General features: G+C 41.4%; 2 protein-coding genes and 1 long non-coding RNA gene across 8 annotated transcripts; 1 reads left to right on the top strand and 2 right to left on the bottom strand.

Moving 5' to 3' along the window:
* Positions 1-5,290: 5,290 nt before the first annotated feature.
* On the top strand, positions 5,291-54,771 carry sdccag8 (SHH signaling and ciliogenesis regulator sdccag8). Its single transcript, XM_030440835.1, has 18 exons — positions 5,291-5,489; positions 8,368-8,523; positions 8,672-8,757; positions 8,883-8,996; positions 9,078-9,203; positions 9,326-9,433; positions 9,816-9,880; positions 9,961-10,161; positions 10,443-10,581; positions 10,697-10,849; positions 11,182-11,316; positions 12,412-12,528; positions 13,088-13,230; positions 31,546-31,673; positions 36,808-36,916; positions 38,560-38,691; positions 53,005-53,131; positions 53,413-54,771. The coding sequence occupies exons 1-18, from the start codon at positions 5,423-5,425 to the stop codon at positions 53,449-53,451; spliced, it is 2,145 nt and encodes a 714-aa protein (XP_030296695.1). The 5' UTR covers positions 5,291-5,422; the 3' UTR covers positions 53,452-54,771.
* Positions 54,772-54,978: 207 nt separating this feature from the next.
* On the bottom strand, positions 54,979-121,591 carry akt3a (v-akt murine thymoma viral oncogene homolog 3a). 6 transcript variants are annotated; one of them, XM_030440838.1, is made up of 14 exons: positions 121,453-121,563; positions 112,969-113,398; positions 84,993-85,118; positions 78,956-79,067; positions 75,609-75,753; positions 74,782-74,913; positions 74,537-74,602; positions 73,536-73,604; positions 70,809-70,931; positions 69,872-70,000; positions 62,148-62,362; positions 61,093-61,180; positions 60,306-60,408; positions 54,979-59,543 (listed from the first exon to the last, which is right to left on the bottom strand). In XM_030440838.1, the coding sequence occupies exons 2-14, from the start codon at positions 113,012-113,014 to the stop codon at positions 59,458-59,460; spliced, it is 1,440 nt and encodes a 479-aa protein (XP_030296698.1). In that variant the 5' UTR covers positions 113,015-113,398; positions 121,453-121,563; the 3' UTR covers positions 54,979-59,457. The 6 variants fall into 6 exon arrangements, with proteins under 6 accessions (XP_030296698.1, XP_030296700.1, XP_030296697.1 ...); XM_030440840.1 differs by having other exon boundaries at positions 121,448-121,548; XM_030440837.1 differs by lacking the exon at positions 121,453-121,563 and adding an exon at positions 121,084-121,359.
* An 8,464-nt stretch (positions 121,592-130,055) lies between these two features.
* Positions 130,056-130,524, bottom strand: LOC115597012 (uncharacterized). Its single transcript, XR_003986992.1, has 2 exons — positions 130,431-130,524; positions 130,056-130,291 (listed from the first exon to the last, which is right to left on the bottom strand). It is a non-coding gene; the product is annotated as an uncharacterized LOC115597012 (long non-coding RNA).
* Positions 130,525-144,179: the final 13,655 nt, after the last annotated feature.

Consider the following 144,179-nt stretch of genomic DNA (forward strand, 5'->3'; position numbering starts at 1 on the left):
TAGATTTGAATTGTTCTCACTTTAAAAAACATAATTGAGTACTAACTAAAAGCCAAAAGCCTTTTGTGGCTCCAGAGTAAGCTGCATGTAATCTGTTACACTTGGTGACTAAATTGCATTGTGGGTAATGTAGGGACCAGATTTTGAAAAGTGGTGCACTGGTCTTGCATTGCACTCCTATCACACTGTTGGACTCATAGTTGACAGTTTAAAAACAAATGATCATAATTGATAAAGCAGAACCAGAAAAAAACGTTTTCATTTCATGCGTTCATCCTTTTCGCACCTGCTGCCAATATTACCCACAATGCAACTTGTGACATCACTGGAGGCAGTTGTTAATTTCACATGCAGTTTCTTCTGGGGTCACAAAAGGCTTTTACAACATTTTCACATATGCAGTAGTACTCCTCAAGTCCTGTAAACACACTTTAAATGTGAAATTGGTGGAGTTACCCCTAAAAGTTAACTGAACAATAATGTGAGTAGTCGTTATAAGTTACCTCCATACCGGGTCTGGCTGTTGAGGAGCAAGAGATAAATGTGTGTGTGTGTGCTCTATCACGACACAAACCATGTGCACTTGCACATCCAGCTTGCGTGTGTGTGTGCTCTTTGAGATTTCAACATTGCACTCTTATTACAGCATCTCTCTCTCTCTGATGCTCCGTGTTGCCTAATTCTGTTTCTGCTGAAAAGCAGTTGCTCACTTTTGGCACCAGATCCATCTCCAGTGTAGGAAGTACAGTGGGTGCTGCAAAAGTCATCAGATAACTGATCACTTAGGCCCGGTTTGTATGTGGCAGAGTGCACCATTTTCCCATGCTTAACTGGGTTAGCTCATTTTCTCTTTCTCTCCTCAACGCCTCCGTTGTTCTTATTTCTTTTCTCATTGTTACACATTTCCATACAAAAAAGTTCAAATGATGAGGTTTTTTTTTTTTTTTTTTTTTGAGGGGCTTTTTTTAAAAACCACTATTCAGTTTTTTTTCCAGGCTTATGTTAGGGCACCAATGCTTTTAAAAACATAAATAAACAGGAACCCCCACCCTCACATAGAAAAACACAGGAGGAGTGGACGATGAAGTGGGAGGGGGGAGTTTGGAGTGAGGGGAGATATGGAAGTGACAGGTGGGGAATATGGCAGGGCAGAGGTGACATTTAACAAGTGTGGGGCTGCAGGTTTGTGCGTAGGCTTTCTCATCATCCTACAGTCTAGTATACCACAGTCAGATTGGTATGCTGATGTGGTTTCCTGGAAATACCCCAGTATGCAAACACTCCCTTGTATAACTGTTCCTTTGCAGATGAGCGCCGTTTCACTTGACATGTGAGTTTGCTCGCCAATGTGGTGCAAGTAAACCTTCTCATGCAAGGGTCTGTAAAAATAATTGCGTGACGCAAAGACATGTACGTTACAAGTTAAGAACTAAAATGTCGAGAAGCTGCACAGCCAAACTTGCTAATTTCATTACCGAAGATGTGTGGTTAGATGATGCTGACAGGGCTGACTCTTACACAAGACCTGCTGTCCGTTCAAGTGACGAGCATAGAACTGTGTGTGCAAGAAACATGCACTGGCTGAAACAAGTGTGGAGACATTTATAAAACTATATTTCCTGATATATGTGATTAATATCACAATATGGCAAATGTATGCACAATAAAACGATCGATTAGATGTTCGCGATAACGGATTAGATCAGACAAAAGTCGTCACGTGTCCAAAAAAAAAAATATTAATCAATAATTTCTTTCTGTGAAAATTAAAAAAACTCTGGTCCAAATTACTCATTTGGACTGAAGAGGTCAAAGGTCATAACTTGGCAACATTTGTAGTATAAAGGTGAGGCAAGTTTATTTATGTAACACCATTCAGACACGAAGCAGTTCAGAGTTACAGAGAGAAAGAAACATATCAAACATAAGCAAACGTATGCAAATAAAACGTTCCAGGTTAAAAATAAGTTATGAATCTTGTTATTTGAAAGCCATGGTAAACAGTCCTTTTCACAGATCTCAGGTATTAAGAAAGCTTGTTGCACAGGTGTGGCGCATAGACAGTAAAAGCTGCTTCACCTTGCTTGGTGAAGAAAACTGAGTAAACCTGCCCTAAAAAATCTATCCTTTGACGGGAAGCCAAAAGATATATGTGGACTGAAGGTCAGGAGTCTAACAGCCTGAGGACAGGAGATTCTCTGTAGTCGGGTGGTACGGCAGCAGGTACCTCTATATCTTTTGGCAGACGGCAGCAGGGTGAACAGAGCGTTGCTGGGTGGGCTCCGTGAAGATATCTCGCTTCACCGATGTCACTGACGTAGATGGTTACCAATGATGTTTGTGCAGTCTTAATCTCTTGCTGAAGAGCCTGTCAGATATTCCAATCAGGAGGCAGGTCGCTCCTTTGTAAAAGTTGACAAGAACTTTCTGTTGCTGTAGTGTTACTGGAGTTACCTCCTCCATGCACCTTGGTATAACAGGTGAAGTTATAGAAGAAATCCCTACTATGCTCCTGTGTGAAGGACTACAGGCTTCACATATGTATGTTAGTGATGAAAACATGTGAAAAAGACACTTCTACTTTTTTTTTGTGCCAGCTAGTGCTTGTATGCTGGAGTAATTTTACTTATTAACTTAGTTCATGTTCATTTTGATCGAACACAACTTTTTTTATGAATATGCACAAATTTGACATCAATGTAAACCAAAAGAATAAAATTCCTTAAGGCTGCTTCCGCAGGTCTTCTCAGCTCTGTGGAGGCATTTTAGCATCTTGAACTTTTACTGTTTTACTCCTCACCACTCTCATTGTTTCCAGATGCATCAAGCAGCTGCGAAATGTCCAAGAAAAAAAAAAAAAAAAACCCACAGCAGTGTCTACAACCTACACAGCATTGACTGTTAAAGTTATCAACTGGTGAGAGAGTGAAGCACTAAGCAGCTGAAATACCAGATATTTCCCTCAGGAAATGTTGAAGAGCAAAACAGAGCTAGTGGGGAGTTTCCTGGGTGTGTGAATAAACAACTGTTTGTTGGCACATAAGCTGTTCAAAGTTCAACGTTGTCTTAACAGCTTGTTTCCGGTCCTTTGAAAATCTTTTTAAAAAACAACCCAAAAAACACAACTACAGTTCATAAAATGACCAAATCCACCTGACATGCTGTGAATGTGGGACCTGGTGCAACTTGAAGCCTGGAAACAGTACACGGATCACCTATCAAGATGGTTTTCAGTGCAAGAAGACACACACACATCAAACCAGCTGCACATAAATCCACATGACCCAATCTCTATGTTTAAGCTGTCAGAATAAACCATGAATGAAAATGTCAAATCTGGATTTGGAAGACAGCGTCTATTTGTGAATGAGCCCACCAAAAGTCTGACTCATTGTCTCCTCTGGTGAAAACTTAAATGTCGCAAAAAATCAAAAACACAGTTGAGGCTCATTCGACAGGAAGTTATCTGTCATTGTGCAATAGGAAGAGGGTGTATCCATGGTTACCTTTGTCTGACCCTTTTGTAAGCAGCAGCAAACATAGATCTGAGATACACCCTTCCACTGAACAGTATCTCTCACACACACAAACTAAAGATTATTTCATTTGAAAAATCCAGAGTCTGTGTCATTTTTGCCTGGAACTGGAGGCAGTGTCCATATATATAATACTGGCAAAGTCGTTATCTGATGAAGAATCTCACACTCAGATCTTAATCCGTTAACTTAATCCCCTAATTTGATTAATTTAAATGTATGCTTTGATTCACTCCTTTTATCAGCATTATTTAAATTACGTAATCACTTACTAAATTTGTCATAACATCCTGGTACAAGGACGAGGAGTTAGAATAGTTTATGAATACATATTAGATGCTTTAAAATGTCCTTATATCTGTTATATTACAAAACAGTGTGTTATTTATTATTTATATACTGCTTATCAATGCTAATTGCACAAAGTCAAAAATAAAGATAACCAGCTCTTCATGTGAAATGTCCACTATTTCACAATCAGTGGCTTATTTATGATCTGAAAGTAGTTCTGAGTAATCCTGCAACAGGCAAGCATCTAGCTGCTCACTTTGTATCAGCGATCCGATCTTGATGTGCAGGTCTGGGTATGCATGTGGGAGTGTTCAAAGGTTACTCACTGGACTACCAAAAATAAGTTGACAGGAGAAGTGAAAGTGACAGAGAGCAAAGCACAGCACACTGTTACCAAACACCAAGGACACAAGGTGAGATTTAACCCTGGAGAGGCAGGCAAAGCTTTCTCTAGTCACTCATATTCCTGTCTGCATCACATTAAATGCTGCAGCAGCCCGTGGGGAACCTTAAAGTTCTTATCTTGTCAAAGTTTGTTTTAAACAATGAGTCCACCCAAAAATCAAATTAATCAATGATTAATCTATCCTCATGCCGATGGAGAGTTGGGTGGATTTGTAGTCAAGCTACACAGCAAAACAGTGCTGCAGCATTCTCCTGAACAACTGAATTGGACGAGGACTTATTTTAAACAGAGAAAAAGAACATAAAATGGCTCCCTGGCATAGGCCAAGTCTCCAGAATGGCAGTGATACAAAACTGATTTGAAAAGATGTTATTTTCACCCTTTAAAAGCAGAAATTTTCTCTGTAGCTGCTGAGCTGAAAGCCTTAGCATGCTCCCTGTCTGAAGTGGGTACACAACCTCAATCCCACGTAAAAAGGTGTAAATAATGTCTTTTCAAAGCAATTTTTGGATCTCTGCACTTCTGTAGACTTGGATCATGGCAGATGAGCTGTATGAGCCATTTTAGTCTTTTATGTTTTCTTTCTTTCTTTCTTTCTTTCTTTCTTTCTTTCTTTGATGCCTTCTTGACTTGTAGTTATTGCTTTATCTTTCTTGATATTCTTTACTTGCTATGTTTATTGATTTGCACCAAGATACTGGAGAAAATAAAATATGCTACTTTTTTTATTCATTAATTTATCTATTAATACTCCACACACACTGAATGTTAAGGACAGCCCATCAGCATCACACAATAACGCATTTAGATGTGTTGCAATACACCCACATCACCACAGGGTCGCAGACGTGAAACAACGTATTGTGACTACAAGCAATGACTACAACTCCCAGCATCTGGCTGAGTTTACGGAAGTGGGAGCGCTTAGCAAATGAATGCATCGTTTTATAACACCGTTCGCACCGGGTGGATTTTTCGCCGGGGCGGCCATGTAGTGTACCTTGTAGGAAACGAGAACACCGCTCTCGGGGACTGCATGTGTACCAAAACAAACACACCACAGCTGACGCTCGATGACCGTTAGTACGTGCGGGCTGTTATGGTTGTTGTTGTAGTTGCTGTCATAGCCTAGCATGTTTAGTTAGAGACATACTGTGATAACACTTAATAAGTTATAGGTTATACATCAATGAAACCGTTGCACTCAGATGAGGAGGAAGAGGAGCAGCTGGGTGCTTACCAAAAGGAGCTGAGGCGTGAGTTAACATTTAACTGTGCTAAATTTGCTAACAGCTAAAGAGCGAGGCGTTAAATGGTAAATTCATATAACGTTAGGCTAATTAGTAACGTTAAATGTGTTACAGCTGGGTGAAAATTACATGCACAGTAGAGAGTTATCCCATGTCCGACCACAGTGCCAGGAGGAGGAGAGGGCAGCTACAGGTGCTGTCACTGCCACCTGTTGCTTCTGGTGAAAACTGTTTCCGACGGACCAGCATCCTGATAGAAAGTAGCTAACAGCTAAGCTAATTTGTTTCTTAAGTTAGGTCACATTTTCCAAGATAACAAACACCAGCTAATTTCTCACTCTCCAATGTAAGAGTAAGGTGACATCATTTTCAAATTACTAACCGACTTCCAAAACGATTTCCAGCACACAAAGGTGTTAGTTAACGTTAGAGCTTACGGAAGTGAGGTTAGTTTTAGGTTGGAGAGACCCAGCGGCGCCTTTTACTCGGTTTCACCCAGTGTTGGCAGCTAGAGGACGGTTAGCTCGCCTCCCAGAACGTCCCGCTGCGTTGAAGACTGATTTAGGGACAGTTAATAAATTACCCTGTTGTTTGTGTCATTTACACAAGAAATATTTCTTCATGCGGACTTGATGAAATTTGTGAAAATTATGATACAAAGTAGTACTCAACTGATTTCATGTAGCACATTTTTTTTTATAGATGTGTTATGTATTTACCTTGCAAAAAATATAAGACAAAGATAACCCTTTTTCAATCGCTTCCATGTCATGTGACTATTGATTACAAATCAATGCCAAATTGTATTCCTAAATTGGTCAAATAAGACACACCTCTTTTGAAGATATTTTACTGCTTCTTCTACCACTCAAAATTATTAAGGAATGCTGGGGTTAAGAGTTGCACTATTAATTCTGTGAGATATCTGAATTGTTTGTGTGTTGTGTGAATTTTCGGTCCCCAAAAATAATGCGACCATTTCATTGGACTTTTATTGCACATCTATCCCACTATCCCATACTAATTTTCAGTGGTGTATGTTTTCTGATACGTGCCAATATGAAAAATTAGGGCTGGGTATTACCAGGTACCTCACGATACGATACTATCACGATATTTTGCCCACGATAACGATAATATCGCGATTCTGCGATAATCGATATATTGCAAGAAATTTCATCCACGATACATCATGATATCTGTGTCACTGAAGAAATTCTGAATTTATTGACTGCACTGAATCCATTTCACAGCAATTACAAAACATTGTCAATCAATTTCACATGAATGACAGCCAAGTAAACAAAGAGTATATTGCACAGTGTCTCTTCTTAACACACACACTCAGTGCGTTTACATGCACATCTTAGTCAGATTATAGCCATAGTTCGACTATGCTACTCAATCGGACAACTGCAATTATCCGAGTATACATGCCAGTGAGAAAATCGAATTACTGGCCGAAAGCATGTCATACCCCGGTACGCTAGGTGGCGCTGTACCCATTTCAACTAGTGTTAACAGAAACACCTCCGGCTGACCTCTTTACGTCACCAGCTGCCTCGGCATTCAAGAAAGATGGCGTACGAAGAGCGAGACGAAGCTACATCTTTGTACACTTCGTATATGGTGTACATGATAATTACACAAACTACGTGCACTCTGGCGCTCTTTCTTGTGGTGATTTCGGAGGAAAGACGCCGCCGCCGCCGTCCGTCTACTTCCGGCTCACGGCCCGGGGAAAAATCTCGCGCCTGCGCAGAACGCAAAATCCGATCCGATCCGCTGGAACGTATACATGCAGGAGTAATGCGACTTTCAATCGAATAATCTACGTGGTGTAATTCGACTATGAGAAATCCGATCCGGTCCGATTTTAGTCAGACAAAGGTGTATACATGCATCTTAAAAATCTGATCATAGTCAGACTAACGCAGTAATTCGGTTTTCTTGAGTGTCATGTAAACGCACTGAGTGACTACAACTATCATTAAATATCTATATGTGTGGGTTTCAGAGCTACTTAAACCATTTTTTAAATTTGATTTGGTTGTATACCTATGTTTGAATAAAGATAAGGCTGTCCTCCAAAGATGGGTGGTGATGGTGGGACAAAAAAAACAAAAAAAAAAAGATTTATTATTATTTATTTTTTTTACATTTTTAAATATCGATATTTGGCACCAGTGTATCGATAGTGTACCTCAAGACGAAATATCGCGATATATCGTAGTATCGATATTTTGGCACACCCCTATGAAAAATGTTTTAAAAAATGTTGCAGAACCTAATTTTAAATATTAGATTCCCTTGAAATCTTGCTGTTTTGGTGCACTAATTGTACACTGAAGTTTATTGTTAAAATTGCAAAAGATCCTGCTTTCACCACAAAAAATCTAGTAGCAGATGGGCTCTAAAACATTAAGATAAGATAAGATAAGGTAAGATGTACCTTTATTGATCCTTTCATCCAGCACAAATAGCACTGCATGAATGAATAAGATAAAATAGAATAGAAATATAATAAAAATATACAATTAATTACTATATTACCATTAGCCATTGTTAGTTAATATTAACATTTTCACCTGTGTTTATCCAGCTGTGAAACAGCCTATTTATGTTTGTCAGTTTATATTAATTTAGATGTGAATCTGTCTCAAACTATTTAATTGTATTTGATTTGGTTAATTGTATATAGGAAAGTCTGGTGTTTTTCACAAATTGTTCTCTCTCAAAATTGCATGGTGGGCAAGTGTGTTGCTCCTGCACCACCTCTGTGTTCCTCTCTTTCAATTTATAAGTCATAAAATGACTTCAGCAGCTGAAGTGTCATGGGGCATGGAAATAATATACTGTATATTATTGTGTATATTGGATTCAGAACGAGCAAACCAGAGCATACAGCAGCTGAGCAGTACTCTGGAGCAGCTGAGCCCTGATGGAGAGGAGGTGGAGGAGGTCAGAGGAAGTGATGGCAGCCTCTTCACCGGCATGGCCGAAGAGGCTGCATGGAGCCAAAAGACACAGAGTGAAGCAGGTGACTCAGTGATTAGTTGTGGGATGGCTGACATTATAGTTCAGCACCTGGAGATTTACCTGCTCATAGTGTTGTTGACAGACAATGCACAAAGTTATAATAAAATGCTTCTTGTGTGTGTCTGCCTGCATGTCTGCTGGTGTTATAGTTAATCAGCTGAAGAGCCTTCTACTGAAACAATGCAGAGAAATCCCATCTGCTCTCTCTCCTTCAAAGAAATCGTCTCCATCCATGGTAGAGTATACAGCTTAGTGTGGCTAAAATTACTGAATTGTCTATCATATTAGGATGCATTCTTCATAAAATGTCATCAATCTGTGTGGCTTTTCCATGATATAAATATTTCTTCTCTCTATAAGAGAGCACAGCAGGACGGAAGGTCTAGTTTGCCTGCTGTTCAGGATTTGGTCCCAATAATTCACAACCAGTCAGAATACATCCAACACCTAGAAGCTGAGGTCAAATTCTGCAAGGTATGTGCTGAGTAAATTTTATCTTTGCATATTTTACTCTTGTCCTGATTTTGATTATTTTCTTTGTGTGCATGATTTCAGGAAGAGCTGCAGGGGTTGAAACAGCGTATCAGGGTGGTGGTGGTGGACAATGAGAAGTTGCAGTCGGACCTCAAATCCAAAACTGTGGATGAATCTCTCAAAGATTACACATTGCGAAACTCCTCGGTAAACTACACATATATATTAGAAGTATTAAGAGATTAATGCATAGGATGAAACTGACATTTTTCAAATTAACAATCCCCTTTGGAAATGTGTCTCATATTCTGTCCTTGTGTGTTCTTCAGATAAATGAGAGTATGGTAGCCAACAGCCACATAGGCTCAAATACAGCATACAGTGGGCTGCAGAAAGCAGAACAGAAAGCAGAACAGACAACATGGAAAAGTGAGATGGTAAGGATGATGTTTCTATTTGGTTCTCGTCCTCCATCTTTAACCCCCATGATTCTCAGCAGTCACAAAATGTCTGCAATATCAAGGATTCGTGTGCTCTGTATTCCAGACTGAGCTGATTTGCTGGAGATATATAAAAATATCGAATAATTTGAAAGAAACTATATGGTTTCAAAAAATATTTACAATTTGTCCTGTGCATTCATTTGCATTTGTCCCCAACTTAAACTTTTCAATGTAAAGCAACCATTAAATCAAAAAGTTATACTGATGGAGAATGGTTATGGAAAATGGTGACAAAATCATAATCTCATCACATCCCATCCTATCTAATTCCACCCACTGATTCATTGACTGTTCTGAAAATGTTTATGTTCATCAGGAACAATTGAAAGTGATCTACCAGGCTCAGATTGAAAGCTTTGAGGCTCAGGTCAACTCCCTCAGGTCAGTGTAAAGAGCAGTACTCGTCTCCTTTCCTGTCTCTGTCTGTGTCTAAATAATTAATGTCTTATTTCCATCTTCAGGAAGGATCTGGCGGTCAGTCAGAAGGAGTGTGAGGAGGTGAAGGTTCTTCTAAGACACAAGGAGAAACAGGCTGCAGATGCATTGAGGGTTGGTGGAGCTCCCCGTGTGGCTGGGTTGTGTCTGAAGTGTGCACAGCACGAGGCTGTCTTGGCCGGGACTCACACAAATCTGCATGTCCAGGCTATTGACAGGCTCACAAAGTCAGTACTAACACACACACACAAATACATTTTGCTGGTCACTCACATGTTGGCAACAATTTCTCATGCTATGTAGTTTAAGGCTTAAGTATATGATTATGCATTAATCTTAATTGACCTTTGTTTGGTTGATTTGTTTTCATTATGTGTCAGTTAATATTTTTTGAATGCTTATTATTTTATTGCATAGCAAAATAATGAAACAGTTTACACCAAGAAAAGGAGATACAGAAGTAAATGTGTATTTTTATGCCGATCTTACATTTTTCTGTCTCTTTTAGGGAGCGTGATGAATTGCTGGTGGCTCTTCGTGCCGTGCGGGTAAGTCAGCAGGAGGCACAACAGCGGGAGTGGTCAGCCTGTCTCCAAGTCAAACAGGCTGTGGAGATGGCAGAAGAAGCAAACCTGTACAAAGCTAGGGTCAGAGAAACATTCACACCCCTAATTTAGTGGAACATTCCTCCCATGTTGCCCCTTTAATATTGTGTGTCATCTTCCTAATGTGGCTATTATATATCTGTTTGTATGTATTCAGGTGGAGGTACAATGTGAGCAATTGTCCAGGGAGCTAGCTCGACACAGGGAGCAGCTAGAACGAGAAGCACAGGCCTTGAAAGAGAGACTGGCTGAGGCCAGAGAGGAGGGCAGGACTGAGGCCCGCAAACATAAAGAAGAGCTGGCACATACAGTAAATATTACATATTCACATTTTGTGTGTATGGCGGACTTTTGCACATGTGTTTCATTCCAGTCTGCAGTTGTGGTTGTTTTGCTCTTCTTGAAAGCACACACTAAAAATCACCCCTCATTTTTATTATGTTCAGCCACCACTAGACGGAAATACTAATTGTTTTGTTTGTTTGGCAAAAGTATGAAATTGATTTGCTGTTAATTGCAGACTACGAACAATAAAATATTTAATAATTGTTGCACTTAAATATATATAGTATATAGTGGCAGTTTTTTATTTAAGCTCTGAAAGTTGATATAAAAATGAACTCCGAAATTCTTATGTTTCAGGTGTCCATCCTTTCCCAGCAAGTTGCTGAGTTGGAAGGGCAGCTAGACAGAGCTCACAGAGACAAGAGCTCACTGACCAATCAGCTGGAAGATTTTATTCAAAAACTTACCAGCCAGGAACAAGACAATACCAAGGTACACTGTGTGGATATTGAGAGAAGACCTTTATGTCAATATCAGGGCTGCATAATATATATCGTTTCAGTGTCGACAGTTTTTTTTCTTTTTTTAAATTTTTTTTTATTATAACACAATATATGATGCAGAATACAAAAATTAATCTATTTCAGTTTTTCCAATCTGCAACCCTAGTCAACATGTACTGGATGCATTGGTGCTTATCAACATATTTCAGGAAAAAACTAAGTCTGTTTTAGCTTCAGGAGAATACGTCTACAATACTGCAATGAATAATTGAAATGCCCTTGGCTCTAGCTTTGAAAGAACAGAGGTAAAGAACAACATGTCTTACACTCAGATGTCGTATGTACCGTTGACTTGCAAAGCTTTTGTAAATCCACTGGGTGGCAGCAAAGGTTTATCTATTTCAGTATCTAATTTTGGTTGTTGGAAGGATAAATTCAACATGAGTGCATAGGTAAGTTTAAGGTAAGTTAGATAACCAAGCCTTATGTGTAGAAGCTCAGTTCAGGTTTTAATCATGTTGCATTGTAAATCTATGAGCATATATGCATAAAAATGGTAGCAAAGAGCTGACAAAATTTCCCAGTAGGCTGCAAGGTAGCTTTAATTGAAAACTACTGGTTGAGGTGCTGCATAACTCTGAGTTCTGACTGTGCTACATAGAAGAAATTCAGTGTCTCATTTTTTTCATCATTACAATCAAGTGTTTCTGATCCCTCATATTACTGTATTCTATAAGCAGTTTTAAAATTGTGTAATTTTAAAAGTGACAAATATAGCGAAAGAAAATGTATGAATAGTAGAATGGATGTTTATTTATTATTTTATATGGGTGCATCCATGAGTAAACTATCCAATAGATCAGTGTTATACTGAGCTTAAAAGACCAGTGAGCTTTAGCCTTTAAAACAGAGACTCATTTTATTGCAGGGTCTGAAGATCCAAATGAAAGACCTACCTAAGATAAAGACTGGATTAGATTATATAAAGAAAGTCAAAAATTGGCAAGTGATGAAGAGACATGTAGGAAGTAATATTTGTTAATAAAAAGACTGGCTGTTCTTAATCCGTCTGTGTCGTCTCTAGGTGTGTGTCGATCTGCGATATCAGCTCAGCCAGGCCCAACTGAAGAGAGAGGAGGCAGAGAGAGAGCTCCGAGAGCTCAACACCAAGACCAGCAGACAGATGGAAAAGGCTGCACAGGTATGTCTGCATTCAACACACTGATCAATTTAGATTTATTAGGATAATTAGATAACTTAAGTAGCTTTTAAGTCAGCCAATGATCAGTTAGTTTAATTGATAATTTTGTCAGCAGGCATATGTGTTTTTGAGGAAGCTGTACTGAGGAATGAGATGCAAAATCAGTAACCCTAAAATTTGAAACTTACAAATCTTTCCAATCTTTCATCTGTTGAAGCATCAGTTATCCAGATTGTCGAGATAGAAATAATGGCCAACTTTACAGTGCAATAGAGAGAGAAGTCCTGGTTACAATTTTAAATGACACAGGGCATATAAATGAATCGCCCTATAGAATATATGAATCCCCCTGATATTTCAAAAATACTTTTTTTTTTTTTACCATATAAGATCAATCTGCTTCTGATTTTTAGAAGATCAAATAATTACCCAGTCTCAACCTTAACATAAGGTTGTAATCATCCTTTAACATTTTGTTTATCTGAGGGCATAAGGTGGGTTGTTTTTGAAAGATTTCCTCACCTCCTCTTCCCTCTCTCCTTCCATCTCTGCGGGACAGGAAGTGGAAAGGCTGAGCTCAGAGCTGGTTGGCTGTCGGCAGCATCTGGAGGCGGTCCAAAAGGACGGGGGCCAATGGCAGGCCGAAGCCCTGAGCCTAGCAGAACAGCTGGCAAATGCCCAGCGCCAACTGCACCTCACCAGGTAGTACCTAATCCTATTATACATGCCACCACACTCACACACACACACACAAACACAGCGCTCCCCTCTGCCCAGCTCCTGCCCAGCTCAGCCCAGTCCAGTCCAGTTCAGACCAGCACACCAACTGTACCGCACCAGGTAACAGCTAATCCTATTACACAAACCACACACACATAAACACACATGCGCGCCGCTGTGCCATGGTCCCGGTACCAACTGGACCTCACCAGGTCACCTCTAATCCTGTTAAGCATGCCACAACATAATGCAACACACACACACTCAGACATACACACACTTGAAAACACACTGGCCACTCTGTGCCACCAGGCCACAGTGCCCAGCCCAGCAACAGCTCCAGCAGAGCCAAAATGGCGCCTGAACCTTTCTTCTGTCCCTGGCGTGCGCGCTCACACACCAAACACACACACACACACACACACACACACACACACACACACAGAAAAGTGCGGATGATGGTCACTGGACAGCCTGGCCTCAGTGCCACCTGCCAGTGCCCTGCACCCGTTCTCACGACAGGCGCTACCGGCTCCCCTCCCTCCTACCTCCTTCTTCCATCTTCTTTCTTTCTATCTATTTCTGCATCTTTCTATCCTGTCTTCTCTCTGGTTCCCTGTATCACTTCCTGTTATTCTTCAGTCCATTTACCCCCCACCATCCACACATCCATCTCTGCATTTTTTCCACCTGCACTTCTAGCTTGCAACTTTCCTTTCTTACTGTCTGTTCCTTTTCTTTTCCTTTTTCTCTCTTTCCCAATATTCTTTTTTTCTCCCCGTCCTCCTGCATTCCTCCCTTCTCTTTTCCTTCACTCCGTCCCTCCTGTCATCTGCTGGCTGCTGTTCCTTTCCACACCAGCCACAGCCAAGGCCATGCCAGCCCATGCCAGCCGCCCAGGGCACTCTCTCACCCCCGCTGCCCACAGCCGAGGTGTCTGAGATAGGCACAGATGTGGCGGTGGTGCCCTGTGGTGCTGGAGGCTGTGGGATGCAAGTTTGTGTGATCTATGTGTGTGTGTGTATGCATTTATGTTCATGTGTCTGTCAAATTGATGGTATGTGTGTATATGTGTGTGTGTGTGTGTGTGTGTATGTGTGTGTGTGTGTGTGTTAACAGCAGCTTCCGTCTTGATCTGTGTTTAAGTGTGTTTGTCTGTCAGCTGGCCAGCGCTAACACACTAGCTGCATGGTGACAGTCGTGTGTTTTAGGGATGAGGCAAGTACTTTGTGTGTATGTGTGTGTATTTTGCAGCCAGCTGTGGAGAATGACATGCATATTAATATGGCAACATGATGACTTTGACCTGTACTAGAGGAGCCACTGGACTAAACTGTTTTACTGCCATGTGTGCGGGTGTATGTGCATGAGAGAGTTTATAGTTTTATCTATCCGCAGATGCATACTAGATGTTTGACAGCTGTTGACTTGGCTGAGCATGTAGCCATTCAAATTCAATTTCGGCCATTAGCAGTGAAAGCCACTTCTGATACTGATTTAATGTGGATGTTTCTTTTCCTCCTGTATTGTGTGAGAGAAATGTTCAAATTCGGTATCACGAAATTACATTGAAGGTCACATTGAGAGGAATAGCTTTTAAAAAGCAGTGTTGTCTTTGAGTAATTTACAAAAAATGGTCCAAATAACAATTCTAAATCCCCACACTAATTGATATAAAAGGGGGTTATTGAACTTAAATAGCACGCAGAGTTTGTGACTGTGTGTGAGATATTGTCACTGGATGTACGATCAAAAAATATTCTGCAGGCCCACATTCTTGTGAGAACTGATATTGCTAAAAGCTTGTGTTGTCAGTTTTTGAATGTGTTGCCAAATATCTGAAACTGTTTAATATTGTAAAGAACATTCAGTATAACTTCAGTACAGATCAACCAAAATGCTACTTACGTTATACTCTATAATAACTTAAAGTACAAAACATCACAGATCAAATTCACAAAGTAAAGTGGACAAAAAAAACTAAATGAATGGTACCTCTATGACATGTTGTAGTTATGGTTGCAAAAATTTCACAGTTTCACAGTATGACTGTGTCAATGAAAGGTTGAAATGCAGCCAACCTTAATGTTAGAAATTTCAACTGTGTCTTTCATTCTCTGACAAGTCAAAATGTCTGCCGTGAAAAGGGTTCAAAGAGTGAAGACTGGTTAAGCTGGTCAGGCGGCCAGTCTTATGGAGGGGTATGCTCAAAAGGAACTAGATTGTATGACCACTTTTAAGGGCAAATTGTAGCCTTTGTAGAGATGCGATAATCATTTAATTCAGGTTTAATGGCGCATGTGTCCTGACAGACTTTCCACTTTGGCATTTCTAATTGTGTTAGAGATTGAAAGCTTGAGAGAAAAGCTCCACACACCTCCCCAGATGATGTGTGATGAAGGAGTATTTTGTGGTTTTGGTAAAGTTCCCATTTAGATGAAAGGGATGGATGAAGGATTCACACGACCATTACTATGTGTCACCTTCGATATTATGCTCATTACATACTTCACTTAGCATTGTGAATACCAAATAAGGAACTCATGAGCAAAAGGTCTACCGAGGACACGTTGAAGATTTAGGTCTATCCCTTTATCGTTCACAGTTAATCTGTCCAGCAGGCTAGTTTCCCAAACTTGCCATTTTGGAAACTGCCCAAAAAGTCTTTGCATCCATTGATGTAACAGAGTTTTAAGATGGGGTTAAGCGCTATCTTTGAGGTACATGCAGATCAAGGAGATCATTTAACAAAACAGGGAAAACAGGGAGCAGTGATGCATACATTGATAAACATCCACATGTCATGTAAACATTCACATGCACCTGCCGAGATTTGCTCACAGCCTGTGTCCGTCCTCAGGCCACCACTACTTTTTTATTTTCCTTTTTTGTTTTTCCCTTTTTTCTACCCTTGTCATGTTTTCTATCGCTTCTTTCTCATGCTGTTCCAAACCAAGCGAAAAGACCTCAAGCGATCGTTTCCCTCCCATCCCTCGCTGTACCTCTGTCTCTTTCTCTTTCTGTCGGTCTGTGGGCCTTCTGGGGTTATGCAGAACTACGTGTAGTTCATTCGTAGTCATGCCTCTGATTGCCCTCTCTTGTTGTTCACTACAGAGCCAGAGAGCATGAGTCTTTGTAGCTGCAGTGGGCTGGTTTGTGTAAACGTGTTTGTGTGTGTTGTTAGAGAGTAAGAGTGTGAGATTCACAGTGGCGAGGCTGGAAGGCATTTGTATGACCAGCCTTGGAAGGCAGCTCTTTGATTCTCTCTATGCAACTTGCTCAACCCCGTCTTTCATTCTGTCCTCCTCTCGTGGCCCAAATGATCACAGCCCGCCTTCAAACAGGGGACATGAAGCACAGACAGCCTCTGTTTGATTTCTGATAGCCCTACCTTCCTTTTCTGATAAACACATACGTATGTACACACTCACACACCAGACACACACACACTTGTTTGTACAACTGCATGCCTGCAAATGTGCACACTGACACGCACATCAGTCGAATCCACATGCCTGTACACACAGACACAAACAGACACACTCACACACACAGATGCATGCACGCATCCGGGGGTCCCATGGCGGCTGGTGCGCTGCGCTGCGCTCCAGGATTGGATCATCAGCCAGCTGTGAGTTGGACAGCCCAGGATCTGTCCTAATCCCTGCCACTCTGTTCACATCTCCTCACATACACACACACACACACACTTCAGTCCCGGCCCCAGCCCAGCAGAGGGCTTTACCAAGTTTGTTTTGTTTGTTTGCTCCTGTCTTTCTCCACTTTCTTTCTGTTCTTCTTTCCTTGTCTCCATCCGGCCTCTTCTCTCCCTGTGTTGTGATCACAGATCCCAAAGGCCGCAGTGAAAACTGCCCAGCATAACTTCTGTTTCAGCACATGCCAGATAGGCATGCAGGAGTAGATATATGTTTTTGCATGTGTTAGAGTATCCATGGTTAGCCGAGACCTGTGTGCCTGCTTTGGGGTTTGGATGAGTGAATTTTCTGCGAGGCACCAAATCTTCCACCGGTTTTGTTATCCCCATGAAATCAAGCATCCATGTTAATGAGGGCTCTTACTTAGAGCTGTAGATGGACTGGGAGCATAAAATACCTCGATGAATACGTTTAGTTGTTGTCAGTTTCTTGTGGCTATGGGTTCCTCGGCCAAAAACTGGCAGAACATTACAAGTCACAGTTGAAGAAGGGAGTGGAGCTTGAAGCTAAAATCTTTGTTAATTTAATCAGGCGGCTGCTGAACAAACTGCAGAAACAATACTTGCAGTGAGGTTAAACTGGGTAACAGTGGAGGTCAACTCGCTGAAGATCCTGTCAGCAAAGTTTTCAACTTCCACATTTGGAAAAAAAATGTCCCGCATCTTCATAATCAGAAGTCCGTGGGTGCAGGTCTTGGAAGCAATCGAAGAACACACTGGTGGATTTGGTGGAGGAAACAGGCAAAGAGGGCCTTTGGGGCTTGGTTAGCCCCAGGTACTGAAGCCTCTGTGGCCTTTGATGCTTCAAACCTTCAATTTGAGAGTTTGACTTCCTGTTCCTTCCTGAAAGAGTTTTAACAGAGGCAAACTATTAGAGATAACTCAGAATAATGAGTCAGGGCCTTGGCTAGAATGTTCTCACCAAGAAAGGGAGAACTGCTGATATTAACTGAGAAAAATTCTGAGGAAGAAACACTTTGAGAGACCTACACAGGATGGAAGAGTCCAGACTCTGGGACAACTCTCTGGTGCAGATCACTGAAGAAGTCTGAATCGCAGATTGGATGCCACCACTTCTTAAAAATGGAATAAGCCAGCTGAAGTGGTATTACATATGATCAAGACTGCAAGGGGCAAATCCAACTGGGAGGAGACACCAGGGCAAATCTAGATCATGTTTAGATTAAATGTCTCAACTCTCCTGGGAATTACCTTGAGGATCTGTAGTTGGGGCAGTTGAGGGCTACCTTACTTATCCCTCTGCCACTGGACCAAAATACGTGGCAGTAAATGGAATATTTAAGAAAATATTAGAGTGGACAAAATTAATATCTTAGATACTGTATAAATGTATCACAGCTGTTCAGACTACAGGAGTTTCAGGCTGATATAATCCTGATCCACCCCTCCTGACAGTCGTTAATGGTCAATGTGAGAGACATCCCACAGCAGCTGATGTGGCTACGCTAATTGTTAACATTCAAGACCCTGACGCTAACATTAGCTAGTACCACACTATTGTTGGCAGAGAAATATCACCTCTAGTTTCACTGAAGAGTAGTTCATGTTGTAATGTAATTTATGTTGACTGCATCTGCCCAAACATTTTCTCATCCAGACTTCCGTAGCTTATTACATTCGTCTTTTTTTTTCTCCACTATAAAGCCTTAATACCGCAGGTTACTGCATCATGTCAGTCTCGGTTTTGTTAATGTTTGCTTCCTCATGAGATTGCTACCTCTTACACAGTAATCTTAGTAGTATCCTGTAGTGTGTGATGTGCCATTACTTTTGAAAACTTGTCGTATGTGCGTGTCTGAGATTAATGAGAGGAACATCTGTGAAGCGTCTTCTTATGTGCAATGCAATCTTATTTCAAAATCGGTTAGGATTTTAAAACCCCTGTGGTTAAGCCGGCTTAAGTTGAAATTGGAATACTTTTGCTGGATCTTTACTCTGTTTGCTCTCACTGTTTTGTCATTTGTAGCACACCACTTCACTGTTTGTTAAGAGAGAAGAGATGAGGAGTCAGAGGTGCCACCAGTAAATTACAAGATGGTGCCACTTTGAGAAAATGTTAAGAGATGAGGGATAATGTACATGGAAACAGAAAGGCAATATGGTAGCGAGAAGGGAGATAGATAGTGTTCGCGTGTTTTAAGGCAAACATTCTCCTTTCTGTGACCCTGAAATCATAAGATGGATGCTGAGAGGCAGAGAGATAAAAAGCTCCAGACCAACTGCTGTGAGTCTTATACACAAAGTTCCCCAAACTCTATTAAACATGTCACGCTGCTGCTCTCTCTCTCTGTACGTCTACCTAGTTCCCTCTCCCCTCAGTTGTAGATCGTGATAGCAAGGTCTGGAAAGGCGGTGAACGGAACTGTGTGTGTGTGTGCGAGGGCGGAGAAGTGTAAATGAGGAAGGTGAGGCAGCAGATGCCGCGTCCCGCCAGAGGCTCGCTTTGAGCAGGGAGTGAAATCTGGGCGCGACAAAACTGCTGCAAACCAACTCGGCGGGAGGCCCTTGTCCAATCACGGCCCGGAATAAAAGGGCCGGGGCGCCATGCGGGCTGCAGTCGCTCAGGAGAGGTGGGGGCCATAATGAACCTTCAAGCGCTGCCAGCGAGCGCACACACACTTGAGCACAGCATCTTTCTTTCTACCTGGCATTAACAGTGCCTAACCACTGTCACCACACACATGCACACACACAACCTCTACAGCAATTGTGTGCGTGACTTTTTGTGTGTGCACGTGAACACATGAAGTATGCTCGTTTCGTCAAGTGTGTCGACCCGTCCGTGAGCGTGCAATTAGATGAGTGTGCGTGCGTGCCTTTGTGCGAATGTTAAGTGTTGATACCTTTGGGCTACACCTGTGTCTGTGAAGTTTGATGTGTGTGTCTCTGTGTGACAGCAGCGGGGCAGTGCCAGGTATGGGGCTTGCTGTGTGTTTTTGTGTGTTTGCTTGTGTGTTTGTGTGTGCGTGTGCTTGTCTGGTCGGCAGCCATGTTGTTGGGTAGCAGATGGCACCATGGTTGGCAGGGGAGGGGCTGCTTAGCACAACTAATCAGACAGTTACGGATAGGGCAGCTGGGAGGGCCGTTGGCCAGCCGTGTGTGTGTGTGTGCGTGTGTATGTGTACCACAGAGTGCCATGATGTTGACAGTGGTGGGCCCGTTGGCCCGGTGACGAGACCTTGCCGCGTTCTTCTCTCCTCGCTGTCGGAGTGCCCTCTCTGCCATCCTGCCTTCTCACCTCTCTCTCTTGCACTCTCGCTGTCTCTCTTGCTCAATCTGTTGAGACCTACTTGGTCTTTTATCTTTCTTTCAGTTTCTTTGACTATTTATCTGCTTTTGTCTTCCTCTCACACTGTCTCACTGTCTCACACTCTGTCGCATCTCTCTTTCTCTAGGCCTAATTGTGAGTTCATCTGTGTTAATTTAGTTGATGTGACAGTAATTAAAACAGAGTGTGTGTTTTTGTCAAGCTGGGTACTAATAAGTGGAATTGGAGGCTGTTTTCATACAGTTTAGTTCAAGTCAGCACTAACCCTTTTAAAATGGGGCCTCTTAAGCAGGAACATTTCTTCTATCCTAACATAAATCATCTAATAATATGCCCTCTTGTACTTTTCTTGTTTCCACCCTTTTGCCTATAATTCTCATCTTCCACTACCCCTTTTACCATATTTTGATGTGTATAGAGTACAGAAGAAACACAAAGCATAAGATATCTGAACACAAGGTCTAACTCTTAGCTCGTTGCTGTGACTTGCTGCATAGCTTCTCCAATTAACCTTCAACATTGAGCATTGTGTTAAGCCTGCAGCGGTAGTCTGTGTTACACAGTGGTTGGGCATGCAGTGATTAAATTACCTGCCCACCACCCCCCACAGTCATTTTCCTTTTTTTAAGCAATACCTCATTGGACAACGGATGTTACCATTACAAACTCTGCATCTCCAGCAGCAGCAACTGCAGCACATAGTAGTAGGAGTCACATTCCCCTTTTATGACATGACAGTAGTAAGGACAGTTGACCGACAAGTTGATGGCCGAGGATTAGTTTTCAGAGTCAAAAGTAAAACCGCTTGTTGGGCAATATTTTGGATGTTAACCCAATGCAAATAGAGCACCTGTTAATGTAAGGAAGGTGAGGGGAAAGGAGTTGGTTAACTCACTGAGAAGTTGGAGGTGTGCCTTCTGTCCCCTGTAGCCCTTTCTTGTAAAAAAAAGCCTGGTGTATAGGTAACACTGATTCTGTCAATAGTTAGTAGTTAATGGGAAAACTTTGACAACGCAGCAACCCTACATTGTATGCAACAATAATACTTCTTACCAAGTAGTCCATGATCACTGAAAAAAGACCACAATTAAAGATATTCTTGTTTTACTATACTTGTCTTCTTTTTTGACAGTCATTTTCGACAGTCAGGGTTATAAAAACTCTGAATGTTGTTTGTTTTTTTCCCTGCAGAGACAATAGAGGGCACTAAAACACTACGGCCGCAATTGTGCCTAAACACATATAATCAATCTAATTCTACAGAATTAGACAATTACACTTAAAACATGAATGAACCACTTATATTGAATTAAACTTATCTCAGTTGACTGTAGCCTAGTCTGAACGCAAACCTTCCTCCCAGCCCACTTGGTCTGCAGTGTAGGCTGGTCCATAGAGGCAGAGGCTGTTGCTCCTCCTCCATTTTTGAGAGGCAAGAGGGATGAAATAGTAAATGATTTAACCTCAGTATCATTTATTAAATATGTTTTCTAGCTACTAATATATTAAATAACTTGACATGGTGGATTTGGTTTTCCTCCTGTCCTCCCAAATTTTTTGAGTCACCAGGCACTGCTGAGTCAAACACATCAAGCGAGATTGTTGCAGAGGCGATTTCCATTATCATTGCCTCTGACAGACAACTTCTCATGGCGGTTTTAACTTTGTCCTGAAACTGCCCTCTGCTGCCACACCAGCCGGAGTTGTTTAAAACAACCCCTGTTTCAGTCTGAATGCCTGGATTACATGTGGACTAACTAGATTTTTAAATCAGTTGGAACCAGTAGCAGGATGAAGGGTTCTGCAACGCTTTATCTTTTGTGTTTACTGTTTGCTCGTACAAATCAGGCAGTAAAATTTGCTAGGAGACACATTTTCTTTGTCCATCCATCCATCCATCCATCCATCCATCCACCCATCCATCCATCCATCCATCCGTCCATCCATCCATCCATCCATCCATCCATCCATCCATCCATCCATCCATCCACCCACCCATCCATCCATCCAATCATCCAATCCTCACAAACTGGAATGTCATCATTTTATTTGCACTTGGAATACCATAAAGGGTATAATGTTGATGCTGTAAATTCAGCAGTGGAAAATCACACACATTAGCACCATGATTATGAGGCAGAGCTGTAAGCGGTCCATCCTGCGGGGCTGGGAATGGATAGAATAGACAGATCGCTGACTGGGAGACCTCAGGCAAGATGGAGGCAAATCTGTCGGCTACAACTGTTGTCACCCCAGCCAAGTGTGCCCTGGGACACTGGCCTACATACACACACACTACTGCTGGAGGACAGAGAACGAAAGGGGAGAGCACCAGCCCCTCTGTCATCCATCCACTCCTCACCTCATTTTAGCCTAATCTTCTCTTGCCTCATACATTAAGCCAGCACTTCAAATCATGTTTATGTCTGATGGCTTTTGGAATATCTTGAAATACACTGGATGGTATTCAAGTGTACCTGTGTGTTTGCTGAAAGGGTTTAACGAGCATCAGTTTTAGAGGAGTGCTCTGCTTGTTATTGCTTTGTAAATGCAGTGTGTGTATGGCTCTCATGCATCCCGAATGAACTGTGTTTGTGTGTGTGTGTGTGTGTGTGTGTGTGTGTGTGTGTGTGTGTGTGTGTGTGTCAGTCAGTCAGTCAGTCAGTCAGTCAGTCAGTCATCTGGTCAACTTTGTGCCTTCACACCCCCCTGCTGTGAGGGTGGCACCATCAGTGACTCTACACTGTGCCCACTGCCCAGTAGGCACAGCTTTCATCCAACATGACAGAACCTCCCTCTGCTCTTCCTTTCCCCTCATTTCCCTCTTTTACCTTTGTCACTCTCTTTTTACCTGATTGATCCATCCTTTTATCTTTTTCATCCTCTTCATTTTTATCCTTGGTATAGCTGCTCTTTGTTCTCTCTTTTTTTTTTCTCTTGCCTTCAATCCATCCCTCTTCTCTCTGTTGCCCTTTGTGGGTACAGCAGTGCCAAGCATTGCCTCCTAGGTAGTAGGGCACTGCCACCATCAGCACATTATATTGGGAGCAAGAGATAGCAGGGACGAGGATAAGATGGGTTCAAGGTAGCAGCATTTATTTATTTTTTATTTTATTTCACCTTTATTTTACCAGGAAGTCCCATTTAGATCAAGATCCCTTTTATAAGAGAGAACTGGCCAAGTTAGCAGAAGAACAGAAAAACAACATGCCTCCTTCACCACATTCCTACTAATGAGCCTAATTTCAGATGTCTTTGCAAGTTAGCATGAAAATGCAGTATACCTAAATCTGTCAAGACCCAAGGTTTATTAAACAGCAACCACTTGGAGGAGTGTGGCTGGTAACTTGCAGAGCTTCGATAAAGAAGGGTACAGAGAAAACTTGGAATTTTACCTAGTAACGCTTTATAGATAAAAATATACCCATGCTGTTGTCTGCGAGTAGTCAATGATGTCCAACCCACCATTCCTCATATTCTGAAGATAGATTTCGAGGAGAAGTGCTGGAAAGGCAGAGCACGAGTTGAGGAGGGAGTTGTGTAATGTGAGAAGATGAGGAGGGTGCTTCTGCAAACTCCTCCACAAACACTGGATGTGAGACATCGGCATCAGTTATTATAATAGTGCTTTATCAGGGATCCAGACTGCAACCAATTAGTCGCATTATGTGACCATTTTATAAGACGATACGACTAAATGTTATAACTAGTATCACCTGTGTCACTTTCAAATATGCCCCCGTGTGATTTTATTTTTTAATATCGTCTCATATCATAATGATGGCCTAATGCATATGATTATACAGGGACAAGAAACAGTTCTTCATAGCCTTTAACATAGTAAGAGAAGGCAACAAAAATATAGTCTTACTACACTATTTAAACACAATTTAAATTATTTGATATCATTAATGTTTTTTTATAATATCTAATTTTAGATGGTGCTGCAGCTTCGGTTTAAAATGTCATGGAAAATGACTTTCTCTTAAAGCATTAGTGCACACAAAAGAACAGAACATTGTTATTGATGTAAATGTTTATTTATTTCCAAAAGATTTATAAACTTACACAGTTAAGATGGTACAAATTGAAATATATTGAGTTCTTGACTTAAATTAAGTGGTGCTCCTAAATTTTATGCTGGTGCTCTTACAATTTCCAATAAGGAGCATTAGTGCTCTCTTTAATAGTTATGTTTGATACATAACTATTAAAGAGGGCTCCAGGCTTTTTTCTGATCCACTGCCCCAAGTTGTATCAAAGTTACATTGTATCTGAGAGAAACCTCCAAGAAAATAAATAGAGACTTTTTTATGCATTCTCACATTATAGCTTGAAGTAACAGTATATCAATTCATGTTGTTCGATGTTGTGTTTTTATGGTTTTAAACTCCTAAAATGACAGACAACCCTTGTGGGTTCTGATTCGTAGTACAAAAAACAGGCTCTTCAAAGATATGAATATACTTCAAAAGGTCTGTTGCTGCATTGCTACTTACAGCTTTTGTTTATATTCATGCACATGGTGAAAATGCCCAAATGCCAAAGCTATATTTATGCATATTGCTCGCTATGCTCTTTGTTCCAAACAAAAGCTGTGTGAACCAGGTCGAATCTGTGTTGGTGTTAAGTGCAGTCTGTTAGTAAGGAGATATAAGCAGAGACGCATGCGATTAAGAATGGAGAAGATGACACCGAGTCTGGAAAGGGAAGAAGACGTAGATGAGAATGAAAGAAAAAAAAAGTTGTGGGTAGAAGAGCATTTTAGGAGAATACAGCTGAAGTTTTAAATGTAGAGAAATGTGAGTGGATGGAAAAGAGAGGAACGGAGTGTAAAAGCAGCGAGGCTGGCGATGGTGTGTGTAAATGAAGGCGGGCACCGGATGGGCACAAGCCCCCCTACAGTTCACGGTCCCCCTCGCTGAGTTTAAAAAAGCTGGTCTTTGTTTTCCACCTCAATGGCCTCCTCTCTCTCACTAGGCATCTGATCTGATGGCCCTAGTGCATGGAGAGGAGAGGAGAGGAGAGGAGAGGGTGTGGGAGATGTGAGGGAAAGAGGTAAGGAAGTTAAGATGAGGAAGATAATAAAGGAGGATTTCTCGGGTGGGTTAGGAGAGAGAGAGAGATGGCACATGTTCCTCGCTGCCAGTTGCCCCGAGCTCATAACCGGGTGGCAGGGGTGAGCAGCGTTTGAACGACATCAGGTAAGTCTCAGGTGTGAAGTGAATTCCATGTTTATTGTGTTCACATCACGAGAGAACACTGCAGGTGGTGCAAACTTTTAGCTTGCATACCTTTCTCTCTCTTTGCTGTTGTTTTCCCTCTTCTGAAACAATTTCTGTCATTTCTTGTGTGTGCATTCTATGTACACTAAATACTTAACATCAATTTGAAAAATGTGAACTTCTTTTTTATTATAATATTTTCCATCCCTAACCCTACTTTTTTGTTAATATTTGACATGTATTACACACTTTATCTTTTACTTTTATCTCATAAAAAATAACTTGAAGCTGGTATCCTGATTGGAAAATGATTAATTTTAGTCAATCATTTACCTTCTCAGCTGAAAATTAAAATGACCCCCAGCCCTGCCACATATGCTACCAACAACTATTTCTGTAGGGCACAGATTTGACACTCACGTTGAGTCCTGGGTTTCTGGATTGGGTCAGTATGGGAGCATATTGTACGTATGCTGTGTGTTTATTTTTAAAAATCACAGATGCCTGCGCTGCCAGTTCGCTCTGCCTGTGTTAAGACCATCAGTCACCCGTGCCAATTAAGAGTTTAAAACTTCTCTCGCTCTGTTTTGTGAGCAGATAGATGATGACAGAGGCCAATCAGCAGCTAATTACTTCAATCTAGAGCTGGGTTGTTTCTCTGAGGGAATGTGCGCTGCTGGAACAGCGAATGTTTGGATCTGTGAGGGTCGCGCATTTGTAACTGTCTGCACAGGGATGCGTTTATCCATATGCATGAGATGGGAACTATTATGATGTGAGTTATGGTCAATACTTGTGTGTGTGTTTGTTGAAAAGAGAAAGTATATTCTTTTTTTCTTTAACAGTTGCAGTTTTTTGTTTTTCAGGCATGATTGGCTCACCACTGACCTTGGTGGCAGTGGGGGGGCTTTAGCGCTCCTTGAAGAAGAAAAGAGGCTTGGGCCGCCCGCTGTAAACAAAGTTGACTTGCCGACAGATGGATTGAATGACAGAGAGGCTAGCTGAGCCAGGAACGGCCCTGGCAGCATTGCACTGAGCAGAGAGAGAGGGAGGGAGAGAGAGAGAGAAAGAGAGAGATAAAGGGGGGGAGGGCGGGGAGGGGAGAGTAGAGAAGAGGTGGCCAACAGGAGAGGAGGTGTGAACAGGTGCAGGGCCGCTGAAGGAAGAACCAGCAGATGGAGAGAGACACAGCCAGTTTAGTTACAGGAAAAAAAGGGTGGGAGGGAAAAATAGGAGGGAGGAGGGAGGGATGAGAACAGCCGAAAAAAGGATCGAAAGCAGAGATGAGAGCGCTCTGGACGGATAGATGGACAGATAGAAAGAAAGATGGGGCCGGGCGCACAGTGAACTAGTGGCGAAGGCTGCATCAGGCTGCCTCTGCGTTGCATTGGTTTGTGTCATAAAGTGAAGCAGCGAGACGAAGGGAGGGGAGTCGAAGAGTGACTGACTCCCATCACCCAGAGGTTTAATAAAAATGTGCTAAAACACATCGAGGTGCACGTGGGAGAATATTGTGTGCTGTCTGCCACACGGAACAATTCAGATGTTCATTGTACGCAGCATCGATGACACGCAGCGCAGCGAATGTTCAATATGTCACTTTATTTTCTCCGCACCGCACTCATCCTTTGTTGGCAGTATCTGTTAGCCAGGCCTACACAAGGCCTCCGTCTCCCTGTCTCTCAGTCACACACACAAAACAAGCACACTCACACATAAAGCAGGGATCGTCTTTGTAGCTCTGCGTATCAAACTGTTTAATGGTAATGTAGTCTGATTGATGCAGTCTATCATAAATAGCTGTGGATCCGCTGGAATTCCTCCACAAAAATGAATCATCACGAGTGTCACCGTTTTGAGCAGTCAAAAATACGAGCGAATAGTTAGCAGTTGTAATTTTATAGTACAGTATCAGTTCATTTCAGTTGAATCTTATGAAGTATCTTCTTAATAAGTGGTTTGAGCTCTTGTTGCATCAGTTTAAATGATTGATTTTAATGATAATTTAAATGGTTATCTGAATATCTTAAAAGATTCATACATTATAAATGTTTTCAAATTTCTGGAGATGCTGCTGATATTAGTTCCAACTAGTCAAAGACAAATCTGTAATTGCCTGATTTATACATTTTACATTTAAAACAAGATTTATATAAGATTTTTCATAATATTGTATATATTTATGAAAACTGCCACGCGTATATCAGTACAGATACAGATGGTCCTCTGTGACAGAAATAGTATTCATCTTCCTCCACAACTCTTCGCACCGATCATCAACGTTTCTTTACAATCACTCGTTTTCTTGTGAACAAAGCATGTATGTTCGTGCTATAGGCTTGGTTCACGATCTGTTCACCTGTATATTAATTTCACACCTGTGTTTTTTTGCAACACAGGAACACTGCAGAGCATAAACATGAATATGCATTGACTTGAGGAATTGTTCTATTTAGTTTTCCATTAGTTTTAATGCATATAATTGATATACATTATATATCTGTCCTTCACTCTTTAGCTTTTAATTGAAAACTGAATGCTTCCAAATAGTAAGTGAAGTTTGAAGTGGGCTTCATCAATAATGTTTGAAATAATAACAACATATAGTCACGTATTCTGTTTTTTAGATGTAAACATAGATTTTTCTTTGTGTGTGTTGTATGTGTTTATGTACACCTTAAGCTTGTCTGAAGGTGTATCCTGGAGACTATGTGTTTTTTGAGAGAGAAAATAGTCTCCTTTCCTTTAGTCCAAACAGCGGTCAGTGGTGTCTGGCTTTGGCAAATGTCTCCAATTCCTCCAAGTCCACCGTCTGACTCCAATTTGTGCTCGTTCTCTGATAAACCGCGGCATTTGGTGGTTCTGGCGTGGGATGCCGGCTGCACCATGGGGTGCTGCAAACTCCGTGCTTGGTCAGGCCCTGGCACCCCACATCTAATGGGCAACAGCTTGAATAGTGCCCACTTAGGCAGGCATTGCAGACTGGGCCCCCTCTTCTTCCTCACCGCTCCAGCCAGCTAGCCAGCCAGCCACCGCCTCTGCCACCTCCCACTTACCCAGCAGCCACTGTACCTGGCCGCAGCCCCAGAGCCATTCCAGCCTACCTTAGGCCCCTGGCCCATGCAGCTCTCGCCATACTTATCAAGCTGTCCTACAGTGCATCAGGCCAGGCATATACAAACAGGCCCAGCTATCCGCTAACTGAACATTCAGTCTATTGCCTCCTAGGCCCAAACAAGAGTTCCTGCCACAGGCAGCAACCCAGAGCCCATTCACCAATTAGCTGGAAGGCAGATTATTGTCCAGGGAGAATTATCCAGCTCCAGCCCCACATATTCAGCCTCTGCTCTACCCGTCGCCCTTAACACTTGCTCCAGGGCTTGGCTCTCTACTGACGACTCTCCTTTGCTTTCTCTTTTTTATGCTTTAATTTGACAGTGCTCATCAGCAGCCATTTTGTGACAGCTTTTTGTAAGTGAGCATGTTGCAATTGATTGGGCATACAAAATGGCGCAGGGGAAAGAACCACATAACTATGGCCTGGACTCTTCTCCCAGACCGACACGTTTACGGACAGCTGCAGACCCTATGAATGTGTTGTAGTATTGTTAATGCTACTCTCGGTAGTCCACGCATAAGCAGAATGAACTGAGGCAAACTAGCGGTAGGCAGATGTACGCACAGGGCTTCCAGTTGCACCTTGTGATGATGAAATTTACGTCGCCACGACTCATAGATGTGGCAAGTATATTTCTGCTTTAGCCTGACTTTCCTTGTTTAAACCAACAAAGTATAACTTCCTGGAGAAAGTGAGCTCATCAGCTCAAGTCTACAGAAGCTCAGTTGGATGCTAACTCAAAGTGTCAGTGTTTGACACCCTTTAAAAGTTACATTTTGATGCTTCGCTGTGATCCTCGGGGAAGTTTCAGGCCCGTGTCACAGGGATTTAAATGTTCAGAAACTGAAACTTAAAATTTCTAACCTTTCTCGGGGTTGCCCCACTCCCACCCAGATAAGAAGACCTTCAGTCTGTTCAGTTCTGTGGTGTACAACTTTATTAGGTTGTACTTAAATTGTTGGTTCAGTAGATCAGCGAGACCAAGCAGATGCCAAATGTGTAACTCTCTGTGTTTGTGCTTCTCTATCTTCTGTTTTTTTATCGCTCTCCTCTTCCTCACCACCACTCTATTGCTGACTGCTGGAACTTTCTGGCGATCTGTCTGATGCTAATTGGTGGGTAAACAGGTCTGGTGTGAGTCCCCCCCACTTCTAAAATCACATACACACATAGACATACACAAATACACACGCCCCCCTGGAACCTCTTGCAGGACCAAATGGCTGGCAGCGCCTGCCCGCCATCTCCCGCTGAGCCCTGGTGTGCGCTTTGGTGGCTCAGGCTGCTGTTCAAGCCCAGCGGGGGTTCATTCACTCACACATACACACGCACACACTCATACGCGTACAGAGACACACAGTCTCCTTGTGTCCCCTGCACACCCGCCACCCGCTTTCACACCCCAGACAGCAGGACAGCAGGAGAACACACACACACACACGAAGGAACAGACAGACGCGGTCACTTTAGAGATGCAGGCCAAGCGCTGTAGGGGAGAAAAGTTTTCACTTAAACTGGAGAATTCTCTCTTCATTAGCGCCTTTGGACTTCAGGAAGAGTTCTGTTTATTTGTTCGTTTTTTCCTGTCTTTGTAGTTTTTCTTTTCTCTCCTTCTTTGTCTGTTCCTCTGTTGTCTGGGTACATTTGGACTTAGCTGAGTTAAAAAAGTTTGGCTCAAACAAAATGCAGTGTTGTTCAAAGCCCACAGGGATGAGCACCTTAGTTTGCATCTTACCTGCACAATTTTGATATTGAGATGAATGAAAGCGGAGATTAAAGCGATGTGATCGCTACCAAATATCTTGTTACTCTGCATTCCTGCAGGGCTGACGGTGTGCAGCTATGAAGCCATCCAGTTATTTATATAGATTGTCCACATAAAAGTGCCGTTCTCTTTTAAAAAGGAGATATTATGTTACGTCCCTGTAGTGTTGAATGTGTTTTCCACATTAGTCTTCCATATTAATAGAAGCTCAGGCATTTTAAGGGGACCAATCTTTTGTTTGACGTTCGTTACAGCACAGTTTCAGTCTCAGAACTTCATCTTTGACTTTTATCCCGTCACTGTTTTTTCCCCCCGCACCAGTCGTCATTGACCTTTTTATTTCCGTGTGTGTGTTTTGTAGACAGCTGCAGTATCACTCAGGGGTCTTCAGGCTGACAGTGGCCTGACGCGTTCACCCGTCTACCCCCTACGTCTTTTCGGTCATTCTCCTTTCTGTCCTCTCTTGTTGTACACTCTGTTCTCTCCACCTGTTTTCTCTCTCTCTCACCTCTGTGTCCATCCATCAGTCTTTCTCTTCCACAGTCGAAACAGTTGTCAAGTATGATGGAATTTATTAGAAAGGCACTGACCGCTCTGCTGCTGATCCTCACTGATATACTCTGAACTCGTAGTATTTGACTGATAACTATATAGGCTCAATTGGCTTTTTCTTTCTCACATAAAGACTGACACTAATGAATATGGTCTTGGGCATTTCACATCTTTAAAGGCCATTATTTAATTTACTATTTTCTGCACTGCTCACATGCTGACAACCAATAAACACTAGATTAGAACCTGCACTGGTAAAATTTAATATGTCTTAAATATGTAGATTTAATGTCACAAGATTAAAATTTGTCTATATTTTTGTCATATCACAAATATAAACTAGCCCACAGTATGTCGAAATGATCCTAATGCTCCAGCACGAGCAGAAGATGAGTAATCAGTCGTCTCAAGCACTAACATGAACTGACAATACGAGTCTCTATTTAGTTGAAAACACACACTGTCGGTGGCCAAGCAAATGAGCGGCATGCTAAATTAAAATGTCACTGTTGTATTTATCGCTTCTTCGCATTACATGCCATTATTAATAGAAAATGTGGATGAATAATAATTATCATTATGAGAAGGAATGTGATTTTAATGTTCCTTTAACCTCCTGCTTCTTTTCCCCAGACAGGATAGAGAGACTGCAGAACGAGCTCATGAGGATGAAATGGCATCTGTGACCAGCTCAGCGCGAGAAAGGGAGAGAGAGCTGGCTGTACTGCTGGAGCAAACAGAGGCGCAACACCTGCAGAGAGGTCAGTGTCACAGCGCAATGTCCCCTCCTCACCTCTCTGACTTATCAAATATCTCTGACCTATTTTAAAGATTGTTACATATCCTCTATGAAATCAGTACTTCAAAAGCCCTTCTTTCATTTCCCTGCCATAGTTTGCTCATCAAAGGAGTACCTTTAATGTACAGTCTTGTGTGTTGGAACCTCATCCCGGATGTCCGTTAGATGCAGCTGCATGGCGCTTCCATTGCGTCGAGGTTCAAATGCTCACTGGAAGTGTTTCAGCGGGGGATCGTCTTTAGCAGTCTGTCCCTCAGCAGCCACTTTTTTTCTTTACGAGCATAGTGTTTACATGTCTGCAGCTTATTTATGATCAGAACTTTTGCTTCTACCTAACTTGTTTTAATTACTGCATGCTGTCTTTTCTTCATTCTCTTCATTGTCTTTAATTTCGCAGAGGGAAAATCATAGCATTCCTTTTCCTGTCGTACGTATCCGTCGAGAAGAGACATTATCAAGAAAACTTAGTTTTGACAACCAATAGCTTATAAATAATTAAATGTGTTATTACATATTTAATTCATATCAGCTTTTCTATACATTCACAAATTAATTTTACTCTTCATTCCTGTGTTTTTGGCCATCAGCCTGACAGCTAGAATGGCAGCGACTCGTGTCTGGCAGGTGTGATGCTGCCACATTGGGGGTCAGACTTCCTACACGGAAGAATTAAAAGGTTTGCAGTGGAGAGCTGCACAAGCTTGAGAACATCTTTACATGTCTACCCAGCAGCAAGTCCTCATATTTGCTATTTCAGTCGGTTCCACTGTAGGCCACTGTGGTACACAGGCATATAGTTGTTTCACATGCAGGAGAGTGTGATGTGTGTGGGGGGCCGAGACCAGAACAGAACAAAGCTGCGCACACAGAGTCAGTAGACACAGAACTGTAAGGAACAAAACAGCAGAGCTGATCAGGGTCAGCGACAGAATCGCAGCTGGAGCTGGGAGGGTTTAGTCTCTTCCTCAAGGACGATTCAGCGGGGTGGATCTATGTGGGAACGGGGTCTTGAACCTGCATCTTCCACTTAAAGGACGGTGTTCCTTCTTACTGTGCTCCCCACCAACACAGCATGACCAGTTGAGTGGGAGGGAACGGACAGATCACAAATCATTTGAGCCGAACAAGGCTGAGCTGAAGTGACCTCAAAAGAGCAGAACAGAGCAAAAAGAGCAAAACAGAAGCCGTGAGAGGAGAAGAGAGAATAGCAGGGCAGAGCGGAGGGAAGTTGATGGGAGCAGAGCAGAGAGACCCAGCTCAGAGCTCCCTGTCTGTCTGCACAGCAGAGCTGCTGCTGCTAGCACATCTGTTGCACCATCTGGATCCCCCCCTCACACCCACCACCTACCCTCAACCATCCTCTCCCTCCCTCCCTCCCCTTCTCCTGTCTTTTTATTTACCTGTGGTTCCCTTCAACAACCAGGGAGCCTGCTGGTACGCGGAACAAAGATGGAGGGTATAGAGGGAGGAATGGATGGAGGGAGGGAAGCGGGGGGGGTAAACAAAGGGTTTGTTTCTGGCGCGTGTCGGCAGCACACATGTTGTCTAAAGAGAGCTGACATCAGAGCACAGCAGGAAACTGTGGATGGGGAGGGGATGGAGGGATGGACGTCCTTTAGTAGCTCGCATCACTTCCTCTCCCCGTGCAACCCAACAGACGAGCTGGATAATTAGCTTTCTTGCTCTCCAAATCCCGCCTCTGTGTCCATCCGTTTGTCCTTCCATCCATCCGTCCCCCTCTCCCTTCTTCTCCGCTCCCTCCCACCTTTTTTTCAGATTTTTTTTCATGTTTCTTTTTTGAGTAAATGCGTACAGAGCAGCCTCTAGATGATATCAGATATTTGTTTCTCTCCGTCCCTCCCTCCCTGCCACGCTTCTTCTCTCCATCCCTCCCTCCCCTCATTTTTTCTCTGTTTGTTTCCAGTGCCAGTTCTGCTGTGTTTCTGTGTCCCAGGGTTCTTTTTGGCCTACGCATGGCCAGACGCATTCAAAGCCTGTTCAGCTAATTAGCATTCTTCATGCAACTTTTCCAGCACTGACCAAACTTTGTTGAGTGTACGTGTGTGTGCACGTCTGTGAGTTTGTGTGGTTCAGTTTCATGCTCTTCAGCATCCAATTTCTGCCCTCCGTGCATTATCTATGGCAGTGATCTGGGGATGGAGACTGTATAAAGTGGAATGAAAAAAAAAAAAGGTTATTGGTAGCTCACTTTAGAAGACACAGTGTGCAGCCTATAAAGGGAAGACGGAAGAAACATCAGTCGGCATGTAATTTCGGCATTTATATATTCACAGAATTTCTGTTGCATATAAAAATACAAGAAGAGAGAAATAACAAAAGCCTGTAGGTAAATGATGTGCATCATAGCACAGAGGTACCACCATGCCTCGTCCTCCACTTTTTAAAAATCTCTTTCTTCCACCCCCAAATATCTACTGTATGCAAAAAAGTAAAAAATAAATACTCACTTCACAAGTCTGAGCTACTTTTCAAAGACTGCGAGTCCTTGGTGTTTTTTGGTTTCGGTTGACTGTAACAGAATGCCGGAGCAGGTGGATCATTCCCTCCATCCAAACGGTAGCCATTGTTATTTTAAAAGAGCAGACATATGTTGGAGAGCGGAACGTGGATCATTTCAAAGGAATGATGAAAGCCCAGTGTTGGATTGTTCAGAAAGAGGCCCCCATGAGCGGATGAGGACGTGGCAGGAAGGGTGGAAAGGAGAAAGAAAAAACGCTTTCAAACAACAATCCCCTCTCTTTCTCCATCTCATTCTACCCTACTCACACACTTTATATCTTCGTCCACGATTCTCTGTACTCCTGCTTTTTCCTCTGTACATCTCAGCATCTTGTTTGAGTAGTTTTGATGTAAATGTGAATGTCGACAAAAGCATTTTTTTGGGGGGAAATAGATTCAAAGACACATTCATCTCACTGTTGCTGCAGTATTTGTTACAATAGATTTCATTGTGTATCTCAGTCCGTTGTGTAGTGTATTTTCTCATGGTGTGTTGGAAATGTATAGTACGTGTTAATAGAAGCAGCCATGATGCTCTCTAAGCATTATTTTTTTAAACACTTATACAGTATATTACAGTAGATAGTCGGTTGACCCACAGAAGCAGTATTTCATTTTAACCATAACCAAAATGAAATCTTGAATCAGAGAGGTGATCTTAAATTTAAATTTTATTTATTTGTTTATTACATCTTCTGTAGCTGCATTATCATTAAGTGATGGTATAAAGGAGGTACGAAAGATGACTTTAATCCCAGTGCTTTGCAATTTAACTTTTTTTTTTTTTTTGTACCTGCAATCTCATGGACTGGAGTTTGTGACCTTTTACACCGAAGGCTCAAAGTAATAACAATAAATTAGTAGATAAACACAGATTTTTTTGCATGATCCCTCAAATGTGACAATTAAACACTGGTGATAAAGATATGTAACTGTAGGAAGATATTTTACAAATGAAAAATAAATCATTCTGTTTAAAATGACACCATTGCACTGAAATGGTAAACTTACTGGGGCTTGATAAATATAATTTATCCTCTTAAGTTTTCTGCATTATAATCTGTGATCTCTCGGGCGTTACTTTTCATTCTATGTATTTTGACGTTCAGTATTTTACTTTATTCTTGGAGGTGACACTTTGAGTTATTATGTCAGGCCTCCCTCAGAAGAGGCCTTTTACCATCATCTATTGTTGTGCACAATTGAAAAAATTGCATAGACTTATACCAACCATTAACTCTTCATTTGATTTCATCCTTTTCGTTTTAAGGAGTGGGTCTTCTTAAACTTTACGATATACAGCTCACTGTCTGTGTCTCACAAACAGAACTGTCACATTCATGTCTGTGTGTTGAGGTTTTCTTTCTTACTCTGAGCAGCAGTTCATCTCAGGATGTGGTCAGCACTGACAAGAAGCAGGTGCAGCAAAGAACCTACATTATGGAACAAGTTTTAGTTTAGGAAGATATGTCAGTAAGCTTATAAATTGTCTCGGTTACTTTTTTTTGGGTTCTTTGAGATAGAGAGACACAGCAGTAGACAATAAACAGACATACTACCAAATACAGTACATGTAGCTTTTGATATCCGTTAGGGTAAGTGTAAACCAGATGTACGCAATTACTTGGAGAGCTCTAACACTAAAGCTCAAAATGACCCAGCCAGTTACTGCTGTCGAAACCAGACAACACTTGATGATTGAAAATGTGGTTCATCAGTTCATTCGGGGTGTTTAACTATGTGCGGGGATCAACTGCACATAAACATGTCTAGATTATAAGGAGGAAAGAGGCGGGTGATGGTGGTGTCCACTGGCAGCTGATTCTCAAGGCAGGCTTTTGAGTTTGACAACATCTGAACTTCAGTGTAGGCGTGTTGGCTGCAAAGTATAAAGTGTTAAACTGATGTGAGATATTGCTTGAACCCTTTCTGTGGCTCTAAGAGGTCACCGCACTACAGCTTAAACATACAAAGAACTTGGAACTGGTTATGAAACGGTCTCAATTTAACACTGATGACTCTGAATGACCTACATGAGCAATGGGAATATCAGTGTGAAGATGGCTATTTCTGTATAGTTATATTCTCAATGCCGGTCAGTCGGTAAATTAATACTTTATTTTATGGTGGAGTCCCGATGAAAGAAGCTGCTCTGTAGTCTGGTGGTACGGCGGTTGATGCAACTGGCTTATAGTGTAACATTTTATGCTGGCCGTGCTGCCAAGCTATGCAGTACTGTTGGTTTTTGTTATATAATAACTAGGGAATGTAGATTTTTCCTTTTAGCGACTTTAAGAAAAAAAAACACGCAAATTGACAAAACACAAGCAAATTGTAATAAAAACAACAACATGAGAAAGCCAACAAAGTGAGAATGTGCAGAGAGGAGCTGAAAATACGGTAAACATGGATATTTTTTGTCTTTTTGCATGTTTTTTATTCTTCAGTCGCAGTGTGTTCGTCCTCTCGAAGCCACTTTACATGTCGGCTTCTGTGTAGCCAGGATCTAGGACAGCTCGTCAAAATGTTTAACCTCGTAGTAACAAAAAAAACAACTTTCCCATTATCGATTGCAGTTGCAGAGCTGGATGGTCTGCTGAGTTCCCAGAATTCCCTGATCAGGAAGCTAAAGGAAGAGTGCTGCGCGCTGGGAGTCAAACTGGAGGAGCTGACAGGAAACAGCAGGTTGGTGTTTTCTCGTTCATTCATTCATCATATTTTCTCCTTGTTTGAACATTCAAGCACTCGATTATGCTTCTACTTTCTTTTACTCGCTCATTATTCAACTCAGTGACTTACATTCAGACTCCTTCCTTCACGCTGTGAGGTGAAATTTTGTTGTGTAGATACACACAGCTTTTCTTAACAGCTATTTATTCACTCGCTCAGTTGTTTACTCGGTCTGTCTGTTCCATCATTTCATGAAGCATCATCCATCCAGGCTGTTTGGACAGATCATGTCAACATACTACATACTGCTTCCCAGTCTGACCTGTTTTCTTGTTAACCTGATGCTACAGTAGTCACAGCAGGCCTGCACAGCTCTCCATCTGGGCTGCCTGTGATTGTGTGTTCCTCTGTTTGTGTGTGTGTGATTGTGTGTGTGTGTGTGTGTGTGTGTGAGTGACCCTGGGCCCAGTGTCCTGTCAGCTGTTGGAGCTGTGCTGCACATTAGTCACATGACAGCCCCCAATCTGGCCCTGCCAGACCGCACTGGCCTCACCAGCCACAGGACACGAGCACACAATACACACTCAGAACGACCCTGTGTATTATCTTATGGACATCAACAGCAAATGCACACATGTGTACACAGTGATAACTATCACCTTGAATGTGTTTTTTATGAGGAGGAATTCACACTCATGCTGACACACTGTCATGAAGGCTCATACCCTACATCTGCTGTATGTGTGTGTTATGTAGTTTAGCAACAGTGTGGTGTTGGTGTGTTTCGAGCCTCAGGCTGTTTGAGCTCCTGGAGTCCAAGCCCAGTGTAGCGGTTAAAGTCCTGCTGGACAGCCTCAGTCAGGCTAAGTGAGGTTACACTCAGACAGTTGCAGCAACATGAGCAAGAAAACTCTTGATGAATTGTTTTCAGTTGTTAGTCTGATGATGAGGCCTCCTACTGATTGGTCAGTGTAATGTTGTGAGGCCGACTTTGGACTCGTGGTTAAGGGACATAATTAACACATAACTGCAACGTCCCACCCAGGGACCTTTTGTTGCATGTCACACCTCTCTTTGTCTCCCCACATTTCCTGTCTGATCTCTACTGTACACAGTCAATGTCATTGGCTTGTCATCCAGGGTTCACATGGATCCTTGAAGTCCTTTATATTGTGTGTGAATTCGAGAAAAGATCCATGCCTAAAATTACTGAAAATGGACATTAACAGACATTTAAAGTCCCTCAATTGGTTTAATTTTTCTCTTTGCTTAATGTTAGTCAATAGCCTGCATTCTACTCTCTGGATGTGAGTCTCCTGCAGTTTCACACAAATTCTCAGTGTTGTAAGAGTAACTGACTGACTCTGTGGACTCCTTTATAAACATCTCACCTGTTCAGACTCAAATCTGCTTAGTTGGATTTATTTATCATAATTTATTTGTAATATTTGTATTGTACATCTAGTTTTTATTATTTTGTTCAAATTGTGACCCAAATTGTGATTTACTGTACAAACTTCAAACTTACAGTGTGAATAATAAAATGTATCATATTTATAAACCGCATAGTGCATTACTATACGTGCATAGATTTTTGCTACATGGTGCATTGATAGGGCTTTGTGTGTGTGTGTGTGTGTGTGTGTGTGTGTGTGCAGAAGTGAGATGGAGCAGCTGGCTCTGGAGAAGCAACACCTAGAGGAGACAGTGAAGAGTCTGAGAGCTCGCTGCACCGACATGGAGGAACAGTGTGTCCAGCACGGCCGCATGCACCAGCGCATGAAGGACAGGTACGCAAAAACACATAATACATAATACACAATCAACTACACTTCCTGTGTATAATCTTACATCTTCATCAGATCTTGTGAAGGCATTTTTGTCCATTTTTAGGCAACTTTTGTGTTGTTTACGAGCAAATAAACAATCGATTTATTCAATTATCATTTGTTAATTGCTAAACATTTTTGCTTTATTCCTCCAAGAATCAAAAACTGGCACATGTATCTAATGATTGTCTATCAAGATTTGTATTTTGAAGCACAATTCATTATCAAGATCAGACTATTTTTTATTATAAAAACAACAGCAGCTTTCTCCGATTAAAATGTTCCCAAAGTGCTATTTTAGCTTTAATTTATCTCGGTTTGAATCTGGCAGCAGGCTTTACAAAATGAAAAAAGAAAAAGAAAAAAGAAGTGCAGTTTTCTTCACAATCTGTCCCTAACCAGTCTTTCTTCTGCACATCTAATGTTTAATTATTACAAGAATTGTTTTATTTTTTTTTGTTGTCACCCTGGTTTTTGTGTCATCAGCAGTTTACTCTCCTGCTGTCGGTGCAGTGGCAACATTTTCCGCTTAATCAGGCTGCACATCAAACTGTTCTCTGATCAAAAACCACAACTTTTCTTCTTGTTTTTTCTTATTTTTCTCCAAAAATAAAATAGTTGTTATACTCCTGTGGCATCACTTTCGGTGGTCAAAAGACAACAGTAACTGTGTGAATATTTAAAAGCCAGAAAAGTTGAACGTGCAGTGTGTGAAACGCAGAATAAGGGGTGAGGGTTTGTTTTGTTTAATTGAGGAATTTGAGTAGGCTACTCATGTTTTAGATGAATAATTAATTTCTCTGTAGGAATACCAAATTAACTACGAAGTTAAACAAGCAGTAGTTAAAAGTGAAACACCAGTCTTTGTAACTACATCCACAATAAACAGGCACAGCTGAGTTTGTCTTTCATCCTGAATTTGCTCTTTTTTCAGTCTTCTATCATAGTAAACTACATGTATTTGGGTTTTAGACTGATGTTTGGACAAAAATAATCTATCTGAATAATGTTATCCTTGACCTTAAGGGGTTTTGATGGGAGTTTTGTGCTGTTTTTTTGGACCAAACAATCGTCATTTCCAGCCCTAAAATAATGCACATGCTCTCTGCACCTCATTTTCCATTCTGTTGTGGTTATTTTTGAGGGCAATACAATAGAATACTTAGAATTGGGATACCTGACATATAGGGAGGCATTTTTGAACAAAGCTGCAGTTAAAAGTGAGTCCATCTTTGGCTTATGCGACAGTATCTGTCAAGTGTGTGTGTGTGTGTGTTGCGGGGGTCCTCTTCTCCCCTAAGTGTGGAGCCCAGTTGGTGTGTGTCTCCACAGGGTGCCTGGCACACAGCCTTGCTCTGCCAATGTGGGCGAGGGTGTGTGGGTGTTGTTGCCCCACTCCGCAGGATCTCCACCCGAGTGCCCAGCCCCCCAACTACACCTTACTCTTAACCAAACACGCGCACACACTCACCCTTTTCTCCTGCTCCATCACTGACACTACATATTGTCTACCACCCACCGGTGTTAACCTGTCGACAGTCACACGCTGCCAAAAAAACAAAGTTTACAGAGTCACAGCTGTCTCCTGCCGGTGTGTGACTCTTTTTGTGCGTTTCACGGAAGGAAAAACAATCTAAGTTGTCAAGGAGTGTGAAGTATGAATATTCTGTATGTTTCCGCGCATATGTTATGGCAGTATTTTTATGTGTGTGTGTATGGGTTGCCATTGCATGTTCTCAGGAGGTTTAGCAGAGTAGAAATCTGGCTGCCAAAAGTGGATTGGCTGGGAAGTTGGCACCTAACTTCTCTCTTCTCCCAACTGAACCACGATAATCACTCTTGGCATTTAGTGAGTTTTATTTTCTGCTTTGACACTTACTGGGTTGATGAATCCTCCTGATATTTAAAAATCTCTCGAGTTCAGTTCTACATGAGGTCACTTTTGGAGTGACTGTCAAACCGCTTGACCACATTTTTATATTTAATACTGGGAGAACATTCTTTTGGTAGGAACTGTGTGTGTGTTCGGGAATGTAGTTATTAGTTTTGAGTAGTAAAATAATGTATTTTTTGGCATTTATATGTTATATTTTATCATAAGAATGCACAGTATGGAGACGGGAGGCGAGAGAGGTCTGACTCACGTTTACGGTGATCCATATTGCAGCTGGTACTTCAGTATGTGGTCATATTTCTGGTACTGAATGTACTCCGGGACCTGCCACAAATATATTATTATCTTATTCAGATGGCAGTCGTTTACAGTTTGTAGATCTCTATTTCACGTGTGTGCACTTAAACGTTTGTATGCATGTGTGTGTATTCCCGTACAAGTGGGTACGTCAGTCTCTCTACATATGGTGCCTTTCTCGTACTGAATTGCATCTTCTCGTATCCCTCAGTGTGTGTGTGTGTGTGTGTGTGTGTGTGTGTGTGTGTGTGTGTGTGTGTGTGTGAGAATGTGTGCCCATACATTGGGTATATGTTAGTTGGTCCCCGCAGGCCCTGAGCACTCAGTGGGCGCCCCGCCTCGCCGCTCGGGGGTTAAGGTGTACGTGTTAACAAGCTTGTGCAAGTGGGTTCAATATCCAGCGCCCCGCCCCTCCCCACAGCCTCTCCATCGGCCTGCAATCTGTGCTGCGAAGAGCGGCAACAGCGCACCACGCACAAAACATTTGGAAAATCAGCTTGATTTATTTTTACATGGGCAAGCTGATTGCCAAACTACACAGGGGTTTTAGCACACAATGTTTTGCTTCACCACTTAATTATTTATTTCTCCAGCTCTGTGTTGTTGTTTTTTATTTTTTTTCTTTGCCTGGAAATGAAGAAATGGATCGGAGAGAGGAGAGACGGAGCAGGAGAACATCTAGTTAGGAAGGATAGAAGTCAGCTACTGTAAATGATTAATAAAAAGGTTTTATATGTGTTCTTATGAGCACTGATTCAGGTTTATTAAGTTAAATGTATATTTTACACGAGTGAGCACAAATGGAAATGTTTTAACTGTTCAAGACATCTACACCTAACATCTTTATATGATTTTTGACATTTTATTTAGTGGTTAGTCACTTCTCTGGTGCTTATTCTGAGGAAAAACTCACAAAAAATAAACGTCGATTTTAAAATGAGAATTGCTTGTTTCTCGGTTGGGGCAGAACCCAGAATATTTATCAGATATAGAAGCAACCGAAGTGCAGATGTAGGAGGAAAATGTGATGATCTATGATCTCTAGTCCACAATTTATTTAAAGCTGAATACAAATATCTTAATAACAGAACTAACAAAGCCTGTTCTGTTGTTTTTGAATAAATTAGTCTGGTCATTATTTGATTCGTTTAAGTAATTTGACATTCTAGCAAAAGTAAAAACTGTAATATGTTAGTGAGAATCACTGTGATGAAACAATCTAATGATAAATATCTGGAATGCTTGCGAAGGTTGTTACGACTCCTAAAAATATTTCCTGCTGGTGTACAGTTTATAGAAAGCCCATAATCTCATAAATATTAATAAGAATGAAATAATTTTATTTTAAAACACTTGTGAGATACAGTCAGATAAATGTGCAACATACACCTTGCTATTTTCTTTTCTCTGGGTTCTCCCAAAAAAATATTTTAAAAAATGTGATTATAATGTATACATTAAATATATATATTTATATCAATATATATAAGAACAAATGAAAGACTGTTATAAGTCCAGTCCCAGTCTATAAAGTAGATTTTTTTTTCTGATAGATTGCTGTTTGGCACTAACTTGAAAAAAAAAATGCCAGAGAAAGTTTTCTGTGACTTCTTTGCTGTTTTCTGCTCATACTTAAAATTAGTAATCGTTCTCTCCTCTGCCCCCTCTCTTCCCTTCTTCTTCTCATCTTTTTTTAAAATTTCAACTTTACCCTTCTTATTCTCCAACTTTACTCGTCTCCTCCTCCCCTCTGCATCCTGTACCGAACACCACGCAACCTTTTCTCACCTCACAGCTGTTCGCAGGCTGTTTCACAAATTATCACTATGCATGTACACACCGAGGTCACATACACAGACTCTCACACACACACAGACCAACATAACACCAACGTTTGCTTAACCACACATAGTGACGGCAGAGTCAGCCCTGGATCGGCGTGTGCATGTACTGTACCGGGTGTGTGAGTGTCTATGCGCAGGCCTTTATGGAGAGCGGCAACATATACGCAGATGTGCCTGTAGATCCACAGGCTTCACTCGGCCATATGGCCTCCATGAAGAAAGATGGTGCGTGCGTCTGGAGGAGAGCAGAGGAGGGAGGGAGGGATGGAGCGAAGGATGGAGGGCCATGTGTGGTATGAGCTGTGCAAGCAGTTGTTGAAGTATGTATGCCTGTGGATGTGTGTGTGTGTGTTTGTGTGTGTGTGTGTTTGCACCAGAGGCTCCAGGAGATTGGTTAATGGAACAAATGGTCGCGGCGGGCCGGGGAAGAAGGAACAGGCTTGCTGCTACCGCGGGCGGACAGCGAGCCCCGGGCGAGGGCTGCTTCATCTGGGCTCCTGCCACACACACACACACACACACACACACACACACACCCTCTGTCAAACCCTCTTCTCCCCCCACCCCCAAACACACTGTGTGCTGCCATGCCCCAGAAGCAAAAGGACGCTCCTCGCAAAAACTTTTCATTTGCAAATGAAGTTGGCAGAGGCAGGGCAGAAGAAACAGGACAGCTTTCATTTGTTTCATGTGTGTGTGTGTGTGTGTGTGTGTGTGTGGGTGTGGGTGTGCGTGTGTGCGCACGCACACACACACACACACACACACACACACATATAAACACCCGGGTAAATGTGTGTGCATGTGTGTGTGATGAGTTGCAACTGTGTGTGTGATCTGAGACGTACAGAGAGATGGAGGGATAATAAAGAAGGCTCAGTGTGAGGAGCAGCGTTTTACATTCATGTTAAACACATCGTTAATATTAACACCACTGCTGTCACCTCTTTGCATTTAACATTTTTAGAGATATTTCTTCTTCTTTTACATATACTTTTTAGAAACGGGTCAGTTTTACAGAACAGCACCCCGTTAGTCTTATCTTTATTTCCTGTGAAAAAAGAAGTTTAAGAGTGTTCAAGAAATGTCAGAAAAATACATAAAAAAAGAAATGTTAAAAAAAGTTTAATCATATTTGCTGCTGTTGACTTGATGCACTATTTGAGGATATCTGAATAGTTTTCAGATGTGAAATACTGAATGACTACAAAGACATTTCAGTCCGCTGTTCATACTTTTGGTTTCTCTGTCACGCTCGTGTCCTCACCTCCGGATGGCGCTGTCGTCGTCCTCTCTTCCCCTTCATCTTCCTCTCCGTCTCATCGTTTCTATCTCTGCATTGCCCAGCTGGCTTCTGTAGCCGGGAGCGACTGCAGGGCGGCCTGCTGAAAGAGCATTGTCAAACGGTGGCTTTACAGCTCTATCACACACAGCACACGCACGTACACACACACACACACAAACGCACAGATTTGCAGCTCAGATGTCAGGCTGTAGCCAGAGGCTTGCAAGCTGGAGCGTTAACTGTGCAAAGCGTCACATCTCGAGCCCCAGTCAGTGACACTCACTAACACTACTTCATAAAACTACAACTAGAAAACTCGTGCGGAACACCTGCCCCTTCTTTAGAAAAATGTTAAAAGTAACAACAGCAGAAAACTCTTTAATGCCGGGAAAGCAAACACTCAAAGACGAGACTTAAAAAGAGTCAGCAGGCCTCACGGCAGCAAACACTTTGACATTGAATATCTGATAAAACAGCCTGCAGCAGCACTGAAACCTCTGTTAATGCAGCGACGGAATGAAAGCAGACAGAAATTCTGTACTCATCTAGAGCTGATTAAAATCTGTGAATATATTTCTGACTTCCCTCTCGAACACTTCCACGATCTGCTTAAACTTTTTATTTAACACTTTTATTAAGGTCTTGTGTCTAACCCTGATGTTCAATGACCGTCTTCTGTGACTTTACATAATTGTAAAATCTTAAACCAACACTTCATACATTTTATTTGATTTGTTACTCTCACCTTTAATGTTTCAGAGCTACATGCAGCTTGATAGTGCAAAGCCAGTTTCTAACTGGATGAATAAAGCCTGGTATAATTGTGACCGAGAAGAAACTATTTCAATTAAATAAAAAATAAAATAAAGGATGTCAGTTTGATGTTTTAAAGAGGTTTAGGTCAGGAGATCTCTTAGAATTGGCAGACAGCATTTTTGCATTGTATTCCATATCTATCTAACCAGTACCTGTGAATAAACTGAACATTGGTTGAAATTTCACTTTATTGTTTTAGTTGTTCAGTTGTTTTATCTTCATGTTCTATCATGCAGATCATCTTGGCTTCATATCTTCATGTCTTATTTTCAAAGTAACACAATTTTTATTTGTGAAGACAGACTTTACAAATGTAAACGCACCTGTACATTGCCACACAGTAGTAACATAAAGTACAGATCAAACATACATGGTGTTTATTGTGATCACTGCCTGAGATTTCACTTGAGGTTTTTTCATGAAATCTGAATTTTCAGTTAAAATTATTCAACACAGGCATGATCGTTTAAAGACTTATATTCTAAAAAGGATAAAAAGATTCATCTTCAAATGTTTTCTCACAAAACAAAAACTGTCATTAAAATACCTCGACTCACATCAGTCAGCAGCAGTTTCAGACTTCGTCTCTTATACTTGAATAATACGATTTATTGATACGGTTTGCTGAGTAAAAGTTACAAAGTGCCTCACAATAAAAGCATTCAGCACCTCATTTTAAATAAGTGGGATAATTAGAAAATCATGGGCTATAAAATAAAAAGAATAAAAATAAAAACAAAATTTAAGTTTAGGAAAGTGACGTAAAAATAGTTAAATGCACTGAAGAGTTAATTTAAAATTGAAATCGATTAATTGAGTCATAAAAGATTAATAAAAGAGGTACATAACTTCAAATCTGAGGAAAAAACACAGTAGTCGTTCCCCCTTCACTCATTAAAGTCGAGCTCTCAGACATTCAGTTGACAACGCTCAGTTGACCTGAGAGAGAAGTTACTGTTATGGCACAGTTCAGATGTACTTGAGGGACTTCACTGTGAGCTGACCCGGAGCTAATTACTACAATTTTATGTTGATATGTAAAATAGTTTTGCATATTTGTATGTCAAAGGTTTCACACACAAAAACTAAATGTCGACTTAATTCAAACACGACCGGACTGATGAGCTGCACGCTTCATTCTGCAAATAAGACTACAAACATCTGAAAAATGTTTTTTTTTCCTTCTCACCACTGTGCTCAGTTCTGCTGGTTCCCTCACAGGCTGTATCACAGATGAAATTTAAAACAAATGAAATTTATCTTCTTACTGCATCTGTCTCCTGTGCTGCAGCACTGGGAGGTCACTCGACCTCACTTCGAGTCTTTTATTGATTAATTTTACTGGATTTTGATTTTTAAGTTTGAATAGACTATAGAAAAATTAAATGAAAATATTTAATAAAATATACAAAATCAAATGGATTTTATCTTGTGCATTAGAATTAGAGTGTGATATCAGAATGCTTATACCAATATTAAAGTATTAAACAATTGTCTTTCTGTTATATTTCAGCCGATATGCCCACAATTTTTTACATCGATCCCTCAAATTTGGTTATCGAATACTTCTGACAAAGATATGTAACAGAGGCAGTTCAACAATAGACTTTGCTATTAATATTACTTGAATACCCTGAGAATGTAACAATTCTTCATTACGTAAGCATCTGTTTCTGCATTAAAAAACATTTTTATATTTGTGCATGTCGGGCAACATATAGGCCGATACCACTATATTTGTGATAGGTGTGCTGTCTTAAGAATGCAGCGCAAGACATTTATTTAGTTACTTAGTTTAGTTCAGACATTTAGATGTTGATGTCGTGTGTGTTGTCATTCCTCTGTGTTCACACTTGAGCTGCAAATGAAATGTTACAAAAATAACATGCAGAAAAAAGTGACTTGGGCTCCAAAACACTGACTGAGTGAAGAACATGTTTGCATCAGTCCGGTCTGTTATAAAAATGATAACTGAGAGGTGAAATAAAAGAATTGACAGCACAGAATTAAATATTCTCACCCTGATCAAAACACACAGTGTCACCAATCAAGTTCTCATGTCAAACGTGCATGTTAGCAGAGCAACAACTGGCATGACAGGTTGGAGGAGGGGAGCGGGGCAAGGCCTTCAGGCACACACACACACACACATTCTCACACACACACACACACACACACACACACATTCTTGAGTGCAGTTGTGTGCTAGCCAAGATTAAGCTAGAGCGCTGGGGTGTGAGGGTGGTGATGGTGGGCCTGGGATTGGGCGAAATATGGTTTTGTGTGTGTGTGTGTGTGTGTGTGTGTGTGTGTGGGTGTGTGTGGCAGCTGCAGCCTTCATGCCCCTGGCAGTGTTGTTGTAACCAGGCAAGCCAAGGCCGTCTGCCTGCATTCTTCACCCCCTAGGCCCCCTTCCTGCTATACGCACGCACGCACGCACGCACACACACACACACACACACACACACAGTTGGGTTAGTCAAATGTTGAGATTTTTCATTATCTTTTAGGGTTAGGGTTGACTGCGAGTGTGTTGTCATTACAGGAGAACAGTTTGCTCTTTAATTATAGCCCACATTCAACTTTACATTCAGATTTCATTCTGTTTATTTTATAAAGAAAAAATTCTCCATTCCCAATGCCGTGACATTCCTCCGTATGATCCGTGCTGAGTGGTTATATAAGGAGGCACGTCATTTTGATAATGTATGCACCGTCCAATAAATATTTTCTTTAGGTGACACGCTCCAATAGCTGATTTGTTTAGAAATAAAAAACGCACACATTCATATGGGGCTTTTTGAATGACAGACCTGAACGCCGCTTCCACATCCTCTCTTTCTATTACCGTCTCCGTTTTCTCTAACATGACGTTAGCACTTTCCCTTTGGACTGTGCCTTTAGGACATATGCTCCCACCTGTAAATAAATATGCAAACACAGACAAACACACACAACAGAGTTTAGACACTAGCTGTGGGCTATGACTGATGTATACCACAGAGAGGTAACTGTGTCTGCGTGTGTGTTGTAATTAATCTCCTTAGTAGCAGCAGTCAATAGAGAGTGTGGCGGTTCGAGGTGCAGATTGTGAGCAGAGTTTGATTATCGGGCTGTCAGGGGAAATTACTGCAAACTGCCTCCCAGCAAAACTTGCTTTTATTATGTCTGCTGGAGAGCAAAATACACGCCGAGTACAGCGACTGCTCTGGAAGCTGTTTCAGGTGTTTTTTTGGAGGATCATTTTCAGAGGATAAACTTAATTATTTCAGCGTAGGTGTTCTGCGTGTCAGTAAACCGTGGGATCCAGCAGGTGGTGTCCTTTCACCAGGTCAGCAGGGAGGCTCTCCATCTCTAACCCCCCTCCTCCCATCCGCCATCAGCCAGGCCAGCAGCAGGCGGCAGGGAGGTGACGGCTGGAGCCTCTTTTGTTTCTCCCGTCCCTCCTCCGCTCCCGTCCAGCACCTTCGCCCGACATCACAAACTGTCAGCTCTCATTTTTCACCCGCCGCAGATCCTCTTCACCTAAACATCCATTTATCTGTCTCTCCATCAGTTCGTTCATGAATCCATCCAAGCTTCCTTCCTTCCTCACCAGTTCCAGGCAGTGGGCAGAGGCGAGCCAGCCTGCAGTGTGTGTGTGTGTGTGTGTGTGTGTGTGTGTGTGTGTGTGTGGGTTAGTGCAGGGCAGTGCCCGAGCATTAAGCCGTATTAAGCCCTAATTAATGAGTGTGCCAGTCGATAGAGGCCAGTTATTGGATTTGCTGCTTTAGCTGCTGGAAGGAGCGCTGCCTTAATCACACACACATTCATATACACACTCACACTCACACTCACACACACACACCACTCCCCCCTCCGTGAGGCCGAGCATGCAAGGTGAGACGAGGGCTGGATTAGAGAGTGTGTGTGTTTTATAAGCAGGCCAGAGGTTGGCTGCTCTCTGACCAGACAGACTGAGTATGTTTGTTTCTGCTTGTGCCAGAGTTCAAGCTTTACTTACTGCATTACATAAACCTTCAGCTTACAACCTGCAGCCGCTTTATACATCTCAGGCCACGACCTGACTGACTGGTTAACTGGCTTCCTGTTCGGCTCACACACCGTCTGACTGCCTGGTGAGAAAGTCAGATTCACATTTCACAGCAGTGTTTAGACTTAAACTTCAGATATTGTCTCATTTTTTGTAAAGCGGATCCCATTTATCCTAAATAATTTGATTTATCTTGATAGTACCTGGAGCTGCAAAGATTAGACGATCAAAAGAAAATAGTTGCCAACTATGTACCATATGGTATTTTGACACATATTGTATCAGGGGCGAGAACATAGATCACACAGACTTAGCGCTACACATGCAGTCGCTTTAAGAATGCCTTGGAAAAGTCTGCTTTGGACAAAGCAGGCTGCATGTGCTCCTGGCCATCATGTGTTATCAATGAGAAACATGGTGCGACTCCCACGCCTTGCTTTAAAGTTAAACGCTAGAAATGACTCACTGCACAGGGCTGGAGTGCGGCGTACCGTGAAAAAACAATGGTTTTGCCAGCGACGTGTTCCTAATGAAGCGTCTGTTTGATCGAACCCTCAGGGACTAAAAGTCAAAGACGTCTCTGCGTCTACTTTGATCGTTCAATCCCTGGCCTCTGTACTTGTGTCACATCCACTTACTGGACTGCCCCTTTAAATTAAGCCCATTTCTTTAATTACATACTTTAATTTACTTGAAATTTTGGCAAGTAAAGGGTCATTTCAGCCAATACACGAAAAAACCCAATTTTCTCACTTGCCTCTAGCAGAATCTAGTCATGCTGATAATTTGGTTTTGTTGGCCCCGGTTAGAGATGAGATATCTGTTCCGCAGATTATACACATCAACAGGGACACTGATTCTGGATAGAGATGTTACTGGCAAATATTTCGAAGCGTAAATTTGAAATGCTATAACGGCCGCAAATTAAACACCATTCAACTGCTGTACGGAGGTGGCAGCGAGACACAGACACAGATTTCTGAAAAACCCGGACAAATACAGACTTCACAATCTGTATGGCTACGTACGTACCAGGGGTAATAAAGGAAACTGTCTCATCATGACTCACTTAGTTTGGTGGTGAGGAGTTAAAAGCCTCAGTCAACACTTTCTCAACACTGCCATCATAAAACATTTACGGCTCCAGAACAACAGGCTCTGTTTCTGACCTTTAAACCTCTGCTGTGTGTGTGTGTGTGGCACATTGCTTGTGTCTGTATCTTGTGTCTCTGCTCGCCACAGCGGGGCTCTTTCTGTGTGTGTGTTAGTGTGTGACGTGGCGGTGGCCTGCTGTGTCGTGCTGTGCGATGGCGGAGGAGGGAGCGTGGGAGGAGGAAGAGATGGGGTGGCTGGTCAGGACAGCTTGGCAGCCGGCTGCAGGAACACCAGGCGGGGAGGGGAGTCTTCGCCCGCAGGATCCAGGACTGGACAGAGCCTCCAGGTCGGAGATAAACCGCCCAGCGGGGGCTTCCCATTGGGATGGAGGAGGGGGCGGCTGAAGGAGGGCAGGCTACAGCGAGCAGGGAGGACTGGATGGGGAAAGTTGACGGAGGGGAGTTTCTGACGAAGAGGAGCAGGATTAAACCCTGTGGTGGAGGAAGAGGCGGGCAGGGTAAAGTGAGGACAACGTGGGGGGAGCAGGGAGCAGATTGTGGAGGAGAGTTGGGATGTTCGCCTCCCCCGTCTGTCACACACAGGCAGCCCTGCCACTGCCAACATGACCAGCAGGGCAGGGGCATCTGCCCCCCCCCATCCTCCAGATACCCCTCTCCCTCTTTCTGCCCCGAGCCACAACTCTGTCTCACTTCATCCTCCTCCTCCTCCTCCTCTTCATGATCACACACACTGTCCCTGCCTTACTCGTCTCCTTCTGAACCTGTTGGAACACTGACGAAAAAGTGAACGATGAAGAATATTTTGTGATAGTGCAGCAGTTGTCAAAGCTTTCTGGCTCCCGATATTTACACTCGGCCCCGACACATCAAACTGCAACGCTGCAACGAAGGCAACACGACTCCAGTTGATATAGTGTGTAAGACGCTCCTTACTGTTGCATCTGCTCGAGGTGGAGCTAGTTTGTCTATTGAAGTTACAGTCGGGTAGTTTAGAGTCACAGTGAGTCTGTGTGTGTTTGTGTGTGAGAGAATATGGACGGCTGGTTGAGTATGCAAATGTGGATTCCAGTACTGAGAAGTTTCCTCTGTCTCATTATCGTGTGTGTGTGTACCGCTGCACTGGAGGAGGGGATGACTGACTGAATGGATGAAATAATGGACCGCTGGTGGGAAATCTCTTCACACATTCCACCTCCTCCCCCATACACACACACACACACACACACACACTATTCATACAGACTTACCCCCCAAACCCAGCTGACTTTTACTGTCTGCAGCCTGCATCAGAGGGGACACACTAACGGGGACATTCTAGTGAGGATCAGCACTTCATTGCTTCATAACAAAACATACGACTTTCTCCCCACACTGTTGCCCTGCTTGTAAAGGATGACAATATGCTGATGTCGTGTCTTGAAAATTACCATTTTCTCGTACTTAATGCTTCTACTCTGCCACATTTCTAAGGGAAATATTGAACAGTGTAAAAAAAATAAATAAATAACACACAAGTGGCTGCTTGGGATCCATTAAAGGAACCCTGTTTAGCTTTCTTGTAAACAACCAAAAGTTATGCTTACATTCAGTGTTACTTACAGACATGTTGAATCCTTTTCTTTACTGTCAAAACATTTGCAAAGCAGGGTTTTTTCTTTCGTTCAGCGGGTTGACTAACTTGTTCTCTTCTTCTTCTTCTCTGGTTTTGGTTTGCACATTCCTAAATATGTTATCACGTTATCGCCACCTGTTGATCACGAGGGAGTGTGAAACCATTGGCAGGATGTGTGCTGCTTCACAAATGATCATAGAAAAAAAACACCTGAAAGAAGTCAGAAACTTCACCAGAAACATTTTACACGAGTCTTAGATGTCGATGAGAAGCTGGAGTAGGGGCTGAATGATATTGGTTATCATTAATTCGATACTTGATATTTGGTCGCTTTATTCATTTGCAGTAAAATTGCAACTCTTTGTGTAAACATTTTTTAACAAAGTATTTCCATTTTCTGTTACATTCATTTAATTTAGTTCCTATTTACTTTGCAGATTCAGATAATTCAGTTTTTCAGGCTATTGACTGTGACAAGTTACCAATCAGATATTGTTGTGTGACATTTTGTGAGAGGTTGCTGCATCAGAGCCAAAGTAACACATTTTTAAATTAGTTTATTTTATCGCCAATCTGACGGAAAAATCATAGATCCTGATAATCGTCCAAGACCGATAGTCGGTCTACACCGAGTCAGCAGTTCCATTGAAAAACAATTTCCCTTCTAAATGCTTCATGTGGTTTCATCAAAAACTAGAAATTTAAATCAGTGAAAATTATCCGATACCTGTTCTTATCTTAGTGAATCGATCTGTTCATGTCTTCGTCAAAAAGTAAACAGAAGAGGATAATTTACTATATAGTAGAGATGTCGACACATGAGCGCTGAACATTTTCCTGTTACAATCTTTCGATTACAGTCACCCAGAACTTTTATGTCGACCAGTCACATCTGCTGAAATCTGATCTAGAATGGCAAGGTTTTAGATAACTGATTAGTCCGTTAACAGAAATCTCATAGAGAGTAAACTGAATATCGGTCCATAGAAACTTAAAGGCGTCACCTTATCGTGCTGTGGTTTTTCAGTATTGAAGGACATTTCATAGAAAAGACAGTTAATGACTTCAGCCATCGGTAGATTAATTGATAATGAAAATAAATATCAGTTTTGGTCCTGATCTGATAATTTTATTGATAACGACTGAGAGCGTCACCGTCTCTCAGCTCCGTGTCTCTGCTCTCACACTGCTGTCACACTGATGTACACAGTGTTGATTACTTGATCAACACAAAGTCCAGTGATATTAAAAGCTCTTTGTGGATCCAGCTCTCTTTCAATATTTACAACATTTGGTTTTATATCAGCCAGGAGGGTACGTTCCTCTCACACAGTTTCAGTCAATATTGTGTGTGTGTCTGCGTGTGTGTGTTTTGCAGACTGCAGCAGTTGGACCGTCACTGTCAGAGCAGCGCCCAGCAGGTGTGTGAGCTGCTGGCCAAACAGAACCAGCTGATGCAGGAGAGAAACACACTCACCGAGGAGATGCAGAACCTACACATCGAGGTACACACACAAACACACACCTCCTCGAAAACCTGTGCGTGACTCACTGTTGTGTTACTGTGTCGTTTCTCTCCAGGTGCACGTTATAGTTATCAGTTTCCTAAAATAACATCAGTAAGAAGATGTTTGTCCCTCTGTGACTAGAGATTCTGTCTGGTTCTGGATTTGATGAAAAACATGTCTTCTGTTTTCTGCACTGAGTCATAATCAGACAGATTATTGTGTTAGACGTTCAGATAGCAGTTTTACTGAATGCTGTGTGTGTGTGTGTGTGTTTCTAGCTCCCGAACACGAGACGAGTCGATGCTCTGCCCTCATGAGTCGGTCCTGCCTGTTTGGATCTGGATCTTCTCACTCCTGTTGATCAGAACATATAAGACTGTTATTTATGTTTACTCAGGATGAGTGAGACAGGTGTGTTCTCTTTTGTATTACGGTGCTGCTCACAAATGTTTGTAGAGTCGATGAGTCCGACTGAATGTTGGTATTGGGAGCTGATACTGATGTAATTCAGTTACCAGATATTGGACTGATGCCACCGTTCCATGTCCAGAATCCAAAGTTAAGACTTCTGCACACGAAGTCCGTTTTTCTTTCGACCAAAATTGTGGCATGTTTAAAAGTAAATACGACTTCATGTTGTGTCAATCATGTTTACTCAGAGTTTTTCGGATCGTTTTCCTGATGTGCATGTGCTGTGCATGTGTGTTCCTGGCTTAGACGTTCTGCCAGCCGCTGTTCAGGATCAATTGATCAGCAGAGAATTGGTGGTCTTCTTTTTTAATGTGTGGTTTCAAAGATACATAACAGTGTATCAAACATGACCACCGACGTCTTCAGATATCACCTGGAAGCAAGCAGGATAATTCAGCAGCTCCTTTATCAGCAGGTGAAATTCTTCTTGCTCTTGTCTTGCTTTTTTTTTTTAGGATTCGATGGACTCAGTTTTTTTTAATCAGATGGCAGATTTAAAAAAGGCAAATGAAAATAACAGACTTGCTGTTCAAAGGCCTTTACTCATGTATAGAAGTCAACTTACTAAAGGACTGCAAGTTGTTCATACATTACTTTACATTTTATGCCTTTTTTTGATATTTTTTTCCTTTTTTAAAGAAGGACTGTTTACTACAGATTTGTCTAACCTTTTACATAAAACCAACAATAATAATAATTATAATTATAGTATTTCATCAAGAAGAGCTCCAGTATCTGCAGATATGGTACTTCAGGTATCAGAATCGAACTGGAACATATATAATGTGGCTCAGTGCATCTCTAATATTTTGTTATGAGATCTGAAAATAAGGTCACAGTTTTATATTTTACATTTGGCATTAGACTGTTACTGTTACTAGAAATACTAGGATGTTGTGTGTTTGTCTAAGATTTAAGTTAAATCACTGGTGCACTAATGTGAGCTTTTAGAACGTTTCATTAGTAGGCTGAGTGTCTGTTGCCAAGCACAGAAATATTGTTATTTCATCAAAATGTTTTAACTTTTAACGTTTATGCAGGGCGCCTTTCCGAGAATCGAAAGGTCACTGTTCTTCCAATAAAGATGCATTGTTATTTTTACTTGCACTTTTGTATGTATGAATATTTTTCAGATGTGAAAACTAATAAAGAAAGCAGAAATAAAATAAAAAGAGCACTGTGACATTTCTAGCGTAGTAGTTGCCCTGGAGTAGTGTATGATTACACATTTTCTACATTTCCTTTTCTTCTTCTAATCAGAACAAATATTTGTTTCACATTTCTTTTGACAAAAAAGGATATTTACATTTTTTAATCTCTTATTTGAAACACTTGAATAGTATTTTTCACAAACCAAACAAGTGGACGCCATGGCAGCAGATTGACATAGTGCTTTATTGAAGCTGTCTGTAAGAAGGAAAATAATGTGCATCCCTATCATATACATTTTATGTGTAAAAATACTAAGGATGTACAGTGTAAAAAACAGCTTCATGTTGATGGTAATTTGTTGTTTTCACATCCTCGCGGCCTCACTGGCCAGCAGCACTGCATCCTAACAGCATGAGGGACAGAAAAAGGCTGTTTGATCGATCTGCTGAGTTTCCCCCCGCACTGTCTCAGAGTCGACACCGTCTCGAGTCGACTTCGGTACAACAGCGTTTCAGGGGAAACATGGCCCGCTCTGCGAACAGCTGGCGGCTGTCCAGAAACGTCTCACAAAACTGTAAAGCTACAGTAGATGGACATGGACGTGAAATTAAAACTCAGTTACACTTTTGTAATATTTGTACATGTTTGCCATTTTTTGTTTGCTGTTTATAAATAAATGCATCTCATGCTTGTTCATGTTAATAATCATGATGATAGACTAGTACCAGAGAGAGAAGAGAGGGTAGGAATTCTGTCGTAGACAGGAGGTCAAATACTTTCAGAAATCCTTCCAAACACTGGAGCTGTTTACTTATTATCTGCATTAAACGCCAGCCTGAGCGTGGCTTGTGATTTTTGGCTGATGCCGTCCGTTCATTAACAAAACGGGGGCGAGATCAATACAGAGCAGCTGAGGTCTTTGAAAGGATTTTTACATATTATTCAAATACTATTGGAGTCAGATCTGTTGTGTGATAGATGTACAGTACAAACAGCAGCAGCTTTAGGAGCGAACACTGTCGGTGCAGCGTCAGACAACTCGCACACGAGTGGAGCTGTGAGGAGGCTCGAACTGAACTTCAGCGTCCAGTTTAACCTCTGTTTGGTGAAGAAGTTGAGTTACTGACACGTTCTCCCCGACTGACTCGTGGTCTCTGAGGGAAAACCCATATTGATGAGGAATACTAAGCTCCATCGTCTCCACTTACGGAAGTTGGAGGCATTTCTTTTATGATCTCTGACCGTTAGAATCGGCCAGTAAATTAACTTGAATCTGTAGTTAGGAGTTAGGAAAAGCTTTTCAAAACAGAGGAGGATAAAGAGTTGAGAGATAGATCGACTGCCCATTGTCAGTCTTCATCTTAATTTATGAAGACTGACCAGCCGACTGAAAACATCCACCGAGCGTCACTCTGCAGTGGCGGCTCAGACTCGTCTCTGGCAATGTGGGACACAATCACCCAGGTGTCGCCAACTCATCAGAGCGACATGAAAGCTCTTGGTTGTATATGGAGGGGAGATGTGCTTTTTTCTTACAAACATAAAAAAAAGCTAAAAATCTTCCTTTAAAGCAAGGCTGAATCAGATTCCTCTGAATCATATAAAAAGTGATGGATGTGAAAGTGCTGTGGCCAAAGCTACAAAGCGGTATTTTATGAACTCTGGTTTCTAATGATTTTGGCGGTAAGCGTGCACATACAGCTAGAACTCCTCAGTCACTCGCAGACCTGGGTCAAATCAAAAGCTGAAATCCTTCCAAATACTTGGGAGCGTTCGCTTGAGCCTGTCGAGGGTGCCAGCTGGGTGGGATTCGGTTGCTTCAGCTGTGCCAGACAGGCTCAATCGATCACAGAGAAGTATTTTTCATAAGAGTTCTGAGTGCCACTTTGACTCAGGACTGGTAGTGCGGACAGAGGAGGACTACAGCATGCAGGCCAGCGCCATCCTTTTATACTTTCTGCCATAAAGCGCCTTTGCTAGCTAATAGCAATTTAATGGATGTGCAAGAGTAAAGCATATGGACTTCAGAGCAGCGGAGAAAACAGGTAATGTGTCGTATAAGAGATAATCTGTAAAAGAAAAAAAAAAAAAAGGAGGCATTTATTTTTAGAACAAAGTCTGAAGACTTAAACTGCAGAGTGAAACACGACTACACCCCCTTACTGCTAAACTCCAAAACAAAGTGACATCAAATAAATTAAATAGAAAAGAAATTCAAGTTATCCATCGATAATAAAACATTCAAATAAATATACTGGAGTACAGTTTTCTTTACGCCTAATGAGAGCACATCCCCTGGTGCTCTCGTTTAAAGATATCGAAGGTGACGTCTTCCACGTGATTTTTCAAATTTTAAAAAATATATTTCCTCACAACTCATGATTCCGTTTTTTCTTTCTCTTTTTTTTCACTTATTCTGAGCTAAACCATAAGGCTTACTGGCGTTTTGGAGAAAGAGAAATCAAGGGGATTTTTGAAATCTTGTTGGTCAGACTGGAAGACATGAAGACGCAAATGAACTAAGTCCAGACCAGAGAGGTGACGGCACTTTGTTAAAGACAGAAGAGAGCACAGGGATCAAAATGAAGATGATGCTAACTTGTTCTTTCTTGCGACAGGAAAACACTGGCTCACCTCTTTTTTTTCGACTTTCTCCTCTACTCTTATCTCCTCACACTTACAGTAAACAGTAGCACTTAACAGTTCCATTCTTACCGCTTTCCATTCTTACTTCTGTGCTGCACTTGTTTTCTTTCTGCTCAACTTCCGCTTCCTCTTTCTCCCTGAACTCTGCCTCAGCCTTCGCCAACACACACCTGTGGGGGATGTTAAAACACCTGTAGGATTATTTGGATAAACTTGAAGAAGAAAAGGGGACTTTTTATATTCACTTTGGGCCAACAATCTTCTCTAAACTCTTGTCCGTCTTTAACGTGTCCTGTCACCTCTCGGCTGTCACATTTTGGTCACAAAACACACACAAAAAAAACATAATTACAATAAACAACGGAGCAGGAAGGCTATCTGCTTTCCCTCCTACATTCTTCAGCCATTTTTGTTTCTTGAGGTGCCTTTTTTTCCTCTCAGCCCTAAGAAATATTTATTTTTTTCTAGAATAATGTAATAACAATAGAAAAAGTTAAATATAAAACCGATGAGTAGAACAATAAATAGAACATATATATATTATAGCCATTGCTGTGATTGGTGTAAACCCAACTGTTGATGCGTACCTCCTCACAGAACATAATGTCTTTTTTTCTTTTTAAATAAAAAAGTCCTTCATAAGAATCTCACAGGAAACAGGAAATCAGCTCATAAATTATCACATTACAAATATTTCATATAATTCTCGGAGCTTTTCACCTGTACTCTCTCTCTCTTTCTCTCTCTCTCTCTATCTCTCTCTTCTCATCACAATGCCCAACCTGACATCCTGGACTTCTCGTCTCTCTTCCCTTTCCTGCACAAACACAGAGAGGTACAGCCGTGTGGTTTCCCAAAGCCATGGCGACGCCATGTCACAGTAAAGCTTTCCATCATCGACACAAAAGTACCGTTTTTTTTTTTTTTTTCCCTTTTGGGACACAAGAGGGACTAATAGCTGGGGGGAATAAATAAAAAATCTTCAGGGGGGAAACATTCAAACCAACCGTTTTCCTCTCATTTTCACCTCTGCTGTGATGGATATATCAACCACCTTGCACTGCATTGTGGGTAACCTAGTAAAGCTCATGGTTTGGGAGCTTCATCCTTTTGAACTGCTGTGCTTTGATGCGCAATCTTAAACACAAACCCACTTTCACACTCTCTCTCTCTCTCTCACACTCACACACACACACGCACTCACTCAAACATGACATCCCATTAAATCCACAGATGTGTATTAGCAGTACATTAGGAGGAGCAACACCTGTTCTGCAGCTGTACAAGCATAGACGTTAATACAGGTGGTGGATGTGTTGCTGGCGCCTGTGTAATGACCTGCAGCATTAAGCTAGTAGTGTAGCACCGGGTTTAAGTAGTAGCAGTAGTAGTAGGAGGAGTAGGACTACCTGTAGTAGTTGAAATAGCAGCAACAACAATAATGAATTGCACTGAGCAAAACCTGAGTCAAATCCTGCTTGACGACATGAGGTGTGGAGGGTTCTGCTCAATGCCAGGCAGCCTTAATCGATCCCAGAATCATTTACGTGAGGATTTGAAATCAGAGTATCTGTCTGTGTGTCTGTAAAAGCCTGAGATACAACCGGTAACGGCAGTTTGGGTCTGAATGTCTTTAAATGCTGTATCTCCATCTCACAGATGAGAAGCCACAGAAATGTTAAAAATGCGTCAGCTGTTTGTCTAACTGGATCTAACTGAGTTTGGTCCGACCGACACGCGTCAAAGCACAGCAGTCTACGGGTGATGCTCCTGCCTTTAAAGGGACATTACACAGTAACGGATCACATCACAATTCGGATCATCTAGGGGGACAGAAAGTAATTTTGTCTGGAAGTTCTCTCTGAAAAGGGATTCACAAAAACATTTGAGAAGCAGACTGTAGAGGTGAAAAAGAGAGGATGAAGAGGAGAGGAGGAGAAGGGTAAAATCCTTCAAGTCACGGTTGTTCAGAGTCGGTCCAAAGCTGCGGGTCTTTTTGCCCCACGTTGATGACCACAGAGATCAGCTGTGATGATGTCACCGAGATGGACAGTTCATTCCCGCCCGCTGGCAGAGTAGGAGAACTGAGGGAAGTGCGGTCGTCTCTCGTTGTCCAGACAGTCCATCCCGTCCTCGTCAACTGCAGAAAAATGCACATCCATAGGTAATTGATGACTTGATTTCTTACCGTAGTCATCTTTTCAAACTATAATCAAACACTAAAGCATTGTGTTCGTGCCGCTGTAGATTAAAACACAACACGATTCAATTAATGACTGTGTCTTCGATGTGCCAATCTCCCGCTAACTAACTGATGTGCGACCTACAAAACAAGTGGAACCTCACATTAGCAGAGAGAAACACGTCGGTTCCACTCATGCATAATTCAGTGCCGAACATTTTGAAGTCGGCGTCTTCGTTTCAGAAGCCTGTAAAGAGCCGCATGTGGCCCGAGGACTATTAACAGAGACACTCGGGTAAACAGACAACAGCACTTTTCACGTTTGTTACTTCAGTTATTCCAAGCAGTGGAAAAGTCTCACCTGAAGACAGACGGGGAGCACTGATTAACCGTTTACAACTGTAGTTATTAATGTAATCTATATGTGTGAAAATAACTGAATGTGAATCACAAATTAAACTAAATGTGCAGGAAACAGTTTTATAAACATCTTGAAAAAAATATTCCAAATCAACAACATATTATAACTCAAACAAATATATACATTTCTTGGCTGGGTGTGTATTACTTTACATTACTTAATGTTACTTGTTACAGTTATTTGTCATGTTTTTTTACACTCCAAACCAGAGAAATAAATGAATGTGAGAGGGTGTCAAGTTTTAATTTGAGCTCATGTTTGCGTGTAAGAAAGAGACAGAAGAGACAAAGGAGACTCACATTTCTCTGGCGGAGTGATTGTGATGGTCTGGGCTGTGAACTCCTCATCAAAGTATCTGGTGTCCGTCTCCGACGTCACCTGGGGCTTGAAGGGAGGGACAAGCTGAGCAAGAGAGACGTCAAGAGGAGGGAAGATTACAATTTGTACGATAACACTTGACACTGAAGGCAGCACACTGTGGAAGAGACAAAGCTTCATTTAGCTAGGCTGGAAAAATGATGAAGACCAGAAGACGCTTTGTTGCATGTCTCGCTCTTTCTCTTTATTCTCCCTACATTTCCTGTCACACTCATCACTGCTCTGAAAGAAAGGAATGGAGAGAAGTAAAGAGAGAGGATAAAGATAAGAACAAAGAGAAGAGGAGAGGAGAGGAGAAGAAAACAAAAGAAAAGCAAATAACAAGAACAAAGAGGGAAGGAGAGCTGGGAGAAGAGATGAGAAGGAGAGGAAATGAGCAAAGGAGAGAAGGGAGTGGAGGATGTGAAGAACAGGAGAGGAGGTAGAGTGATCCAGAGAAGAGACCGAGGCTCAGCACCTGTCTAACAGGCTAAAGGTGTCTCCACACAGGACCTGACAGACACTGTGTGGTGTTATAGCACATGAACAGACTGACAGACCTCCAGGATACAAGGTCACACCTCCCATGATGCCCTGTGCTTTAAACCACTGCCTGTGTGTTCTGATACACACATCATGTGTTCAAGTGTGATGTGTGTTATATGAGTTAACCCTGAGCCTCTGTATAAATACACTTAATCACACAGTTACTCTCATGTGGCTCTGTACCTTTTTATCATAGACGTCCTGCCAGTCGACACCAGAGAAGAAACTGTGTCTCATTATTTCTTTAGCGTCATCTGGTCCTCCACCGAGCCTAGAGGAGAGGAGAGGAGAGGAGGGGAGGGGAGAGGAGAGGAGAGGAGGGAGAGGAGAGGAGAGGAGAGGAGAGGAGAGGAGAGGAGAGGAGAGGAGAGGAGAGGAGAGGAGGGAAATGTGGGGAGAGGAGAGGAGAGGAGAGGAAATGTGGGGAGAGGAGAGGAGAGGAGAGGAGAGGAGAGGAGAGGAGGGGAGAGGAGGGGAGAGGAGGGGAAATGTGGGGAGAGGAGAAAAGAGGCGAGGAGGGAAGAGGAGAGTTATAAAACTAAACTGAGATCAGTAATAGAAAGATGGTCTAATGTGAGCATTTAATACCTTCAAATGATTGTGACAAAATGTTCACTTCTGGACCATTTTTGTCTTTTCACCAGAAAAATCAAACATCAAAAATTCATCAGATGTGACAGACAGATATATATATATATCTGTCTGCTCCTGCACATGATCTCTCTTATTGCTGGTACATACAGTACATACAGGTATGTATTGTATGTACAATCATATCCAATCAGAGGATGGCAAGAATTGGGTAAACCGGTGAATGAAACACCATGAGAAACACACATACTGCCATCCAGGTAATTGATAAAAGGGTACATTTTTCTTTCTAAATATATAAAACGTCGTGATTTCAAATTGTGGATATCCCTGATAAAGGTTGTGAAAAAGTTTTGAATGAATATTAGCAGCAGAAAGCGAGAGGTCATTAAGGTCTAATATGACCGTTAGACAAGGCCATGACAATAAGAGAAATGTAATGGTTCAAAAAAGAAGGTAGCTTAGAGTATTTTGTGATATTTAAAACCTTTAGTGTGTCCAAAATATAGCAACCAAGGGATGGATTTTAGTATAAGGGACAACAGTTATTCACTTGTAAACGTCTTCTCTCAACCTCAGTTTGCCAGATGAGTAGATCTGTTTCAAACACTATATTATCTGTACTAAACCTCGAGACACACACATACCGTTTGTTGGGGTCTTTGATGAGCAGGCCGGACAGCAGCGACTTGGCGTCGGCTGACAGGGTGCGTGGAAACTTGATGTCCTCCATGAGGATGAGCTCAAACAGCTTCTCGTGGTCCTGGTTGTAGAAGGGCAGTCGGCCGCACATCATCTCGTACGTCACCACGCCCAAACCCCACCAGTCCACCGCCCGACCATAGTCGTTGTCCTCCAGGACCTGAGGAGAGAAGACACACACAAGTTCTGCTTTTTTAAATGGGACCATTTGTTTTAATGGGCATCTGCCTTTATCTGCATTTATTTTATTCGACAATACAGACTGCCCAAGGTATTCAATGAAGAGACAGATGAGCAAGGAAAGATGGCAAAAGAAGAGTGACTCTGCCAACTTGCTGAAGGGAAAAAACAGTAAAAGTTGTCCGAGATGAACAGAAGTGTCTGAGGTGCAGACTGGGACCCCCCACCCTCCCCTCTATATATACACAGACACACACATACAGAGGCAAACATCATGGGATGGCAGGTCTTCAGAGGCCCCTGTTACAGTAAGGGAGTCCATGTGTTGGCGTGGCCCACCAGATGCCCCCTCTGGTCCCTGCCAGCTCTCTCTGGCTCACTGATCCTCTCCTGGCAGGGACAGAGAGGAACGTCCCTGGATGGAAAAGGCAGAAACAGCCAGCAACATGGGTCAGGGCCAGTCCAACCTCCACGCTGACGAGCACAGGTACTGCGAGCTGCTGTGTTGTGTGTGTATGTGAGCATGTGGAGGGGAAAGAGGTCCTGTGAGAGAAGTCATTTTTGTATCAAAGTCTTCTGTCTGGGCTGCCTTCCTACTTCTATTTCCTGCCTGCTCGCCTTGCTCCGTCCTCTCCATCCTTCTTATCCTGCCTTCTCCGTCCTCTAATCATGTCTTCCCTCATGTCTTCCCTCGCTCATTCCATCTCTTTCATCCTCTCATGTGCCAGTTCGCTCACCTCTGGAAGAGCAAAGAAGAAGACGAGGAGGAAAAGGGAGGCAGACGCGAGGAGAGAGCTATTTCAGGTGCTGCTGAGGTCCTCATTAACAGAATAAGATTACTAACATGATGAGTGTGCACGTGTGGATGCATGCGAGTGTTGCATGTGTGTGTGTGACTGACGGAAAGACGGACAGGCAGGGCTGGAGAGCAGCCAGAACAGCATATGTTGTACATCTCGCCAATAATAATAACATCTCACTCACTGTTAATAATGGCCGGGCCGGGTGGACATGAGCTAACAGACACAAACACACAAACTCACACAGAAACAGGTTTTTCACACAACTATTACACAAAACAAGATGAAACTATAAAGCAAATGTCATAATATGAAAACATTTTAAAAATGTAACGTAATAGCTTAGATTGATTAGAAGAAAGACTTGTTTATCCAAACTGACACTACTGTTAAAGTACACAAGCAACAACAAACTGAGCACAACACAAAGCACCTTAATGTAACGCACACTGAGATTTCACCTAGTTTCTTATGTGCTCGTGCTCCGATTATGAACCGGAGGTGAACTTTGAATAAAGTTATTTCAGAGAACAAGAGATAGTGAAACAGTGGCTGTACTACCTACACTATATTGGTTTCCTGATTTATTTTAAAATTGCCGAAGTCTGTCACCCTGGCTGAAGGCTCGGCTTGCACATTGTATCCCCCTCAGAAAGAGTTACATTGAATGCGTGTAAATACCACAGATTTCAAACTTAAAAAACGACAGGTTGATGAGGTGATCTTATGATGACTTATTTAAGATTCTTTGATTGTCTTTCACTGAATGAAGACGTGTCCTATCTGTGATGTAATACACATTTTTGTTTCCTAACAAAATGTAAAGTCAAAGTGATTCCAGTATGTCTTAGTGCAATTTTATTTCTCCCTGAAGTTTCAAGAATATTTTGAGGATAATTGGGACAACATTGTGAATCGCTGTAAAATTGGAAAGGTTAATAGTGAAATTAAGTTTTAATATCGTCCGATGGCTAGTCAAGTGAAACCTTATGAGCCAAGTTAAAACACAGTTTAGGCAAATTCTTCTGATCTGTAACGTCTTTTAAATTCAGCAAATGTAATACATGTATTCTTCCTTCATTCATTGCAGCTGCATACTAGGGTTGTAACAGTATAAGATTTTTAAAGTACGATAACCATCTCAGCAGATATACCATGATACTGTGAAAACAATATAGGATATTACACAATAAATATTATTATTATGACCTGCTAAAATGACTCTTAAAGGAACAGAAATAGGGGTTTTTTTGGCTCAAAAAACACTTTTTATCACAGTGTCCATGAAATATATATCTATAAACTTGATATTTTGTTTTTAAAAACACTTCAAAAGGTAGAATTTCATACCATAGATAAGGAAATACACATGGTATAATAATATCATTTATTTCCCACCCATATTGTTTATTTTTAAGCATTTCTGTTGATCATGCACTGCCTCACACAGAGTCCAGCAGCTTTCGGTGCTTTCACAGCACAGAATAGATGTATAATCACATAATCAGTAATTAGAGGTGTCTTTTATGTGCTTGTGTTAAGTGTGTTTATGTGCTGATATGTATATACTTTTTTTTTCTTTAATGTATTTTTATTTACCTTGGTTGTCGAGTTTATACTGTAGTGTATGTTCCTTTCGTTTTGGCTTTAAATAAAAACTTAAATGACGAGGCGTTACTCCCTCATCCTTCTTGGTTGCTCACTTGAATAAGCTATATTCTATGTCAGTTAAAAATTATCCATCAATGTAATAAAGTAAGTGTTTAGAAGCCATTACATTGTACAGGTTGCCTTTACACCTACGTCAGAGTACCTCCAGATGTGGTCAGGAAGATCTGATCGCGTTCTGATCACGATACATTTACACAAGTTTCTTCATCTAGATAACATTACTGGTGCACTGTAAAGGGGGGAAGAAAACGGTCATATTCTTCTGTGATTTTCTTCTAATCAGTGTAAAACAGAGATCAGATAAGGGTTCAAAAGAAGTTCAGTCTTACAACTCCGACTGTAAATGATGTTGAATGTCACTGTGAACTGAAACCAGGTGAGAGAAAACACCAGACAGCAGCCGGAGAGTTTACAGCAGCAGCTCAGTAACACAGAAAGCTGGTCATTAACTGACTGAGCTCGCACACTCGACACTAAACCGCTAATGATGCAGGCGGCTGCTTCAGTGTGGGCAAGTCAACATGTGCGTGGAAGTGAATAAGAGAGTTGTGAGAGTTATTTTATGTGTGTGAGTGTGAGTGTGTGTGTGTGTGTGTGTGTGTGTGTGTGTGTGTGTGTGTGTGCGCGCGAGTGTGTGATTGTGTGAGAATTAAGCTGGTCACCCTGTTGGCAGCTGCAGAGAAGAGCTGGGGGAACGAAGCATGCCGCCAGCTCCAGATATACTATTGATTGGTACGGCTGGAGGGATAACACTGGCTTAGACTGCTGGGAGACTGTCAGGCACACATGCGCGCACGCGCGCACACACACACACACACACACACACACACACACACAGCAGATGGAATATTTATCCGCCCTCATCAAATTCATAAAGTTTTGAGAGTGAGGCGAACTAGGAGATGTTTGGTGTTGTTTCAGTCCCTGTACCTTGAGGAGGGACACATACACACACACACACACACACGCACGCACGCGCGCGCGCACACACACACACACACACACACACACACACACACTGTATATACAGTGTGCAGTCTATGAAATTCAGAGCAGCTTACAAGGCTATGTTTGAGGCTACAGGGCTTCGTGTCGAGTCTTTGTACAAAAAGGTACAGAAATGTATACAAATGAAAGCTGTCCAGTTGGGCATGTATATGTATGTGCATGTCGGTATAACAGAGTGTGTGAGAGGGTTTGTGTGTGTGTTTTTGTGTGTGTCCTGGGACCAAAGAAAGTGGTGGCAGCTCGGTTGCAGGCAGGGAGCAGATTAATCCACACAGAGCCAGAATGCTGCCCCACAGCCTTAGGCATGGAGGCATGGGAGTGTGTGTGCATTTATGTGTGTGTGTGCGTGTGTGTGTGTGTGTGTGTGTGTGTGTGCTGTATGTGTGGTTATGTGTGTATATTTTAGAAAGACATAGGACAAATAAATAGGACAAGACAGAGGAAGTAACAAATTAGATAAATCAGCAGGAGAGAAGAGGAGAGGAGAGAAGAGAAGAGAAGAGAAGAGAAGAGAAGAGAAGAGAAGAGAAGAGAAGAGAAGAGAAGAGAAGAGAAGAGAAGAGAAGAGAAGCGAAGAGAAGAGAAGCGAAGCGAAGCGAAGCGAAGCGAAGAGAAGAGAAGAGAAGAGAAGAGAAGAGAAGAGAAGAGAAGAGAAAAGAAGAGAAGAGAAAAGAAGAGAAGAGAAGAGAAGCTCTGATTAAAAGCAGCCATGAGGGAGAAGGTCTTGTCCTGTTCTGGTCCCTGTTGGGGCAGCCATGTGGCAGCTAGATGCTGCTCGCGGGACGGGGGCTTTGGCAGCCTGGACAGGACTAGATGGGACGGGACGGGCACACACAGCCTGTGGCTGTACCAGCCCAGATACCCAGCAGGCTACAGGGAACACAAACACACACACATACACTCACCTCACATATACCCGGCACAGTGAACATACACTCACATATTGTTGGTGTCGCACAGAGACCTCCTATCTCCGAAGTGTCATCATTTGGAAATCAGTTTGTGTTGACACTGTTCTGACATTTTTTAATGTTTTACTAATGTCTGACTGACTGTGCTGCTCTGTTATGAAACATTTACAGTTACAGTAAAAAAAAAGAATCACAATGCCCAACATATACAACACGCAAATTAAATAAAAACAAACACATACAAATAAATGGAAAAAGCCCAAATCTGTCTTGCTTTCAACACTTAAAAATATAACAAATAGCCACAAGGAAATGTGTCAAACACAAAATATGAGAAAACAGAGAAAACACTCTCCATGTGTTTTCTCTGATCCTGTTCCATCCCTTTACAAGGACCTTACACTGCCTATTGTTCAATAATCTCACGTTAAGCCTTTGTTGTTTTTGACTATCCTTGACACAAACAACACTTCAATCTAATGCTTTACAAGTTGAGCTGAAGAATTATTCACTTTACAGTGATGTGTTGCTCAAGTATTTGTGTACAACTTCCTTCAGGCACACACAAACCCTATTTTTTCACTTCTCATCTGCCCTTTTTACTGACGGCAAACATGGGAACTGTCTGAATTTCACTCCTGTAACCCTGAAATATTTTCTCTCCCTTCTCATCTTCCTCTGTCTTCAACCCCCACCTCCCCCTTTCTCTTTTTAATCCCGGCTACTTTGCATCTCTGTAACTTGGCTCCGAGCGAACTGTGTTATTTTTACACGCGGGCGGGCGAGCAGAGCGTGCGGGCGGGTGAGTGGCGGCGGCGGTGGTGTAGATTTCCAGGTTTTTTCCGAGCACCTTCCTCCAACCTCGCCCATCTGCCGCCATCTGCCTCGCTTTAGCCCGCACTTTCTACTGCAATCACACACACAGCGCACACGCGCACACACAAATAAATGCACACAGACGCACATCCTGTGAAAAATAACCAACAGCCTCCAATCAGCTTTTGGCACGCAAAGGAAGGGACTCTAAAAAAAAAAAAAAAAGCACAAAATGCTGCGCCAAATTGTCCTCCATACTTTTTCAAGTGGGATATACACTATGCCTCTCCCCTCCCGCCTTCATCTCCACATCTACATCACTCTGTCTCCACCACCCACAGTCCTGCAGCGCTACCGCCAGTTGATCTGCTGGCCTCCGCATGAGGCAGCGCTGATGGCTGGACAGCGGATGGCTGGAAAAAAATTTCAAGAATGTAGTTGTGTGTGTTTGTGTGCGTAAGCGCTGTGCCCTCTTTCAATTCAACCCTCATTCACACGCATGGGCTGCATATTTACTTTTCATCCAGATATTATGGAAAGTGTTTGCCTGTGAAATCTGCAAATGAAATGTACATACATAAACTCCACTATAAGACATCAAACATCACAGTCCTGACAAAATGCACGGTGTGAGAGAGTACCTGGATCAACACTTCATGACTTTCAGGTTTCGTGTATGTGTGCAGATGCTTTTGTGTACTACATAGTCTCAGCCAATCTGCTCAGTTTACAGAATTTCACATTCATACCCTGAACTTTCTGTCATTTATTAGTAGATTAATGAAATGTATAGAGTTGACACTGTGTTCGGGATGTGGTCATCAAATTCATCAACATTTGGCCACATTGGACAAACGTTTCCCCATCTACCGTGTGTTGAAACACACTAAATTACGTCTTGTTATGTCATCTATGATTCACTGTAAGTAGAGCAGAATTACATCAACACATATCAAGTTTGATTTTTTTTTTTGTATTGTATTATTTTATTTTTTGATTGAAGAATGTTTCAGTTGACCTTGGTGAGCACGTGATGAACTGATGCTACATAACTTACTTGACCTGACTGTGTGACTCAAAAAACTGGAGGGGACAGGAGGAAAACCAGCCAGCGTATAATGTTATTTTAAGTAACTGTAAAAGTAAAAGTTAAAACAAATTCAAAGTAAAAAGAAGATAAATTATCATATACATGGTACTGAGATTTGGTAATGTTTATTTCAACCAATTACTATTCTATTATTTTATCCCTATTGTCTCTCAAAAATAGAGGATGAGCTGCCTCCGCTGCTGCAGTAGCCAGTGACAGTAATGTGAATTGAATCTGAGAAATGTGCCTCTGGTTCTGACGCTCATATTTAGTGCTAAGTAAACAGGAACAAAGAAAATTGTTGATATTTCGTAGCACCACATACACTGAAATAAATCGCTTCCAAAATAAGACAAAAAAAATGAAAACAAACTGTTTCTTTCTTATAAAAAGTAGATAGCTGAAAACTGACCAATAAGTTATTTCTGGCTCTAAATACTTTTCCTCAGACCTTTAAGGTACATACAGTAGATGTGAGTGATCTAGTTTTGTTTTATTAGTAGAAGCTGAGACATTACATTTGTCATTATGCTTCATACTTTACTTTCAGTTATTTGTTTCGAAACTGCACTGTCTTTGGTGAAAGTGGATTGAAAGTTGTTGCATCTTCATGCAGGTGTGAGTTACATAGACACCTTAAACTTGATTACTTTATGTGTTCCGAAAATTATAAAAATAAGATAAGGGACAATTTGCGCACTGAATGCACAAGTTCTGCTACTGAGTCAAAGATGTTGTCTTAGGTAATTTGCTGATTGTTTCAAACCAGTCGCTTGTTTCTTTTTTGGAAAAATGTGCATGTTGTTTGTTATAAGTTGTTAAGATGTTTGATTCTTTATGTGAGATGTTTTTTTGCTGCTGTCTTGGCCAGGTCTCCCTTGTAAAGCAAGTGACTTTCAATGTGAATATACTTTGTAAAATAAAGTTTAATAAAAACTCAAATTAAAAAAAGCTAAGTTAGAGACCTAAAAATTCAAGGTTACTCTTCTGGAGCACTGTAACCTGCTGCCTGGTGAATGAAAAAGAAAGCAAGAAAGGAGAGGAAGACTGAAGAAGTGGAAAAGTGCAAAAACACTCACTTCAAGTCATGGAAGAAAACACAAATAAGGGAGAAAAAGAGAGAGAGAGAGAAATAGAGAAACAAAAAAATACTAAATTATATCAAAAGATCCAGAGGAAAACCATGAAGTTACCTCAGGTGCGAGGTACTCTGGTGTGCCACAGAAGGTCTTCATGGTAGCAGCATCTGTGATGCCTTCTTTGCAGAGTCCAAAATCAGTGATCTTCATATGGCCGTCTTTATCTAGCATCAGGTTTTCCAACTGGAAGGGAAACAAAATACACAGCAATTCCCACAATGCAACGTTCATCATCGGAATCTCAAAAAAATAAGTGGATGTAGAAGAGAAAACTAAATCCTGACAATACATTTCTTGGAGTGACATGAAGAAGGGAACTGGCTTGCATTCATCTCGAGGGATTTTTGTCAAAGGTTTGGAATAATATTTAGCTTGCATCATTTGTGACTGAGAATCAACACAATACGTTACTGCTTTGGCTAAAAGACTTTCCTCTGAAGAGGAGAGCAGAGGCAGACTTGTAAAGGGAACAATATTGTATTAGACGCACATCGTAGCAGCACACACACACTCAGACACACAAACTCCAAGCAGAGGAGGGAAATAAACTTCAGGCATGTAGTGAAGCCACTCAACCTTTTAATTTTAATGGCTGAAGTGTTTTTCTCGCTCTCGGTCTGCTTTTTCTCCTTTCTGTTTCTTGGATGCTGTGAGCAGGGCTGGGGCCAAGGCTGCCAGGCAGACTCTCAGACAGAGCCATCTACCTCTCTACCTCTGTGGCATCAGCACCCCCTCCCTTCCTCCATCACTCCCTGCCTGCGTGCCTCCACCTCCCACGCTTCTTTACTGCTTTATGTCTGTGTGTGCCTGTCCCTGTCCCTGTCCCTGTCTCTAATCACCACACATCCAGAGCCATTCCTCTCCTCCTGGATGAAAAAAAAAACTAAAAAAAAACAGTGGGAGGCTAAAAAAAAGAGAAAAAGTTTTCCCTCAAATAGCAGATCACTCTCATCCATGCCCCCCAACCTGCCTCCACTCTGTTTCTGTTTACCTTGAGGTCCCGGTACACAATCTTGGCTGAATGCAGGTAGTCAAGAGCCGAGACGATCTCGGCGCCATAGAAGCGCGTGCGCTCCTCTGAGAACACCCGCTCTCTGGACAAATGGAAAAACAGCTGCGGGAGAAGGAGGGAGGAAGAGAGAGAGAGGGTGAGAGGGAAAGAGAGGGCGGGGGAGAGAGAGAGGGGAGAGACAGCAGGGACGGCACAGCAATAATTACTGATTTATTGGAGGAAATTAGCACAACACAAACTGGCTGCCCGCACCATATTGAGATGATAGATAGCGGAGGGGAGGGCGAGCAGGGGGTGTGTGTGTGAGGGGTGCACGTGGAGAGGGGTTGGGTGGGGGGTGTCTCGGAGGAGGGCGGGTGGAGGCGCTCGGCAGCTGGCGCCTCATCTAGCAGCCCCCCCCCCCTACCACTCACTCACACACACACACACATTCGCATACCTCTTCCACGTTACCCTCTGGGCTAGGTTGGCACTGTGCTGGCGTGGAGTTCGGCGACGGGGGCCAAATCAAGGGTTTAATCAATACACCAGTCTAGTTAAAGACAGGCCGACCGCCGCTGCTGCCGCCGTCGCCATCTCCGCCAACGTCCCCCCCCCCCTTCCATCCCAACAGCCTATAGTGCAGCACTCATTAGTGGCCTAACTGGCCTTGCCCCCTGCGCCTCCGTCTTCATTTACACCATTCTCATATCCATCCTTTTCTGTTTTTGGCACAAAGCTTGTTTTTTTAATACTTTTAAGACGACACAACTTTTTCCCAGGTGGGTCGACCTTCCGTTTCTCCACTGTCTTGCTTTCTTACTCCCTTCATCTCTCTCTCTCTCTTACTATCTCCCCAGCCGTCAGATGTCAAGTTATCACTGTCACACAGCTACACATGTGGCACCAAAATGACACCAGCCTGCTGCGGCACACCAGTCAAGTCGTACAAATTACCCATGAGGCCAAGGGGCACACATCTCCCCATTAATTGTTCAGGGAGGTTTGCATATGGCCGCTGGAGTGATGCTCACAGACCACCTTGCTCAAATGGTGTCCATGTGTAACGTGTGTGTGTGGTGTGTGTGGTGGGGGTGCGGTGAGATGGGGTAACACGACAGGTGGGCCTTCATCAGTGTACTGGCAGCTGTGACTGTGGCAGGTTTGTAATGGGTTGTGTGTATATGTGTGTGTGTGTGTGTGTGTGTGTGTGTGTGTGTGTGTGTGTGTGTGTGTGTGTGTGTTTGTGAGAGGAATGTCTGGTCACAATTTGTCCGTTGAGGTAAAAATTTGCTGTGTGTGTGTTTGTCTAAATATGAGTGTGTTTGCTGGTGTTTTCTGTGTGAGTGAGTGAGTGTGTGTTTGCTCAGGCCTGGCGCTGGCTGAACCGCTTAACTAACTGGGAGGGGAGCAGGTGACAGTTACACTGAGGGAATGAAGCAAGATTGCAAAAAACGGCCCGATTAAAAATCTGAGGAGTGGAGAAGTGGGGGAATCCAAACTCATTTCGTCTCCGACTGTCATTCTGGCTATAACTGCCCCATAGGTGTGTTCATAAATAGATACGGGCAAAAGAGGGATGGAATGGGAAAGAAAGACGAGAAGGAAAGCGAGAGGCCAGTTGGTTGGCAAATTAACTGTGTTAGGAAGCAATCGAACAGTCAAACTTTAGCCACTTCTCGAGTGTTTGCATGTATTAACATTGTTTTGCTGCATTACTGTTGCAGACGCTCACCTACAATTACCTCACATTACCCATGCAAAAATCATGTTAAGGAGGCCATTGAAATAATATTGAGAAAAACTCATATACACTTGGAAACAATGGTGTCCTCCAGCAATGGAACTTGACATCATTATTTAGAACTGCGTACGCACTTTACTATCAGCACGTCACCTTGATCAGACTGTTAAGTCCAAAAATTGTAGTTTTTGGCAACAGAATGATGCTATAATTCCAGCATTCTCCTTAACAACTAAAGTAGATGTGGACTTGTTTTAAAAATAAAAAAACATTAAAATTAAAAATCAGAATGATTTGAAAAGACATTATGTACACCTGTTTTAAAGCTGAAAACATCACTGTATTCCCAAATAAATTTGAGATTTAGGGGCTTCAGGAAACTTGGATTTCACCAAGCTGTATGGAGAAACTTCATGCAGGTCTTTGTGTTGTTTTTACAATTTTAAAATAAGTCCATATCTACTACTTCAGTTGCTTAGTAGAATTCTTCAACACCGTTGGCTGTAAAGCTCCAAAAATGTTTTGTGGACTACGAAACTTTACCTGACTTCCATCGGCATAAGGGTGAGTAGATAATGAATGAATGGGGAACTTAACCCTTAAGTAGATAAATTAGTTCCACCTCAGCCTGATAAAACAATAAAATGCTTCTTATATCTTGGCAAAAATCCAATGTTGTGCATCCCATTTTAAAGGACTGTGATAAATAATAATTATGTCAGTTCATATTTACTGATAAAAATGTTGACAAAAGCTTCAACAAATGTATCTTTATCAGTATTGTAAATATGAAGCTATAGCCAATTTCCTGTTGTATGAGCTTCAACACAGCTTTGAGCTCGAGGCAGAATAGGTGAGGGGCCCAGACGCTGTCAGTTAGTGTGGTGGAATTGTGGTTCAACTGACTGTTTAAAGCAGTGACACAAATTAGGGTTACCACATACTGCACAACTATCACGAAACTGTGTGTGTGTGTGTCTTACCTCTCCTCCATTCACATATTCCATGACGAAACAGAGGCGGTCTTTAGTCTGGAATGAATACTTCAATGACTGAAACACAAACAGAAATAAAAAAAAAAGTGAATTGATTCATGTGTGTCAAAGGAATAACACCATATAGCAAACAGTTTCATCGGTTTCAGTCCAATGTTTATTGTTTTGTTTTATTCCCTCATGTGGTCAGATGTATTAAAATCTAAATGGATATAATGACTCAAATTATCCCACACAGCAGCATATAAGTGATTGCTACTAATTGAGTTCTAACTACATGTACCACGTCCATGTATTTACTGACAGAAGGATGACTTGAATGTCATAAAATATTGTTTAACATGTGTTATTTCAATTCTTTAATGATAATACATTATGTACATTATGTACTTATGTACATTGTGAAAGCGAATGAGTGAGCGTTTTGTATGCAGCGAAAAAGTCTGGTTCCATTGTAGCTAAAACGGCAGGAGGAACAAAACATGATCATTCATAGCTTCAAACACTTTATGTCTTTATTTGCTTATTCAAAGCATGAAGGTGTGTGTGTCTTTTCTTTGGAGGGAGAGAGCTGCTAAACAAAAGAACAGTTGGTCAGAGTCTCTTTGTGGCTGCAGGTGTGACAAGGGTAAACTCAGATGTGAACTGTAATTGCTCTCACAACTGTGTGTGTGTGTGTGTGTGTGTGAGAGTGTGTGTGTGTTTACAAGGAGTGTGATAGGAATGGGCTGCAGATAATGTGTGTATGTGTACATCAAAGACAGAGAGTAAAGCTAACAGATGCGGTCGTTAATGTACAAACTATTCGTTGTCTATCTCATAATTAGCCTCTAGAGACGTGGTTATGTATAGGATCAATATGCTGTGTGTGTGTGTGTGTGTATTTGTGACATGCACGTGACATGATCTCTTACAGATGTCTGAACATTTGAATATGCACATATGTCTGAATTGAAACCGTTTGTGTTCAGTGTATATGAGGTACTCACAGTGAGAAAGGGGTGTCTGGTGTTTTTCAGTACTCTGCTCTCTGTAAGTGTGTGAGCCACTTCATCCTGCACAGATCCAGTCAAAACATTTTCAATCAAATCAGGCAGCTGAAGAGCACTTCATGAGATGCATTAAAAACATCAGAAACTGACATCTGACACTGTACTCAAAATTTAAAGTAGTCACACAGAAAAAAAGATTTAGTGCAGGATAAAAAGATATGAAGTTTCTTAGCTAGACTGACCTTGGCTATGATGACCTCTTTTTTAAGGATTTTCATGGCGTAGTACTTTCCGCTGGCCTTTTCTCGGACAAGAATCACTTTACCAAAGGTTCCCTTTCCCAGCAGCTTCAGGTAGTCGAAGTCACTCATTGTCTTTGGGAAGGAAACACAGAACGTACACAATCTAAGCTTTTCATGCTCATTGATTACACGTTAGGATGAATCATTTATATGGATAACGGTATGCTCTACCCTTAGATGTGAACCTGTAAATCAGAGGGGTAAGGCTGAGTGTTAGGGGGAAGGGATGTATTGGGATTGGGCCTTAGTGATACTCTTTCATCTAGGGTTTTTGTCTGGTCAGAACTGACCCATTCTCTGGTCTAAGACGAGATACAGAGAAAATTTGATTTTTACTGCGACTGAAATTTCTAACATTAAAGCACTCATACAAAATTACACCCAGCAAAAACCATGAGTGAGTGGTGTAATGAGTGGAGGCTGTACTTTAGACTGTGTAGTTTACTTGATATATCAAGTACATATTTTACCAGTGTGTAGACTTTGCCTTTGATACAAATCACATTTACAAGTGTTATTTTACATGACTGCTTTTATTTGCTGGAGCACTTTAATATGGGAAAACCAATTTACACTCTCAAAGGGGCTATTTCATGTTGACACAAACCTGTGACTGAGAGGACATTTTCAAAATTGCAGTCAAAGGTAATAACCCAATACATGACAATAAAAAGCTGAAATAATTTCTGTATTTTGAGTGTAGAGTGTGTTAGTGCACATTTGTGATTGGATGTGTGTGTATATATGTGTCTGTTGTCACGTGTTACCTTGCGTTTGTGGTGTGTGGTTGAGATGTCCATCTCCTCCTCGACCATGTTGTCGATGTTGGAGGTGGGACTGCACTGGATCCTTTCCTCCTCTTGTCTCTGCAGCTTATCAGCCACCATCTGGATGGCCTCTGTCCACTCATCTCTGAGTTTACAAACACAATAACATTAAGTTTAGGGAGGCACAGACATCTACTGTACCCCATCCCATGCTTCTGACAAACTTTACAGTTTAACAGGATGAAATTGACTGAGACACAATCCTAATTTATCTATGTGTCCATATTCGAAAATAAGTTGTTTGCAGGGCTGCAAGATCTATCAAAATATTAACTAACATTAATACTAACATTTTTGATAAAGGTAAAATGTTAAACAAAACAGCATTATAAAGAAGAACTGTTGTGCTGCCTGGCCTTCAAATCTTGTTCTTTAGATGTAAGAAAAAATGTTTGTTTGGTACGGCCCTGACAAATGTCACATCTTCATGTGACATTGATGTTTAGTGTTGATTCATATTCATTAGCGATGCAAAAATGACAATTCCCACTGATCATGAATCAGATCGTCATCGCAATATCTATGAAATAATCACAATCAGATTTTTTCTTTTACCAAATTGGGCAGCCCTAGTGTTTGACAAAAACATTGTTTGCATGCTATACGTTAAGTTATTATTGTTATAGTACTTGTGCCCGGTGCCCTGTTGAGTGTTTGCCTAACTTAATGTGCTGGTGAAAAAGCATACCACATAAATCAGTGTTTACTGTACTGTGGTTTGCAGCAATCATGATTAAAAAGGGATACTTCTACAAACTAGGCCTTATGCATATTAGTTTTTCTTTGGTTTGTTATCTAGATTATATATTTTAATAACCCCTTTAATTTAGCTGAGGTGGTAATGTTATTACTTTGGGGGTCCACCTCTCCTGAACTAATGTAGAGAGAACACTGTACATGCACAAATACATCAATACATAACTGAAACCATCCCAGGTAATATTAAATTACACTATCACACATATATATAATACTGTTCACATATTCTCCAATAGGATGGTTAATGCTCTTATTTAACACGTTTTTTAAAGGCACTAAACTGTTTTCAATTAACATAAACACCTATTTGTTCAACACAGAGGAAACATGGTCAACTAGAGAATCAACCAAATGAGCAATGATCATGGAGCAGAACTAATGCCTACCAGTCTGTGCATGTGTGTGTGTATGAGAGAGGGGAGTACGTGTGTGTGTGTGTGTTCGCACACCCATACATCGGAGGGAACAATGCATTGTTGTTTGCTAACATTGTTCCTCCCCATTGACTTTCCATTAGTGGTGGTGTTCAACATCTGTTTAGAGAAAATGGGTGAGTTCGATTGTGTGTGTATGTGTGTGTGATCATCATCTGTAGCAGAAGGCCAGCCATGCATCAGGATGTGTAGGCATGTGAAAGGTACTTAATGATGATGAATATAATGGTTTATACAGGAAGAGAAGAGAAGAGAAGAGAAGAGAAGAGATACATATTTTGAATTTTGTGAAATTGTAAATCTTGTTAACGAGAATCAGATTAATACATTTCTGATTTTAAACATAACATTCAAATGCTGAAAATGTTGCATCGTCTCATCTGAACTGGCTTCAGAATTCAGTCTCTTTTCAACTCTTTCCCCCACCGATCCTCACTCAAACAGTGTTAATCCTTTGCTACATGCAAGGGTTACATGTTAGCTGAAGAGCCCAAACTGAGGTGAACCCAAGATGATATTCAAATATTCAGAAATCCTCAGGGTTCAAGAGAAGCAAGTCAGGATTTACGAGTGTGCACTTTCAAATACACTTACCAAGTGTAAGCCGGGTGGAGATCATAATAATGAAACCTGTTTGACTCCCAAATGATCACCCCTGTGTCTTTTGTTTTGTTTTGAGTTAGATGCCCATATGTTTCCTTGAGGGATCTGGAGAAACACTCCATCTGAACCTAAACAGAGCAGTGTCTGTCTGTGTTTTTAAGATCTGAATCCCTTTTCTTCTGCAAAGACTTCTGAGCGTACCCTACACACTCCAAAACAAGGGCAAACTCAAGTTACACTCCGTCTACCACAATGGAGCACTCAATTTGTGGCACCGTGATGTGTGTGTGTGCGTGTAGCTACATGAAAAGCAACGGGAACTCTCTCAAGGTCAGGCAGCAGATAAATGCTCTCTCTCTTGGTTAGAGTGTTTTTTGTATAATGAGTTTTTTTTTTTTTTGCTAATGAGAGATAATGGGCCTGCCTACAGTCGGGCACCATGCCAACATGTGCCACCCTCTCTGCTCACGGCTGGGGCTGTGGTAGCTGGCGCCCTGCCAGCACTGGTACAGTACAACAAATACAGTAACACACACACAGAGACACAGAGACACCCAGTTGTGGCGCACACACACTCCTTTCCAACCCACTTAAACTTCAATGATGCACACACTTTTACAGCGAAACATGCACACATCTGGAGCTCACTGTCCACTATCGCAAACACTTAAGTTAAAAAATAATCAATTGAAAGTTATTCGTTTTGTGTTAACTCTGAAATGTTTTTGATTATCTCGAGGCAAAACTATTATAAAGCAACATATAACACAGATAAAGTTGGACAGACAGCTGCAACACACACACACACACACACACACACACACACACACACACACACACATAAAACACGCAAACACAAACTCAAAGGATGCACAGAAGCATCTGTGGTCTTCTGGGCAAAGCTGTTCATTTTCTGGAGATAAACACCTCAGCTCCTCAGAAAGGAACTGAGCAGCTGGAGAATTTATGCCAACGCTACTTGAAAGGTCTCCTTTCCACTCTGTCTCTCTCACCCTCTCTCTTTCCCTCACACACACACATTCACACACGCACACCAAAAAAACTAACTCTCTACAGTACAAACCTCCTCTCATATACCTCTGCCCTTGATGATACCAACATTATATTTATTTTTTTATCTATGTTTAGACTAATGTCATGCGCTTTTGACAGTGTTTAAATTGAACTGAAACTGATTTAAGTTTAAGAAGTAATTTGAAAACGAAAAAAAGGCAATATTTGGATGTTTTAACTGGCAGGTTTTAATTAATTTAAATGCCAATTTTTCATCTAAACTGCTGCTGTGAGAGAAATGTCAGAAAAGTCTACAGTGCCAGCATCAAGCATTCAAATACCTGGTTCAACTGCACATAAAAACGGTTTATTTTTCATCTCAGCCTGATGGGATTCAAGCAGGAGACAGTGTTTGACACCCTCTTTCTTCACTGACCAACAACGACCAGAAGTTGCTCTAGTCTTCAGGAAACTGACCTCTCATCAGGCGTGTCCACGTGGAAGGTCCTCTCGATAACAGTGGTCCACTGTAAGCAGCGTATGATGAAGGTGTTGGGCTTCGGCCTCTCCGTCTTCATCAGTTGACATTCTGAAACCAGCCAGAGATTAAGGATAATTACAACACTGAGGCAGAGAGAGAAAATGGAAATCAAGAAGAGCTATAAGTTTCCAACTGTACCTAGAAAAGGATTCAGTTAGCTGTACTGATAACCTTAACCCTAACCCCAACCCCAACCAACAACACATATTTTCAATCAGAATTTCACCCAAAGGCTGCATGGATATCAACAACATCACAGCTGTGTTGGTATGTGCTCAGTGACCTTTTCTGTATCAGAACCGTTTGCAGGTTAATAAGAAAAGCAAAACAATTATCCTGCATTGTGTGACCAGAACTTTGTTTTTTTATGTTGCTATGGTATCAAAAGAGTTATTGAGATTGTTTTTTATTCTAGCAAAGTATCAAAGTTCCAAAATTCTGGTGTGCAAAAAACTTTGTCTGTTTGTGGTATGTCGATGTCTTTTTTGTGTGTTAGAGGTTTTATTGGGATTCTTTTTTAATCTTCTTTTGTGAAGATATTTTACAATTTCTTGTATATTATCATAGCTTTTACTACAATCAGTACGCATTTTAATGTAAGGCTCAATTAATTAACTTGTAATGGTATAGTTTATAAATAAATCTCCCTTGTCGCTTGCTAGAGTAATAATTAACTGATTAACTAATTAATTGAGCAAACACAGGTAACTGATAACACCTTCGCTTTTTGCTACTATGAACATTTTTTGTTTGATGTCACAAGAAAGGTGTTTGTTGAACTGTTTTTTGTTGTTTTGTGAATCTCAAGTTGGGGAGGAATATGCAAAAATAAAACGTGTTGATTATCCAACAATATTTCAAGTTTAATGTCAGGGCATGTTATTTTGTGAAATTGTTCAAGTAAAAAACACTTGATTCATTCTTTAAGGGTAAGTCATAACTGATAATAATAATATAAATTGTACAGTAACAAACCATTACTGGTAATTGAGCAGACAGATAACCAGTACTTGAAACCAATGTACGTTTACAGTAGAATGAAAGTGTCAGAATTTAGGAATAAACAGCAATGGAATGTACCTACAATTTACTCAAGTACAGTACCAAATTACAATTTTGGGGTTTCCATTCTCTGCCACATTATACTTACACTCCACTATATTCATTTCATAACTTCAAGTTACTCCGCAGATCCTGAGAATCCTAAATATCGACCCCAAAAATCTGCCAGGTCAATAATTGGTCTATCCTCACCAATCACCAAGGAATGTAGACCTACAACTTCAAATTAAACAGACCAAATTTGAATATCAAGTTGAGATTAACTGCACAATTAAGTACAGATGCAGCTTTGTTTTTAATTTTTTTAGTTTAAACATAGGCAATAACTTCAGCCGCTCATGATTCAAATAAAGGCTCTCTCCTGTTCCAAGGGATATTATGTGTTCCAGCACATACGCATCTGGCGAGTATCCGAAGAGACACATTTGTGTGAAAATGGGCAATACAGTAGGCCATTATTACACAAACGCATAATACAGTACACAAACGCAGAAACGTACGCACACATAGCCAGATGGGGCTGTGAGATCTCTGTGGGAAGAAATGCATCTTGATTGTCCCTCAGCAGTCTCTGTGCTCATCCGGGATGAGAGCTGATGTAAAAGAGCAGAATGATCCATCCTCTGACCTCTCGTCTCCCCCACTTCGTCTTTGTTCTACATACATCACCCTCCATCCTCCTCTCCTGTTTTCTCCTCCCCTCTGCTCTCCTTTTGTCTCCTGTCATTCTCTCCTCTCTCCTCCCGTCCTCAGCTATCCCTTCTTCCAATTACTTTCTGTTTAAGTGTGGCACAGCACAGCACGTCATGGCTCAGCCTAAATATAGACAGGAAGGTTAATGACAACACACCTCAGGTCGTACACGCGGCAGAGATTCAATGTAGATTCAAACAAGCACAGACATACACACACAAAGAAGTTACTACCTGACTCATGAGCGTGGCCTGCTGTGCCGCCAGAAAACAAGGTCATGCTATGGGACGATGCCAAAAAACACTCATGAGCAAACACTCACTCACACACACACACAGGAAAAGTGATATTGAAGTTTGAACGTTAGCTGAAATTGGGTTGTTTGCCACAGCAGGCAATTGTGAAATCTGTGTACTGGTTTAGTGTGTGTGTGAGTGCATGCATCAGTGTGTGTGTGTGTGTGTGTGTGTGTGTGTGTGTGAACGACAGGCTTGTATGTATGAGTCCCTCTGCAGGGAACAGGCCTGTACCATCTCTGTTCCATCTGACCACTTCTGTTGTTCACACACACATAGACACACACGGGCACGCACAGATAAACAAACACACATACACACACGTACACACGAACACACACACACACACACACACACACCACCTGGCCTCCCAGCTTTGGGCAACAGATGTGGCAGTGCCAGCGCGGTGCCAAGCAGCCGGGGCCGGATGTATGGCCTGGCTTGTCCTCCTCGCAAACTCTTTTCCTCTCCCCCTTTTTCCTCGTTCTCCAATCCAGTCTTCGTCTCCTCCTCCCTGTCTGTTCAGCGCTGATGATCCTCCTCTCTTCCTCTCCTCCCTTTTTCTCCGCCATATTTCATCTGCATCTCCAATCCCACCATCCTCATCCATGCTCTCCACCCTAATCATCCTTCCATCTCCGTCCTCACTCCTCTTCCCCTCTCCTCCCCGCGTCTCCAATTTTCACTTCTGCCCCTTCAATCGACTCCCATCGCTCATTCGCCATACTTGTCCTCCCTTCTGGACTCCTGTCTTTCGTTCTCCTCCTCCGTCCTTTGATGTGCCATTCTTTATCGTTTTCTCTGATGTTTCAGCTCGTATTCTACCATTCGTCATCATTTTCTTCTGTTTTCGCCCCCATCTCACACCCATTTTCCTGTACTCTCCACGGACTCTGCTATCATCCCCACCATCACCAATCCTCACTGAATTGTTCTGCAGAAATTTTAGATATTGCTTTTCTAAATCCATTTAATTGATGACCCTCAAACCATCCAAATCTAAGGCTATGGATAAAATCCCTTACAATGTTTGATTACCATAATCATGTAGAAAACGTATTTTTCCTGATGTTATTTCAGTGTATACACATCTCATTCATCAAAAATACATATTTGTTGGTGAGCTAGCTCATTACTAGTAACAGTTTTACTAATGTTAGGTTACCTGTTAGGAAACAGAATAAAGAAGACAGCTTGATTTTAACCCAGAACTAGCAGTTAGTGAGATGTCACTTTTGGGAAAATATGGTTTAACAAAGAAGCTGTGCAGCTAGACTGGTTTTATCTTTAAACATTATGATTACAGCTAAAAATGACAACAGAAATGTAAGAACGTGCTGACTTCACATTCCAACTTGCAAATCAACTGCAAGATGTTTACCCGGAAGTGTCTATTGTCAGTGTGACGTCACTGCAAGTAAATACAGTGGTATCTGCATCAGGGCACGTGCCCTGCTTAATACCGATCAGATTACGTTTAGTAGAAAGCGATGCATGAAAGTGAAAGAGAGTAATAGGCTACACAACATGCATCCATTTATTTATTAAGAGACATATGCTGCATGATATACAGTACGTGTTTTATCTGGTTTATCCAGCACAATCGTGGATGCTGATCTATCAATAAGCTGGGTAGATTTTTGTTTTCCGGAAAAAGATAAATCATAATTACATAATCCTGTTTACTCATCCAAATTCAGGCAACTTATAAAAGGTCATCCTTTATCACATTTCAACTTGATTATTATAATTCCACTATTCTAATGCAAAAAAACATTTTACTGCCTATATAAGTGTCAAGACCACATTTATTGTCTTGTATTTGTAATATTTATAAGAAAAACTATTCTGTTCATGATTTAAATGTATTCCTGCCTTTCTCTGTTGGTCTTTTGGACAGATGTTATCATTTGCAATCTGGGTTTTGCAGTTGTTTTTTAGTTTGTTTGCTTTGTTTTGTCCTTTTGAGTCTCATTTGATTTTATCTGCTTTAAGAGTGAAAAGGGTTAGGGTAGGAAAAAAAAAAATCTGAGGTCAGCTACTTCAAGAACCGCCATTATTACTGACGTACGTAGTATGAATCAGCGTACTGTGTTTATTTCTTTAATGGAATAATCAGCTGTGTGACAGCTACAGTATAGCAGCATCCAGAGAGAACAAAAAACAAAACTTGGAATCTAAATAACAAAGACTTGAACGGTGATGTGCTGACCAGTCTAATTGTGTTTAATATTCTAAGCTAACACAATGATGTCAAATTAAAATGGTTTTGTGTCTTAAAACGTAAAAGTGATGAAAGACCAACGAGTGAGTGTTGTAAGTTAAGTAGTACGTCAGTTAAGCCTTTTGTCTTTTAGGGTGACTATCATCTCTCCTCGAAAGCTTTAGTGCCAATCTGCATTTATTGTATTAACAATGAAAGGTGACGGTGGTGGTAATGAGACTGAGAGACATTAAAATTAATCTTGTTAACTCATTAGCTGGTTAATTACACATGTCAAAGACTCTGTGGAGCTTGTTAACCAGGTGTAGACAGATGATATACTGATAAATGGTTAATTAGAGCATGTGGTGAATTCTGTAAAGCATACTGATGACTGACAACACGCCCTGAATGAACTGATGCAATGGCTGCTGTACCATTTCACTGTAGCTCTGTGTGATGAAACTACAAGAACATTTAAGCAATATCTAATGGCACTTTACATGACAGAGGTCCATTTGAGGAATACACGTCTTTCAACCCACAGACATGGGTTTAATTCCCTGCTTAAGTTTGCAAAAGCAAGCTCACCACCCACAGAGGTGAAGCTGAAACACATAATCACAGCAGGTGTCACAGTATGAACATTAACATTAACAGAGATTAATGCTGGCTAAACAGGTGGACCATATACGGAAAGCAAGCGGAAATGCAGGTATTTTGACACATTGCTCCTGGTTTTTCTGTTAGGATTAACAAGTTAAAAGTTTACTGTGTTTTTACAGCAAAGGCTACATTATACCAAGCCAGCAAAAAACAAAAAAAGCTCAAAATAAGTGTGTTAGGTATCTAAGCTACATCCTTAAGATGGGAATCAATAAGCATTGAATGGATAGACTTTATTCTTTACAATTCAACACTTCAATTCTGTGTCTATACACAAAGATTAGAGGTGTCATGACTCTCCAAATCCATGATTAAATGTGACTTCCAATTTTAAGGTTCTGATTCACTTTTTGATTTAAACAGTTTTTTTGAGCACATGACATTGTTAGATCACGGAGTTTTGATTTGTAAAGATCAACAGATCTCATCATTCACTTTTTCAAATTAAAGTCGCTATATGGTATCAAATGTGATATGAATGTGATATGTTTTTTGGAAAGGTGATATGATCAAATTAAATGAATTTATTACCGTTACCAAGTTGGTTATGTTTTCACCTGTGTCTGTTTGGAGGGTTCTTTGTTGGTTGGTTTGTCAGCAGGATTGCAAAAAACTATTGAACGGATTTCCACAAAACTTGAATGGAGAATAAACCCCTATTAACTTTTTGGTGAAGATCAGGCAAAGGGATCCTGGAATTTTCTCACTTTTATGAACCTTTGGTAGATTTTTGTTAATTTCTCAGGGAATAATGCATGGATCTTAATGGAAAAAAACAGGTGTATTTAGGTAGTGGGTATCTATGAGTGATGGACATCCTAAATCTGATGAGTTTAAATTATGGTTGAGTGGTATAAAATTCAGAGCAATACAGGGCTATTGAGTTTGATTCTGCATGGATTAGGCTTGGCTAAATAAAAGGATGCTGCCTTGGCAGAGGTATGCGCTCTACTGAAAGCCGCTCTAGTCTAAATGCAATACCAGTATTTAACAGTCACTTCTAGAGCACGGTGCCAAAAGCTTATCATGATATATGTATGCAAGATTACGTACTTGCTACAGAGAAGTTGTTTAGGGGGTAGGGCAAGTCGGCATCCTGAGGCTTCTCTTTGTAGCCGATGAAAGAGCCGTCTGTCTTCAGAAGAAAGTAACGCGGCCGCCAGTTCTTTATGTATTCACCTGAAGGAGAAAGATAGACACAAAGAGAAGAGACACTGAATTCATGAGGGCAACAGTGATGATGATGCTGAAGGACATCGCACAGAACAGCGCACTCAGAGATAATCATGATTATGATGATTATGATAATATATGGTCGTATTAATAGCAATAATGATGATGATTTTAAATACAGATTTTATTCCCTCGACAACTAAAATCCTGTCCGCTCAACTCTTATCTGTCCAGAGGATATCACACACACGTACACACTGATTCGCAGATACAAACTCCCACAGCGCTTGCCAGATTCAGATCGGATTATCATGTAAAAAAACGACAAAAACATGTTTACCAGCACAACAACCGAAATATCCATGCCAGAAACATCATCTGGCTGATACATGGGCAGGTGTCGAGGTGATGACCCTGCCACCAAACACACACCAAAGCACACTGCGCACACACAAACACATGTATGTAGTCATAATTTAGGCACATGAAACCACTGGTCGGCGGCAAAGGGTGAAGAAGAGAAGAGAAGAGGGATGAAATAAGATGAGACGAGATGAGATGACATGAGATGAGATAAGATTACATACAGGGAATAACCCTTCTTAGACCACAGCAACAAATAACAACATCTGCTGAGCAGCTGGTGGCCGAGTATTACCCAACTGGCTGGCACAGTCTGGCACTAAGGTGGCACCACAGCTTTATCAGATGACCCGCTGCAGGATTACATGAGTGTCAAACATTTCCACACCACAGAGGCGGATAACACTTACTGGAAACAGCATGGATACACACATGGATTAAAGTACACACATGTGTGGATTCACACGTAGTCGGACGAGTACAATGAGTACAAACTGAGGGAGGAAACCACACGCACATGGTACACGGCTGAAGTAATACTGAGACACGCTGCTCTGGTGAAAGAAACTGACAATCTCAACACTTTCCAAAGCCGGGAGCTGTGTAAACATTTCACTTTCTCATTTCAAACAACAGAAATAAAAACCACAGAAGGACACAAATGTTCCGTACTTCTCAGCCCCTTTTAATTAACCAGCCGTTGCTTGACATGCACACACACAAACACATTTACACACCTTGCAAAGACATACTAATAGACAAAGGTGCATATGTGTCTGCATGCATAAACACACTCCTTACCGATATATACACACACACACACACACACACACACACAAAGCTCGGTAACAGCTCTGATCACCTTTCTTAGGCTAATTCGCTGGGAGAAGAGAATAGGCAGTGTGTGTATGTGTATGTGTTCTATTTGTGACATCCATTTAAAGCGGAAATGACAGCAGGCCGCGCTCGTTAACACGTCGCAGAAAAACACCTGCTCCGCCGAAGGGACCATGCGACTGCCGGGCCTGCCGGTACCTCTGGGTGGTGCTGGTGGTGGAGGTGTGTGTATGTGAGTGTGTGGTGGTGGGGGGGGCTGATTTGAACCAGCACACAGGGACAGAGAGAGACACAGATAACAAAATGCTGTTGGGTGCCAGTGCGTCATCAGGATTACCAAATCACACCTCTCTCTCTCCTCTCCTCTCCTCTCCTCTCCTCTCCTCTCCTCTCTCGGACTCTATTTTTCTCCTTTTCACAAATACACCCACTCTCCCCTCCTCTCCCATTTCCTTCCCCTGTTCTTTCAGAAACAAAGCATCTTCTTTGGATCACTCGCTACTGTGAGAGGGTTTGAATGGGAGGGGTGGGAGGAGAGATGGAGGGAGGCATAAGGAAAAAATTAATTAAGAAAGCAAAGCAAAAAATGGAATGGAGGGGAAGGGGGTTGTAAGTGAGTGGAAAGAGAATACCGTATATATAAGGCTAGGGATTAGACTAGCATGTAATCAGTTCAGCAATTTGATGTGCATTGTGGGGTTCTGCTTCCCTGGAGTGAGAATGAATGCAAGCGCGCCTACTTTCATTAGTACTTTGTAAAATAATGTGAGTGAATTTAACAGATCTCTGTTATCTAATGTACATGTGATCTTTTGTTTAGAAAACCTATAGATGCAGGTTTTTCAAATCTTAATTACAATGTGATGGATACAACACTAAAATCTATTTTAAAAAAATAATGCAAAAGAAAAAAAAAAGTTTGCTTTTGTAGAGAATGTGTCAGAAATATGGGTGGGTTTTTAAAAAAAAAAAAGGATTTTGTATGACAAAGCTGAATGAACAAGATATTCATTCAGGTTCTGCACCGCTAGCAAAGCATGGACAAGCTTGCAAAAGGACTGCCAGTTAAATAAAAAGCGGACAATGAAACTACACCAAAACGTGACAGCTATCAAAACAAAGACAAGATAATATGACAAGGCTTAACTCACCTGCTTCAACAGTAGGTGATTAAGAGAGATCAAAGCGTGCTGTGTGTCTCAGAATATTAGCTTCTTAGAGTGTGAAACCCAAAGAGTTAAGACACCAATTAGAGACAGAACTCTAAATTTAAAGTTGCAAAGTTTAGTGCAAAGTTTAGTATGAAAGAGATTGGTTCCTTATTTAGTTATTTAAGTAAGATGTCACACTTAAGTTGCAGCTTTGTATTAATTACAGACAATGTTAATGCAAACTGCAGCAACTGCAATTTTTGGGAAACACTTATTTCAATGATCTGATATTGATTCATAAAATCCCAACTTTGATCCTTCAACATATGTGGATGCATATCGGGGTGCAAAATTAAAACCCGCCAAGTGCCAAAAAATGGGTAGATTGGGAAAGTCAATCTCTAAAGGCTTTCTGCCTTGAAACTATGCTGAGAGTTTCTACAGTGTGTCAGTGTCATTCAAAGGCACGCTGCTTCTGTCGTCTGCTGTCTCTCTGAGTCTGAGGTTCACAGACACTGCACAGGGACAGTGCACTCGTATGCACTTCCGAAACTCAAAGGTGCTTTAAAGGCAAAGAGTCTTTCTTATTTTCTATTGCTGAAATACAGAGGCCTACATCTGTCGTTATGTTCTTGTTCTTTCACTGCAGCATTTTTAATAATTAGATGCTTGAATCAGAACAACATCCCATTCATTTCGACGCAGGGTGATTTTAAGCACAAATCTACATAATTCATTTCCTAATGTAAACACTAATATTTTAATAACGCACCAAATTTTACTGTTCCTAGTACAATTTACAGTTCTCTTTCTCTGTCTTCTCTTTCTCCGTCTTTCTTAGCCAGGAACAACTGGTACACTAACTGAAATATACCTAACTTAATCAGAAACTTAATCAAATTTGGACCTTGTGAACCAGAATGTAATCCATTTGGGAAATCAGTGGTGATACCCAGCTTTAGTCAAAATAAAGGTTGCGATTAAGTCTTTAGTATGTGTTATTGTACAGGTGTTAAGCTCCTGTGGGTTCAGATAAGAAAAAATATTACCTAAAATAAACGTGATGAAGGAAACAAACTGATGATCTGATGAAGAGAAACTGCTTGACTTCAAAGTAGATAGGAGAAAAGAGATGTATTGACTGACAAAATGGATGAGGATAAACAGAAAGTTAAACTGATAAAACTATTATAAACTGGCAGTGATGACTGGCTTGCTGGTCCAAGTCCAGTCATTTCTCTGAGTCAGTTTCTAGATGAAGTGTCCAACCAATGGAAGCCTGTGGCTGGCCACTTCATCGCTCAGCTGTCCAGTACAACTGAAAACATTTAAGCAATCCTTCTGGCCGGGCATAGACAGCATGTATATGTGTGTGGTGTGTGTTTGTGTGCGAGTGTGTGTTTGTGTGTGTACACGTCCACTGGGGGGCGGGGGAGGGGGCAGCCAGGGGTGGCACAGACGGAGAGAGGAGATGGACAGTTGTCCACACATGGCGTTCCAAACAAACACAGGCATGCGCACGCTCATATACGCGCACACACAAACCGACACAATTCAGTTTCGACCGTTCCAATTCTCCGAATGATCCAATGGTGTTCTGTCAAGCTATCCCGTCTTGGCCCTGCCTGTAATGAGTCCAGCGAGCTCTCCCACTCTGGACAGCTTGTCTGGGGAGCCACATGTCTCTAGTTTGGACTGCTGGAGAAAACAGAACAGCCGGTCTCCTTCCCACACCATCTCTCTCGGACTCCTCACTTCAGTTTCATTTAGTTTTCTGCACAACTTTACTTTTCCCTTAAGGCCAATTAGTAAATACTACACTATACAGTGCTTATGACAACAGGAGTCTCTTGTTTCTTGTTAGAACGACAGGATATCAGAAATACAGGACAACGTGGGTGATCTGAAACATCTAAGGAACAGAGGATATTTAGGAGGAGAAGATAAACCATTTTGAAGTGTGTTTAAATGTTCAGCTAAATTTGTTCAAAACAGAGACAAAATGTAGACTTGAGAAGCTGGTCTAAAGTTTTCTCCTACAGACTGCTCTTCTAAAATTCTGCTGTAGGGACGTATATAATTAAGCTACCAACAACCATATCCACTGTACTTGGCCTAATTAAGCCTTAAACTAAAAAAGGAGTGATGGAAAGTGAAAAGGTTGCATCTTTCCCTGAGTCTCTCAACCCACTCAAGACCTGTCATTTTCAGCTTTTTTTGTGAGCCACAAACTACAAATTAAAAACTAAACTTTTTAAAAGTCATTTTGGAATTTCTAGGAGAAATAACTCTTGCTGGCACATCCTCCAGTTGCAGCTTGTGGATTTAGAAGTAAGAGGCAGGAGATGAATCAGCTGTGACTGTGTCCGTTCCAAGCTTTCTGATTGGACAATTACAACAACGCACTGACTAACTGTCACTCAATTAGCGGACTGATTAACTATTCATTTCAGGACAGAGGGGGAAAAGGGGAGAGAATGAGAGTGAGAGATGCAGACAGGAAAATAGGAGACAGGTACAAGTGGTAAGGCTGAACTTCAGCCAGCAAGACAGAAACTTTGCAGTCTCTCTCCGTCTCTCCATCTCGAGCTCCCTCCTTCAGGACACCAGCACACCTCTGCTCTTCTGCTTTGCCGGATTGCCACATTTCAGCAGAGACGCAGACAGACGAAAAGCAGGAAAAACCTTGATGACAATTAAATAAATAACTCCATAACTATGTGAGCTCACCAGCCATTTGTTAATCAACCCAAACAGGGATTTAATTTAATGCTTTGGCCGAGGCTGGAGCTGATATGCAGATGGCGCAGAGACGGGGCTGTGTGACTGGCACTCTGGGAGCTGGAGGGGTGGCGGGTGGTGGTGGTGGTGTATAGAGGTAGGGGAGGGGAGGCGAATGGAGAGGGTGGGGAGGAGGCTCTGCCACGTTCCAGCACATACACAGCAGCTCACCGGCAGGGAGAGGAATGTGTCTCGTCTGGCCGCATGACAACACACACACACACAAACTCTTACATGCATCCACACACACACACACACACACACACACACTCCGTGTTTAGAGCGAGTTTGGCTGACATGGGATAGAATAAATAACAAAATTACTGACCAAGTGACTGAGTAGCTGGATAGTTGGTCACCAGACTGACTAAATGAGAAAATAACAGACTTCCAACAGGTGGAGGGCAGGTTTTAAATTTGCTGTGTTCAAATGTTGAAACAATTCAAGTAACTGACTAGTCTATCAAAAGATGATAAATTATTCACTTTAGTCATTGAGAAAACAAAAAAAATGTGTTGCCTCTAAAATGCAAAATTGCTCTGCTTCTTTCCGTTTTATATATCACTGTAAACTGAATATATTTGGGTTTTGGGCTTTTGATCGGACCAACAGAAGACCAGACTAGACGCCATGGACCAAACCTTAGAGACTAAGGACAGATTATTTGACAATAAAAAAAATCATCTTCAGTTGCAGTCCCATCATAATTCAACTAGACATGCAACAACTAATTGATTGGAAGTCAACTATTGAATTAATCACCAGCTCTTTTGATAATCAAGTATTTTTTTCTCAAATGTGAATATTTTCTGGTTTCTTTTTTTCTATTCTATGACAATAGACTGACTATGTGACAGACTGAACAAATTAATTATTTGAGAAAATAATTAAACGGTTAAAGCTGCTGTAAGCATCATCATCCTCGTTTTAGTGAACTTTCTGTCTGTTCTTCAGTAAGCAATCCCCTCCTTCCCCTGTTCATCACCACACTTGCATAACTCTTCCTTTGTGAGGTAGCTTTTTCAAAGAGTTCTCTGTCCTGATTGGAGTAAGTGGGCAGGGACATTAGAATATTTCTCTTTTCACTGACTGAATGAGCAGGGGGACGAGAGACATGGGCTAATGACCAAACACCGACACTATAACAGTGATTAATGTTGGAACACAGAGCTATTTAACATTCATATTAATAAGAAAATAAAGTTAACACCAGTTTTAAATGACATTATAGCATTTAGTTGCAGCCCTAGCCCTAACAGCATTATATTTCAAAAGTATGTCATTTTTGTAATATTGCTGCACAGTCCAAAATGTTACATATCTCATATAGGTAAAGATAAATGCAAATCACTAATAAACACTGTAGCAGCATGGGATTTGCACAAATGAAACAGCAGCAGAATGCAGTTAAACTGGTGGGTGTGTTTGAGTTAGCCAGCGGCTTGAACTGATCTCCTATAGACTAAGGTCAATACACCTCCAGACACAACAGTGAGGGGAGGGTTTTCATATGTTTACGTATGTGGGCATTAGTGGCCGGTGCTTGAGTAAAAGCAGTGATGAACAGGGAGGAGAGAGAGGAAGAGAGATTAGCTAAACAGCAGCCAAGTAAGTAAGTGAGTGAAGGGTGGAGGTGCCTGTGTGAAGTACAGAGGGCACAGAGGTCAAGAAAGTGGAGAATTGTGTGGTAAGATGCTTGAGGAAGACATCTGTCTCTGAGTTTGTCCATGTTGCACAGCTGCACAGGACTATTGCAGTCACTCTTAGTGATCCAAACCAGCATTGAGGGAAAACAATGAATAAATAGTAATTAAATGGGTTTTTTTGCACATTCTGTACAGTCTATTCAACAGTGCATGTGTCAATTTATGTTGCTATGGCTGTGTGTGTGTGTGTGACCCCGACCCCAGTAGTTCTAACTCCAGCCTGCTCAGACATCTTAAGACGAATCCAGGCTCTTCAAAGCCAATCCACTTACAGTGCATTAGTCTCATTACCACATCGGGACTGGACTGGTGTTTGCGTGTGTGTGCATGTACGAGTGCTTTAAATAAAAGGACCATCACTGACGACACAAAAGTAGCACTGTGTTCTACCTGTAAGAGTTCAGGAGGCATTTTGTCACTTGTGTATTGATGACTTGTGTAAGACTCGAACGAGTGGGAAAAAAAGATTTGAAGAATCGAAAACTGAATTCAGTTTGAAGCTGGGGCTGCAGCTGGGTTAAAAGGTTTAGTACGGGAGTAATTGTACAAGGCTGTGGCTCAGTCTGTGGAATGAGGAAGGATGAGGAAAAAGAAGAGGGCTGAGCATGATAATTAACGAGAGAGTGAAAAAGACAGAAAGAGAGAGGCAGGCCTCAGTGTTAGCAGTTAAGGCTATGACACTGACAGAGTTGGGACAGGGCAGGGCAGCCACAGGGCGACCAGATTGAGTGGAAACCCATGGGAGTGTGGCCATCCCTTGGGGCCCACTAGGAGATTTCATCCAGCCAGCTGCACACAGCCAGATCCTCCTGGTAGACTGTGCTGGATGCACACACACAGACACGCACACACCAATGCAGGCTGCCCTGGTGCCCCTCTGCTCTCCCAGCTGGTATAGAAAGAGGCACATGCACACACACAGACAACATAATACAGGTTTACAATTTTGCCATCACATAACACTGAGATTCACCCCTTTTTTAATACATTTCCCCTTCTTTTATTTCTGCTGCATATATGTTATAGTGTTTTTTCTCTTCCCCTCTTCAGTCCTCCCCTGCAGTACCACTACAGTCCAGTAGATGGTGGTGGCTCCCTGGAGCATGGTGGCCACCGCTGTGATACCGACTCAGAGCTGGAGAGTGACTGACAGATGCACAGCTGCCAAGATGCCTTACATCCTAATCCCCCTAACAGCACTGGTGTGTGTGTGTGTGTGTGTGTGAGTGTGTGTGTGTGTGTGTGTGTGTGTGTGTGTGTGTGTGTGTGTGTGTGTGTGTGTGTGTGTGTGTGTGTACAGTACAAATATACATATGTAAGATCAGCACACGTGTGTACCTGTCAGGTCTAAGTGTGTGTATTTCTGTACACAGGCATTCAGTCAGCTTAAATCTGTATGTGTGTGTTTATGTGTTTGTTCATCTGTGTTTTCGGGGGGGGAGGCAGGGTCCGTTGCTTCCTAAAGCACCATAGGATTAGTGCGATGTTAGCATATTAGCATCTTAGCTGGAGGGCTGCTGCTTAACACCACCTGTGCCAGACAGGAGGCTGTGGAGGCTACTCAGCCACACCCCCACCCTTCTCCAACACCCCCCCACCCACAAGCACTCACATATGTAGACATACGAACACACACACATACACAGAGTGGGTGGGTGAAGGTCACTTAGTACAGCAACTTTAAGCTTACTGTCTAAGTCATTACTGTAACTTGTTTATTTGTCTCTTCACACGCTGCACTCTTACAACAAAGTCACATTAAAATTAATTTCACCTTATTTCCAACATATTAAATTCAAGGTAAACGTCCAGCAAGTTTCCAGGACATGACGGTGAAAATGGAGAGATGGCCAATTACATCAAGAACAGCCTTGCAGCTTGTGTCATTACCTTAACCCATAACTCCATTTTTCCTTAATTTTTAGACTACATACACATAAAAAATGCATAATTCAGGGCTGCTCTACAGACAAATTACTTTGAAGACATACAGCATTTGTGTAATACCGATGTATTGGGTTTGATCTAAAATTTTGAGAAGGAAATGCCAGAAGGCAAAACATCTCGAGAGATTCACTGTCACTTTTCACAACTAAACTCTCTTTGTATTCTAAATAAGAATAGACATGTAACACCAAATAATAATGAAAACTTGTTGAAATGTAGAAAGTGTACAACTAAAGGTTTTCCTCCTTAATGCTGTAATTCAAAAGGGTTTTATGATGGCCTCTCTGCAGTGCTTGCTGGTTTTCTGCTCCGTGCTCTTCTGTTTGCAGAGGCCTGCCTGAAGCAGGAGACACACCTGGGTCCAGTGTGACCTTCAGCACAGTACATAAGGCTGGGTCAGCCTCCAGTCCAGTAAAAACTCTCTCCTCAATAATTGTTCAACACACTTGCCATACTGATGAGCCACAACACATACGCACATCACTGTCAGAGACCTAAGTTAAGCACATACTACAGCCATACAGAAGGACATATAAGGACATATAAGATTATCATTAGCATTAATCAAACGGGAAAACTCGGGTTTATGTCTAGATTATATGAAGAATATTTAGTTAGAAGGTTTATTTCTCCTACATCCACATATCCATCCTCCCACACAAACACTACCAAGGCATATCATGGCATTCAGAACACAAAGACTGATCTGTTTAGATGTCTTCTAGTATGTCAAGAAGGTAAAAATACAAACCGAGCAAACCGGTACAAAAGGCCCCTGCATTCAAACCCCCAATAACATTAAGAATGCCATGCTGCTTGTGTTCAGAAAGCAGTGGATCCAATGCGATTAGGAAAGGCACATACAGCCAATGAGCAGGCTAATCAAATTGCACTGATTGCTGGTGTATTGCCTCTCTCTGTTCTCTCTTCTGGATGGCATTGTGTGTTGGCATAATTGATCTCTTCATTTATTTTATAGCATTGAAGTTCACATTACACAGTAAATTTACAAAACATTGTATATACCAAACCATACCATTGTATCTCATGTATGTATTGTTGAAATGTATGTGATTTGTGGAGATGAACGAACTGACCAAAATTCTGTTTTTACCTTTCACAATAAGAGTCCTGGATATGCTACTGCACACTGCGTAAATGCTTTGGTAGCTAAAATTCAGTGACACATTTCAGTAAAAGACCATTAAAGGTAAAAGATAGCATGATGAAGGTCTTTATATCGAGTTGGTGTTAAAATTGTGGGACTTTTTTGTACTGATTTTATCTGCCCTTGGTCTTCTCCTACATACTTGTCAATCCACAGGTGTGCAAAAGTTTTAGTCAGCAAATGGCCATTCAAATATCTTGATGTTTTATGTTTTTTAGTTAATGAAAAGTCATTTTTTTTATTACAAACATAGACAGAATTTTCCATTAAACGAAGGCTACAAAAATGTTTGTGTATGCTGTGAATTACAGTTCCTAAATTAAAAAGAGTCAGCCAAAATCAGAATCGGCAGGCCAATATTTAAAAAAAAACTTGGAAATCAGAAAAGGCTAAGCAAATTGCATTCAGCGCATCTCTGAAGAGAGTAGGAGGTAAAGAAGTTACTCTTCCTCCTGCTAGTCTATTTTTCATGGAATATAAGTAAGTATGGTGAGTAAACATGCATTGTTTGTCTTGAACAACAGTGAAATTAGCTAAATTAATAAAATATGAATGAATGGATGAATGAAATTACTTTAAAATCCACAACACATCATCAAGGACCATGACATCATCATGACAATCAAAAACTGCGTGCTATTTACATACTCAATGACTTGTATATCATAATATAGTAAAAAATAATGTTCATATTGTGCATTGATAATCACTCTGAGTAGAGGGTTTCTTAGACACTCCTCATTTGAATCTGACATTCATATTCATATTCTTATTCTTTTCCCTTGCCTCATTGGATGTAAAACCAGCCAGTCAGAGGAACAGAGTAAGGCAGCTGGACCAATCGGTCAATGAGAATAGCTGTCGATCAGGACAAGGAGGGGAGGGTCAGGAGACGGACACAGCTGTCCTACTGTTGCCTACAACAGACAGGGTGCAAGGAGTGTGTGTGTGTGTGTGTGTGTGTGTGTGTGTGTGTGTGTGTGTGTGTGTGTGTGTGTGTTCATGTGTGTGTGTGTGTGTGTGTGTGTGTGTTCATGTGTGTGGGTGGGGGGGTCAACCAGCCCAACCCTGTCCAGTTGAGCAGTGGTGAACAGGTGCAAAGCTTTATGCATGTGTGTGTGTGTGTGTGTGTGTGTGAGTCACTATTATTCCAGAGTGGTTGGCTCTGTATTATTAATTCAGAAATGCTGGGCTGGGGCTGTGTGCGGCAGCTGGCGTTACGTGTGCATGCATGTGGTTGAGTGTGTGTGTGTGTGTGTGTCTGGACAACATCAGAACCCCCTGGTCTTTTGTGGAGCCCTCCCCTCCATCCTGCTTCAATCCTGAAGCAGCAGAGAAGCATTGTGCTGTATGTCTCCCCTGTCTGCCTGTAAACTACACATGCACACACTCACACACAGCATACTCTGTCAACACAAATACACGCACACACACATGCATGTACGCACACACACTACACAATAGACCAGCCCAGCAGGCTAGAATAAACAATCAGGCACTATACCCCAACTACTGTCAAGTGCACCCCCAGCCTTGCCCGCCCTCCCAAACACACACACACACACACACGCGCACACGCACACACACACACACACACACACACACACACACACACACACATACCAGCCCAGCCTTATTCTAAAGGTTCCATTCATGTGTTGCATTAAAGGGCCGACACTAAGTGCTCTCCACCTCACTAACTGCTGCTCTCTGCTTTCCCCTCTGTCCTGGCTACCTGTATGTCACTCCACCTGCCCAAGTGTGGGCCCATCTGTCCATTGGGGTCCATTCACACTGGGCATGTTTGGTTAAGTTAAGTTAAACTCACTTGCTCTATAAACTTAGCCTAGATTTCTGCTTTAACTTGTGATTATGAAGTAAAAATTGATTGCACAATGTAATGGATCAAGACACTGTATATGAAACCATCAGTATTTATAGTAACTCCTATAAACTTTGCTATTAGTTTATAATTTTGTCTGCCACTGGGCACGGGGCCACACTGGAAAAGGAAGGTTAACTGCTGATTAATTTCTATTATGGACTAAATTACTGAATAAACTCATGTTTGGTGCTGTGTTGTTGTTATTTGCGACGAAAATAATCCAGTTGTTTTTACAACAGTGCCACCAACAATACCACCACTTGGAAACACATGCTGGAGAAGTTGTCAGTTGCCACTTTGATTATTGTTTGTGTGGACTAGTATTAGGCCAGTAGACAATGGCATCATCCATCGCTGATGGCTGTCAATCATAAACAACTGAGCCCTATACCATCATAACATTATCATTTAAAAGGTCCCCTCCACAAAAACTTCCCCAGTTAGGTGAACCCAAGACACTCAGTTCCATCAGTGGCAGCTGTGTTTTTCTTGTTAAGTGTGTCTCTCTAAATCAGGCTTTTGTTATTTGCATATTCTTAGCTTAGCCTGGCTACCTTTGTTTCAAGCTTCTGAGGCTGACACTGTTAAGTGATGGACATGTGGTGAGTTGACAAAGACCCTTTAAACGCAGCATGGGGGATGTTGGTCAGACGCTTGCCATACTTGGATGCGAAAGCTGATCTAACAAGAAAAAAGTGGGAAATGGCGGGTAACTACAGTGTTGTGCTATTAAGCAACAATGATGTCATGATGATTGTTATATGCTGATTTGATGGACATTGCCAAACCCTAGTGTACAGGGTGAGACAGGTGAGAGCCTGGCCCGGTGTGACACCACTCTGTTTGTATGAGCTAAAACACATAGTTGTATCTGGATAAATCACAGTTTTATGGACATATGGAGGAATGTGATAGGCTGCAGTTAATCATGCATGTAAAGTAGAACATTACAAAACGAGTCAAGGGCAGAACACAGTCTCATCCGATTCTCACACAATCAGTCATGCTCTATCACGCGTAACTGACATGCCTAAGTTACAGAGACTGGAATCATATTAGTTTTGGCTCATCTGCTGCTAAAAGTCCCTGATGTCTCATGCAGACAGTTTACCAAAACACTGTCCAATCAAATAGCTGCTTGTAAGCCCATGTGACTGTTGTTTGCAAGATGCTGTTTGCCTATGATTAGGCAGTGTTCATGAACTACTGGAGAGTTTGGGCTAACAAAATCACAGTGTGATTGCAATTAGTGACTGCTGTGTGCCTGTCTGTCACACTCAGAGGTGACAGACAGCTCTATATGTCGGTCCATCTCAGACTAACTCTTCTCCCTCTCCTTCCCTGAGAGCTGGTGTTTGTCATGTTGTAACGTCTGTTTGTCTAAGAGGCTGTGTTTGACACATGTCCAACTCAGCTGGCCAACATCAGGCACTTGAGCCTTTGAGACAATTAAAAAAAACCCAAAGATGACTATATTAGGGCCTCAACAGACAAATGATTTTCATTCTGGATTGATCTGTTGATCATTGTCTTGACTGATTTCTAGATTTTCTTAACTTTCCTCTTTTGTCCAAAACCATAGACAGTCAGTTTACTCACATAGAAAGTAAGGGCACCAGAAACTATTCACATCTGCAAAGCAAATTAGAGAATTCTACTTTTTTTTTTGTCTTTAAAAGAAGCAATCAAACTAATAAATCCATTTTCCAAATAGTTGCTGATTTATTTATTGGTGAAACCTGTCAGTTAATCATTGCAGTTGCAGACTGTTTTATCTATGTTGTAATGAGTATAAAACAAAAAGAAAGTCAAAGAGCTTTTTAAAATAATCATTAAATGCGTATTTTACTGTTTGTTGTCTTTCTGCATGATTATTCCACATTATTGGTTATTTCTTGAAAAATAAATCTCAGTCAAAGCACATAATGAACATTAATCACATTCTCCATCAGGAGCAGAAATAAAACTAATTAAACAGAGCGGCCAGACTAAATTCTGTATTTTATCAAACTCATTCGACGGTTTAAATCCAACTGCTATAGACAAGATCTACTTCAGCCATTATGGACCGGTATTAATCAAGGACATTTTTATGATTTGTTTTATGATTTCCGATTTAATATGGTTATTTTACTTGAAAATTGATTCTTAAAAAAAGTACTAAAACTAACAAATGCACTGTATACTTTTTTCATGACAAGTTATCATACATGATATTGTCTTTAGATGCAGAATAAAATCTCATCTCAAATCTCAAGAATATATGTAAAATCGCCATAATATCGGCATAACATGGCTACAGTAAATAATGAGCAGGCCATTTCCCAGGTCTATTCAAACTCAAGATATTGTGAAGAAACACTCAAACCACGGAGCAATATCTGAATATGGCAGATGTTCGTCTTCTTTTCTTCTCTGTTCTCCCCCTCCAACTCCTCTCATACAGCAGTCTGCCATTGTACCTCGTGGTCGGCCTCGATGCTGTGAGACATCTGCACCTCACTCCCTGTTTCTTTCTTTCTTTTCTGTCTCATCTTTCCTCTGTATACACACACACATAGAACTTTCTTCTTGATGACAGATGGCAAGTCAACAATTGTACAGCATCAGTCTCTCAAAACACACACACACACACACACACACACACACACACACACACACACACACACACACACCACATGCACACACAAACAAACACCACCTCCTTGTCCTCCTGTCCCTTTGTGCCCAATCCCCTGTCAGATGTCTTGATTTGTTTCTTACAGCTAAGTGTATGCATAAGTGTGTGTCCCTCTTTACCTTGGTATATTAAACACTAGTTTAATGAGAGTTTGGTGAGGTGCAGGCCCCAGCCAGTGGACCATATGGGGGACATTTAGCCCCTTCAGATCACTGAGCCAAGCTTCCCTGACATGATTACCACCGCCGCCCGCTTCTCTACACTAGTTTCAGATTGGAGCGGGGAATTTTGTCATGGATAGCTAATTAATGACTGGAGATTGGCAACCAGAGACGGAGGAGGTTGAGGAAGGATGAAAAATTCTCTCACACTTCTTCTCTGTTTTCAATTAGGCTAACTGAGAACTAGTCCACTTGGTATCCAGACGAGCATTTCCACACCTCTTCAGAATTAATCTTTGTCCATATACACACACTGCTTTTGACAGAATTGTCCTGGGTGACTATTTTGTCAGCAAAATATTGTGAGCAGCCAACTTTGTCTCCCTTTCTCATCATTGTATCATCAATGTCCATTTGTGTCTTTATAAATATTTACAATATAACATCCATTCTGTTAGTGTACATACTCTGATACCAATATCATAACGCATACTCAGAGTGCACATTTGCCAGTGATGCTACACACATGGCTGTCTGTGTTGTAGTTTCAAAGAATCTCTGCTTCTGCCCGTGCAGATGTGAACATTGACAACAGAGTTTCTGTAGGTTTTCCAAGAGGTAAGTTTTCAGTGACCTAGAACGCTGTTTACATGTGTACAAAAGACCACACCTATAGAAAAAGACTTGAACTGACCAACTGGGCCTAACTGAGACTCTGTAAAACATGCATACATAAATGAGTAATGCAAGCACACATGAAACACTCATGTTACAGGCCTGTCACATGGTTACACAGTGTCACATTTTCTTGTGGGTTTCAAACAGACATCCATTTGTCCTTGCTTTCCGAATATTGATTGCATTTTACACACTTATGTACTGTACACAATGTCTTCACTGTACAACTATGTGAATGCATGGTAGGCTCACATTTTCAGTGTGTCTGTGTGGCACAGCAGGCCAAAGCTAGTGTCTTAGATAATCCTGTCAGAGACAGATTACAGGTGGGAAGCTATAAATAGACAGACTGTCCCTTTAACCTGGCCACTGTGACATCAGCATGCAGCTCAACTATTAAGTCAGGCATTATGGGAGCAAACTCTAAAATAAAAGTAATATTATGGCTGCAATGGCACTATATGTTAGCCAACATATCAACATGTTAACTAACATTCATTCATTCATTCAGATAGACATCACTTAAAGGAGCTATTTGTAATTCCCAGCCATCTGCTTCAAATGAAGGGGAGGCAGTATTTCTCCCCTTCTCAATGCTAAGTTATTTATCTATTTATCTTTCTATGCAAATTCCTTGTTGCAATTTGTTAAAATTGATAAAGACTGGTATAGTTACTATGATGTATGTATTTATTTACCCGTATACTCACTATTACTCAGTTGAACTTATGCATTTTTTTCTTACACAATAAATGCTAAACTAATGTTTTGGAGGTATACATTATACACTGCAACTGCGAGGTGAGGATTGGGTCAACTGTGGATTGTGTGTGTCACAATTTCGATTCCAAGTGGAAAATCTGTCTAAATATGCCTTTAATTTCAATAATATAAATCAAAGGCAGATTTATGATTCTTTCAGTTTTTGCTTTTACACTCTAACAACACCTGTTCAAACACATCTGAATAGAAACACAAAACTTCAAAGACAACATAGCTAGCTTACCAGTAGCTTGCAGATGCACTTTGAGACACTTATAAAGGATGCATGAAAACGATCAAATGACTGAAACCAGAGGTAACTCCGGCAGAGTCAGAGATGAACTGAACTGAACTGAACTGAACTGAACTGATGACACTGCCAGAGATGCTCAATTGATTTGTTTGGCTAGAGGGTTTACTCAAGACCGACTAGAGAAACTGAACTTTGTAACAAACTGAATTGCATCTATTGTTGCTTATTGTTGAATCCTCAAAGGGGACACAAAGTCACCAAGGAATTTTCATAAAATATCCTTTTCTTTTTAAAGTTCAACTCAAAAACTGAATCAAATCTTGACCTTAAAATTAAAGTCAAATCGAATCACGAGTTTGGAGAATCGTGACTAACCCTGTGTTCATTGTGTCTTATAAGTTAGACTGGGTAATCAAGTATCTGCAGTAGCTGCTGCCTTCTATGTCTCTGCATAATCTTCTATAACTTCTATGTAATTTAACTGATGCTCTGCTCTACAAATGAAGCAACACAGAGCTTTGTGCTACAGTAGTATAGAGGAGAAACTGCAGCAAGCATGTAGCTGATGTTTCAGAGCAACAATGGTTGTCCAGTTGCCCTTAGCAACCAGATGTAGGCAACTGTCCACAAATGTGGTTGATGTGATTGCCCCTGTTGAAACCACTTCTCCTGTGCCAAAAAAGAAAATAAGAGGAAGTTACCAAAAAAAAAAAAGATTGACTATGCAGCAAAAGTTGGAATTGGACAATCTACTGGCATAAATGTGTTCAAAAATATTGGCAAAACAATCAACTTTCAGCCCTGTAACCTGAAGTAGTTTGGTAAGCAACAAAATGGTGACAAGTTGTCACCTGGAAGGCAATTCTACAACCCCTGGCAAAAATTATGGAATCACCAGTCTTGGAGGATGTTTATTCAGTTGTTTAATTTTGTAGAAAAAAAAAGCAGATCACAGACATGACACAAAACTAAAGTCATTTCAAATGGCAACTTTCTGGATTTAAGAAACACTAAAATAAATCAAGAATTGTGAAAAATTGTGGTAGTCAGTAACAGTTACTTTTTTAGACCAAGCAGAGGGAAAAAATTATGGAATCACTCAATTCTGAGGAAAAAAATATGGAATCATGAAAAACAAACAAACAAAAGAACACTTCAACACACCACTAGTACTTTGTTGCACCACCTCTGGCTTTTATAACAGTTTGCAGTCTCTGAGGCATGGACTTAATGAGTGACAAACAGTACTCTTCAATCTGGCTCCAACTTTCTCTGATTGCTGTTGCCAGATCAGCTTTGCAGGTTGGAGCCTTGTCATGGACCATTTTTCTTCAACTTCCACCACAGATTTTCAATTGGAGTGTGATCCGGACTATTTGCAGGTCATGACATTGACCTTATGTGTCTTTCTTCAAGGAATGTTTTCACAGTTTTTGCTCTATGGCAAGATGCATTATCATCTTGAAAAATGATTTCATCATCCCCAAACATCCTTTCAATTGATGGGATAAGAAAAGTGTCCAAAATGTCAACGTAAACTTGTGCATTTATTGAAGATGTAATGACAGCCATCTCCCCAGTGCCTTTACCTGACATGCAGCCCCATATCATCAATGACTGTGGAAATTTGCATGTTTTCTTCAGGCAGTCGTCTTCATAAATCTAAATTGGAACGGCACCAAACAAAAGCTCCAGCATCATCACATTGCCCAATGCAGATTCGCGATTCATCACTGAATATGAATTTCATCCAGTCGTCCACAGTCCACGATTGCTTTTCCTTAGCTCATTGTAACCTAGTTTTTTTCTGTTTAGGTGTTAATGATGGCTTTCGTTTAGCTTTTCTATATGTAAATCCCATTTCCTTTAGGTGATTTCTTACAGTTCGGTCACAGACGTTGACTCCAGTTTCCTCCCATTTGTTCCTCATTTGTTTTGCTGTGCATTTTCTGTTTTCAAGACATATTGCCTTAAGTTTTCTGTCTTTGATGTCTTCCTTGGTCTACCAGTATGCTTGCCTTTAACAACCTTCCCATGTTGTTTGTACTTGGTCCAGATTTTAGACACAGCTGACTGTGAACAACCAACATCTTTTGCAACATTGCGTGATGATTTACCCTCTTTAAGGAGTTTGATAATCCTCTCCTTTGTTTCAATTGACATCTCTCGTGTTGGAGCCATGATTCATGTCAATCCTCTTGGTGCAACAGCTCTCCAAGGTGTGATCACTCCTTTTTAACTGCAGACTAACGAGCAGATCTAATCTGATGCAGGTGTTAGTTTTGGGAAAGAAAATTTACAGGGTGATTCCATAATTTTTTCCTCAGAATTGAGTGATTCAATATTTTTTTCCCTCTGCTTGGTCTAAAAAAGTAACTGTTACTGACTACCACAATTTTTTTTTCTTGATTTCTTTTAGTGTTTCTTAAATCCAGAAAGTTGCCATTTGAAATGACTTTAGTTTTGTGTCATGTCTGTGATCTGCTTTTTTTCCTACAAAATTAAACAACTGAATGAACATCCTCCAAGACTGGAGATTCCATAATTTTTGCCAGGGGTTGTAAACCATTTTATCAGACAGTGTTGAATATTTATTTGACCAGGAGCTAAATTAGTGCATATTGGATTCTCTATGACAATAAATACTGGAGAAACAGCAGTTTGTAATCTACAAGCCCTCTAAGGTGCTTTTTGCAAAAAATGAAAACAATTTTTTTTATCATTTCTAAACAGGAAAAGTTACAGATCAATAACTTATCGAAGTGGCGGTATGAGATCAAATGGTCACACTCTGGGGTTCTTCTCCTGCCAGCCGACACTTACACTAGCTGTTAGCCACTAGGCACTAATCTGTTGGCCTAAATCAGCCAAACCAACCCCCACTCTAACCTGCCTCCTCTAATCAGCCCAAAGCCTACTCCAACCAGCCCACAATACTTCAAGACGTTGGACTACACACTACCCCCCTGGTCTAATCTGTCCGTTAGCACATTTAAACATAGAATCTGCTTTCAGCTTGAACTTGAATTGCTTTATCAAATAGGGACAGAGCTGCTACAGCCAATAGATTGCCATGGAACAAAACAGAAACATGTAACAGTTCATGAGAAAAGTAAGAACCCAGGATTCATATGACTTCATAAAGGCTCTGGCCTTGATTAACTTTCATGCTGTCAAATTCAGTGTTAGACATGATTTGTAAAAATGCAACAATAAATATATGTTTATGCAGTAAGTGGGTTATACCAAGAATATTGAGATGATAAACTGATGGTTATAGAAATCCATAGTACAATTGTTTGTTTTATATTTCGGGTTCAACTGTCAAAAGGTCTAACAAGCTCCAAGTATAAGCAGTGATTTACAGGGTATCACTGTGAAAGGGAAGGAGCATAAACTTGCTACAATCTACAATATCATCCTCAGCTATATGATTAATCATTACCAGTAGATGATAAACAATATCTTGATCACAGTCATCACTAATCAAGTAAATTAGTGTGATGTGTAGCGTGTGACTTAGTAAGTAAAACACTTTGTTGTTAAATGTCTCTGATGCATTGTTGTTATGTTTATTGTTGTGGTTGTATTTGTTTGACAGCTGCCACAGACATAAAATAATGAAATTAAAACAATTAAAACTAGAAGAATAATAAATAAAACTAAAAAACTGTGACAATGAATATAATTAACATGCAAGTGTAACATGTAAATGCATGTGCAAGCACTCATCCAGGCGGTGATCAGATGTTTGCAGTGAGCATTTCTATGATTCCACTACAAACTAATCCCATTACTCAACCTATCCTCCCATCACCCGTCTGTCCTCCTCTATCCAAGTTTTCCTTCTGCAGTGATCAGCACTCCATTCATTGATCCATTCATTCATTTATCTAAGTCTGCCTTACTCTACATTAATTCATTCATTCTCTCATCCATTAATCCATCTTTCTGTGTGGACATTACAAGGATGCTTCCTCTCACTTACCACTCATCTTATTAACTGATGGAGGCTGCAGAGTTATACAGCTCCCACTAAGAGTTGCTACATTCAAAACAGCAGTGCCACCACAGCTATCATGCAGTTTGGTGGCAAAAGTACACATTCACTTCTCTCCATGCCCCTTTTTTAACAGGTTGTCAAAAGTTATCTCAGAAACAGGAGTAGATACATAAAATACTGTCAAGCTAGAGTCTCATTGCTGCACTTTTTATTCATTATATCATCCAGTGCATGGACCAGATTTGTTGCCAAAAACTAAGTAAGCATTATATAAATTTAACTGATAAACTGTCTGCATGATATTGAGAAATTAATGTTAGCAGCTATTTATCGATTGTAATTTGCGACCCATGTTTCACAAGGGTTCACAGAAATTGCCCATCTTCGCTCACTACATTGTAGCCTTTCCTACCCTCATAAACAACATGTGCATAAACAGCAGGTTACTGTCGGAACTTTTTAAAATACAAAAATGTAAAAGTATCGGTTATCTTATCTGTATCAGCCATAGGAGGTAATTATCTGTAATAGTATCCGCTGAAATAATCCATATTGTGCATACCTTGCAGTAACCATGCAGAACACCACAAGGGGACATCCCTATCTGTTGTATCCTAATTAGTGATTGCATCAGATCAGACAGGTGTTATTCATAAAACATGTAAATGCTGCAGCTTTAACATGAGGCTGAATTTAATTTCAAGGTTTACAATCTCAATTTTCTACTCAGTCACTTCGCAAAACAAAAATATAATATTCCTACTGAAAACAAAGGTGACACACTCTCTTCTGCCTGTCTGTGTATGTTACCCATCTGTCTTTCATTCGCTGTCTGTACCCGCTGCTTGCAGGTCTCTTCTGTACTGGCAAGTTGTCTGCCTCTGTTCTGTTCTGGCTGTGTCTGTCACAAACTATCTGTCTCTCTGCCTGTCGTTCCTGTGCTGTTTGTCTGTAGGCTCTGCAGACTAGTCTTTCTGTCTGTCTGTCTGTCTGTCTGTCTGGCTGTCTGTCTGGCTGTCTGTCTGGCTGTCTGGCGGACTGCCATTCTCTGCAGTGTAGAGTGAGTCATTCTGAGGACAATGGAGACAGTTTGTAAAGCCACACTAGAGCGTACACTTCCTCCGGATGTGCAAGAGGATGCCATTCATAACAAAGCCTGCACTGTCTGCCTGTCTGCTTCTGCCCTGTATATGCATGTGTGTTTGAGAAACAGAGGGGATAGAAAGAGGGAGATGGAAGCTGGATGGATAGAAACACAGGATGAATTGCAATAAAAGGGGTGAGTTGTGTTGACAGGCTCCACAGCAGAGGCAGGACAGAGGAGGAGGAGGAGGCGGAGAGGAGAGGAGGAGAGGAGAGTAGAAGGGCGACACAGCAGACAGTGGCGGCAGCGGCGGCAGCAGCAGCAGCAGCGGATGGTGATTGATATCAGAGATCTGGCACTGCCACCTGATCCAGCCAGCCAGCCAGCCTCCAGCAACATCGAACTCACTGAACTCACTGAGCCAAGATGGCTGCCTCACTGCACTGCACCCAATGAACCCCACAGCAGCTGAATGTATACAGTATAGCACAAACAGTTCCCAAAGGGATTAAGTTGTAGAGATTAAGAGTACAGAGAGAAGAGTGTGAAAAGGTACAGGTGTGCCGCTTCACATTTCAGCTTGATGTCTACATACAATCATGCTGAGATGCATTAAGTGACAGGTCTGGATACATACATGGATTCTCATAAAATCAGAAAATACATATCTATTAAAGCCACTTCCTTAGTGTCTCCACAGTGAAATGGCTCCTACTGTGATCAGAATTCTGCATATTATGGATGCGATTTGCAAACAGTGTACATAAGGAGCAAGAGCCCCCGCAAGATATGCAGAACAAACATTTCAGTCTGGGATGCAGCTATGTTATTTAATACTGCATCATGTCAGTAAGAAGGTGTCCATAGCGACCACCAGCCCCATTAAGTTATATCCGAAATGCCATCGAAGTAATCAACAATAACAATATCCAGATAAAAAAATGAAAAGCTCCCAGTTACTGAGATCCTGATTCTAATATCATTTAGACATGTGATGATCCATCGATTCAGATCATTATATCGATTTAAGGATTACTGATCCAATATCCTTGATGCAAAGCAAAAAACAGCAACCATATCATCATTAAGATACACCTTCATTTTAAAATCTGTTTTGTATGCTCAGTAGCTTGAGAGCTATGTTTTATGTGTACAAGTGACGTCAATTATTTACTTTTAATTATATGTTGTATTTTTTTTAGTTATAGCCTAAAGAAAGGGGCTTCTTCTGTAACTTATGGTGTTAAATGGGCAGATGATATCATCTCATATTGATCGCGGGCCCCTGAATTGAATCAAAATCATATTGTGGCAAACTTTGTGATATCTACAAATATTGTATCTTCAAAACAATCCATGTAACATCCTATTGTGATGAAACTAGTGATTTATACACCTAACATTATTTGATGACTGTGTTTGGTCAATTTCTTTGCAGTGGAATTTCCTGTACAGTATTTTCATGGCATTTTATTGTAGCCCTGTACCAAGAGGGATTTAAAACTCAGATCATTCAAAATGTATTTGTGCTACCACAGAAATATTTGTGTAAATTACACTTTACATTAAGTGACGCTTAACTACCCTGTTATGTGAGGTGGCAGAATGTATCCAAGTACATTTACTCAAGAGCTATACTTGAGTACAATTTTGAGGTGCTTCTATTGTACTTTACTTGGGCATTTCTATTTTCTGCTACCTTATAGTTCCACTCGAATGCATTTTGGAGGCAAATATTGTAATTTTTACTTACTGCATTTATTTGACAATACTAGTTACTAGCCACTTTGGAGATTGAATTTAGCATCAAACTACAGAAGATAAGTAAATGTATTTATTTAAAATTCAATCAGATAAAACTAACACTTATTCCACTATCTGCTCCAATAATCAGTCAGTCCTTTTACTCAAGTACTATTCCGGCTGATTTTAATATGATGTATTTACTTTTAATCATGTCTGACTTTAAGGAACTTTTTCAAGTTCCGATAATATGTTTTTATGGTTATTAAGGGTGAAACAATAAATACAATATGTTCACTGAGTCATTTAAAACTGCTGAATTAAAATCTAAATTATCATCATGTTGGACTTCTTTGTAATTTCTCTGCAGTATAAGAAAGAAACATTATCCCTATAAGAGCAACTGCAGAAAATAATGACAACCAATTCAAGCCTTGTGACTTTTCCACATAGGCTTGCTTATATTTGTCTTTAATCTTCTTTCTAAAAAGCTCGATTCTTTATGATGCATGACAAATCTTGATCATTTTAAAAGCATCTGTAAAAGACAGAATATGTACAACATCCTCTTGACTTTATGTTCTTTATCCCGCAGTGTTTGTGATTGCTTCAACTCTCCTGGGAGACAAAGAACCATTGATCTTTGACTATTTCAAAAATGAGTCGGTAACAAGACTCGCTCCTCTTTGACATAGCCATATCTCATCTGATTAGAAGAGAAACACTTCTGGGGGACAGAAAATGTCAGAGAAGAGATGATGGTGTTCTCCCTGTCTCCCTCCTTCAGAGTTTCTCCTCCCTCCTGGCCATCTGTTGTGCTGACTGCTGTGTGAGCTGATGCTGGTGAAGGTAACAGTATCCTCGACTACAGTGCCTGACTGTGACCTCTGTGGCCTCACACAGACTGACAGAAGGTAAACTTCTGGCTTGTGTGAAAATGAAGAGGAGTTTACTTCGGAATCAGATGTTTAAGGCACAATAAAACAGCCATGTACCTTATGGTTGCTGAAAATACTCCATTCAAAACAACACAATGTCCCTACAATGCTACACCTGTAGCTTACACCTATACACCAGATTTTTATCATCTGTTATGCAAAGTATCTTTTTAATCATTCAATTGTCATCACTAACAACTGGTCAGAGGTTATTCTGGTTTATCAGCAGGTCTTTCCTTTAAAGTGTGTGTATATATATATATATATATATATATATATATATATATATATATATATATATATATATATATATATATATATATATATATATATATATATATATATATATATGACTCTGACACATTCTGCCATTTAGCCAGTGTTCATTATTTCCAGAGATAAATAAGTGATGCAGCCGAATGCACTCCCCACTCGGATATAATGAAAGGAGGAAGGAAATCATCGCCATGCTGGTGAGCGAGTGAGTACTGAAAGGCTCGGTCATCTGAGGACACAGTGTATTGTACTTTGCAGTGGAGATGATACTGAAGTCTGCTATTATGCTTTCATTCCACACATACATTTTACTGCCTTATTATATCGCTCTTTTATGTTTATTAATATTTGTATCATCTGCACTGGTTTTGGGGTTTCATCTCACATAATCATGTGAAATACTTTGTATTTTAAGTTGGACTGATTGACTGACAAAAGGAAGGGAGGAATTAAGAAGAACCCTAAAGCTTTCATGCTGCTGCAGTATATTTTACATTCGTAGCCTAAGAAAGCCTTTATTCCTGCCTTGTTTCTTTCTATTCTGTTTAAATGCTTCATATTGACAGTCAGTGAAGCTTATAAAGGACAATGCACAACACACTACAGCTTCTACAATTAATGGGTTAATCACTACTCGTCAACTGTTAACTATTTTAATAATCAGTTGGTCAGCTTGAGTATTTCTTTAAGAAATAAAAGGTTCATTTCCCTGATTGGACTTCTTAAATGTCAATATTTTCATCTATCTTTAGTCTATGACTGTTAACTGAGAAGAGGAACGACCAAAATACAATTAATTAATCAAGAAAATAATTAAGAGATTGTTTTTTGCAGCATTACAAATAGAGTACCACCAGGCATGTGTAAGTTGATCAGTGCACCTACAGTGTGCTAGCATGGTGTTGTGTTGTATACATCTGTCATGATTGGTCAATTATTCTAATGGATAGTGGCTCGTCAAGCGAAAGTTACACACACACAGATACACACAGTCCTGACATAAAACATGCAGAGAAACAAACATCCCCATGAGGCTGCATGAGCAAGAAGTCTTCACCAGCATGTCATGCTATGGATGGGAAACACTTTCTTATCACCCATTTTTACAGCTCTTTTATATTATACAGTAAGTCCTGAATAGCCAGAGCATCACATCAGTAATCCACAAGTTAATTTATGTGTAAGTGTGTCACCCTGAGGATAAAAATTACAACAATGTCGATATAAATCTCTGTCATGCATTAAGTTGTCTATAAACTGACTGCCTACTTTAAGAAGAACTTCTGCGTAAGTAGAACTGGGAAAATACTTATCTTCTGTAATCATAAAATTATCATTAAATTACATTTTTGGCAACAAAATTGCACCATATTGGAAGGATATACTTAACAGCTGTTGTAGACCAGAACTGCAGCAAGAAAGTATAACCAACACACCTAACATTAAATGATTAATTATGAGATTAACAAATACACAACCTGTTTCAGCGTGCATTTACCTTCATACAGAAACAAGAATGGAGATACTATAACTGGTTTTGCTCATTACTGACATGAAAAGAATCAGATACATCACAACCCATCGAATCTTATTGGAATAACAATACATAAGACCTCAGTAATTATGTAGATACTCCTGACTCTAATCTAATGAAACAAACCGTTCAACAATCCTTAGACACATCTAAGAAGCACATGAATGTCTCTCTTTCATTCAGAGACTACGAGACTCTCTCTCTGTTCTCTTCCCGTCTCTTTCACCAGTCTGTCTTTCTGATCTTCCGCTCATTCAGTCGCTGTGTCACAGTCTTCATGTCGCTCAATTCAAGGCAAAACAATGTGCATTATTTGGCGAAAGACTTAGTAAGTACAGGCCCTTCCAGACAGCCAAAACAGAGCTGAATGTAATCTTATTAGTACAAAATGTTTTGTGTATGTGTGTGTGTGTAAAGGTTTCAATACCTTTCTCGGTTCCCTGCTGCTGTTTCCTTTCACTAAAAAGCTGTTTAATGACTAAGACTGCAGTCTTTGCTGTATCACGACCTGGACAGTGAGTCAGCACCCTGACCCTGGTTCTCTCCACACACACATATACATACAGACAATTATTTAGCATATGATGCAGACAAACATTCATATTCCTGACACAAACAACTCCCCCCCCCCCACAACCTCTGTCTCTCTCACACACTGACGAACACTGGTATCGCTGCGTCGTGACTGGGGGTGATGTGTTCCTCTTAATATGCACAGACAACTGTCTGAGGATCACACTGGCATGCTGGCACACATACACAAAGATTTTCCCTAATACTTCAGCAATACATAGTGGAGAGAGCATCCCTTCCATGTAGTAAGGAGCTGTCCAACATGTTCTCCTGCTGTGCCACTGCCTACATTACCCAGAAGCCTGCTGTCTGTTTTGTATCCATGTCACTTCCTGTTCAACAGTTTGTGTTACACATTCCTAGACTCCATTACATATTCAGGGGGGATGATGCTCATTGGCCTAAAAGTCTGGAAATCCCCCTTGTTCATTCCCTAAGGCTCTCTTTCTAAAATGTACACACACACACACAAACCTACACTTGTGAATGGAAAGATCAGCATCATGAGGCACAAGCCCCCATGAAATCCTGGTTTTGCAGGCAATGTTCTGTGCATTAGAAAACAATCAAAGTCCTAAATGCCAGGGCTACTGTTTATCACTTTCTGACTGGTTATAGTTCAGTTTGCATGTGACTTTTCACCTGTTGCAGAACTACTCACTTACATAAGCTGTTAATGTCAGAGAAAAGGGAAGTGCTATCTTTGCTGCATGTTCTTCAACTGTCACAGTCTCTTTGTTTCCTATTTATCATTCTGTTGGTTGTAAGCAGGATGTGCTGTCAGTAACCCCTTCGACTCCACCCCAACCAACCCCATGTCATATGACTCTAAGTGACACCATTCAGGATTTTCTACAAACTTAAGAAACAAAGAATATCTCAAGAGACAGAACTAAGTCGATTTCACAGACTATTAGACACACTTGCCTGACAGAACACTATGCACCAGCAGGGTAACGACAGGCCTGGTAGATGTTATTAACTGCACACTTAACTGCATACAGATACATGCACATACCCATGCAGACACTCTTTTTCAGACTGAAGCACATAAAGGCTTAGCAAACAAACAGCCAGCCAAGCTTATAATAAAGAGACACATCCCTGCGTGTGTGTGTGTGGCAGGGGGGGACGCATATACACTCGCACAACAGATAATCAGACATCCATGTGATCACACACACACTCAATCGCAAACACTCACATCCTCCCACCGGCACATGTGGACAGGCACGGCCAGGCCCTCAGTCTAGACAAGAGGCAGAGAAGAAGAAGAGAAAGCAGAGGCAGAGAGGAGGGGAGTAGAAGAGGAGAGGTACTGCATGTACTTACCCCGTTTCTGGAGCCATCCCTCTCTAACGATGGTGACATCGCTCATGGTTCCTTCACGCCGAGTCTGATGCCGCTACACGCCTGCTCCACAGAGAGAGAGAGGGAGGAGGGGAGGAGAGGAGGAGAGGAGAGAAAGAGAGGGAGAGGAGGAGAGGAGTGGGGGGGCGGCTCTCCCAGCCTCCGCGTCACTCTCCCTCCCTTCCTTTCCCGTTCACCCTCTCGTTCGCGCAGTCTCCCTCTCAGACACACACACACAAACACGCGGTGTGTGTGTATGTGTAAGCGCGTGTGTCGCTTTGCTTCCTGTTGTGGCTTATCTCCCTGCCTCCCTCCCTTCTTCGTCTTCTTCTCCCCCTCCTCCTCCACCACCTCCTCCTCCTCCTCTCTCGTTCCCTCTCCAGACCTTCCTCCTCACCAGCAGTGACTCAGCCTGGAAGGAAGTGAAAGGAGAAAAAAGAAAAAATAAAGAAAAAAGAAGGCATGGATTTATTTTTCTTTTCCTCCTCTGCTGTTCTGCTCTCCTCTCAGCCTCTCCAAAGCCCTTTCATACAATCTGACAAGACAAACAACTAGTGAGGACAAACACACCCTCCGCTCTCCCCCCACCCAGTTCCTCTTTCTATCGCTTACACTCTCTCTGATAAACAGGATGAATTATTGCAGAGCTCTTGATGAAGCAAAAACTGACCTTGATTGCCAAACAAATATCCCTGAGCTCTACCTTTCATTCATTCATGCATCCTTTTTGTTCTGCTGAGCCGGATGTGCAGTGTGCAAAGTCTATCTTTTTCTGCACTCGCTGTATTTCAACATGTCAAAATTTTTGTGTGTGTGCGTAGGCTGATTTGTCTGTCTATATGTGGGAGGTGGGAGAGCATCTCAGGACTGTGGAGTAGGGCTTGGCTATAAATAGCAACAACGGCAGTTAGGGATGCTCTCACACTCTTTCTCTCTGCCCAAATCTCTGCACCTCTCTCTGTCGTCTCACTCCCGCGCTCTCCCACCCTCCCCTCTCGTTCTCTCTCTCTGCATAGCTGCCGCGTTCACCTCAAATGCACTCTACTACACTGTATTACACAACGCGCAACAACACTACGCTGCTCAGCTTGAATGGGGAATTGCACTACAGCGGCTAGGCTAGCAGTAGTAGCCATCTAGTTGGAGATCAGTATTCAGATCAGCTAGTGTCTGCACTGTTGCCGACTCTTGGGGGACTGCAGTGTCATAACGAAGGCTGGGAGAGAACCACAGACACACTCACGCACACACACACACCAGAGTAGGTGACACAGAGCTTTTTTTATGTTGAGGCAGCATAACCAATCTGAAACCAGACGAACAGACATTAAAGGTCTCTGTTAGAAGGGCTTCTACAGTTCTCAGCTCTGGCTTTCACCCGTATAGTGTTGTATCAGATTCATCAAATTTCACTCATCTACGTATAAGCACTAAGAAATTATTATCATTGAGTAAGTAGTTGAATAGCGAGCTAAAAAGGCCTTTGAAACTGTTACTTCACAAAAATCTTTTTCACTTTAATGAAGGTTATATTAAAGGTTGTTTCATAAACATATATTATAAAATGTGTGCTTTTTCAAAGACAGTGTAATAAATATCTGAATGATTTTAAAATAGTTATGAAAATAGTAGTTTCATAATGAAGACTTCTTAGTTTCCCTGGCACAGCAACAGCAAAAAACCAATAACAACAAAAAACATTGCCATATGTGCCAGCAATCAGCTTTCAGCCGAATTTTCATTTTAAACTTCATGACATGACGTTAGTGGTTTTTCCCTTAATAAAAAGTAGATGGAAGGATTTGTTCCCATTTCAGCCCTGGTAAAAAGGCTGTGGTAAACACAAATACAAGACATGTTGATCAAGTTTAATTTTACTGATAAAGTCTAGATAAGCAAACTGCCAACAAATTTTCAATGCAAAGAATTGATTTCAGTGAAGTTTAAGACAACTATGCAAGAATTAACACAAAATGGAACACAGACCACCAATCTTATCAATTGGGGATGCAACAGCTGATATGAAATTACTCTGTAACAATTTTGATAGTTGATTAAATCAGGTTATTTATCAAAAAACAAATACATGAATACATTTGCTGGGTTTCCTAAGGTGTTTAATTCAATAACTAATATAGCTTTAAACTTATTATACAAGACAGTTTAGGCTTGTGGAAATTGTGATGGACTGATAAATCGAATAAATGGATCAACAGTTTGGTCTGTTGAAACAAAAAAATATAATAATTTTTCACCTTTCTTGGACTTTTGCATGTTTATTATAACACACTGTATTACAGTGGACATAATTCAATTATCTGGGTATAGAATAGAATACAATAGAATAGTCTTTATTGTCATTGTACAGGGGGGTACAATGAAATTGAGGGTACTCCCGCAGCAACAAATAAAAAAGCAACACATAGAACAAATAGTAATACAAATAAATTATATATATAGCCTTTTAACCTCTTAATGAACGCCCCCATTTTAAGGTTCTTTTTCCAAAATGACATACCGAAATTAAAAGCATGACAGCTCCCACATAGTTTGAGACTCAGGGATGTGCTTGGTACCATTGGAAAGGTAACACCCTCAAGTTTTTAGAAGTATAAGTGTGATTCTATGACATACTGACACAGAGTTACAGAGGTTGGAACACAGGTTTTGGTTTCCGTCCAAACACAAGGGTGTTCCTATGTTGTAACGGTGTTCCTTAAGGGGTTAAGGTGCTAAAGGGAGGTAGGAGGAGGTAGATTGGGTTTGCAACAAAAACCCAATCTTCCATTTGTTTTTGGTGCTGACCAAAACTAGCTATCTCTAAAACATCTACATGTTTTCGGAAACCAGAGCCGCCATCAAATCTCAGACTTTGTGATTTTTATTAAGACCAGTTTTAGGTAATTTTTTGAAGGGAAAGTTCTTATACAGGCTTACATTTAGACCTCAGTTAATATTACAATTAAATTGAAAAAAGAAACAATGTAAGTTTGGTCAACTTGGTTATCATGTTAGCGCCGATTTAGAAAAAAAATCTAATTATACCGAGCTCTAGTAGTTACATCCAAGGGGATTGAATCCTTTTTATAGACACAGTTCAATTGTGGATTAAGCTTTAAGACTACTATGTAATTCAATGAAGCTTCAGTTAGCTTTAACCTTAATTTGGAGAGGAAGAGGAAGAGGAAGAGGAGAGGAGAGGAGAGGAGAGGAGAGGAGAGGAGAGGAGAGGAGAGGAGAGGAGAGACAGTGGTAACCCCTTTTTCAGCTGTTGCTATGGAGATATCCAGTGCCATGATGAACCAACCATGCCAGGGGAAGCACCTGCCAGACAACTTTTAGTTCACAATATTTCATTCCAGAGGCAACAACAAGGACAGAAAAATTACAAGGAAGGGAGGATCAGGAGAGAAGAACACAGCACATGACATGGGGGGGGGGTAGAGAGGGAGCAGGGACCAGACAGTCTACTACCCCACCATTAATCAGTCAAGATATGTCAAGCCAAGCCGCAAGCCAATAAAGTATGGTATCTGGGAAAAAAAAACTAATACAATGAAAATGCAGGTCTGACACACATTCAGCATGACGAATACTTGTGATTATATTGTTACAGTGCTCAATTTAGCCATGGTTTCAGCTGATATTACAGTGGTAAAGAGGAGCAAAACATTAGAGATGCATTTGACAACCAAATCATCCTCTGGCAGGACACCAACAAGTTTGCCGAGCTCTTTTCCTGGTCTCAAAATGACCACACCGGAGGTTTTCATGTTTTAGACCTCAGCAACCTCCAACCACTCACTGAGGCCAGGTTGCTAAATGCTTTGATTGATTTCCTGTATCCACAAACTCCACAAACTCTTAAAAAGAATTAACACACCGATAACTGCTTTCAAAAACAAATCGCTTCCTGGAACTGACTGTAAATACACCTTTGTTATAAAGTAAATTGTGGGGATAGACCAATTATGGGTCTGGTTGATTATCGGTGTTGGTGTTTTTTGTGTCCAATTGTCAATGTAATTATTCATAAAGAATACTAAGATTTTAGATGTTTTAAAGCAAATGTATATCAGTATCTGTATTTGGACAGAAAAAGCATATTGGTAGATTTGTAGTAAACAGAACAGAATTAACTTTTGCTGATTCAATGGTGTAAAGAAAAGTACATTTACTCAAGTACTGCACTGAATTCCGTTGTACTTTACTTGAGTATTTGCATTTTCTGCTAATTTATAATGTACTTCCACTCCAATACAATTTGAAGGCAAACTTTAGTTATTTTTCAAATTGCATGCTGCCTCAGAGTAGAGCATTTTTAAATTAAGTTATTTGATTATCAATTGGCCAAAAAAAAGATGCCTCTGTTAAAGTGAAACTCTCGCCAAAAAGCAACCGAGGCTTTATTTGTGATTGAATATGAGTCAAACCTTTGTGTCAATGCATAATTATGACGAAAGAGGCACTTTTAAGATTAACAGTAGTTTCGTTTTCAGGCAAGCTAATTTTCATGGGAGTGCAGGGGCACTCTTATGCTAGCATCAAAATTGCTACTTTTAAAACACTAAGAAGGCTCAATAGAACATGAAACTTTGCTCGTAGTGTCACCAGGGTCTCTACACATTACACGAGCATTGAGAACATTGTTTGTGTACGCAGAGTTTACTAAAAAGAGGGTTTATGAACTACTCACCACTGGAGCTGGATCTCCGGCGCTTCGCCGTTATGGCAGACAAAAAATGACGATCTCCGAGTGCGACCTAACAGGCAGGGGAGTAATGGTGGACCTCCTACCTGTTAGGTCGCATGTGGGGATTGACACTTTTTGTTTGTTTGCTTGCCCGAAAACAAAACTACGGTAAAACTTAAAAGTGCCTCTTTCGTTGTAATTATGCATTTACACGAAGGTTTGACCCATATTCAATCACAAATAAAGCCTGGGTTGCTTTTTGGCGAGAGTTTCACTTTAACGAAAGAAAAAGCTGAATATCTGAACCGACAACGAGACAGGTCAATAATCTGTAAACCCATAATATATATGTATTCACATACAAGTCAAGATACATACTGTATAATCTACTTCTACTTTTAATACTTAAGTACATTTATTGCCCAAAAAATATTTTTGACACTTATGTATGTATATTATCATGTACTTTAGCACTTTTACAAATAATATTTTCAAACAATATCTTTACTTTTACTCAAGTATGTGTTTTGGGTACTTCTTATAACACTGTGGTGGATTACCTGATTACAGTGTCTGCATGGATTGTTTTATGAACTGAAACCAAGGAGGTGGAGAATCTATGAACCTCTTTGCCCCAAACCAAAACCTCATATACACGATAACTGGCTGAATACCGCAGCAGTGGGCCCCCAGTCTATTTCCTAAACTGCAAACCAGCTTTTGGCAGGACCTCATGTGTTACACTCTGTGAACACAGGATGTGTTTCAGCCACGCTTTTCAGTCGTTCATCAAAAGCGCGTCTGATGGAACAAACGCAGTTCTATTTTCATCAATACAGCTGACCACACATGCTGCGTAAGAGCTTGCAAATCACTTAACACACTTGTGATTCAAGTCTATTTTCTTCTGTTTTCTGCATATAAACACAGCAGTCCCATACTGGGCTGTGAGCGCTGCCAAAATGGAGTTAACCACACAGTAGTACAGACGCTGAAACTGCGTATACACTGATGGACGACAGAAGCTGCTGCTGCTCTTTGTAGACAGGGTGTAAGAGCAGAACTGAGAGGATAAGTCCATTAATCAATAAGTCAAATGATTTGATCTCTTAAAGCAAATATGTGTCTAAATTTTTATATCACTGTAATTTGAATGTCTTTGACTGTTGGTTAGACAAAACATTTTTTCCCAATCTACGGACAGAGAGTTTATCTCGGGCATATTGCCCATTTAGCAGGAAAATATGACAGATGAAAGCTATGTTGTGGAGCAAAATATGTCTTCCTTCCTTAGTCAGTCAATGAAAAACACTGGCTTCACACCTTCTTTGAAAAAAACCTGATTCAATTTGATGCTGATTATGAGGGGGAGAAATGGGTTTTAAATTTCCAATTATCGTGATGCATCAAGAGTAAATTGGTTCTCCCAACCCTAATACAAACAGGTATTTTTTTGGACAAAATCCTGTGGTATGGACAGAATTCATTCAGACTCAGTACCAAAAAAGTAGGCAACATTTTTGACCAAGGTGGTTCAGGTGCTGGTTCATATCAAGTGCCTATCAACAAGGAACCACTTATGTCAGGGGCTGGGTACAGGTTTATTGTGACCATGAACCAACTAAAACAGCTTTTGACTGCCATTTTAAACAACCAATTTTTAAAAATGGCAATCATAAGTGGTTTTAGTTGGTACGGGCACGGTAACCCTGCCGCAAGCCCCTGACAAATGTGGGTCTTTGTTCTGGACCAGCAAAGTGTTGGTGCCGTTCTGGAACAAGTTTTCCTGACTTGGAGCAAGTTCATTTGGTCGTCGAAAAGCAAAGACCTGGTTCCAGAGTAGGCACTGCCTCCTTGCCAGTGTTGGGGAGATTTAAACTACATGAATTTAACAACATAGCTTAACTACAATTTGCTGTAACTTGCTGGTAGTTAAACTACATACATATTTTGTGTTGTGTCAAGTATTTCAACTACTTTTTGGGTCATGTTTTGTTGTTTAATTACTCAATTTACAAACAATAACGTATATAATATATTTTTATATTATGTTCCTTTGATGACAAAGTGGATAAGGTGGGAGCCTTTGTGAAGTCACCAGATGAGTCCCCACAAAATGCTTTCAAATCTCTACCCAAAATGTCCAAAGTGTAAGTGAAGTTCAACACTGGTGTCCCAGCCAGTGCAGAATGTGAGCAGCTTTTTAGTGTTGGTAAAGATGTTTTTAGTGCCAAATGGAACCAGCTGTCTGATAAAAACTTTGAGAGACATGTGTCATGTCAACAAGCAATTCTGCCCTGGCATCTAGTTCTAGTGCCAAAGTGTAAGTGCCTCTGAAGTTCCTGTTATGTTGACAAAAAATGTCAGTTTTTGTTCTTTAAAAAATAAAACTTGAGTTGAGAGGCATATTTCTGCTGGTATGTGAATTTTTTGTAGGCTATTATATTTTGTCTCATATACACCATATTCATATTGCTCATTTATTTAACACTGAGTTAAATGAGTATAATGAGTACAAGAAGTTGCTAAAGCAACTTTTTTTAGCAGTAGTTTTACAAACTACATTTCACCAGGGGTAAAAATGTAGTTTGTTCAAACTACTGCCAGGCTGAACTACATGTATTTTTACATGCTACGCTTGCAAAGTAGCTGCCCTAAAACTGCTCCTTGCTTGGAAAGGGTTAAATTGAACCAAATTTGAACCAGCACTAACACCAGCCCACAACCAGCACTTGTGATTCACTTTGGTTGAAAAGGGGAGGCAAGAACTAGCCCTAATCATGTCCTGGCTTTCTCAAGTCTGACACGCAGCAGCAGCATCTGTCCTATTCCAATCATCAACGAAGATATAATTCTCTGCCATTAATCTGACACACCTTCTAAATCATAATAGTACGTGGCCATTTGGGCAGTCAAATAAACAAAGGCTGATAGTAGTGCGGTGTCTCTATGTAAATAAACTATGATATGCAGTTGCCTGAATCGAAAGTGATATCGTTTTAGTGAGTGTATTTAGCTGTAGGGGTGAATTTGAACGTGTCAAAGTGAAACTCCTCAGTAGACCATGAATGAGGAGGACAGAGCTCCAGCACTGCATCATCTACGTCATCATGCAAACCGTCTGCCAGACTGACGCATGCAGCGTGGCAGGAAACGACATGAAAAAATAACAACAAATTAATAACAAAATATGACGTTTAACCACTTTTTTGGAGACTCAGAATATGTAAAGTTAGTCCTCAACCTCAACACAATTAGCACTGCGCATCATTCTCGAGTGACCTGTCGAACACGCCCCCACCTTGCGAACGTTATCACAACATAAACACACATTATCGAGCTAGCTTTAGCGGGGTTGACGCCACGTACACTGCCACAGCGGCGCGGCTAGCTAACAGCATTACCTGTAGCGGCAGGTGCTCTGGTATTCCCGTGCACCTGCTGTTCATAAACCGCTCGGGTTATTTCTTTTCCTCCCTTCTGGCGTGATTAAGGTACGCCGGACTGCGAGTTAAGCTAAAACCGCCAGTCAGCGGTCGCGTCTCTGCTGTCAGGGTAACAAGCCCGGGCTGAAACAAGCGGACATCAAACGGATTTCCGAGAAGCCACAAAAGCTGCCGTTACTGCAGCCAACGGTTGTTTTGACTTTCAGGAAAGATCGTGACGTCACCCAAAGAAACGGCAACCCCCTTCCTCTCGTGCACAGGCGCGCGCGCACACATACACATATATGTGTGTGCACACACACCAAAACCAACATACACACACCTTACCGTCTCGCCCCGTCCTCCCGTTTTTTATCGGTTTCAGCTCCGTGTGTGGCTCTCCTCCACTGCGGAGCTCTCTCATCATCCCATTCCAACATCCCGTGTGTCCCTGCCGGCTAATCAGCCAACCATCGCGAGAATCAGCCGGTGTTAATACTGTTGATCTGTCAAAGCCAAACGGGAAGAGGCCTGTACTGGGTCTGCCCCTGGTTACAGTAAAACAGTAATTATTAGTTACACAATGATTGGATTTTGACGGGCAGTGATAGAGGAAGCACTCGGTTCCTTAACCTTGATAGTGAAAGTCTTAGAATTATTAGGCATTGTTTTGACAGCAGGCATCATGGAAGCCAATTTCTGCCAGTTTAAGAAAAATTAGCCTTGATTTAGAAAATAAAAATGCAGTGTGTCTCATCAGTATTAGATAAAGGGAAATGATTTTGAGATTTGAAAAAAAAAGTCATTTAAGTCATAATTATGAGGTAAAAGATTGAAATTAAGAGATAAAAAGTCTTAGTATAGTTGTATAGGACTGTATACTATGTAGTAGTATACTAATATACACTATACTATATACTAGTATTAGATAAATGTTGATTTTTTATCATAATTTTGACAGTTTTTGATATCATAATTATGTTAGAAATGTTGTTATGAAATTCTCTTTAAATATCATAACAATATTATTTATTTTTTACAGACTGATTGTCGTTGAATAAATTAATGAATGAATTAATCATTTCATTTCAATTATATACACCTTGAGAAACAAAGATTATTTCACACAAAATTTCTCACAATCAAGAACTGAAAAAGAAATAGGCTGAAGCCCAAGGCTTATTTTGCCTGTCCTTTAGCGTCCAAAGGTTTCTGAACAACTGAGCAGATAAGGAAGTGGGCAGCTGGGTCAGCAGAAGCCTCTTAACATTAGTGCACTGCAGTATCTTAAATGCTGCTCAGAGCCGGAAGACAGCTGCAGAGCAACTAACTGAAATCTTTACTCAACAGCTGAACAGTGTTGAGTAAACCAAAAGGTTTAGTGGACATTTAAGGCTCAGATTGTTGATATAACACATTGTTCAAATTCCTGTACAGGTTCGTTTAAAGCCTGTGGGATAAGCTGCCCAATTATAGCACTTTTGCGTTGTTAAGGGTGATGATGAGCTGAGGGCATCCTAGCAGAGGTTTGCTATTTCAAAAAAACCTTTGGACTTAAGAGAGCATCCTCCTTTTCTTTCATCCCACTCACCCTCTTATCTCTCTCTCATTTCACATCTCAAAAACTATGATAACATCTTAAATGTGAGAATGATCATTGATGTAAAAGTAGACATTCTGGCATAACGACGCCCTCCCTCATCGGTTCTCTCTTCTTCTCTCCTCTCTCTCTGTCTGCTCCCCAGATGGTGGGAGTGTGGAGCTGGGCAGCAGTGGCAGAGGGTACAGAGGGTATAGGTATGGGGCCGTGGCTAGGCACAGACACAGGTGGACCTAGTGTGTCAGATGATATATATGTGTGTTGACTGTTCTGGCCTCTCTTAGCACACATATTGCCATCAGCTGGCCTTTCGCACACAGCCCTGTGTGCAGCGGGGGAGTATGCGCAGAAACCAGCAGCCAGAGAAGGTGCGTGTGTGTGTGTGTGCGTGCGTGCGCGTGTATGTGTGTGTGTGTGTGTGAGCGTGTGTGTGTGTACAGGGGAGGCAGTGGAGGCTGGGGTCACGGAGGTGGGAGTAAACAGACAGCTTGAAAAGGAAAAAGGCAACACAGGGGACCCCTTCTGTTGCCATTGCTGTGGCCAGACGTGTCCCTGTGACAAACACGCTCACACACGTACACACATGCACATACAAACAACTTAGAGACAGTCCTCAACTTAGGCTCACCTCTATAATGTAGGTCCTGCACCGTTACAAAAACATTGACGTGGAAAAATGCCAACATGATGTTTATATTATTAGCAATGATGGGCACATTTGAAGAATAAGCATGGACTCTGCACGTACTGTGATATTGTCTTAATATCACATGGAAGAAAAAGTTCGAATTGATAGAATGCAACTGGCTGTCACGATCAAGTACGGATACATGCATATATCATAGGATGTGTGCTGTATGAACCAATATGAACATGAATGGTCTCAAAGAGTTTCATGTTTAGTTTATAGGCACAGTTATCTCTATATGACCTCAATTGCAAAGGGATGTGTGTAAACAGTGATCTTATAATCGTTGCTCTAGTCTATTTTCTGGCTTCCCTCGAGGTGTCATTATGCATTCTGCATTCTAGAGCGGCAGAGTGAGTCTGTCCAGTCAGTCAGATCAGCTGTTGAAGAACAACATTTTAAGGTGGGATCCTCTCGGTGTGTTTTGCTCATCAGTGCATGATTTCACAAACATACACCATGTGGTGTATGTTTGTGAACTTCAGGCATGTCAGGTTTCTATATGAGTGTATACAGTATGTGTAACAGAGAGGGAGAGAGGGTGAGAAGCTTTCAGTGTAAATGGTCCATGACAGGTGATGAGAAATGTGTGGCGGAGACCCTGTAAGAATATCGTATATCAGAGGTGTAATATGTAACAATTCCCCTTTAAAATGTCCATACACAATGGCAACCACAAAGTTGTTGTAACAGCAAGTGTGACAACACAAACACAACTTAAAGTAAAAGGCGATGAAAGGTGAAAGGTAATTTTTCACTATGTGTGCCGCCATACAGCTGTGATGCCATCAAGGCTTGGTGGATATCGACCAAGTGTCCGACATGAAATTCCAGCGGTGTTCTCTCCATTGCACTTATTCCCAAGTTCTGAGTACAATGGAATGCAGCAGAAGTGTTTGCCAAAGGTATCCGAATTTACCCTGATTTGGGCATGAATATGTTTACCAGGTTCTTTGTTGAGATGTTTTACTCAAAACCCTCAATGTGATCTTATCATGGTACCATGGGAGGTTGTTGAAATTTCGGTCTTTTAGTCTTCCCTTTTTTTCCCGCTTTATCTGTCTTGATCTTTCCTTCCCTCTTTTTCCCTTTGCCTTTCTGTTTGTTGTGTTTTATGTCCTTCCCCTTGATTTCCCTTTGTTTCTTCCCCCATATCCTACCTTTCAATTGTCATTGTGTTTTTGTTTTTTATTTGAAAATTACAATCTTCAGAAATGCATGCTTGGATGATTTCTTCAAGTGTTTGTGTAATTTGTCCTTTTGTCTGTATGGGGTCTGACACAGTGTGTGTGTGTGTGTGTGGCCGGTAATTCATCTTTTCCATCAGGACCCCCATGTGACGTTGGCCCATGGGCCTGCTGTACCATCAGTTCTCACCAAGCTGGGCGATTGCTGCCGAGTGAGTCACACACATGCACATACAGACACCCCTGACACTCCAGTGTGACACCAGAGCACAGAAGGTCTGTCCAGGTTGAACAGCAAACACACACACACGCACACAAAGACACACACACATGCACACAAAGGAGAACTTCCAGATTTCGGCTCTAAACACATCCCTACTCTCATTCCCATGCCTCCTGTCTCTGCCCTCCTGCCTCACACATATACCCCTGCGACTCCCTTCACCTCCTGCAACACACACAACCCCGTTCCACCCCTCCACCCCCGCTACCTGAACCCCAGTCCCAGCTCCCCAGCTCCCAAAGCCCAGGGAAGCAGCAGCCGTGCTGGCCGGCCCGGCACCCCGTACCTCTTCAGCCCATCCCTGGTCTCTTTGAAGTGGCTTCAGGAGAGAGAGGTCAGCCTCACCCCGGAGACCCGCATAGAGGTAGGGACAGCTGCGGTCAGACAGACCCTGTGCAGGGGAGACGTACGCACAAGAACAGGCGCAACACACGCACATACACATATGCACACACGAGACAGGACAGAGCAGCTGCAGCCACGCTGTTGAAGGTGTGCTGTACAGCAGGACAGCTTGGGAGCCAGTATGGTCCAGCATGGCTCTGCTCTGCTCTGTTCTGTTCTGGGTCACCTATTCTGCACTCAGGTGTAAAATGTAGTCTGCAGAGTACCAGATGACCAGATTTATATATATTTAAAGTCAGTTTTTCTAGCTGTTTCATGTGTTTGTTGCCTCCGATTTTATGTTTTCACGAAATAGAGCTTAGAACAAATCTCACTTTACTGTAGAAACATAATATGTGTCCATCATGTACTCACATGCATCACAAATGTATGAAAGTGAAGCAAGTTCAAGCTAAAATCTCAAATGTAGGGTGGCATCACTTCGTCCACTGAAATCGTCACCGTTGTCCTGAGAAGAGTTCTTGCAAATATTTATTGCAAATAAATCAGCTCTAAGCATCTTTAGATGATAAACAACGCTAACATGCCAGTTTCATACTGGACAAAAAACCCACTAACACCCACAAACGTCTGACTTTTGTCTTCAGTGGGAAGGGTGCAATCCTCGTTCATTCCTGGGTCAAGTGACTCAGTTGTCACGCATATTTATCAGATCGACCTTCGATCGGTAGTGATGGAAACATGACACCCGGGTGGACATGCTAATTGTTGCCCCTTTTCTGGCGCAAAGCTATGGCGGATCGTTCAGTCAGCCTCAAGTTTGAAAAACTGACCACTTTAAATTTGTCACTGCTCTCTATTTTGTTTTGTACTGTTCCCTGTTTCCCGGTGCACCCCACTGTAATATGTTCCTGTTATTGTGTCCTTTACTGATACAACACTTCAGCACCCTTACGGAACAATTACATATTGACATATACTGAAAAATATAATGTCAAATATTAAAAAAACTATGTGGAATGAGCCTTTGTATATTTGACAAAACAAGCCAATGTATTGTCATTGTGCTTTAAGAACATATGTTAAAAATATAATGAATGTACATTTTGATAATACATCTCTAATATACACTAATATGTATGTGAAAATCTATTACTTAAAATACCGTTTGCATTTGTAATGTTTCTCCAATACATATAATATATTAGTCAATATATGGACAATATATCATTTTAAGGGATTTATTGAGTAATTCAATGCAAGTACATTATTAAAAATACATTAAATTTATACCAAATGGCATTAATTTCAGCCTGTTTCAACTCTTCATATAAATGTAGAATTTAATTACAAGGTTAAAATAGTGTCATAAAACGGTTTTAATGACACAAAGTTAAAATGTTAGATCTACATATATGGAACATATATTTGTGCTGTGAAAAATGACTAGGTATGAGGTTAGTTTTGTAAATTAGACTTTGACATGTTCTGTTTGAGAGTATTTAGGGTATATATCTGTGAATGTGTCAGTGTTTGCAAGACTGTTTATGTGTTTCTATTCACGCACATGTTCACATATTCATATATGTTGTGTGTGACTGTGCACCTGTGTGTACGTGGATACCTTCTGCTCACGCGCAGACAGGTTGAACTCCCCCAAAAACACCCTACATCCCCCGACCCTCCTTCACACACATGCAAAACACACACATACACACTCGTATTGTCCTCCATGAACAGCCCAAGCTCTAACACATGCCTCCACCCCCAGGTTGGAGCAGTCTGGTCTTTCAGGTTGCTCTGCAGTGTGCAGCTGCTCTGCCCTAAAACCAAGGGATCAGGGCCAGAGGAGTGGAGACAGATTTCGATTAAGTTTACGAGAGAAGCAGTAAAACGGCAATGATCTACAATGTTAACAAGAAATTACTCAAAATTACTGTATATAATGCTTAAAGGCAGGTAATGCTTAAAGGCAGAAGCTGTATGTACATGGACCTCACATTCCACTCCGAATCAGAATAATAGCACAGTCAGAAGCCTCATGTAAACACTTCAATTGGAAGAGACTGATCCACTCTGGCTTGGTCTGAATGAATGTACAATCAGGTCCTGAGGGTTGATGTAAAAATGTGATAGTCAGTTAATCAGAAAAATGTTTCCCGATAAAGGGTCAGAACAAGTTTTCAATCAAGTGTTTGAAAATTTGAATGAAGCCAGAATCCACCAAACCAGAAGCACAAATAGAATTCCTATATGATACAGGCTCCTCTTGACAACTGTTTTTACAGGTGTAAGAAAATAAAATATTTTTTTTGTTCATCTTCTTCTTTTTCCAGCAAGTACATGGAACCACTGTGTGGTATTGAGTATGTCAATAAAGTTATATTTGATTAAGTGCTTTAAAGCATGTAAACCAAGCCCCCAGGAAGAGCACCAGGCTTTGAAGCCAACAATTTGCAGTGGTCAAACAGTGTAATTACAAATTCAAAGGATACACTGTGGCTCTAAATCTTGAATGACTTGTTTCACTCTCAGAATTAGTCTAACAAAATGTGGGAAATCTTGAAGAGCCGCTTGATTCAATAATTTTGTTCCCAATCAAATTAACCAGCAGCTAAACCCGAAGTTAGCTGGCTCGGTCAGCAGAAGTCTCCAGTGCCCACGCTCTATGGGCCACACATTGAAGAAGATCCGGGAGTTTTTCTTATCTGGGAGGTGGAACTTTTTTGGCTTTATGTGCCGCTTTATTAGCTTTCATTGGAAATCTCAAACGCTGTATCCAGATTTTAATCGTTGGCTCCATAATGTAAATGCACGTGTTATGGTCACTCTATTTAGTGTCCTTGTAAACAAATAAGTTGGAATCTCTAACTCATTGAAGAAATACTGTCCATGTAACCACAACTGCAGTAGTAGCAGCAGTACAACAGCTAGTAGTAGACCTATGTTGGGTATTGACAAGAATATGACACACTAGATGTAGACCTTAATGCAAAGTCTGGTCCGAAAAGTAGGGTCAAAGACAAATGCTGGAACACCTGCGAAGAAGAGAAAAGATGAACTGGCAGAGAGAACAGGGAGACTAAATATACAAGGTGGTGGGGATAACTGCACACAGGTACAAAAACATGAAGTAAAAACAGAAACATGACCTTTGTACTGGCGAGACGTGACAGTTACCTGTAAAAGAAGTACGTAAAAACACTGATTATTGAATTTAAAGTGAAACTCTCGCCAAAATGCAACCAAGGCTTTATTTGGGATTGAATATGAGTCAAACCTTCGGGTGAAAGCATAATTACGACGAATGAAGCATTTTTAAGATATACCGTTGTTTCGGTTTTGGGCACGTTAATTTTGAACGGGAGTGCTAGGGGCATGATAGGCTAGCATCAAAATCGCTATGTTTTTAACACTAAGAAGGCTCGACACAACATGAAACTTTGCTCGTAGCATCACCAGGGTCTCTACTTATGAACACGAGCATTAAGAACATTGGGCCTCATTCATGAATCGTTCTTACGAACAAATGTGTTCTTAAGTCATACTTAAGAAGATTTTACGAAGACTTTGGCATTCATGAAATTTTTCTTATCCAGGATTTATTCTTAGTTAAGAACAAATCCTACGAACACTCAGGAGTACTCTTAGGCACATTTCAGTTACGACATGTTGGCATGGTTGTGTTTTCTTCTCATATGCAGTTCAATAAAATACAATATTACAGTGATAATTCTGTCATATTTATTTATTTCATATTTTTGGTAATTTACAGAGAATTTTAAATTTTTAAATAAATGATGTGCCAATGATTTAACATTAATCAAGTACATTGGAAACCATGCCATCAATTAGTAACCCCCTCCCCACCCTATTTATACGTTTTGCTGATCGTGCCCTACGGAGGGATCGAATGTTTCGGGATCACATAGATCTTTTTTCAGAGAGCGATGAGTTCCTCTTTGGACGCTTTAGGCTCCCACGACCGGTTCTTATAGATCTGTGCAACCACTTGGAGCCAGCACTTCGGAGCCACACACTTCGGTCCAACCCTGTCCCCCCGCATGTGCAGGTACTGTCGACCCTCGGCTTTTTGGCCACTGGAACATTTCAACGTGAGCTGGGGGACAGGGTGGGCATATCACAGCCATCCATTAGCCGCGCTCTCCCTCGAGTTGTGGATGCAATAAACCAACTGGCCACACAATACATAAAGTTTCCGTACACAGCAGAAGATCAAGTCGCAGTCAAGAGAGGATTTCATAACATCGCTGGCCTCCCTAACACCATTGGCGCAATAGACTCGCGCATGTACGCATTAAGGCACCCTCTCCAGACCCCTTCCCATACCTCAACCGCAAGCAATACCATTCGATAAACGTACAACTTATCTGCGACTCCAATGACCACCTTCTGAACGTGGTCTCCCGGTTCCCAGGAGGAGCACACGACTCCTATATTTTCCAAAACAGCTCCGTGGGAACACACCTTGAAGAAGGAGCAGCTGGTGACGCATGGCTTATTGGTACGTATCTTTTATATTATATTTTCCCATTAAAGTGTCTTTATTTGATTTTATCTTGATTTATTTGATAAGGGGATCGAGGATATGCCCTGGCTCCCTGGTTGATGACACCATTGACCAACCCTCAGACTCCACAGGAGATTTTATTCAACCAGATGCATGCGCACACTCGCTCTGACGCAATGATGGGACTAGACTGCAGGCGGGCTGTTCTTGTTCGAGCGCAATTAATTGCCCGCTTGTGAAGAAACACACAATTTCAGTCAAACAGTCTAATTCACTTAAAAAAGAATAAACAAAAAAAAAAAAAAAAGACGGACCAGTTTCAGTGCACATCTTTCACACGTTTATTTGTTTAAATTCTCATGAATTTCTTTAAGTGTGTTGGATATGGTTGCGAGTGATGAGGCAATCTTATCCAGTGTGTCAGCTATCCTTTCCTGATTGTCCAACACCGCGTCTGAAATCAGGCGTGGAGAGGCACGGGCGCGAGTACGCGTGGAGGTACTGCTGCAGGAGGGTTCTGTCCGTTCCGCAGGTTGGCTCTGTGGGACTTCATCTGTGAATAAATAATAAATCATGCACGGTTGCGATCCTCACTCCAATACTAAGACGTGTTTTGATCTCACACACTATGGTAAACTCCTCCGGGTACACCTTTTAAATAAAGCTATTATTCCAGAAAATAAATAAATGACCTTCTGATTGCTCTGGAGTAGCAGCCGCACAGGGAGGGGGTGACAGCGTTGCCTCGGGGCCCAGGTCTGTATCCAGACACTCAGCCGATGGTACTCCTAAAAAGTAAGGTGGGAAAATTAAACTATCAATTAAATAAATAACACATGACAGCGATTTAGATTTCTCCCATATAGCCTGCCTGAGAGTGCCGTCTCCCCGATGATGGCCCCGATGCGCTGGTCCAACTCAGACAGGGTTTTGGTGTCTGCTGTTCCCCCTCCAGTCCGTTGCGTCTCCCGTCGGGATTTTTGCAATGTTTTTTTTTGTTTCAGATTTAAGATCAAACCATTTTTTTTTCACCACCTCTATTGTGCGTCCTTCTCCTGACACTGCGTCCACTGCACGTGTGACAGCCTCCCATGTTTCCTTTTTGTTTGTACTGGTATAACCTGCACTAAGGCTACTGAATATATATTTTCTCCTTCGGGTGATTTCCTGCAGCAGTACCTCCACCTCTGAGCTGCTAAAGTTTATTTTTCGCCTCACCTGCTGCGCTCCAACTGATTTCTTTGTTGCTTTTGGCATTTTGTTGCTGTTTGCCAGGGCATCAGTGTCTACACGGCCCTGCAGTCTTCTATGGGCCCTTTTATGGGCATTAATGGGCGGTTACCTATGCTAATCCTATGTTTTATTAGACTCACCTGACACGCGCTCTCAATTTACGAGGAGGTGGCATTCATCAATGTAGGAACAAAGCTGCGAACAATTCTGAGGCTTACGAACGCGTTGATGAATCTGACGTAGGGTTTTCTTAAGGAACAACTTAAGAAAGAATCTAAGAAGATTCTTAAGAAGATATTGGTGAATGAGGCCCATTGTTTGTGTACGCAAAGTGTATGAAAAAGAAGGTTTTTGAACTACTCACGTTAGCTGCTGCATTTCCAGCGCGCGGCTGTCATGGCAGACAAAAAGTGTAGATCCTGTGGCTCCTCTCTCTCTCTCCTCGCCCTTTTGTCAGGCTCTTGGATCTCTTCGTCCGTAAGCTCGGGCTCGAAAAGGTACGGACGTCCGTCGAACTCGAACACCTCGCCCATTGAATCGTATTCTTCATATCCAGCCATGTCTTCAGGTGTCTTCTCTTGGTGTGTGCTGTGTTTGTGTCTCTCAGGTCACCGGTAGCATACTGGCTTCCGGCAACAACTATCTATGCGAGACATTACGTGACTTTTCCGGCTGCTGATTGTAGTATTGCTTGTAATATGAGGCTCCCTTTTCAACGTGGACGTCAATGTTGCTTTTCGCTTACGACAAAACAATGAGTTATTCATATGGAACTAAGCTTGAGGAGTGTCCCACCATTACTCTCCTTCCTGGTGGTCGCACTCGGGGATCTACACTTTTTGTCTGCCATGACGGCTGCGCGCCGGAGATGCAGCAGCTAACATGAGTAGTTCAAAAACCTTCTTTTTCTTACACTTTGCTTACACAGACAATGTTCTCAATGCTCGTGTTCATGAGTAGAGACCCTGGTGATACTACGAGCAAAGTTTCAGGTTGTGTTGAGCCTTCTTAGTGTTCTAAAAATAGCGATTTTGACGCTAGCGTGTCATGCCCCTAGCACTCCCGTTCAAAATGAACGTGCCCAAAACCGAAACTACGGTAAATCTTAAAAATGCTTCTTTCATCGTAATTATGCTTTTACCCGAAGGTTTGACTCATATTCAATCCCAAATAAAGCCTCGGTTGTATTTTGGCGATAGTTTCACTTTAACTGTGAAACGTATGTCTGTTTAACTGTGTCAGAGTCCCAAATAACCAACTGTCCCTTAAAATCTGGCATATTTAAAGCTGTAAACTAATCTTCATTCAAAAGGTTGAATCACTATGTTGTGGTATCTACATGGCAGTTACATGGAAGTGCTAAATGTTCATGAATCCCGGCTGTTACTGCACTGCATTTCATTCACACGGCATCATACCCTGCCCACTTATGCTTATTTAAAGTTACTCTTATACATTTCCCTCGTCCTTATTATGGAACGACTGCAGTCAATCCCTTCAGATGTTGAAAACAGGGAAATATATTCGGAAATATTCGTTTGAAAACATTTGAATATTAACACTAATCCTTTGCAGAAACAACAATCAAAGTACATCTTGTGAATAATACAATCAAATACAGTCTTGTATTCTGATAACAGGTCAATGATAAGGTTCCCAATACAGAAAACATCTCAGTCTGGAAACATGAACGTCAAAAGGATTTCTGACACCAGGACTTGCTGTGATGGCCCGAGCAGCAAGTTGTATTTCCAATATCTGTGATGGCATGTGATGTTACCGCAGGATTATTTATGAGCGAGGCTAAAAGCAATTATGTGATTGAGTGCTGCTTAGCGGCAGCTGCTGCAGTAATGTAGGAGTCATTTTGCACCGCGGTGATAAAGAGAGAGCTGAGCCACTAAGTAAAGGCTCCTGATTTACTGCTCAGGTTTTTTTCTGACACTTCCCAACATCATCAGCTCTCGGCACTGACTTTAAGAATGAGTCTGCAGTTTGTTAGATGAGGTTACGTCTGTTGACAGGATTATAGTTCACTTTGTTGCGTTATATTATCGGCTGTGTGCTGCTGTCGTACGTGGACCTTTGTGTGTGAAGACAGATGACAGATGTTACCTGCATGAGGCAGCAGGAGCAGCCAGAGACCTCATCCTTTCCTTCAGTCGCACAAACATCTACAGACTCTGGACTGTGTGACGCGAACATGCATGTGAATTCTCCGTCTCAAACAAACACACACACACACACACACACACTGAGACACACACTGAGACACACTCACTTCCTCTCCCCCTGCTCTTCCAGCTGCATGCTGGAGCTCCGCTGGGTGCCATCAGTGTAGATTGTGCTCAGTGGTCGAGTCAATGAAGCAGTGGGAGGATGACAGGGAGAGAGAGAGGGAGGGGAGAACTTTGATCTGTTTTTGTTCCAGAGGAGAGATGCCACGGCTGAGCTGTGACCTTGACATATGGTTGAACCTATATGGATTCAAAATAAGAAGTTCTCCCATGCTACATTCAAAGCATGTAGTTAGTTATTTCATACTACTGCTCAATTCTTAATCTTACAGTACATAGATGTTTAAGACCTTGAAAACCTAACTTAGCTTCTTATTATCAGCTACAAACTTGTATGTAAAGACGTGATTTTCAGGAAGAGTTGGTTTGATTATTTCACCTTGACAGGCTGCTTACTTTGTGTTTTTGTCTGAGTGTTTGTCGTTAGTTTGAACGAGGTGGAGCTTAGTGGAAAAAGGTGAGCATACACAGTTTAAGGTTCGAGGTGATGTATGTGTAATTCTGAAAGACAGGGTTGCATAATGAAATGTTTGTGTCTTTCACGCCTCACAAACAGCAAGCACTGAAAGTCCACCTGTCCTCATCCCCGGAGCAGCCTTAAATCCAAGATGGATCATCATGGCTCTCCTCCTGTCGTCCCTTGTGCGACACAGCAGGTCTGGTTCGATGGTCGAAAGATAACGTTGACGGTGATTGTCTCAATGTTTCGCTGCTCATCCATTAATAATAATAATAATAATAATAATAATAATAATAATAACAATAATAATTATTATTATTATTATTGTAGTTGTTGTTGTTGTTATTATTATTATTATTATTATTATTATTATAACAATAATAACAATAGGGTAGGATGGCATTAAACCCTGGAATATCAGTACCAGCTCAAGCTGTGACAGATGACAACTAAACATCCCACCACTCCAAACCATCCTCCCACATCCTCCCTGCGTGTGCACAGCTGCATGTGTGCAAGAACCTCTCTGAACCACTAGGGAGAGCTGCATTAGTTCTAGTTCTACAGATGCCTCCAGCTGTTAGCCTGCCTGTCTGTCTCTCGCTCTCTCTCTCTCTGTCCTTCCCTGAGATTTGATCTTCTGAAGTAAACACATCAGGATGAGGCATGAATTCTGTGTGTTTTAGATATTTATAGAACATCTGGAACAGCGCAGTGGACCACATTATTTCTATAGCGCAGCAGCAGCAGCAGCAGCAGCAGCTCAGCACCACTCAAGGTTAGTTTTAGTAAATATTCTGGTATTTGTTGAATGTCTCACGCAAGCCAGGATGATCGTCTCTAGAGGGGGGTACAGGAAGGATACGTGTTACTATCTCTCCTGTGTTTGTGCGTGTGCGCTATTGTGTGCACAAATTTCAGAGGAAGTTAGGTTGTGCACGGCACATCTGTCAACATCTGGGTGCACAGACTGTGTTTGGCTTTCCAACAACTGGGTGAGATCAACACCAAAAACACACACAGTTTGAGTACAGCCAGAGGATAGAGCAGCACACACATCTACCCACTTCTAAAGCACCTGATGGCCCCCAAGGACCCCCAGTTTCCAAATCCTGCCACTTCCTATTTCTGGTCTGCGGTTGCTTGACTTCCTTTGTAAGACACGTCTCTCTCTCTGCCTCCCTTTCTCTTTTGTCTTCACTCTCTCACACACACACACACACACAAAACACACACGCACATTTGCTCACAGAGACACATTAACACTTTATGTGTAAATGTGATTTTCCTAAGGCTACCCTCTCCTCGGGGAGGCGCAGGAGGAGATGTCTTCTCCTTCTCAGAACAAACTGCTGTGTAACATCTGTGTGCAGGAAGAGAGAGACAGATGTGAGAAAGATTTCTGTCATGGGAGGAGATGTCTCACAGTCGTGTTCTTCTCTCTGCAATTTGCATTTTCCCAAATGTGTCATACGCTGTGTTTGATAGAAAGCTGTCAGTGCGGAATATCGTGGAAACGAAAGGACTGATTCACAACCACTTCATTACAGCTATCGCTTCTTTTCTTTCTTTTTTTTCTTCTCTATTCTTTTGGAGGAGCAAGTGAAGAAATTCTTTTTTTTTCTTCTGGTGATCCATTTTCTCAGTCTGATCTAAATTGTTTTCTCTCCAGTGTTCATGACTTTAGAACTGGTGGGAAATAAAGTTTCACAAGAATAATTTGAATGATAACAATTCTTAATTGTATTTTTTAACCACTTGTGAAAACACATTCAGGAGAAAAATAATAATTTCATGTGTGAAACTGAGTGAAATCTTTTTTACATGTGTGAAATCGAGTGGAATTTTTATTTCCATTTTTTTTGCTGCACTTCAGGCTGCACTTTGTCATCCTACGGTGTAAAATGAGTATTACAAAAACAATCGATTTCAAATTGAAAGGCTGACAATTTTGTTTTCTCCCCTGCCAAAACTTTTTTCACTTGATTTCACACATGAAACAGAAAATCAGCAACTTAGAAAAGATTGTCCTGGCAGGTCATAAAAACAGGAAAGTGTACAGAGAAGAAAACAACATTTTCGCTTCACTGTGAAACCCTTGTTTATAAGTCAAATCTGTTTTGAGAATGTATGTGTGTGAAAATGGATTTTGTTGACAAAATTGTTTTCCAAAAAATTGATGAACAGATTTTTTGGATATCAATGAAGCAATGAATACTGACATATGACCGAGGTAATTCATGTGAGAAACAGATGATTGTGCTTTCGTCACAGGTTTATCAGATAATATCCTACCCCCAAAAATATCCCAACAAATACGACATCATCACCCAGCGTCCAGTTGTTGTTTACTTGAGCATTCCGATGGCCGGCTGGAGGTCCCACACAGGGGAGGGCTGCACCGCGTGGCCCCAGTGACAGCTCACCATATGGGGTGTGGGGAGTGGACGTTCTCTAAGCCCTGTGGAAGTCCACACACATGGATCTCACAAACAGCTAAAGCGCCCTGGCAGATGCCACCTCTGTGGTTACTACACACACACACACACACACACACACACACACACAAACACACAAAATCAAATCTGCCCCAACATCACAGCTACAGCCGTCCAGATGATCAAGCTAATTGTGTCCCACTGTTTGATGGCGAGTCGGTGAATGAACATGTTGTGTTTTTCATTCCAGGGCTGCTGTTTACAATATTTTGGAGGGAATTTGGCTTTTTGGAAAACAGTAAAGGACGCAGAGTGACCTCACTGCGACCTAATCAGAGGTCAGTCACCAGATTTGGATGACGACATTGTGTGATGCTGTTTCCTTTCCTTTGATGACTGTCTGGTTATTGAAAGTATAATTAGCATGCAAACTTTACTGCCTCAGAAATGTCAAAGGCAAACACTTCACTGTTGGTCGGGGATAATAAAGTCGAATCTAAACCTAAAGAACTGTAAAGTATCAAAATATCCATGGTTTGCAGAAACGTGCATTGCCAACCTTTGTTCTCTTGATTTAGTTGGCTAAAGAGCCAAACATTTCCCTCAGGAGTTGGTTGAAACTAAAACAGCTGAAATGAAAGTGAATATTTGAGTCAAATTCATCAGGATGCCTGAAAGACATAAATGATAATGTTGCTCCATTTTTGCTGGATGTGAAAAAAGGCAACATGTCTATCATATCAACTTCATAAGGTGATAATATGTTCACGTGTTCAGAGATTGTTGATCCAGAGAGATTTTGTTTATTACAAGCTGGATCTTATAGTTTTCATCAGTTGTGATTTGATGACACCAAAGTTATTTCCAGGTTTGGGAACATGACAACATTTTAATTCATTACAGCAAGAAACACATGCGTTTAGATAATCAAACAGGTTGTAAATGAACGAATAGCATTTAAACCTCTTGGAGTCAGCGTCCCTGAAATGCCACTTTTAATCCTTAATTGCACAAGAAAACTGGGCATAAATCAAAGGCTGAACATGAATTGTGATAGGAATAGGAATTGAATAGGAACGATGTCGAAAACTCACAATACTAAAAGCTAGATTGCAGTGAAGCTGAATCATACTTTAACATTGCCCCCAACAGCTTCAAGAGCGCAATGCTTTGATTTATTTCCTACCCTCCTGGGAGCCACTGGTTTCAGTTTGTGCCGGCCAAATATCAACTCGAAAAAGCCTGAAACAACTTATTCATTCAGACTTTGTAACAATGACATCACATCTCGCTCTGTCTGTCTCTCTTTCCACACCTGTATCACTTTCTCTTACTTTCCCTCTTTAATCCTTCCACGGTGTCACTCTCTCTCACTTCTGCTAAAAAAAGAAGTTGCAATTTACTCCTCCTGAATAATGAGAGGATGGCTCCCTCCATTTAGCCCGAGGCTTACAGAACTAACATCTGGGCTGTTTGGCAGGCTTGTTGGAAAGCCTCTCCAATGCTGCTCCAGATGCAGGCAAGGGAGGCCCAGCACACACAGATGGAGACACACATACACACACACCAGGGCTGGCACATACACACACATACAGTGCACACGACCCAAGCATCCACATCTGCACCGTGCGCACTACACACATGAGAGAGGCTGTGTGTGCGTCCGTGCATACAGATGCGAGCACAAATACAGATGTGAGAGGAGTTAAAGATACAGTAAGCCGCAGACAAACAAATACACACACAAATCCAATCGCACACCCAGATGGAGACAGAGCGGCAGCTGATGTGGTGGGCAGAGCCGGCGCATTGTTGGCACAGGTAACATGTTCTCAACAGCTGGCGCAGGTTAGGCATTCCTGGGAATTGGAGCCACAAGGCAAATGTTCCCGCTGGCTCGGGGGCTGGCGATGTGGCAGGCAGGCTGGCTGGCTGGCACGCCATTGCTCGTGTACACACACACATTTTTACGCAAAATGGATGAAACCAGGAGAAAAAAGACATGCGAATACTGTCACAGACATACACAAGTACTGAACTGCATGGGTATGTTTGTTGTGAGTGTCCATGTAAAAATGTAGGGCAGGATGGTTATAGCTACCCAGTCGGCAGAATAAGTGTTGGGAATGTACGTTTTTGCAAAACACAGATATGATGAAACTTTACTCTTCTGTCGCAGCTTCATGTGTCTATAGGTTACATTTTTAAAGTTATACTGAGACAACGCTGGGTTTACAGTCTGATTAGGATCAGGCACAAAAAAACACATCAAAAATATACGTTTTTGTCGCCAAGGTATCCTTAAATATCTATCCAGTAGTTTCACACTTCTAAAGGTTGAAACACAGTCTTGAACTGCGGTCACTGGCTTTTTACAGTCTAATTGCCTGTAACTCTACCCAACCCAAAGGGCAGAATAAATGTCAGCTAAATATGTTTCTGCAAAACCACAGATCAGTTCAAACTGAATATTGCTTTGTGTTGCAACTTTGCACTTGCTTATGGTCTGCTTAGGTTTCGGCGCAAGAAACACTTGGAGATGGTCTGACTTCGAGTTAAAAACAGCTGGTTTTGGTAGCCACAAAAACATTTGGAAAGGTCAGCAGGTCTCCTTCAAAAATACCAAGTTTTGATACAACAAAAATGGATGGAAATAAACCGAGGTGTCCTTTAAAATATCCACTGGGCGGGCGCTTGGCAACCTTTTTGGCCGTTATGGAGATGCTCGGTTATGAATAAACGACGATGGTTTGTGGACAACTGTTTGGAAGCCTCAAGTTTGGCATTACCGCGATGGCCATCTTGGATTTCTGGAGCCAGAAGTGACCATATTTTGACAAGAGGTTGGAGCTGGGGAGGATATCTTGATTGGATCTGACTGAGGATGGCAGGACACAACATATCAGCAACTTAAGGTATCGCAAGTTAGCCATTCCCTAATGGTCCAAACACTCGGGACTGTGGATGTACAAACCGTAGTCATGATGAAGCAGTGTTTTCTCATCAAGAACATGTCTGATTAAAAGTTTGAAATGGCACAGGTAAAGAGGCGGAGGTGAAGCACAAGGATTAATTGTACGAAATGGGTGATATCATGGACACTGTACTGCTTTATCTTCTATTTCACGCCTAAGCTAAAACAAAAATTTACAAAAAGAACATCATACTGGATTGAAGAAGAGTTTAACCTAGTGATTGTGACCATAAACCCATCAGAAAAATGTTTACTGAGGTAATGAATCAGGTCAGAAGTTTGGTCATTTTCTCATAAGCTTACATACAATCAGATTTATTTTTGAAACCAGCGGAGAAAGGCCTCACATTGGCTTCACTTTTCAGACCCCGAAGCTTCGTCCATTTTTTTTATACAGTCGATGAAACGAAACACACACAGTTTGATTCGTTTTTGTGAAAGATGCATGAAAACTTTTTTGCATCATCCTCCGCACGGCTTCCGTCATCCACTTGCTTTCTTCTGCATTCATCTTTGTGTGTGTGTGTGTGTGTGTGTGTGTGTGTGTGTGTGTGTGTGCATGTTTTGTTTTGCTCTCTCTCCTCTGTGTGGAAGTGTATTAGCCTTTTCACTGCCTGGGGGCTCATTTCCTGCCGCAGCTGTTGGCTAGTTCCTCTGACATCTGGACTGAAGAGAGAGAGAGAGAGACAGGCAGGCAGGAAGACAGACAGAACAGAACAGAACAGAACAGAGGCTACAGTGGCACTTTTCATTTCAAACATGATCCCTGAGATCTTACACTGAAGATTTGAGGAGATCACAGCGCTGTTTGTGCAGTCTTTGCCTTGGACTCCGCTGTTGTGCATCTGCTGTGGCTGTATTTATTTAAAGCTCTGGCCATGTTAGTGTTTCCCTCTCTCCCACTCTCCCTCGCTCATTGTTTGTGTGTTTGTTCTGCCTGGACAGATCTAACAGCTGCAGCGAGCCTGACCATCTCCATATCTCGCTTTTAGAAATCAAGAACTCCTTTCAAAGCATCCTGTGTATTTTCAAAAACACAAATAAACTGGGGAACTAGCTTTTTATTTTTTTTCTGAATGCAGTGATGATACAAAACGGCAGCCACTTCAAGGAAGGAACTCCTCATATGTAAGAGCCATGTAGCATTTCAATCTGTAGGTGATTTCAGCTCCCGTACTGGCCGTGTTTCAGCGGTTGCTATGGCAGCTTTTGTGGTGTTCGTATACCTACAGAGCAGTGTTGTTATGTCATTTTCCTTTCTGTTTGTCATCTCTTATTTTCACTACAAAATATTTCCCATCATACCCATGTAGAAGTAAGTACCATAGCACTCCCCTGGACGCTGTTTACAGTGATTATGGGTGCTTTGCTAAACCTGCTGAATCACGATCACATTATCGCTGTAATGAACGAAGGCAGAAATGGGTCCTTCATCGCTCAAAGCGTGAGTCTAACAAACAACCCTGGTCGCACATCATCACATTTTGCCTTGGCCCCGATCCACTTGATCTCATTCTTGACCTACCTGACCGCCTCGCTGACCGTGTGTGTTGTTGCTGCCATCTTTTTTTAATAAAAAGAATAGAAAATAATGAAATTAATACAAAGAAGTGTTCCTAGACGGCTGGGTGCTCTTGACTCACTATGAAAGCAGACATGGGTCTAAAAAGTGGCACTCTAAATATCAAACAGCATTAAAACTCAGTCTCATGCAACGATGGGTTGTGGTTTGGCTAACAGAGTCAAATGTGTTTGTTCTTTATAGTCTAAAAGGCAGCAGTTTTTCTCCTGTCTGAGCACAACAAATTTGATTTTGTTTAGAGTGTACTCTGAGGATAAAACACAATAAAAAAGAAGAATCTGGATGGGAAAAGCCCCTAAATGTCCAGCAGGGGTTTTTGTCTGTGGCAGGACGGCTGGCCAGATGTAGAGTCCCCCCCCCCACCACCACCACCACACTCCAGCCTACCCCCTGCCACACACACACACACACATACACACACACACACATACACCCCTCTCTCAGCTCAGCAAGGGGACGGCCGGCTGGCTGTTGGCTTGGAGGCGCCATTAACCAATTTAGCTTCCAGATGTCCATCATACAACCACAGCCAGCGCTGCACAGCTCTGTGTGAGCTTCACACGCACGGGTGCGAACAGCCCACACACACACACACACACACACACACACACACACACACACACACACACACACACACACAAATACATACAGACTGCTAGACTGTGATGTGCTGATGCTGAGACACAAACAGATACATATATAATGGTAGATACTGACAACATTTACTTTAGGACATCACACAGTGACTGCACCAACGCTGCTCTCCCTGTGTGAGTGTGTGTGTGTGTGTTTGTGTGTGTGTTTGATTGACAAGCACAGATCCTGATAGATGAGACTCGCTTTTTGATTATTTCTAAAATGATCCTCCACCATCTGGAGAAAACTAAGTTAAATACACAGTTGTTTCTCCTGATGTCTCGTCCCCCTGAGACACGAACACACACACACACACACACACACACACACACACACACACACACACACACACACACATCAGAGTGTGTGCTCTCATACCCACATGCATGTCTAGAGAAAGGCAGGCATGCACGCAGACTCACGCATGTAAACTCCAGCATGCACTTACACAAACACATATTCACTTTCCTCAAATGGACAGATGCTGCACCTCTAGAGGCACAGAGACCCAGCAGCTGTTCCCCAGCCAGTCAGATGGGGTACCATTGGTAGTTCATGAATATTTTACACTCAGTCAAAATGGCTGCATTCCAGACTCCTACAACAGCAGCACCACTGGGCCAGATGATCAGATCATTAAACTATATGGACAGACTCCCTCCCAGCAGCTGGGAAATAAGGTGGTTGAATATTTCTTCGAGGTTCTGACGGAGATGAGGAGCCTGTGTTGGTTCCTGTTGGTGCAGGAGTGTCTGACAGGGGTCTGCTTAGGGGTTGGTTTTGTAGTTCGAGTAAAGGTTATGGTATGTCTTGTGTTTTCAAGCACATGGTTTGTAATTTCAGTCTCTAGGGAACATTCAATCAAAACGCGAAACTCAGAACTCAAAAATGTCCAACATCCGACTAGAAAAAGAGCTATGGCACACCACTGAAAGTCACAATTACTACTTTATACTTGTTGCAATGAAAGTGCTGAAAAATTAGGTTGTTTCACTCCTTTATTACGTTCACAGACGCAAAAAATCTGCACTGCCGAGGGTTCACTCTTGAGAACACTCCCCAAAGACACATCCTTTTGTTAACAGTCAGTCAAGTCTTTTTTCACTTTTGGTGTAATGTACCTGGAACGCTTGAGGGTTAAAGTAGGAGATTCCAAATTCTGACGCCAACGTGAACGCAGCCTTAGTTCAATGACATTGGGCTGTCGCATGGGATCATGGGAGTTGCTTTTATAATCGTTAAACCACCGATATAGCAGATGGAAATCAGTCTCACATGACTCGGTAAGAAATGTTCACAGACAACTTGATAAAGTTTGTCACATTTCTGCCGATTTCCTTCATCACTCTCTGACTCTCTTGAAAGTTACTGTACCGTTACCTGATGTTAAATTACAGTTTACTTTTAGCCATATAAACATATAAGCAAAGTGCTTCAGTGGTAGATCCAGGAATATATATATGTATGAATGTAGGCCAGGGCTGTATAATGTGTGTGTATGTGTGGGTTGGGGTTAGAAGTAGTAGCAGTAGGCCCCTTTGCACTGACCCCATCTTCGAGATCTGTCTTTATTTTAGTCTCAGCTTCACCGCTTACATTTCCTTACAGTGTCTTGCACGGTTTTGACGCTATTGTGCCGACAAAAATCTATCCACAGAAAGACAGAAAGACAGCAAGACAGACAAGGTGAAAACACTGCTAGAGTAGACAGGAATGATTGGAACTGGGTTACAGTAATCCACAACTCAAAACAAATGTGGGTCAGGGCCCCTTTCCTACTTTCTACCCCTTAGTCTGGCCCCCTTGCTTGGACCATAGCCATCTTTCAACTCTGCCTCCATTTTGTGTGAACTACACACCTGTAAGGTTTCATGACTTCATCTGTATTTTGTCATGGTTGTGACAAATCTCTTTCCACAAACAGACAGGGGTGTAACGCCAGACGGACAGATGGACAGACAAATACAAATCTAGCAAAATACTAAAAATCGCTTCTGTGTTAGTTCACAAAAGGTGTCACAAGGAGCACATTTTGACATGATTACACACACACAAACACACACAGACACAAACACTGAAAACATTACCGGCTGATGCGGTCACAGCTGTTAACAAAGGTGCAGTCACTTTTTGTACATAGTCACAGCAACCTTTATCCTTTTTTTTAAATTGCCACGTAGATGTGCAAACAATGCTAAATGTAGAGCCCAGGTTTTTTTTTTTTATGTCAGACTTATAAAATCTGGCTTAATAAATGAAATGTTAAGCTAGAGACCTCAAGGACGCAATAAAAATTCTTTCAAAATGAGTCAGAAAAGTTCTGCCTTCCATGTGGATATTTCTTTGCTGTTCCTTTGATGAAACCAAAAGGATCAGTACGTCTAGTGCTAAAAATAAAACGCCTGTTGGTTGCAGTGTTTTATGCCCACATTACTTTAAACCATAAATACGAGCTGGAGAAGAAAGATGTGCACATACACAGGATTCGTGTTATTCCACCGATAACAGCATCTTTTCCGAGCTGATAGACCTTCTCTCGGCGGCTGCCTGCTCCAGGGGTTTTCAGGGTGTTTGGATCTTTAATGGGTTTGGATTTGCTCCTCACCTCGCCAACAAAAAGAAGGATCAGGATGTCTGGGATGCTGAGAGGAAGGAGGGCAGCCAATTGCACTAATAGACATCGCTTCCATCTCGCTCTCCATCTCTCTGTGTCTGCCTTGAAGGATGGATTGATCTCATCTGCCCCAGGGCTGAGATTCAAACATCTGTCTGGCTCCCCTCCTTCCCTTCCTCCTCCTCTGTCAGCCAGCCAGTGTCTCCC

This window comes from Sparus aurata, chromosome 15, assembly GCF_900880675.1.
Source record: "Sparus aurata chromosome 15, fSpaAur1.1, whole genome shotgun sequence".
In the NCBI taxonomy this organism is placed as follows: domain Eukaryota; kingdom Metazoa; phylum Chordata; class Actinopteri; order Spariformes; family Sparidae; genus Sparus; species Sparus aurata.

What these genes read in the sequence shown, in the direction of transcription:
- sdccag8 (XM_030440835.1), top strand. Translation starts at nt 5,423, where the DNA reads ATGAAACCGTTGCACTCAGATGAGGAGGAAGAGGAGCAGCTGGGTGCT. An exon ending in CTGAGGTCAAATTCTGCAAG is followed by an intron (nt 8,997 to 9,077) that starts GTATGTGCTGAG and finishes GCATGATTTCAG; the next exon opens with GAAGAGCTGCAGGGGTTGAA. An exon ending in TGCAGAACCTACACATCGAG is followed by an intron (nt 53,132 to 53,412) that starts GTACACACACAA and finishes GTGTGTTTCTAG; the next exon opens with CTCCCGAACACGAGACGAGT.
- akt3a (XM_030440836.1), bottom strand. Translation starts at nt 121,531, where the DNA reads ATGATGAGAGAGCTCCGCAGTGGAGGAGAGCCACACACGGAGCTGAAA. An exon ending in AAACAACTTCTCTGTAGCAA is followed by an intron (nt 79,068 to 84,992) that starts GTACGTAATCTT and finishes GGCTGGTTTCAG; the next exon opens with AATGTCAACTGATGAAGACG. An exon ending in CAGAGTACCTCGCACCTGAG is followed by an intron (nt 62,363 to 69,871) that starts GTAACTTCATGG and finishes TTCTCTCCTCAG; the next exon opens with GTCCTGGAGGACAACGACTA.